General features: G+C 44.0%; 12 protein-coding genes and 2 long non-coding RNA genes across 16 annotated transcripts; 6 read left to right on the top strand and 8 right to left on the bottom strand.

Moving 5' to 3' along the window:
- Positions 1-9,429: 9,429 nt before the first annotated feature.
- On the bottom strand, positions 9,430-13,904 carry LOC133915000 (uncharacterized). The gene is made up of 2 exons (XM_062357988.1): positions 13,511-13,904; positions 9,430-13,408 (listed from the first exon to the last, which is right to left on the bottom strand). Exon 2 carries the CDS (start codon positions 13,373-13,375, stop codon positions 9,668-9,670), a length of 3,708 nt encoding a protein of 1,235 aa, XP_062213972.1. The 5' UTR covers positions 13,376-13,408; positions 13,511-13,904; the 3' UTR covers positions 9,430-9,667.
- Positions 13,905-23,545: 9,641 nt separating this feature from the next.
- LOC133914998 (uncharacterized) lies at positions 23,546-37,814 on the bottom strand. The gene is made up of 3 exons (XM_062357987.1): positions 36,708-37,814; positions 34,593-34,678; positions 23,546-27,710 (listed from the first exon to the last, which is right to left on the bottom strand). Exons 1-3 carry the CDS (start codon positions 37,576-37,578, stop codon positions 23,865-23,867), a joined length of 4,803 nt encoding a protein of 1,600 aa, XP_062213971.1. The 5' UTR covers positions 37,579-37,814; the 3' UTR covers positions 23,546-23,864.
- LOC133914999 (uncharacterized) lies at positions 31,244-31,727 on the bottom strand. Its single transcript, XR_009909274.1, has 2 exons — positions 31,597-31,727; positions 31,244-31,489 (listed from the first exon to the last, which is right to left on the bottom strand). It is a non-coding gene; the product is annotated as an uncharacterized LOC133914999 (long non-coding RNA).
- A 4,878-nt stretch (positions 37,815-42,692) lies between the features above and the next one.
- LOC133913976 (uncharacterized) lies at positions 42,693-43,514 on the bottom strand. The gene has a single exon (XM_062357157.1). It carries the CDS (start codon positions 43,512-43,514, stop codon positions 42,693-42,695), a length of 822 nt encoding a protein of 273 aa, XP_062213141.1.
- A 6,738-nt stretch (positions 43,515-50,252) lies between these two features.
- LOC133914995 (elongation factor Tu, mitochondrial-like) lies at positions 50,253-54,981 on the bottom strand. Its single transcript, XM_062357984.1, has 12 exons — positions 54,740-54,981; positions 54,518-54,593; positions 54,329-54,421; positions 54,155-54,229; positions 53,863-53,967; positions 53,679-53,769; positions 53,384-53,589; positions 52,074-52,157; positions 51,433-51,498; positions 51,298-51,360; positions 50,824-51,064; positions 50,253-50,614 (listed from the first exon to the last, which is right to left on the bottom strand). The coding sequence occupies exons 1-12, from the start codon at positions 54,910-54,912 to the stop codon at positions 50,544-50,546; spliced, it is 1,344 nt and encodes a 447-aa protein (XP_062213968.1). The 5' UTR covers positions 54,913-54,981; the 3' UTR covers positions 50,253-50,543.
- Positions 54,982-56,303: 1,322 nt separating this feature from the next.
- On the top strand, positions 56,304-58,621 carry LOC133914997 (monothiol glutaredoxin-S7, chloroplastic-like). Its single transcript, XM_062357986.1, has 2 exons — positions 56,304-56,827; positions 58,247-58,621. Exons 1-2 carry the CDS (start codon positions 56,386-56,388, stop codon positions 58,300-58,302), a joined length of 498 nt encoding a protein of 165 aa, XP_062213970.1. The 5' UTR covers positions 56,304-56,385; the 3' UTR covers positions 58,303-58,621.
- Positions 58,622-59,266: 645 nt separating this feature from the next.
- On the bottom strand, positions 59,267-63,471 carry LOC133914996 (26S proteasome non-ATPase regulatory subunit 12 homolog A-like). The gene is made up of 11 exons (XM_062357985.1): positions 63,306-63,471; positions 62,922-63,119; positions 61,593-61,700; positions 61,402-61,506; positions 61,224-61,280; positions 60,943-61,139; positions 60,493-60,592; positions 60,266-60,378; positions 60,022-60,175; positions 59,857-59,934; positions 59,267-59,766 (listed from the first exon to the last, which is right to left on the bottom strand). The coding sequence occupies exons 1-11, from the start codon at positions 63,306-63,308 to the stop codon at positions 59,548-59,550; spliced, it is 1,332 nt and encodes a 443-aa protein (XP_062213969.1). The 5' UTR covers positions 63,309-63,471; the 3' UTR covers positions 59,267-59,547.
- A 510-nt stretch (positions 63,472-63,981) lies between these two features.
- On the bottom strand, positions 63,982-65,247 carry LOC133914994 (uncharacterized). 2 transcript variants are annotated; one of them, XR_009909272.1, is made up of 3 exons: positions 64,585-65,247; positions 64,395-64,448; positions 63,982-64,062 (listed from the first exon to the last, which is right to left on the bottom strand). It is a non-coding gene; the product is annotated as an uncharacterized LOC133914994 (long non-coding RNA). The 2 variants fall into 2 exon arrangements; XR_009909273.1 differs by lacking the exon at positions 64,395-64,448.
- An 11,432-nt stretch (positions 65,248-76,679) lies between these two features.
- On the top strand, positions 76,680-81,875 carry LOC133914993 (U2 small nuclear ribonucleoprotein A'-like). The gene is made up of 7 exons (XM_062357982.1): positions 76,680-76,894; positions 76,984-77,024; positions 78,268-78,397; positions 78,504-78,709; positions 80,818-80,991; positions 81,231-81,281; positions 81,372-81,875. The coding sequence occupies exons 1-7, from the start codon at positions 76,813-76,815 to the stop codon at positions 81,501-81,503; spliced, it is 816 nt and encodes a 271-aa protein (XP_062213966.1). The 5' UTR covers positions 76,680-76,812; the 3' UTR covers positions 81,504-81,875.
- A 1,040-nt stretch (positions 81,876-82,915) lies between these two features.
- LOC133914992 (protein FRIGIDA) lies at positions 82,916-84,930 on the top strand. The gene is made up of 3 exons (XM_062357981.1): positions 82,916-83,805; positions 83,903-84,063; positions 84,274-84,930. The coding sequence occupies exons 1-3, from the start codon at positions 82,992-82,994 to the stop codon at positions 84,475-84,477; spliced, it is 1,179 nt and encodes a 392-aa protein (XP_062213965.1). The 5' UTR covers positions 82,916-82,991; the 3' UTR covers positions 84,478-84,930.
- Positions 84,931-92,509: 7,579 nt separating this feature from the next.
- On the top strand, positions 92,510-94,943 carry LOC133915002 (DNA repair RAD52-like protein 2, chloroplastic). The gene is made up of 4 exons (XM_062357989.1): positions 92,510-92,885; positions 93,188-93,225; positions 93,621-93,712; positions 94,550-94,943. The coding sequence occupies exons 1-4, from the start codon at positions 92,590-92,592 to the stop codon at positions 94,694-94,696; spliced, it is 573 nt and encodes a 190-aa protein (XP_062213973.1). The 5' UTR covers positions 92,510-92,589; the 3' UTR covers positions 94,697-94,943.
- Positions 94,944-95,915: 972 nt separating this feature from the next.
- LOC133914991 (uncharacterized) lies at positions 95,916-101,341 on the top strand. The gene is made up of 7 exons (XM_062357980.1): positions 95,916-96,351; positions 96,447-96,801; positions 96,916-97,066; positions 97,679-97,723; positions 99,235-99,394; positions 99,791-100,152; positions 100,361-101,341. The coding sequence occupies exons 1-7, from the start codon at positions 96,109-96,111 to the stop codon at positions 100,677-100,679; spliced, it is 1,635 nt and encodes a 544-aa protein (XP_062213964.1). The 5' UTR covers positions 95,916-96,108; the 3' UTR covers positions 100,680-101,341.
- A 1,343-nt stretch (positions 101,342-102,684) lies between these two features.
- Positions 102,685-104,916, top strand: LOC133914989 (ankyrin repeat domain-containing protein 2A-like). Of its 2 annotated transcripts, none has more exons than XM_062357979.1 (6): positions 102,685-102,844; positions 102,970-103,118; positions 103,537-103,916; positions 104,040-104,211; positions 104,301-104,533; positions 104,626-104,916. In XM_062357979.1, the coding sequence occupies exons 1-6, from the start codon at positions 102,832-102,834 to the stop codon at positions 104,723-104,725; spliced, it is 1,047 nt and encodes a 348-aa protein (XP_062213963.1). In that variant the 5' UTR covers positions 102,685-102,831; the 3' UTR covers positions 104,726-104,916. The 2 variants fall into 2 exon arrangements, with proteins under 2 accessions (XP_062213963.1, XP_062213962.1); XM_062357978.1 differs by having other exon boundaries at positions 103,534-103,916.
- Positions 104,917-106,302: 1,386 nt separating this feature from the next.
- Positions 106,303-110,034, bottom strand: LOC133914988 (B2 protein-like). The gene is made up of 6 exons (XM_062357977.1): positions 109,844-110,034; positions 108,588-109,219; positions 108,374-108,474; positions 107,517-107,600; positions 107,331-107,441; positions 106,303-106,742 (listed from the first exon to the last, which is right to left on the bottom strand). The coding sequence occupies exons 2-6, from the start codon at positions 109,192-109,194 to the stop codon at positions 106,701-106,703; spliced, it is 945 nt and encodes a 314-aa protein (XP_062213961.1). The 5' UTR covers positions 109,195-109,219; positions 109,844-110,034; the 3' UTR covers positions 106,303-106,700.
- Between the last annotated feature and the right edge of the window lie 14,237 nt (positions 110,035-124,271).

The following is a 124,271-nucleotide window of genomic DNA, read 5'->3' as shown; positions in this document are numbered from 1 at the left end:
TAAACTTCTATTTCCTTCAAAATATTAGTCTCACAAATACTAGTGGAAATAGATTCATTACAAGGAGGATAATTAATCATATCATCCTGATAAATAGGAAAATTTGCACCAGATGATATGTAAGGGTTAACAACACTAGTTGGTATAGAAATTTCATCACTAGTGTTGTAGTTAGAGTCCAAAGAGATGATTGGACACTCACTTATAACACTCGCCATTTCATTATCTTGCTCGTTGTTATATGTTGGTGAATTGTATGATGGAGTGGCATCCTCTTGGACAAAGGAGAAAATCTTTGGTGTTCTTCATGATGTGATAATAGAGTAGAGCACTCTCCAAATGACGTCTTCGGAAGAAATTCTTCTTCATTACATTTAGATTTATTATATCTTTCTTTAAGAGTAGTCCAAATAAGATGAGCATCTTCAAGCGGAATGATGGATTCAACCACATCTATACTCAAAGCATTAAATAAAGTATTAGTATCTTGAGCATTGAGATGTAGGCATTTATCTTTCTCTTCGGGTGTTAGCAAGATGCCACTAGGAGGAGAAATGCTTACATCTACAACCTGCTCTATTTGAGGACCCATGATTCTAAAAATTAAAAGCATGCAAGTACTCCACTCAAAATAATTAGAGCCATCTAATATGAGTGATTTTATATGCACTAATCCACTAGTCGACATCTTTACTCTCTAGGCGGTAAAGCCTTAAAAGAGAGACAACAAGGTGGCACCCTCTGGGCAGATCGTTTGATGCCATACGTCTCGGTGTGGGACCATGCCCTTGAGGATGTCGTCGAGGAGCCTTGTCCTTTCTCTGACCTAGGCTACGAGAAGTACTTGTGGTGGTACGTCCCGGGAACATGTACACGTGTCACCTACACCCCAGATACTGTCCGGTTGTACGTCGCTTCGACTACGGAGCCCTACCCAGGCCAATGGGATGAGGACATTGTATTAGCGGTATGTTTAAGTAACTTATCATTTTTGTTAACATATAATCCCATATGAACCGCTATAAACTGAAAATCCCGTTTCATGTTTGTTTCAATAGTCTGATATTATATACGATATTCGTATGGACGCACCTAGAGCCAAGAGACGCCTCAGGCAAGGGATGCAGCTTAGTGCGGTGGATGTAGCGGGATTTGTGAAGCGGGTTTTCGACAAGACCGCCTGAGCCCTAAAGCTTACCTCATGTCATTCCATTGCAGATGTCGTCGGTGCCCCTTCCAGGTCTAGTGGGGTCAACACAGAGTCATCCAAGAGGTCTGATGTGCAACAACCTCCACAGGGGCTGGCATCAACACCACCACCTCGACCACGCACTTCAGGGCCGGTAATAATAGGTACGCCTTTTTCATACGTATGTCAGTTAGAAATATTCTTTTCTTACTGATGCATTTATTTTAAAAGATATGTTAGGTGCACCTACACACTTAACGGTGCAGACACCTAGACCATGACCAATGCCGACACCTTCACCGTTCGCAGGCCTCTCAGGTAATCGGCGCCAATATACTACCTCATTCAATATATTCAATAGTATATCAAATATAATCATCCGTCCGCAGGTTACTACGGTTATGAAGTCAGGACGTCTGCATCTGCACCTCCACCGTTTGCACCCTACTTCGGCAATCAGGTCGGGCCATCTATAGCTTCCCTTGCATACCATATAGGTACAGCATTGCATTTTTACTTATACATTCATTTTCACATTTACCGTATGTAATAAATTCATCCGTTCGTAGGCCCCTCGAGTGATTATGCATGGATGACGGTGGTAACATCGCAGCCATCATACCCGAGTCAGGAGGATGAGCCTGGGTTAGACCCCTCATTTAACATCGTGAGGGATTTCTTTGGGGGCATACCGGAATACGACATCGTCACGGGGTCCCAGTTGCCCGGTGCTCCACTACCAACGCAACAGACCCAGGAGGAGACCTTGACACTCGCGATAGCTACAAGACCTACCAGACAAGTTGTTCTATTGGACAACCTGACCTACTCTAGGGGCCACGTGAGGGCGAACCAGCGGCAGCGACGACGTGACCATGATGATGGGAACAGCCGAGGACAGCGGGGGAGACAATAATAGGATTTTACCTTTGCTTTTGTAACTTAGATGTTTGTTTCATGATGCATCTTCGATTCGCAAACTAGATATCTGCTATTCGATTCGTACATGTCTACTTTCTATGTATTACATATTCAGATGTTATTACTTACCATGGCATTAATGCATTTCTTAATCCCATGTGACCGCGCACTGCCATCTTCTCAGGGAGATGTGACCCCTTGCTGTCAGCTTTTCAGACTGACGAAACCGCTCACTGCCACTTTTTAGAGCGATGTGACCGCACGTTGTCAACTACTCAGAGTCCAGTGACCTGTCGCTGCAGGAAGGCATCTAATGCATGCACCGTCTCAAAATTACATAACTACACTTGGTTCATACACCATCGATCCCTACTTATAAAATGGGAGGCCGAGGCAACAAGAAGGTCATGACATCGTAGTTTTCCGAAACACCACTACCATCTGATAGCCTATACCACACCATGGCTGGCTCCTTAAGTAGACATTTCTCATGGACATCAAAATCCTCAATGATAGCCTTACAGACTATGAAGGAGACCCATGAAAAAGGTGACGATGTGTTCAAGGAGGAAAACCTGAACAAAGTGATGTCGAAATGGCAGACCATGACCCACTGTCCTTGTTTCACCACGGAGGAATGGCGGCGAACGGTAAGCTCTGTGACCTCCATGGACCTAAAGACACACTTATTAGAGTGTCGTCAGAGATATATCAGGGTGTGCGAACTAGCCGACATAGCAAAGTATTTTAGCAAGCGAGCGTACACCATATTCATGCACTCTCAGCAGCACGAGGAGCAGGGAGAACCCACCATGATGCAAGGGTATTCAGCTGAATACCCAACTTTTTGCCAAAAAATAAGTATATAGTAGCTATACTACGTATATATATCTCTAGTTAGGCCAACTTGCTTGCTTGCTGCTTCAACCCATCAGACCACCTAGCAAAACGTCTTCCCAATCTACCATCTATCCTTCACTCGGCCCATTAACTGGAAAGAGCCTACCTTCTCGCATTTTGGATTGAATATTTTTTTTTGGTTTGTGAATACTGAATACCCAATCACCAAATCCTGGGTCTGCCACTGACGGAGAGCACATTAAGGTATATTCATCATTATTACATGTCCCCGTTATTTGTTAGGTTGCACTTCTAAGACACGTTTATATTTTCGTATGCTCTTTTTCTATACTAGGTGTTCCCTCATGATGAAGATTTGCTGAACAAACCCATCAAGAACTTTATTCTTTTTTATCTACTCTTCGGCGATAGCTGCCTACCCAGACATAACTAGAGACACAGATGTGGTCGTTCAAGATCTCCACACTTTTGCAAAAGAGACGGTGGTTCGAGTCGTCGTGAAAGAGGTTGTCATTCGACAACCACCACAAGAGGACGTGCTTCTACCACTTCCGTCACAACCAAATGGGTTGTTTCGACGATGATGACTTCATGTCAATTCCTCAGTGAACTCCACATCGTTGTGAATTCTCTGACAATGGGGCAGATGACTGGGATTCTAACTTTGATTATTTTCCGTATGCACCGGCACCACGTAGACCAAAATCTCCAGAATACAATTACCAATGAATGGACCGCGAGATAAGGCACAAACAACCTTAAGGGCTATTTCATCCATAATGTTTATGCTACTAATTATTGAACTTGTTGAATTTAAGGTGGTTTTATCATTTTTAATCTATTACATAAGGCGTGTATGTACCTTAGATGTAGCTTACATGCCATTAGTAATGTTTAAATTCCATGTACCCATCTCATATACACATTCTATCTTACACTCAATGTGGTTTATCATTTCACTTACATGTATTTATTCTATCTTCACTTAAATATTTTCTGGGATTTTGTTATTTTTATCTTAAATAATTTATGAGATTTTTGTTATTTTTATATAAAAAAATAAACCCTGAGACTTGTCGCCCCCTGAGAGGGCGGCAAGTCTACCCGCCCCCTTAGAGGGCGGTAAGATCTATGGGCCTGCCACGGTGGCACCCCGAGTGGCTTACCGCCTAGTCCCGTAATTCTTTTCGTTTAGGATATATTTTTGTAATTATTTTTTTAGAAAATATATATAGAAAAAACTCCATATCCCTACCCCTTACCAGAAACCCCTCACCAGAAATGGAAATCATTAACCAGATTTAGTTTTGGTTAATGTTAAACGGATGTCAAACTCCTATATTTATAATCTAGATGTGCCTTGGGCGGGCTTTACCATCCTATACACGAAATCTATTGGTGGAAGTAAAGTACAACTTGTTTTCCCTGTTTAAAAGCGGTTCCAGACTTTTCTTTTCACAACTCTCCCTTCAGATGACGATATCTCCAATTTTTGGACTCTAAATTGGGCAAATTTAGAATTAAAAAATTGTAGCTCTCAAAAAGATCTATGGCTTTTTACATTATGATGTTCCCTAAAAAGGTCGTCTTGACTCCAAAATATGTTATAAGATGAACTGTCCTGATTCGGACTCCTCTGTGCAACACTTATTGTGGGACCCATATCTACTAGCTCTGGAATCCAAATAAGATCTTCCATAGGTGCAAATCAAATCTGTCAGCGATATCTACAACTTTGGTATTCATTGGATTTACAGAAAATGTCGTATTGGACTCCGAATCTACTTTAGAAGATGATGTTGTCCTCGATTGCGCGAATAATTCTAGATTTCAGGAATCTTTTGCGATTTGAGTGCCAAGCAATGAGCTTGGGCCTTGCGTGTTGAGCCTTATGGGCTGAATTTTTGGTCCGTCATGGATGGAGAGCTAGGCCTTGTGTCAGCACTTGTCGTATTTCACTATTTTGAGCCTTATTTCCTACAAAACTAATTCACATGCACTATATCGCAAAATCATGAATATTAGTGATAATAATCTATAATCATGGTGATAATTCCGTTATATATTGAAAAAAGTTGACGCTAAAAGTGTACAATAACTACCGTGAACACCCAGAACACCCACGCAACCATATGCTATCACTGGACATGCCATCATTGGACCGCCGTGGCTGATCCAGAGGTGAAATAAGGGGGGTGGGCGAATGGGGCAGCCTGACAAAATTTCGCCAACCGCTCATCTCCTTTTCCTTTTGGAAAACGAAAATTTAAGTTTTCTCATGAACAATTTGTTTTGGCTGAATTTACACACAAGTACAAATCAATTGACCGGACAATTTGCAAAGCATCCAATTGAGAACAGATGGCTGCAAAGACAATTCACATATTCTCACCGGTGATAATTTTTCAAAAGAAGCTCGTTACTTTTCATTCCTAGAGGCGTCGACGGCAATGAAGTACCCTCAGACCTTGATCTGTGTCGGTGGCTTGCTCTGTCAGCAAGGGAGGTGCGGTCGCAAAGCAGCCCGTGAGCCGAGCAACTGAGCACTGAAGGACCGAAGATGACGAGGATGAGGAGACCTATATTAGCTGCGCCCGAGCCTCCGCTTATGTGCGGAGGTTGGTTCATTGTGACTTGAGAGATCGGAGATGGGGATGGGAATAGGGACATTGAAGGGTCATCCTGTCGACTGACCAATTCTGGTTCTTAGATCAGTCAGCCCACCAACCCACGAACGTGGTGAGCAATCAGCCTAGGCCCAGTTTCATCGCGCCATCGTCTTCTTCCTCACGTCCAATCCAACCTCCAATGACCTTCGCTGCGTCCTTGCCCTCGCCCCGCCCTTCTCCATCGTCTCTGGTGGTTCCCGCCACCGGATCCGCAACCGCTGCTTCCGCCATGCTAACCCATATCCGACGAGTGGTTATCATGACTCCCTCACCACCGGCCTGTCCACTGCCCTCCTGCCTCCCGCGGCTACGATTGTGCCATGGCCTCCTCACCGCTCCGTCAGACCGCCGCCCACTGAAGGTTATGCCGCGGCCTCGAGCATCCCTCTAAACCCCCCCTCCCAAACCCAGAACCCTAACCTACCCCAACCCTAAACCCTAACTTGTTGGGTGGACGCGGCACGATTGCGTGCTACGTTCATGATTGGGAGGACGGCGGTGCTCTAGGGTTAAAACAACGTGAGGCGGAGGAGGAAGAAATAGTCTCAACCGTCCAATCCTTTCCATGCACGAATCTCAAAGGTGACCGATCTGTGAACCAAAATCGGTCGACCAATGGATAGGAATCACCACGTTGAAGCATTGAGTAAAGCTGTACTTGTTTTGCATGGGCTTCGGCAGTGCACGGGAATTGAATGAGCCGAAGCCCAGGTTGGTCGACCCTTAGCTCCGCCAGTGTTGGGCCGTGCTGCCAACATATCCGTGGAGAAGACAAATCCGCGGAGAAACAGGTGGTAAACCAGGTCAGGATCAAACCCGGATGCTATCGTTGAAGAAACCATGGAGAAGATCGAAAAAAAATCCAGTGGAAGATGAAAGAGCAGCTGCAGATCAAAGGGATCGTGGACAAGATTATTGATCGTTTGAAACGTCGTGATGGGATCCTGGTTATCCTCGAACTTGATTATGAGACCATCTCCAACAGCTACCTCAAATTTTCATCCTCAAAATACTATTACAGCATCCCCTATCCCTAACACTGTAGCAGTACTGTATCACTGGATACAGACTCTGTTGGAGACGAATTTCTAGTGCTACAGTACCCCCCAAAGTACTGTAGCATTAGAATCCTCAAATTTACAGATCCTGTTGGAGAGGACACCAAAGGCCTGACTATGTATCCGGATAGGAGGACACCAAAAATGCTTTGAGCCTGTTGGGTTGCGTCGCCCGTACACTGGTGTTGAACGCCACATTCAACACTCAACGGGCCAAAGAATACTGCTATCCACCACGGGAGCCTATAGACTATTCTCTTGTGCGTCTATACCATGATATCGTCCTTGAGCTTACAAGGCAGCAGATGAATGAAGACAACAACTACAACCCCCAGATTTCTCGCGACATCTTGGCCAAGTTTGAGTCTGAACGATGACCTTCGCTCATGCTTTGTACGGTAACCCCAAGAGGAGCAATGAAGAATTGAGCAACTTGCACAGCACCCTGCAGGTCTCGCCAAAATCATTGGATAGCATTGCTAAGAATATGTTCCAAGTTCTCCTATGGTAATCTGCCTGAAGAATACAAGTCCTGGTTGCTGTACCTAGCCATCTTCCCTCGAGGACACAACACCACGCGCTCAACATTGATAGGACGGTGGGTTGCAGAAGGGCTCATATCTAGGTCAGTCCGTCAGGCCGAGCGATGTTTTGACGCGCTCATCGACCGGTGGCTTCTTTCTCCTGGTTATATTGGCTCAACAGGAAGGGTCAAGAGCTGCCTGGTAGGTGATACAGTTCATGAACTCATTCACCAAGACCGCCAGGAAAACACATCGTGGAGACACCGATGCCAGGTTGGAAGAGTCCAAATAGACTTTATTGGAGTGCGTGCGTGTGTTTCCGGATTTCCTATGCATCAGTCGCCCGACCCATAGCTACCGGGTCACGCGGTATTGGAGATTCGTGCTGGAGATATGGACGGTTGTGATTGCATACAGCTGAGGGTGTGGAGCAAGCACGCTGGCGTGGTTTGGGTGTGAAGGACAAGTGCGAGCATACGATTCGCAGAGGTCATCATGTTCATGAGCTCCGCAAGAGAACCTCACGAGGTAGTAATTGTTTTGCCTTCTCCTATTTTCTGCTTGAAACAAGGACTGTTCATAAGAGTATGCTTTAATAAGTAACACAATAGTTTGTGTTGGAACTTGATATAAATCAAGAATATAAGTGAATTGTGCAACATATAGCTCGATAGAAGGTGACAACCTCATCCTAAGAGTGCTTTGAAATTGTGATCTAAGGTATTCTAAATTATCAGCATGATTCTCAGTTATAGACCTTGATTTTGTGGCACTATCACTTCATTCTGGTACTTTGCAGTACTCGAGTACATTCAAAGAAAAAGGGAAGGGAACTTTCTCCTCATTGTTTGTTGATTATTTGTGTCTGGAAATTGAATAGACCAACTCTTCCAACTTGCGCCGACTAATATAGTTTTCACTATGTTCAGCTTCAGCAAGGAGGGCACGATATATATCCCTTGAATACACTTTTCCTTTGCAGAGCAGCCACATGAAAGTTTATCAGTGCAACAGTTAGCAGTAATTATTCCTTTAGTTTTATGCCTAGAGCAGATTAATGCTTACCATCAGATAGGCATATCCAGCGCTATACTCAAATAATATTTTGCCGAGTACATCCAAATATATAGCATATTTAAGTACCACCTTGCATCAAATGAAATTATCACGCATACCTGGCTACACTTTTTAATGATTCAGAAAATTATAACCAATGTTATAATCAATAACAGGTTTTCAAGCATGGTCCTTCCTTTGTCTATCTTTTTTTGCACGCCACATGTTTGATATGATGGGTTAATGAAACTGTTATCTAGAATAGCTTTTATCTGAAACAAATAATGCATAATATCATAACCGCCTTAGTGTGTGAAATGATTAACGTAATTGGCAATGCAATAGAAAGGATGCACCCCCCCCCCCCGCCCTTTTAACAGATACATGCCTACATGGACAGGCCACGGTCTTACCTTGGTTCCAGAGCATCGCCTGTTGAAATTTCTTAAAGGAGTGCCGTGGTGGTTTCAAAAAAAAAAAAACTGTCTTTTGCTTTCCTTGCTATGACTACAACAGATTCCAAAAGGTTATGGTCCTTTCTACTGTCTTTGGACGTTCATTGTGGCATGTATGCACTTGCACTTTCTTGGAGAGCATGAAATATTTACCTTAAGCAGGGTTCCCTGTTTTGTTTATGTCATGTCCTATGTAGGAGCAGTCATGCAAAATAGTCTCTCTTGAGATAGTGGCATGTACTATCTGGGAGGATTAAATTTAGGGCAAGCCTCATGTAAAAAGGGATAAATGACATCTTATGTATCCTGTAAGTTTCATAAGAAAACAACCTATGTATCCTGTCGTATGCTGAATGGGTCAGATTGGGTCGCCAGCCCATGAATATTACATCAATTCCTTATCGTACTGCTTGATGTCTTCCGATATCGGATTGATTTCACCCTTGTAAGATATTTCAAGTTTCCTATGATCTGCTATAGATACATAAATCTGTTTGGGGCATAGCCAATTAATGATGCAACTAAAACGGCTCTTGCTTTCGACTGTACTTATACCTTGACTGTCAGAAATGTTGAACAGCTGTCAACGATATGTTTGCTGTTGGAATATCTCAACCATGTTGCCGCGGGATACTAACTAGTTACAGGTAGTACTACTATATATTGTGAAACACACCGCTGCCCAGTCCAAGCATATAATATAGCACACGTTACATTAATAAGAAGTCAAATGTGCGCAAAAATGTCGCACTTATTACATGAAACCATGCATGATGTTCGATACAGAGGAAAGCCACACAAATTCAAATCCGTGAGCATAGACACAGCCATTATGCTCAACCACAATCACAAAGCACTCATGTAGAGCAAGTAACCGGACACAGTCAAAACACATGCAAAACATAAGCACACGCGCATGCGCAACAGATAGAAATTAATAGGCAGCTTGCAGAACAGATGGCAATCCACACGAGCACACAGCCACACACAAACTACACCATGGGATCAAAGGAGACGCTCCTCCAGCGTCACTACGGACGGTGTCAGAATTACTTGGACTCGTATCAATGTGACCGGCAAGCAGACGCTTCAGCTTCAAAAGCAGGACATTTACTGTTGCATATGCAGGCACCTTGGTTTGTCGGATATCCAATACCTCTAGCTCACGGAGGTAGTTGATTTCATTGGGCAGTTGGGTCATATTTGTTCCTCTTAGGCTCAGATACTTGAGCAGTAACATCTTGCTGCAGATGTCCTTGAGGTAGCGCTGGTTCTTCCTACCAAAGCACTGACAACCTTCTAGATCTAGCACCTTGAGCAGGGATACCCGGGGTGATTCAGAGAGCCTTTGGAAGAATTTGTCGATTTTATCAGAGCTGCGGAGTTGGAGATCATTGAAAATGGAGAAGTGGCGAGCCAAGTGACGTGACAGGCGTGTCTCCACGATGTGTTGTTTTCTGGCGATCGTAGTAATGAATCCATGAACTAGATCACCTACCACACAGCTCTTGACCTCTCCTGTGGCACCAATATCAGCAGGATAAACAAGCCACCGGTGGATAAGGGCGTCAAAACATCGGTTGGCCTGACGCACAGAACTGGGCCAATCTTCCTTGAATGTCAGCCCTTCTGTAACCCACCGTCCAATCAAGGTTGACCGCCTAATCTTGTGGCCCGGAGGGAAGATAGCTAGGTACAGCAAGCAGGACTTGTATTCTTTAGGCAGATCATTGTAAGAGAACTTGAACATCTTATTCGCAATGATGTTGAATGATTTTGGCAAAGCCTGCAGGGTGCTGTGCAGCTTGAGTAACTCTTCATTGCTCCTCTTGGGGTTAGCATGCAAAGCATGAGTGAAGATCTTCATGCAGAATTCATGTGGCTCACACTCCTCCAAGATGTCGCGAAAAATCTGGGGGTTGTAGTTGTCTTCATTCTTCTGCTGGCTAGTAAGCTCGAGCACGGTATCATGGTAGAGGCCAGCAAGAGAATAGTCTATAGGTTCCCGCCGTGGATAGCAATATTCTTTAGCCTGCTGGGTGCCCTTTGTGGTGGTGACGATCAGTAAATCGGCGCTGCATTTTAACAGGCTCAAAGCATTTCTGATATCCTCCCATCTGGATACATCCATCATCTCATCAACTTTGAGGATAATCAGGGGACAGTCATCCTTCAAGTGATGTTTAATCTCATCCACGAGCCCTTTGATTTTCAGCTGCTCTTTAAACTCCTGCTTGAGTTTGTCCATCTTCTGCTCGATTTCTTCAAAAACAGCTTCTGGGTTTTGACCCGGTACACCAGGTTGACCTGTCGCTTGATTATTCTCATATTTGCCTTCCTGCAGCTCACGTAAGATCTCTTGCTTTGCGTCGTGGATCATTTGTTTGATTTGATCTTCACCCAATGTAGTCGTTGTGGCCATTGTAGCTTGCTTGGCCAACGATCTGTCTTGTTGCTGGACCCGTAGGGGCTCGCTGCTGCTGGTCTTCGGGAACACTTCCCGCAGAATGTGTACATATTGGGTTTCATGGAGACGAATCGGGGTTTTCTGCTTCTTTGCGACTTCCTCCTCCTCCGCTTTTTCTCCTTCTCCTTCTTTCTCCTCCATATGCTTAGCTATTTCTTCTTCTTTTTCTTCTTCTTCTCCTTCTTCTCTTGCTCCTTCTCCTTCTTCCTCCTCCATATACTTAGATGTTTCTTTTTTTTCTTCTCCTTCTCCTTCTTCCTCCTCCATATGCTTAGCTTTTTCTTTTCCTCCTCCTCCTCCTTCTCCTTTCTCCTCCTCCATATGCTTAGCTGTTTTTTCTTTTTCTCCTCTTCCTCCTCCTTCTTCCTTCTTCATATGCTCAGCTGTTTCTTCCTTTTCTTCTCCTTCTCCTCTTCCTCCTTCTTCCTCCTCCATATGCTTAGCTGTTTCTTCTTTTTCTTCTCCTCCTCCTCCTCCTCCTCCTTCTCTTGCTCCTTCTTCCTTCTCCATATGCTTAGTTGTTTCTTCTTTTTCTTCTTCTTCTCCTTCTCCTGCTCCTTCCTCCTCCTCCTCCTCCATATGCTTAGCTGTTTCTTCTTCTTTTACTTCTCCTGCGCCTTCCCCTTTCTTCTCCATATGCTTAACTGTTTCTTCTCCTCCTCCTCCTCCTTCCTCGTCCATATGCTTAGCTGTTTCTTCTTCTTCTTCCATATGCTTAGCTGTTTTTTCTTCTCCTTCTTCCTCCTCCATATGCTTAGCTATTTCTTCTTCTCCTCCTGCCCCTTCTCCTTCGGCCCTTTCTCCTCCTTCTCCTTCTTCCTCCTTCATATGCTTAGCTGTTTCTTCTTTTTCTTCTACTCCCATTTGCTCTTTAAGCTTTTTGGCCTTTTCGTCTGCTTCCATATGCTCCTCAAGCTTCTTGGCAATTTTTGCGATGATGTTATCGTCCCACGCTGGCAATTTATGCATGTCTTTGTTCTTCACTTGGTCCTGCTGAGACGCAGCAGCAGCTGATTGGAGCAGCAGCTGAAGGAGTACGTCTAGGTCCAGCTGATCCAAGCCCTTCTTTTGTTCAAGGTACAGCTGAAGCAGCTGGTCGAGTGTCTGTGGTCGAACTCGAATATCACTCTTGATCTTGTCAAGCTTTTCGTAAATCTTCATCTCTTCAATATTCACCTTGATTTTATGAATAGCCCTATTTTTTTCCTCGTAAATAACACATTTTCTGCGGTAAACTTGCCAAGAATCAAGATCCTCCTCCTCCCCTTCGCCTTGATCTGTGCCTTGCTCCTGGGTTTGGGATTTGGAATGCTCGAGCTCAAGCTCGCGCAGGATGTAGTAGAGAACTTCCTCGGCTCTTAGCGGTAAAAAATAGTGGTGCACTGCCGGGACGTCGACCATGACAACGCGATCGTAGCCGTCGCGTTCGTCATCGAAGCCCCCGGGTGGGAAAACCAAAGTTTCATGTGCAAGAGCGAGGACGCCGTCGCAGTAAGTATCCGGTGCCATAATGACGATGGACATAGACTCCTCGGCGTTAGCAGGAAATACTTCGTACCACTCCAATAGCTTTGCCTCGACGTAGTCATCCAGAGTGCGAGGCCGAATGAAGGCTCTTGGACCAGAATGATCGGTCGCCGTCGCCACCACGAGTTGATCGTCACCGTCTTCTTCGTCGTCTCCAGCGGCATAGCCACCTGGTGCAGCAGCCCGCGCCGACGACGATTGCCCCGCCACCGACTTGGCCGGTACCTCCACGCCGTACCTCAACCGCCGCTCGCCGACGTCGCGCGCCCGGTCCTTGAGCTGGCGCAGATGGACGGCCGCGCGGTGCTGCGCGACCAACTTGTGCAGGAACCAGGAAACCCACCAGAGGTAGCGTCGGAGTCCGCCCCTGGTGCGGTGGATATCCGGGTTCCTACGGTACAGGTAGAGGTCGATGCAGTTGTTGCAGTCCTGGGCGAGCAGCCGCACCTGGTTCATCCACGTGCGCACCTGCTCATCATGGTCGCCGCCGGGGGGCGCCCACCTCGCCAAGTGCGCCAAGAAGCTCTTCATGCTCTCCATCTCCTCCTTGATGAACTGGACGTCGTCCCGGACGCCGCGCAGCAGCAGCGCCTCGTTGCGGATGACGCCCAGCAGTGAGCTCACGGCGCCCGCCGCGAGCTCAGCCATCGCTCTCTCCGCCGGCCGGCCGGCCGGTGGTTTCTAGCAGTGGCGGACCCAGGATTGAATCGGGGGGGGGGGGGCTAATTTCTATGGACTAAAATTGAATCAAAGGGAGGGAAACGAGGGCTGCTCAGTGCTCACCAATCTGGTCCTCGGTGGCTCGGTCCTTTTCTTCAGTCTTCAGCGGCTCAGCTCAGCGCCAGCCGCCCGGGGAGGAGGGGAGCCGCCGAGCCGGGACCGGGCGCCGACAGCCGCAGCCTCAGTGCCAGCCTGCGCGGCTGTGCCCTGCAGGAGCGAGGCCGAGCGCCCGACGGCCCGAGCAGAGCAGGATCTGAAGCGGAGGGCGGAGGCCAAGCAGGATCTAGAGGCCGAGCAGCAGCCGATCTAGAGCCTGGACGTCCATAGCTTTGGATTCAGAAGCCGTCGAGAGCAGCCGATCTAGAGCCTGTGGTTTCTACTTTCTAGTTCAATTATTGGTCTCGCGGGGGCAGGCTAGCTATGGTGGCGACTGGCGATGCATTCTTCTCCGAATGGGATAGATGATGTATTGTTGCATACACTCCTCCTTCCATCATGTGATGTGACCAGCTGACAGCAAATTTCGATAAGCGCTCCCATATTCCATGATCCCACATGTTATTCGTATGTTATTTGTGGGGGGGAAAAATGCACAAACCCTCCATAAGTCACTCCATTTTTTAGATTCCCTCCATAAATTTTTTTGTTGCAAAAACCCCCAACAGTAATTTAGATTTGCAAAACCCCCCCTAGCAATTGTTTAATCCAGAAAATAGGTTTTCTTTAATATAAAAAATATGTAAATTCTTTAATAATTTAGATAAAGGTTTTAAAAATGATTCCTTTGGTGAAATAAATAAAATGAAATATTTTTAATTCTATTAATCTTATATATATTTTTCAATGATAAAATAAATATTTTAATTATGTCCCTTAGAGGAATAAGGATATAATTTTATTTATTATTTGTGTTCACAAATAACGACAAATCAATGGAGACTGATGCTAAATCTTGCCGAACTCTCTGCATCTACGGAAGAGAGGCCGGGCGCTGGAATGCGGCCAAGTGCCATGCCAATGGGTAGGCCGGCCGGACAAATTAGAGAAGATTCCCTTTATACCATTGCAACTTATACGTTTGCCTTATGTGTTATCTAAAATTAAAAACATAGAAAACCTAGAAAAATTAAAAATTCCCTTTATTTTCTAATTATTTACCATTTTTCCATAATTAAAAATATAGAAAACCTATTAAAATATTATTCTAGATTTTCTAAATTTTTCTCATAATTAAAACATTTATTTTATCATTGAAAAACATATATATATATATAAGATTAATAGAATTAAAAACATTTCATTTTATTTAGTTCACCAAAGGAATCATTTTTAAAACCTTTATCTAAATTATTAAAGAATTTACATATTTTTTATATTAAAGAAAACCTATTTTCTGGATTAAACAATTGCTGAGGGGTTTTTGCAAATCTAAATTACTGTTGGGGGGTTTTTGCAACAAAATGGCTTATGGGGGGAATCTAAAAAATGGAGTGACTTATGGGGGGTTTGTGCATTTTTCCCTATTTGTGGGGACCAATATTCAATGATCCCACATGGGACCAATATTCAATGAGCTCGTCGCAGCGCCAACATTTTCCTGTTCTTTGTGGGTAAAAATTCAAAAATAGAGAAAAAATGTTACCGTATTTATTATAATAGATAATATATCAATGTATTTGTAAATCTAGTATCTGTATCCGGTATCTGAAACACCGAAAATTCGATTTCGGTACCTCAGGTGTCGAATACGGTACTGTTCACCGTATTAAGAACCTGAGGTACCAAAAACTCCTTGTCAGATGCTGAATACGGTGAACAGTGCCATATTCTGCACCTCAGATGCCGAATACGGGCCGGCGTGGTGCTGCGCCCCTTCACATCTCGTCGCATCGTGTCGCCGCTTTCGGTGCGCCGACCGGTTTCGCTTTTGTCAGTTTTGATAGCACCCCACTGTAACACCAAGTTTTAAAGGATTAAAACCGGGCACAACACATATATACCAGGATCAAGTTTTCATATATATGCTACATCATCATTGTATCATCACAGTGCTATTATTACAAATAGTAGCTTGTAGCCTCGTTACAAAGGTCATGATATACAAAGACCGATTTCATCCTTGCAGGTCCTGACAACATGGAGCACCTGAAGAGGATTGCTGAAGAGATGCAGAAGCAGGTAGCTGCTGCTCAGGCAAAGGAAGAGAATGACGATGACGTTCCAGAGCTTGTTCCTGGGGAGACTTTTGAGGAGGTAGCTCAAGAGGCAAAAGCCTGATCATAGACTCCAATAGCATAATGTTACTTGACCACAGTGATGAGGTCATGGTTTTCAGTGATGGCACTCTTTTGCACCCTCGTTGGCCAACCGATCTTTGTATTTGCGGTTGGAAACTTTTAGTTTCTCCAAGTTTTTACCTAAGGTTATGCATGTTGAAATGCCATGGAATCCAGTATGCTGCTTTTTGGTCACGATTTTGGTTGGTTTGATACATACCTGAGCACCAGGTTTTACTGAGTTTCTCCATTTCCATTCCCTTGGTGTGTAGACGTGGGGTATATCTGGCTGTTTGAAACGATACTGCAATTGTGCTTCGCTTTTTTCGCTTTTCATCTGACCTACAGAGATTACGAGGTTGTCTAAAAACTAGCAAAATAGTACTGAATTACGTTCCTTGCGAAGAATTTGAATGGTTGCAAAGCTTTGAAGAGTAGGATCAACAGGCTTGATCAGTTGCTTGTTCAGAAAAGTTGAAAGTGAATATCTGCCACTACAGTCGACAAATCGGGCATTTTCGTTCTGAAAATTTCCTTGAGACAATTATTGTTTCATGTTCCAAACATTAAAATAAATTAAGTATTTTAATCTCTATTTATTTATCGTCGCAGCTGCCTCTCCCACCTAATTTCCAAAGCTTCATCGCTGACCCCTCGCTGTCAGCTTTTTAGACTGACAAAACCGCTCACTGCCACTTTTTAGAGCGATGTGACCGCACGTTGTCAACTACTCAGAGTCCAGTGTCTTGTCGCTGCAGAAAGACATCCAATGCATGCATCGTCTCAAAATTACATAACTACACTTGGTTCATACACCATCGATCTCTACTTACAAAATGGGAGGCCGAGGCAACAAGAAGTTCATGACATCGTAGTTTTCCGAAACACCACTACCATCTGATACCCTATACCACACCATGGCTGGCTCCTAAGTAGATATTTCTCATGGACATCAAAATCCTCAATGATAGCCTTACAGGCTATGAAGGAGACCCATGAAAAAGATGACGATGTGTTTGAGGAGGAGAACCTGAACAAAGTGCTGTCGAAATGGCAGACCATGACCCGCTGTCCTTGTTTCACCACGGAGGAATGGCGGCGAACGGTAAGCTCTGTGACCTCTATGGACCTAAAGACACACTTATTAGAGTGTCGTCAGAGATATATCAGGGTATGCCAACTAGCCGACATAGCAAAGTATTTTAGCAAGCGAGCGTACACCATATTTATGCACTCTCAGCAACACGAGGAGCAGGGCGAACCCACCATGATGCAAGGGTATTCAGCTGTATACCCAACTTTTTTACCAAAAAAATGAGTATATAGTAACTACACTACGTATATATATCTCTAGTTAGGCCAACTTACTTGCTTGCTGCTTTAACCTATCAGACCACCCAGCAAAACGTCTGCCCAATCTACCATCTATCCTTCACTCGGCCCATTAACCGGAAAGAGCCTACCTTCTCGCATTTTGGATTGAATAGTTTTTTTTGGTTTGTGAATACTGAATACCCAATCACCAAATCCTGGATCCGCCACTGACGGAGAGCACATTAAGGTATGTTCATCATTATAATATGTCCCCGTTATTTGTTAGGTTGCACTTCTAAGACACGTTTATATTTTTGTATGCTCTTTTTCTATACTAGGTGTTCCCTCATGATGAAGATTTGCTGAACAAACTCATCAAGAACTTTATTCTTTTTAATCTGCTCTTCGGCGACAGCTGCCTACCCAGACATAACTAGAGACACAGATGTGGTCGTTCAAGATCTCCACACTTTTGCAAAAGAGGCGGTGGTTCGAGCCGCCGTGAAAGAGGTTGTCGTTCGACTACCACCACAAGAGGACGTGCTTCTACCACTTCCGTCACAACCGAATGGGTTGGTTCCGACGATCATGACTTCATACCAACTCCTCAGAGAACTCCACATCGTTGTGAATTCTCTGACAATGGAGCAGATGACTGGGATTCTAACTTTGATTATTTTCCGTATGCACCGGCACCACGTAGACCAAAATCTCCATAATACAATTACCAATGTATGGACCGCGAGATAAGGCACAAACAACCTCAAGGGTTATTTCATCCATAATGTTTATGCTACTAATTATTGAACTTGTTGAATTTAAGGTGGTTTTATCATTTTTAATCTATTACCTAAGGCATGTATGTACCTTAGATGTAGCTTACATGCCATTAGTAATATTTAAATTCTATGTACTCATCTCATATACACATTCTATCTTACATTCAATGTGGTTTTATCATTTCACTTACATGTATTTATTCTATCTTCACTTAAATATTTTCTGGGATTTTTGTTATTTTTATCTTAAATAATTTCTGAGATTTTTGTTATTTTTATATAAAAAATAAACCCTGAGCCTTGTCGCCCCTTGAGAGGGCGGCAAGTCTACCCACCCCCTTAGAGGGCGGTAAGACCTATGGACCTGCCACGGTGGCACCCCGGGTGGCTTACCGCCTAGTCCCGTAATTCTTTTTGTCCGGGATATATTTTTGTAATTATTTTTTTAGAAAATATATATAGAAAAAACTCCATGTCCCTACCCCCTTACCAGAAACCCCTCACCAGAAATGAAAATCATTAACCAGATTTAGTTCTGGTTAATATTAAACGGATGTCAAACTCCTATATTTATAATCTAGATATGCCTTGGGTGGGCTTTACCATCCTATGCACGAAATCTATTGGTGGAAGTAAAGTACAACTTGTTTTCCACGTTTAAAAGCGGTTCCAGACTTTTCTTTTCACAACTCTCCCTTCAGACGAAGGTATCTCCAATTTTTGGACTCTAAATTGGGTAAATTTAGAATTAAAAAAATTGTAGCTCTAAAAAAGATCTATGGCTTTTTACATTATGATGTTCCCTAAAAAGGTCGTCTTGACTCCAAAATATGTTATAAGATGAACTGTCCTGATTCGGACTCCTTTATGCAACACTTACTGTGGGACCCATATCTACTAGCTCTGGAATCCAAATAAGATCTTCCATAGGTGCAAATCAAATCTCTCAGCGATATCTACAACTTTGGTATTCATTGGATTTACAGAAAATGTCGTATTGGACTCCGAATCTACGTTAGAAGATGATGTTGTCCTGGATTGCGCGAATAATTCTAGATTTCAAGAATCTTTTGTGATTTGAGTGCCAAGCAATGAGCTTGGGCCTTGCGTGTTGGGCCTTATGGGCTGGATTTTTGGTCCATCGTGGATGGAGAGCTAGGCCTTGTGTCAGCACTTGTCGTATTTCACTATTTTGAGCCTTATTTCCTACAAAACTAATTCACATGCACTATATCGCAAAATCATGAATATTAATGATAATAATCTATAATCATGGTGATAATTCCGTTATATATTGAAAAAAGTTGACACTAAAAGTGTACAATAACTACCGTGAACACCCACGCAACCATGTGCTGTCACTGGACATGCCATCATTGGACCGCCGTGGCTGATCCAGAGGTGAAATAAGGGGGTGGGCGAATGGGGCAGCCTGACAAAATTTCGCCAACTGCTCATCTCCTTTTCCTTTTGGAAAACGAAAATTTAAGTTTTCTCATGAACAATTTGTTTTGGCTGAATTTACACACAAGTACAAATCAATTGACCGGACAATTTGCAAAGCATCCAATTGAGAACAGATGGCTGCAAAGACAATTCACATATTCTCACCGGTGATAATTTTTTAGAAGAAGCTCTTTAATTTTCATTCCTAGAGGCGTCGACGGCAATGAAGTACCCTCAGACCTTGATCTGTGTCGGTGGCTTGCCCCGTCAACAAGGGAGGTGCGGTTGCAAAGCAGCCGGTGAGCCGAGCAACTGAGCACTGAAGGACCGAAGATGACGAGGATGAGGAGACCCATAGTAGCCGTGCCCGAGCCTCCGCTTATGTGCGGAGGTTGGTTCATTGTGACTTGAGAGATCGGAGATGGGGATGGGAATAGGGACATTGAAGGGGCATCCTGTCGGCTGACCAGTTCTGGTTCTTAGATCGGTCAGCCCACCAACCCACGAACGTGGTGAGCAATCAGCCTAGGCCCAGTTTCATCGCGCCATCGTCTTCTTCCTCACGTCCAATCCAACCTCCAGCGACCTTCGCTGCGTCCTTGCCCCCGCCCCGCCCTTCTCCACCGTCTCTGGTGGTTCCCACCGTCGAATCCGCAACCACCACTTCCGCCATGCTAACCCATATTCGATGAGCGGTTATCATGACTCCCTCACCACCGGCCTGCCCACTGCCCTCTTGTCTCCCGTGGCTACGATTGCGCCATGGCCTCCTCACCGCTCCGTCGGACCGCCGCCCACCGAAGGTTATGCTGCGGCCTCGAGAATCCCTCTACCCCCCCCCCCCCCCAAAAAAAACCCAGAACCCTAACCTACCCCAACCCTAAACCCTAACTTGCCGGGTGGACACGACATGGTGGCGTGCTGCGTTCGTGATTGGGAGGACAGCGGCGCTCTAGGGTTAAAACAACGTGAGGCGAAGGAGGAAGAAATAGTCTCAACGGTCCAATCCTTCCCACGCACGAATCTCAAAGGTGACCGATCTGTGAACCAAAATCGGTCGACCAATGGATAGGAATCGCCAGGTTGAAGCATTGAGTAAAGCTGTATTTGTATTGCATGGGCTTCGGCAGTGCACGGGAATTGAATGAGCCGAAGCCCAGGTTGGTCGACCCTTAGCTCCGCCAGTGTTGGGCCGTGCTGCCAACAATGGGGTCCGAGGGGCTCCTCGGAGGCTTGCTACATATCTGTGGAGAAGACAAATCCACGGAGAAACAGGTGGTAAACCAGGTCAGGATCAAACCCGGATGCTATCATTGAAGAAACCATGGAGAAGATCGAAAAAAATCCAGTGGAAGATGAAAGAGCAGCTGCAGATCAAAGGGATCGTGGACAAGATTATTGATCGTTTGAAACGTCGTGATGGGATCCTGGTTATCCTCGAACTTGATTATGAGACCATCTCCAACAGCTACCTCAAATTTTCATCCTCAAAATACTATTACAGCATCCCCTATCCCTAACACTGTAGCAGTACTGTATCACTGGATACAGACTCTGTTGGAGACGAATTTCTAGTGCTACAGTACCCCCCAAAGTACTGTAGCATTAGAATCCTCAAATTTACAGATCCTGTTGGAGAGGACACCAAAGGCCTGACTATGTATCCGGATAGGAGGACACCAAAAATGCTTTGAGCCTGTTGGGTTGCGTCGCCCGTACACTGGTGTTGAACGCCACATTCAACACTCAACGGGCCAAAGAATACTGCTATCCACCACGGGAGCCTATAGACTATTCTCTTGTGCGTCTATACCATGATATCGTCCTTGAGCTTACAAGGCAGCAGATGAATGAAGACAACAACTACAACCCCCAGATTTCTCGCGACATCTTGGCCAAGTTTGAGTCTGAACGATGACCTTCGCTCATGCTTTGTACGGTAACCCCAAGAGGAGCAATGAAGAATTGAGCAACTTGCACAGCACCCTGCAGGTCTCGCCAAAATCATTGGATAGCATTGCTAAGAATATGTTCCAAGTTCTCCTATGGTAATCTGCCTGAAGAATACAAGTCCTGGTTGCTGTACCTAGCCATCTTCCCTCGAGGACACAACACCACGCGCTCAACATTGATAGGACGGTGGGTTGCAGAAGGGCTCATATCTAGGTCAGTCCGTCAGGCCGAGCGATGTTTTGACGCGCTCATCGACCGGTGGCTTCTTTCTCCTGGTTATATTGGCTCAACAGGAAGGGTCAAGAGCTGCCTGGTAGGTGATACAGTTCATGAACTCATTCACCAAGACCGCCAGGAAAACACATCGTGGAGACACCGATGCCAGGTTGGAAGAGTCCAAATAGACTTTATTGGAGTGCGTGCGTGTGTTTCCGGATTTCCTATGCATCAGTCGCCCGACCCATAGCTACCGGGTCACGCGGTATTGGAGATTCGTGCTGGAGATATGGACGGTTGTGATTGCATACAGCTGAGGGTGTGGAGCAAGCACGCTGGCGTGGTTTGGGTGTGAAGGACAAGTGCGAGCATACGATTCGCAGAGGTCATCATGTTCATGAGCTCCGCAAGAGAACCTCACGAGGTAGTAATTGTTTTGCCTTCTCCTATTTTCTGCTTGAAACAAGGACTGTTCATAAGAGTATGCTTTAATAAGTAACACAATAGTTTGTGTTGGAACTTGATATAAATCAAGAATATAAGTGAATTGTGCAACATATAGCTCGATAGAAGGTGACAACCTCATCCTAAGAGTGCTTTGAAATTGTGATCTAAGGTATTCTAAATTATCAGCATGATTCTCAGTTATAGACCTTGATTTTGTGGCACTATCACTTCATTCTGGTACTTTGCAGTACTCGAGTACATTCAAAGAAAAAGGGAAGGGAACTTTCTCCTCATTGTTTGTTGATTATTTGTGTCTGGAAATTGAATAGACCAACTCTTCCAACTTGCGCCGACTAATATAGTTTTCACTATGTTCAGCTTCAGCAAGGAGGGCACGATATATATCCCTTGAATACACTTTTCCTTTGCAGAGCAGCCACATGAAAGTTTATCAGTGCAACAGTTAGCAGTAATTATTCCTTTAGTTTTATGCCTAGAGCAGATTAATGCTTACCATCAGATAGGCATATCCAGCGCTATACTCAAATAATATTTTGCCGAGTACATCCAAATATATAGCATATTTAAGTACCACCTTGCATCAAATGAAATTATCACGCATACCTGGCTACACTTTTTAATGATTCAGAAAATTATAACCAATGTTATAATCAATAACAGGTTTTCAAGCATGGTCCTTCCTTTGTCTATCTTTTTTTGCACGCCACATGTTTGATATGATGGGTTAATGAAACTGTTATCTAGAATAGCTTTTATCTGAAACAAATAATGCATAATATCATAACCGCCTTAGTGTGTGAAATGATTAACGTAATTGGCAATGCAATAGAAAGGATGCACCCCCCCCCCCGCCCTTTTAACAGATACATGCCTACATGGACAGGCCACGGTCTTACCTTGGTTCCAGAGCATCGCCTGTTGAAATTTCTTAAAGGAGTGCCGTGGTGGTTTCAAAAAAAAAAAACTGTCTTTTGCTTTCCTTGCTATGACTACAACAGATTCCAAAAGGTTATGGTCCTTTCTACTGTCTTTGGACGTTCATTGTGGCATGTATGCACTTGCACTTTCTTGGAGAGCATGAAATATTTACCTTAAGCAGGGTTCCCTGTTTTGTTTATGTCATGTCCTATGTAGGAGCAGTCATGCAAAATAGTCTCTCTTGAGATAGTGGCATGTACTATCTGGGAGGATTAAATTTAGGGCAGGCCTCATGTAAAAAGGGATAAATGACATCTTATGTATCCTGTAAGTTTCATAAGAAAACAACCTATGTATCCTGTCGTATGCTGAATGGGTCAGATTGGGTCGCCAGCCCATGAATATTACATCAATTCCTTATCGTACTGCTTGATGTCTTCCGATATCGGATTGATTTCACTCTTGTAAGATATTTCAAGTTTCCTATGATCTGCTATAGATACATAAATCTGTTTGGGGCATAGCCAATTAATGATGCAACTAAAACGGCTCTTGCTTTCGACTGTACTTATACCTTGACTGTCAGAAATGTTGAACAGCTGTCAACGATATGTTTGCTGTTGGAATATCTCAACCATGTTGCCGCGGGATACTAACTAGTTACAGGTAGTACTACTATATATTGTGAAACACACCACTACCCAGTTCAAGCATATAATATAGCACACGTTACATTAATAAGAAGTCAAATGTGCGCAAAAATGTCGCACTTATTACATAAAACCATGCATGATGTTCGATACAGAGGAAAACCACACAAATCCAAATCCGTGAGCATAGACACAGCCATTATGCTCAACCACAATCACAAAGCACTCATGTAGAGCAAGTAACCGGACACAGTCAAAACACATGCAAAACATAAGCACACGCGCATGCGCAACAGATAGAAATTAATAGGCAGCTTGCAGAACAGATGGCAATCCACACGAGCACACAGCCACACACAAACTACACCATGGGATCAAAGGAGACGCTCCTCCAGCGTCAAACCTGTTTCTTCCTGAGGAACGGGAATCTTGCAGATTCATCTCCTTTTGCTTGGTCTTGAGTATCTGGTGCATTATGTTTAAGATTAGGTTTGTTTTTATGTTTTTTAATGGCTTCTTTCACTTCATTAGGGACATGGTCACCGTTGAACTCGAGCTCCTTTAATCTGGGAAGGTTGTCGATGCCACAGAGAGACGTGAATGATGACCAGACGATCTTCTCGAGCTTAGGAGCAGATCCGCTGGTGAAGACGATCTCGGTGATGGCAGAGCAGTCAACAATAAGAAGGTTGAGCTTTGGGAACTCATTTTTCTTTAAGGTAATCTGGTTCTGGCTTACGTCACAAGACTTGAGCACTAGGCAGCGCATATTTGGTTTCTTGGCGAGGATTTGTAGATGATCTTGCTCCAGCGATGTACCATGAAGAGTTAGCTTGGCTATTTGTTTGGCACTGTCAAATGATGATAGCAACCTGCCGCCGCTGTTGTTCAACTCGACCTCTTCCAATATTGGAAGCTTGTCAACTCCAGAAATAGACCCTACGCTGGTGGAAGACAAAATCATCTTCTCGAGCTCACGGGCTGCTCTATGCTCAAAGGTGATATTAGTCAAGTTCGAGTCCTCAACAAGAAGGTACTTGAGATATTTGAATTCATCCTCCTTGAAGGTGAGCATGCTCTCGGTGCATGTAATGTGTCGGAGCCTGACACTCCGTAACTTGGGCAGCTTGGCGAGGACATTCAGATCATCTTGGTTCAGCGGGGTGCTACTTAGAGTTACCTTGACAAGTTTGTTATTACCATAGTTGGTGAACAAGGGAAGAAGATGCACCTTCAGTGTGGTTCCACTGATGCTTAGACTCTCAAGAAGCTTGGGATGGTGTGGTAGGTGAGAGCCAATATCAGCTGGTAGCTCTTCGCTGGAAGGAGTACCCTCGCGTCTGGCTGTGGAAAGAGTAATTGACAGAGAACGGAGGCACTCATGTAGATCACCGATCGTTTGAAGCAAATCCCTGAGGTGACTATTCTTGTCGTCGATAACCACACCTAGCTTCCTCAGCTGCCATAGCTTTCCAATATCTTTCAAATCTTCTCTATTCCGGGCCTTGACATTAGATAGTACCTCTATGTTTACCATTTTGCCGATTCTGTGAGGAATCTGGACACTACGGACGGTGTCAGAATTACTTGGACTCGTATCAATGTGACCGGCAAGCAGACGCTTCAGCTTCAAAAGCAGGACATTTACTGTTGCATATGCAGGCACCTTGGTTTGTCGGATATCCAATACCTCTAGCTCACGGAGGTAGTTGATTTCATTGGGCAGTTGGGTCATATTTGTTCCTCTTAGGCTCAGATACTTGAGCAGTAACATCTTGCTGCAGATGTCCTTGAGGTAGCGCTGGTTCTTCCTACCAAAGCACTGACAACCTTCTAGATCTAGCACCTTGAGCAGGGATACCCGGGGTGATTCAGAGAGCCTTTGGAAGAATTTGTCGATTTTATCAGAGCTGCGGAGTTGGAGATCATTGAAAATGGAGAAGTGGCGAGCCAAGTGACGTGACAGGCGTGTCTCCACGATGTGTTGTTTTCTGGCGATCGTAGAAATGAATCCATGAACTGGATCATCTACCACGCAGCTCTTGACCTTTCCTGTGGCACCAACATCAGCAGGATAAACAAGCCGCCGGTGGATAAGGGCGTCAAAACATCGGTTGGCCTGACGCACAGAACTGGGCCAATCTTCCTTGAATGTCAGCCCTTCTGTAACCCACCGTCCAATCAAGGTTGACCGCCTAATCTTGTGGCCCGGAGGGAAGATAGCTAGGTACAGCAAGCAGGACTTGTATTCTTTAGGCAGATCATTGTAAGAGAACTTGAACATCTTATTCGCAATGATGTTGAATGATTTTGGCAAAGCCTGCAGGGTGCTGTGCAGCTTGAGTAACTCTTCATTGCTCCTCTTGGGGTTAGCATGCAAAGCATGAGTGAAGATCTTCATGCAGAATTCATGTGGCTCACACTCCTCCAAGATGTCGCGAAAAATCTGGGGGTTGTAGTTGTCTTCATTCTTCTGCTGGCTAGTAAGCTCGAGCACGGTATCATGGTAGAGGCCAGCAAGAGAATAGTCTATAGGTTCCCGCCGTGGATAGCAATATTCTTTAGCCTGCTGGGTGCCCTTTGTGGTGGTGACGATCAGTAAATCGGCGCTGCATTTTAACAGGCTCAAAGCATTTCTGATATCCTCCCATCTGGATACATCCATCATCTCATCAACTTTGAGGATAATCAGGGGACAGTCATCCTTCAAGTGATGTTTAATCTCATCCACGAGCCCTTTGATTTTCAGCTGCTCTTTAAACTCCTGCTTGAGTTTTTCCATCTTCTGCTCGATTTCTTCAAAAACAGCTTCTGGGTTTTGACCCGGTACACCAGGTTCACCTGTCGCTTGATTATTCTCATATTTGCCTTCCTGCAGCTCACGTAAGATCTCTTGCTTTGCGTCGTGGATCATTTGTTTGATTTGATCTTCACCCAATGTAGTCGTTGTGGCCATTGTAGCTTGCTTGGTCAACGATCTGTCTTGTTGCTGGACCCGTAGGGGCTTGCTGCTGCTGGTCTTCGGGAACACTTCCCGTAGAATGTGTACATATTGGGTTTCATGGAGACGAATCGGGGTTTTCTGCTTCTTTGCGACTTCCTCCTCCTCCGCTTTTTCTCCTTCTCCTTCTTTCTCCTCCATATGCTTAGCTATTTCTTCTTCTTTTTCTTCTTCTTCTCCTTCTTCTCTTGCTCCTTCTCCTTCTTCCTCCTCCATATACTTAGATGTTTCTTTTTTTTCTTCTCCTTCTTCTTCTTCCTCCTCCATATGCTTAGCTTTTTCTTCTTCTCCTCCTCCTCCTTCTCCTTTCTCCTCCTCCATATGCTTAGCTGTTTTTTCTTTTTCTCCTCCTCCTCCTCCTTCTTCCTTCTTCATATGCTCAGCTGTTTCTTCTTTTTCTTCTCCTTCTCCTCTTCCTCCTTCTTCCTCCTCCATATGCTTAGCTATTTCTTCTTTTTCTTCTTCTCCTCCTCCTCCTTCTCTTGCTCCTTCTTCCTTCTCCATATGCTTAGTTGTTTCTTCTTTTTCTTCTTCTTCTCCTTCTCCTGCTCCTTCTCCCTCCTCCTCCTCCATATGCTTAACTGTTTCTTCTTCTTTTACTTCTCCTGCGCCTTCCCCTTCCTTCTCCATATGCTTAACTGTTTCTTCTCCTCCTCCTCCTCCTTCCTCGTCCATATGCTTAGCTGTTTCTTCTTCTTCTTCCATATGCTTAGCTGTTTTTTCTTCTCCTTCTTCCTCCTCCATATGCTTAGCTATTTCTTCTTCTCCTCCTGCCCCTTCTCCTTCGGCCCTTTCTCCTCCTTCTCCTTCTTCCTCCTTCATATGCTTAGCTGTTTCTTCTTTTTCTTCTACTCCTATTTGCTCTTTAAGCTTTTTGGCCTTTTCGTCTGCTTCCATATGCTCCTCAAGCTTCTTGGCAATTTTTGCGATGATGTTGTCGTCCCACGCTGGCAATTTATGCATGTCTTTGTTCTTCACTTGGTCATGCTGAGACGCAGCTGATTGGAGCAGCAGCTGAAGGAGTACGTCTAGGTCCAGCTGATCCAAGCCCTTCTTTTGTTCAAGGTACAGCTGAAGCAGCTGGTCGAGTTTCTGTGGTCGAACTCGAATATCACTCCTGATCTTGTCAAGCTTTTCGTAAATCTTCATCTCTTCAATATTCACCTTGATTTTATGAATAGCCCTCTTTTTTTCCTTGTAAATAACACATTTTCTGCGGTAAACTTGCCAAGAATCAAGATCCTCCTGTTAGATCTTAAAACTTCACCTAATCAACATAATAGCTAGTCCTAGGATCAAACACCCTAAGTGCGGAAGCGTGATGTGTTTACCTGAGTTCGGTGACGCCATCTGATGATGGTGAAGTGGTTGCCGGCGTGATGAAGAGGCTCTGCCGATGTAGTCGATCACCAGCACGTATTAGATGAAGAGGCGGCAGTAGCCTTCACCTTGTTTACTGCGTTCTCTTAGGATCGGATTAGAGTTGTGGGGGGGAGATCAGCCTAACATGCGAAAAACTAGTCACATGCCCTACGGGACTCCCCCCTGGTTTTTATCAAGCGCAGCACAAGGTGGGACCACCACCATTTGTTGGTTGGGGCTCCCGATCAGAGCGCATGGAGGGCAACGGTCCTCCTTTTATCTCGGTCACGTCAGGGATAAGGCCGAGATCAATTCCAACATTCTCCCCCTTGATCGAAAGGCTAACATTATAAGCCCATTCTTAATGAAATAGCACACCAAGGCAAAAGATTACAGCGGCTAATAAAATGCCACTGAAACCCAGAACCCATAGTACACTATTTCATCTTGAAATGGAAATTCATTATTCCTAATGGGAGTGGTTGGCATAATGGTCCTCTTATCCAGAATCATAGGCTTTCCAATAACCCCATGCCGGCAACATGATCACGAAAAATATGGGGTGGTAAGCCTTTAGTGAGCGGATCCGCAAGCATTGACTTAGTGCTTATATGCTTGACACTTATAGTTTGATCCTGGATTCTATCTTTCACAACGTGATACTTAATGTCGATGTGTTTGGCAGCACCACTCGACTTGTTGTTACTCGTATAGAAAACTGCGGGTTGATTATCGCAGTATAATGTGAGTGGTTTTACAATACTGTCGACCACTCTTAGTCCCGGGATAAAGTTCTTTAGCCATACAGCCTGCCCGGTAGCCTCATAACATGCCACAAACTCAGCTTGCATCGTTGAAGATGCTGTAAGTGTCTGCTTGGAGCTTTTCCACGAGATAGCTCCTCCAGCAAGGGTGAAGATATAACCTGATGTGGATTTCTTAGTGTCTACACACCCCGCAAAGTCTGCATCCGAATAACCAATGACTTCAAGGTTATCGGATTTTCTAAATATAAGCATGTAGTTCTTAGTGCCTTGCAAATAACGAAGGACTTTCTTAACGGCTTTCCAGTGGTCCGGTCCTGGATTTGATTGATATCTGCCAAGCATCCCGGTCACGAAAGCTAAGTCAGGGCGTGTACAAACTTGAGCATACATAATGCTTCCGACAGCTGAAGCATAAGGAACCGTCTTCATTTGATCAATTTCATATTGGTTCCTTGGACATTGATATGTCCCAAACTTATCGCCCTTAACAATAGGAGCAGGCGTGGCAGAGCACTTATGCATATTGTATTTCTTTAGTACTCTGTCAATGTATGCCTTTTGAGATAAACCTAATGTTCCTTTGGACCGATCTCGATGAATTTCAATGCCAAGAACATAAGAGGCCTCACCGAGATCCTTCATATCAAAATTAGAGGAAAGAAATCTCTTGGTCTCAAACAGCATATTCTTATCACTGCTGGCCAATAAGATATCATCCACATAAAGAACTAAGATGGTGAATTTCCCCCTTTTAAACTTTATATAAATGCAGTTATCAACTTCATTTTCTTTAAAGCCAAAATTTCTGATGACTTTGTCAAACTTGAGATACCACTGTCTAGACGCTTGTTTTAGACCATAAATTGATTTCTTAAGGCGACATCCCAAATGTTCGTTGTCTTTCATGACAAAACCTTCTGGCTGAGCCATGTAAACATTTTCTTCCAAGTCACCATTAAGGAATGCCGTTTTTACATCCATTTGATGCAGCTCTAAATCATAATGTGCTGTGAGCGCCATAATTATTCTGAAAGAATCTTTACTTGATACAGGAGAGAAAGTTTCATTATAATCGATTCCTTCTCTTTGCGAGAAGCCTTTAGCTACGAGCCTTGCTTTGAACCTTTCGATGTTCCCATTAGAGTCATGTTTTGTTTTGTAGACCCATTTACAGCCTACTGTTTTGGCTCCGTCAGGAATTTCTACTAGGTCCCATACATCATTATTGCTCATAGATTTTAATTCGTCATTCATGGCATTAAGCCACTCAGACGAGTGCTTACTCATCATGGCTTCTTTATATGAGTTGGGATCTTCTGTCTTCCCTATGTCATTAACATCCTCATTCATATAAACGACATAATCGTTCGAGATGGCAGGTCTCCTGTCACGCTGTGATCTCCTGATCGGTTCATTATGCACTGCAGGACAAGGACTGGGTACTGCAGGGGACTGCTGAGGCTCATCGTTAGGTATATCATTAGGAATTTCAGAGACCTCAACAGGGGGTGTGCTGACGTTAGTTTCTACTGAAGGTGCAACCACCTGAGGCACAGGGATGTGTGACTCTTGTATCAGTGGAGTAGGAACATAAACCCGTTTTTCTTCAAGATCAACTTCCCTTGGCTCCATATCCCCATTTTCAAGAAACACAGCGTGTCTTGTTTCTACGAACTTAGTGATCCTATCTGGACAGTAAAAACGATATCCCTTTGATCTTTCTGGATACCCGATAAAGTGACAACTAACTGTCTTAGGATCTAGTTTCCCAATGTGTGGATTAAAGACTTTAGCTTCAGCTGCACAGCCCCACACACGTAAATACTTTAAAGAGGGTTTTCTTCTAGTCCATAATTCATATGGTGTTTTTGGAACTGATTTACTGGGAACCCGATTAAGAATGTGTGTGGCTGTCTTAAGTGCCTCCATCCACAGTCCAACTGGTAAACTAGAATAGTTGAGCATACTTCGCACCATGTCCATAAGCGTGCGGTTGCGTCGCTCAGCTACCCCGTTTTGCTGAGGTTCACCAGGTGTAGAATATTGGGCTACTATACCATTTTCCTGAAGGAATCTGGCAAAAGGACCAGGGATTTGCCCATATGTGGTATGCCTCCCATAATATTCTCCCCCGCGATCCGATCTCACTACTTTAATCTTCAGGTTGTGCTGATTTTCTACTTCAGCCTTAAATATCTTAAATTTATCGAGAGATTCAGATCGATCTTTAATGGGGTAGATATAGCCGTAACGGGAGAAATCATCAGTGAAGGTAATGAAAGAATCAAAACCGTCAACTGATATCACAGGAAAAGGACCACATATGTCCGTGTGAATTAATTCTAATAATCCTGTGCTTCGAGTGGCCCCTTTCTTTATTTGCTTAACGTATTTTCCTTTAATGCAATCTATGCAGTGGTCAGAGTCGGAGAAGTCTAAGGGTTGGAGAATCTCTTCCCTAATGAGACGCTCCATTCTCCCCCTCGAAATGTGGCCTAAACGACAATGCCACAGTTTCGAAGAAGTCTCATTAATTGTACTTCTCTTTCTCTTATGGCTTACATCATAGATATTCATCGTCACAGGGGATTCATTAAGAGGAAGCATATAAAGTTTGTCTTGTCGGATGGCAAGACCAATAACATCTGAATTAAATTTAAGAATGCATTTATTGTCTCCGAAATTACAATGAAAACCATCATCATCTAACATCGAAACTGAAATGAGATTCCTCCTCATAGAAGGAACATAAACTACATTATTTAATCTAAGAGTGAAGCCATTATTAAGAACTAATGGAAGGGATCCGATAGCTTCAACTTGAGCTTCCTTCCCATTGGCCACTCTAAGACTTCGCTCCCCCTTTCTTAATGTTCTCGCGGTAAGGAATCCCTGTAAGGAGTTGGTAACGTGCACAGTGGCACCTGAGTCAATCCACCATGAATTAAGGGAAAAATCAGCATAAAGTGATTCATCAATGAATGTTATGAAATCATTACCCTTCTTTGCAAGCCACTTCAGGAAACCAACACAATCCTTTTGGTAGTGGTCCTTCTTGTGGCAGAAGTGGCATCCGTCATCTTTAGATTCTTGAGAGGCAGGAGCAGAAGGAGCAAATGCCTTGGGCGCCCTCTGTTCTGCCTTGTCGTGTTTAGCGACGAAATGCAACTTCTTTTTAGACTTGAAATCCCCTTGGAATTTTCTCTTATTCTTAGGGCTGCTTACTTGATTCACAAAATCTTTATTTTCAGCCCTCACCCTCTCTTCCTCTTGGACGCACATTGCAATCAAGTCGCTCATGCTCCACTTCTCTTTCTGAGTGTTGTAATTTATCTTAAAAGGAGTAAACTCAGGAGGGAGAGAGGTCATAATGAAGTGGACAAGGAAACCCTCAGAGATTTCCATATCCATGCCCTTGAGTTTGGCAGCCATATCTGTCATCATCATGATGTGTTCTCTTATGCCACCGGACCCATAATTATACTTAGTGTTGAGGAGCTTCTGAATCAGTGTGCTGGCATAAACCTTGGAGGTGCCTTTAAATTGCTCCTCCACAGATGCCAAGTACGTTTTAGCTTTTTCTGAGTTTGGGATTGCTCCCCTTATAGCATCTGATATTGAGTTCCTCATTATCATAAGAGACATGCGGTTGGACCGCTCCCACTTCTCAGAAAGTGCATCATAAGTTTTCTTTAATTCATCATAATTTTCCACGCCAATGGCAGGAGCTGTGGGAGCGTCAACCCTGAGTGCATAGTCCAGGTCTAAAACACCAAGGACAACAGTCACCTTAGCTTTCCAAGCAGGAAAATTATTGCTCGTGAGTTGCTCTATGCCGTCAATAGTGGCGGCAATAGAGGAAGCGTTAAGAGCTGAAGAGAAGAATTGTGCCTGATTAGTGAATTTATCATAAAAAAAAATAAAATAATAATTTGCACGAAAATAACCCTACGTTGGTCTGATTAAAATCATGCAAAAATAAAACTCCAATCCGGATCACCGTTGGGCAGAAAACGGAAAAGAATTTAAATAAACACATAAAGATGGCACATAATTACAGTCAACTTTGGTCAGAAAGTAATTATGAACCTATATAAAATGATCGTAAAATTCTCCGGAAAAATTTTCCCGTTGGATCCAATTGAACCAGAGAATTAACAACAATATTTTATGCATTAATCATCATTAATTTTGGGCTAATTTCATTAGATATTCCAGTGCATAAATGAAAAAACGTTAGAAATCACTGGAAAATCCAAATAAATGGAAAAAGCCCAAAACATTAAAGAAAACGACCCAAGAAGGCTTTTCGGCCCAGCTTGGCCCATCAGCACGGCCTGGCCCAGAGGTTTTCGCGTGCACGCGCCGGCCCGGCCGAGGGCACGGCCCAGCTTTCGCGCGTGCGCTGGCCCGAGCGAGGGCGCAGCCCAGCCACCGCGAACGGCCCAATCTGCCTTCGCGCGCGCGCCGGCCCGGAGCTTTTCAGCCGTTCATCGCGATCGACGGCAGGCCGACAAAATCGCCCGGTATAAAAACCCCGTCGGCCGAAACCCTAACCCTAATTCATTTTCCTCTCTCTCTCCCCGAAAAAATCCGCCCGACCCGGAGCTCGTCGGCGACGAAAAACTTGGCCCGGCCGAGAGAGAGAGAGAGAGACGGCGCCGAGCGCGGCCGCCGGTCGCCCGAGAGAGAAGAGGGCAAAGGGCACCTCTGTTAGCCAAACCGCCGGAGCGCGCGTGCGACGGAGATCGCGCGCGCCTCCGTCGGTTGGTTTGCGGTGGAGCCCGGGAGGAGAGGGAGATGAGCGCGCGGCGAGAGGAGATCTCGTCCCACGGAGGAGGCGAGAACGGCCGGATGAACCGCGCGCGCACGAGGAAGATCCCGCCGGAGGAGAACTCCGACGGGCATGAACAGCCGGAGCCGTAAGTCCTCCCCCCCCCTTCTATTGCTTTGAGTTCTGAGTTAATTGGGCTTAGGGTTCGGGATTGTGGGGAAAAATTGGGGTTTAGGGTTCGGATTTGGGGGGGGAATTGGGGATTTCTTAGGGTTTTCTTAATCTCCCCAATTCCCCTCCTTCTAATTGCTTAATCCCACTTAATCCGAGCCTAAATGACCGAAACCCGACCCCCATGAACACATGAACACAATATAGAAGCTTAGTACATGAATAGATAAGCATAAGAGTCGCCTGATTGAGTTGACCCGAGGTCGATTAGAGCTAAAACACGTTAAACATAAACTAATTGACCTTAATCTCATACCAACAGCGCTAACTAATGTCCAATTAAGGCTCAAAACATCATAACCGAGCCGAATTGATTAATTTATGAAAGTGTATACAAGAATTCATCCTAATTTCATTAATCCGAGACATAAACATGAACTTGTGCATTGATCCGAGCCTAAAATTGAACTTAAATCGCATAATTTATCATCAATGTACTTAAACCGATCAAAATTGGAAACAATTGACCGCTAATTGGCGTCAACCGATCGTAATTCAACATGATTAAGACTAATTGGGTTTGATTAGGAACTAGGATGGCTCTGATGCCAAATGTTAGATCTTAAAACTTCACCTAATCAACATAATAGCTAGTCCTAGGATCAAACACCCTAAGTGCGGAAGCGTGATGTGTTTACCTGAGTTCGGTGACGCCATCTGATGATGGTGAAGTGGTTGCCGGCGTGATGAAGAGGCTCTGCCGATGTAGTCGATCACCAGCACGTATTAGATGAAGAGGCGGCAGTAGCCTTCACCTTGTTTACTGCGTTCTCTTAGGATCGGATTAGAGTTGTGGGGGGGAGATCAGCCTAACATGCGAAAAACTAGTCACATGCCCTACGGGACTCCCCCCTGGTTTTTATCAAGCGCAGCACAAGGTGGGACCACCACCATTTGTTGGTTGGGGCTCCCGATCAGAGCGCATGGAGGGCAACGGTCCTCCTTTTATCTCGGTCACGTCAGGGATAAGGCCGAGATCAATTCCAACACCTCCTCCTCCCCTTCGCCTTGATCTGTGCCTTGCTCCTGGGTTTGGGATTTGGAATGCTCGAGCTCAAGCTCGCGCATGATGGAACCTAGCCCGAGGATCACTCTCTCTCTCTCGCCGGACGGAGGTTGAAGACGATGAACAGTAGACGCGATTTTGGCGACGAACGCCGCGGCGACGAACTCGCCTGTATTCACTGGACTTCACTCAAAAAACAAACGACACTTACAGGGCGTTATATAGCCAACGCACTCGAGCAACTACTCCTGCGGCCCTCGCACGCACGAACGCACGAGCTCCTCCTTGCGACCCAGCATGCCTTGAACGTGAGCCTCTCGCTCGTCCGCACGGACCGGTCCTCGCCGAGCCTTCCGCAAGCCATGCCCACGCATTCCGCATCCTCCGCCCTTCCCTTGACTGCTTGCACACGTCCCGTCGTGACTCACACGATGCCAACACCGGACGTTGCCATACCTAGCGCGAACACACGCGCACAGACACAGCGCGACCATACGCGCACTAACCTGGATCTAACTCCATTCAACACAACGCACACCATGGCGTGGTTTATTCCAACAATCTCCCCCTAAACCACGACTCCCCCGTATGTCCCGACCTACAGGAGGCACGGCTCGTCATCGGCATTGGCGAGGAGCACCTTCTCCTTCCTCGGCTGGCGACAGTCACGGGAGAAGTGGCCACGAATGCCACAATTGAAGCACCTCCCGCGCCGCTTGCTTGCGTCCGAGCTCACGCTGCTTCCGCCGTCATCGTCGTCGTTGTGGTCATGGCCGCCGCCACGGCCGCCTTCCTTTGCGCCGCCGCCGCCACGGCGCGCACGCTCCTTGCCGCGTTGACGTCGCCGCGCCTCCCACTGCTCCTCCGTGAGCAGCAGGCGCTCGCCGCCACTGGCGGCAGCAGCTTCCTCGACGGCGCGGTCCTCCGCCACACGGAGACGCCCGACAAGCTCTTCAAGCGTCATGGTTGACAGGTCCATGAGCATCTCGATGGACACGGCGACTTGGCTATACTTCGCTGGCACGACGCGCAGCATCTTCTTCACGACGCGCACCTCCTCCACGGTCTCACCCAGCTCGCCCAGCTCGGTGACCAGAGATCGCAGGCGCATGGCGAACTCGTCGATGGACTCGCCATCCTTGAACGCCACGTTCTCGAACGCCTTGAGAAGCCTCTGCGCATTCGCCTCCCGGACACGTGCATCGCCCATGCGCATGGTCTTCACCGCTGCCCATGCCTCCTTGGTGCTCTTCTTCTTCGCCAGGCCCGCCTTCATCTCCGCCGGCACCGCGCGCAAGATGGAGGCCATCGCCAGCCGATCCTCGCGGCGCTCGACGTTGGCGGACTCCACCGCACCCCAGAGGCCGAGCGCCTCCAGGTTGACTTGCATCACGAGCGCCCACTCGTGGTAGTTCGCCCTGGTGAGTGCCGGGAACTCCATCACGGCGCCGGCGTTGGAGACGACGCGCTCCACCGCGACCGGACGCGATGTGCCGCCGCCGCTGGACTTGGGGTCGCCGATGCGAGCCTTCGGAGGGGACGGAGTACGACTGTCGCCGGCCATCAGCTAGCAATAGATCTTCACCGGCTCTGATGCCAATTGATGGAACCTAGCCCGAGGATCACTCTCTCTCTCTCGCCGGACGGAGGTTGAAGACGATGAACAGTAGACACGATTTTGGCGACGAACGCCGCGGCGACGAACTCGCCTGTATTCACTGGACTTCACTCAAAAAACAAACGACACTTACAGGGCGTTATATAGCCAACGCACTCGAGCAACTACTCCTGCGGCCCTCGCACGCACGAACGCACGAGCTCCTCCTTGCGACCCAGCATGCCTTGAACGTGAGCCTCTCGCTCGTCCGCACGGACCGGTCCTCGCCGAGCCTTCCGCAAGCCATGCCCACGCATTCCGCATCCTCCGCCCTTCCCTTGACTGCTTGCACACGTCCCGTCGTGACTCACACGATGCCAACACCGGACGTTGCCATACCTAGCGCGAACACACGCGCACAGACACAGCGCGACCATACGCGCACTAACCTGGATCTAACTCCATTCAACACAACGCACACCATGGCGTGGTTTATTCCAACAGCGCAGGATGTAGTAGAGAACTTCCTCGGCTCTTAGCGGTAAAAAATAGTGGTGCACTGCCGGGATGTCGACCATGACAACGCGATGGTAGCCGCCGCGATTGTCGAAGAACCCGCCGGGTGGGAAAACCAAAGTTTCATGTGCAAGAGCGAGGACGCCGTCGCAGTAAGTATCCGGTGCCATAATGACGATGGACATAGACTCCTCGGCGTTAGCAGGAAATACTTCGTACCACTCCAATAGCTTTGCCTCGACGTAGTCATCCAGAGTGCGAGGCCGAATGAAGGCTCTTGGACCAGAATGATCGGTCGCCGTCGCCACCACGAGTTGATCGTCACCGTCTTCTTCGTCGTCTCCAGCGGCATAGCCACCTGGTGCAGCAGCCCGCGCCGACGACGATTGCCACGCCACCGACGACGATTGCCCCGCCACCGACTTCGCCGGTACCTCCACGCCGTACCTCAACCGCCGCTCGCCGACGTCGCGCGCCCGGTCCTTGAGCTGGCGAAGATGGACGGCCGCGCGGTGCTGCGCGACCAACTTGTGCAGGAACCAGGAAACCCACCAGAGGTAGCGTCGGAGTCCGCCCCTGGTGCGGTGGATATCCGGGTTCCTACGGTACAGGTAGAGGTCGATGCAGTTGTTGCAGTCCTGGGCGAGCAGCCGCACCTGGTTCATCCACGTGCGCACCTGCTCATCATGGTCGCCGCCGGGGGGCGCCCACCTCGCCAAGTGCGCCAGGAAGCTCTTCATGCTCTCCATCTCCTCCTTGATGAACTGGACGTCGTCCCGGACGCCGCGCAGCAGCAGCGCCTCGTTGCGGATGACGCCCAGCAGTGAGCTCACGGCGCCCGCCGCGAGCTCAGCCATCGCTCTCTCCGCCGGCCGGCCGGCTGGTGGTTTCTAGTTCAATTATTGGTCTCGCGGGGGCAGGCTAGCTAGGGTGGCGACTGGCGATGCATTCTTCTCCGAATGGGATAGATGATGTAGTATTGCATACACTCCTCCTTCCATCATGTGATGTTATTTGTGGGGACCAATATTCACTGATCCCACGTGGGCAGCGAGATCGTCGCAGCGCCAACATTTTCCCGTTCTTTGCGTGCAGGGTTTAAGAGTGTGATTCGGCTAACAAAGAGGCCAAGGCTTTCTTTCTTTCAAGATAGCGCAATTCTATAATTGAAGCCAGCCAGCCAAGGGTGTCTTTGAGGCCTGCTCATCTCGGATAATCCTTCTATCCTTTATTATTATCGACTACAAACGGAGATTCCTGGTTTAAGCCACACACAATTTAGGCAAAGGAGAAGGGGGGATGACGCCTCAGTGCTGGCCATGGCGCAGCGGCTACGCTTCCAAGAATGACGAAAATTCTCCCTCATGGGCCCGCGTCCGGAAGCACCAGCAATTAACCAAGTTCCCACGAAGCTGGGCTGTCTGCAAACCGAGTGACCAACCAGACACAGACAGCTCGCGACGACTTGCTGTGCGGGTCGTGCGCGATGGGCTTAATATATATACTCTATTTGGTGGGACTACTCGACCTGATTGATTAAATAGCTAAGTAGGTAGGTTACGCAGCACGCCGCGCGCGCTCCAGTATTTCGCGGGGGGTTTTTTAAATATTTTTTGGAATAAAATTTAAATAAATTAATTCTTCGTAGAAAAAATTGCAAAACTAGACGCCTACAGCTCTCTGAGAGGGCGGTTAGGCCAGCTAACCGTCTCCGGAGGACGGGCCCCTGAGAGGGCGGTTAGCCCCCTTGCCGCCCTTTGAGAGGGCGGTAAGAGTCTTTTTTTCCCGAAAAATACCAATTTTTGTGTAATTCATAAAATAAAAAAATGACTTTAAGAAAATTTGAAATTAAAATTTGGAGTAGGTTATGTAATAGTCGGAGAATAAAAAATCAGTAATTAGCACTCGCAGCATATTACGTGGGTATGGGATACAAACGACGACAAACATAATATTAAACATAGGGTGAAAATATTACATAAGACTGTAACCACGACGACACAACGAGAAAACGAATGTGGCATGTACGGTTTGCACTAAGACCTACTTATTAGTGCGCCGATCCTAATCATAACATGCCTTAGGGAGTGAAAGTATGTCGGGTTACATTAGATACTCTCTACTGAGTGCATTTATGATATTTTCCTTTTTGGAGGGTATCGGGACCTACCGTCTTAGCACGACGGGCTCTCTCCCGCTTCTTTGCCCTCTCAGTCTCCCGAGCCTGAGCCACGGTATGGTCGTGCGCCGCCTTCCTCATGCGCTCTTCTTCCTCCCGTTTGAGGCGAAGTTCCTCTTACTGTTGCTCGTACTCCCGATATGCGTACGCTTCCCTTTTTCACCTCATGTTCATGTTGACCCACTGCTTCTATTCCTCATTTTGCTCATTGTCGAGCCATTGAATAAAATCACAGAGCGGTGGAGGGGACTGAATAAATAGAACAAGATGAGCGGTTAGTAAAACATGGTGCGAAATCGGCAGAGATGAGGCTGATATCTGTTGTTATAGCGGTCGATACTCATATGTTGCATGTTGAAGCTTGTCATACTCGTAGTTGGCACACATGAAGAAACGCAGCCCATAGGTGTATGAGATGTCCTGCGACTCGCGGAGCTTGCAAAGGTCACCACAGAAGCACATTGGTGGTTCAATACCTTGAGGTACGGTAGTCCTCAATGTTTCTTTGGTGGGCTTGGTGGATCTGATGAAGATATTGCACTTGAGAGATCTGAGAAATGAGTGGTGTATCAACGTAAGGAGGTTCGGCTATTTATGGTTGGGGGAGGTAGGAGTATTGGATTCGCTCTTGAAGAAAGGAGTGAGTGCAGTGGCTCAGATGGTGGCAGGAGCATCGGATTCCATCTTGAAGAATGGAAAAATTGTGTCACTGATGATGGTCAGAGATTTCACATTTATTGGTACTTGTGTTGTCATTTATTGTTTGAAAAAAGTTGTCTAGTGTTGTCACTTCTTGTCTAAAGCCTGCGCAAGGAGGCATGTGTTGTCATGTCATGGTTAAAGTTCACTAGTGTGGTCACTTCGTGATTAAAGTTACACTCCCAACAGAGTAAGCGAGGTATCACTCGTTGCATAAGTTGCTTTGTAAGATATAATGACGATGATAAAATGTAGCGTGTGGTCGTGTCAGATTAAGAAATGCAACTAGGATGCCATCGTTTTGGAATACGAAATGCAGTTACGACATGCTAAGTGGATGTCACACCCGGTTTTAAAGGAAACAAACCAGATGTATTCCACATGTATACAGAATCAAGTTTTTCATATATGTAGCGACATCACTAGTGATAACATAAATTGTGTCTTAAATAACGAAAACATTCCTTACAAAAGAACCCGAAGGTCTGAAAGAAAATACTAAGAAATCTTCAAACGGCAGCGGAACTCCCATCCATCCACAGGCGTTGTCCGGGGGAAACACCTGCTTAGGATATGGCCTTCAAACGACGCCTTCTTCCTTCTAGAATTCAGCATCATCGTTCGAAAAATCCTCAAAATCTTCACCTTCTGAGCAGCATCCGGAAGTTTGGGAGAATGCAAGTGTGAGTACACAGGGTACTCAGCAAGTGGAGAAAAAGTATGACATGTAAGCTATTGACAAGAAAAAGTTTGACTTGAGGATTATTGCGACTATGCTCAACTAAACAAAACTCAAATAACCTAGCAATCTATTTACTAGATTAAATTCCAATAAATGAAGGACATGGCTTATCGGATTCCATCCGACTACCAAACTCACCAGATATCTCATATCCGACTACCGACTCATTAGAGTACCATCACCCGACTACCATAATCTTTAAGTTGGCATAGGACACTCTATTTCGTCAGACGATACTTCACTCTTCGCGGGATCAAGAAAAAAAAGACATAAGCATGGAAAATACAAGTTGTTTTTATTTTGGCCCCACTGACGTGGTATTCTTGTTTAGCTTCACATACTTTTTTTCCATAGTTGTCAAATGCAAAGAATAAATCGATTGACTGCACTCACAAGAATCAGTCCGTATGTAGGTCCAATATAGCTAGTCTGTTTCATGCCTGGTTCGAATACCTGGTCTGAACGGAAGGATGGCTCAATTTTTCAAATCAATCTGCATGTTTGCTTTCTTAGAATTTTAATTTGCACCTTGGGATCTGCTGACTACTCGTAGATGACACACAATTACACTACGATGTTCTGCTAAATTTTTTTGTTGGTTTCTCTACAGTATGTACTGCTGGGAATCGACCCAGTTTTGGTGAAAGATTTGTTTGGAGTAAATTCTATTTCAGAAGTTGGCAGCTGCTGTGAGATCGTAAGCGGGGTCCGATCGTTACGTTAACGGGGCTAGGAACAGTTCCTCTGTAATCTGTAGTTTTGCGATAAAATTATCATTAAATTTATAGTTTTGTGAAATTGTTATTTAAATCTGTAGTTCTGTGATAAAATTATCATTAAATTTATAGTTTTATAAAACTATTACTTAAATCTGTAATTTTACAATAATTTTATTAAAATATCTGTAATTTTACGAAATTTACTCATTTGTTTGCCAGTGGCCCAGAAATTGTTGCTTCCGGCGGACACATATGATGACGCTTTGGATGTTTGTAGTCTAATCTTTCGTTTAGTGTTGATCTAATTTCAGGCTGGTCAGTGGAGAGAATGTGGCTTAAGTTTCGTTTATTTCTCTCTGTTGAACTTGTTGTATTATATTTTGTGTTCTGAACCTAATACTGACGGTACTAGTAATTCCGTGGTCTGTGGCAATGAAATCCGGAGATGCCCGTCATAGGGAAAAATTCATTGTTTTTAAAGAAAAAAAGGGTGAAAAAACAGTGTCATGGTCACTTGTGGCGCCAAGTTTCCATCACGCAAGCTACCTGGTTGGACCAGGCCACCACTTGAGCGTTTCTTAGGCTGGGTGCAGCTACAACAACACTACAGAGGAAGCGAGTAGCTGGCTCAAATGAGGCAGGTGGGACGGGGGAGCGAGTGGCGCTGTACTGTACACATGCGAGAGGAAGAACAGTGCGCAGACGAGAGGAGGAAGAAAAAGAAAGAACCACGTCTGTTGGATAAACGATCTCCGATTTCAGGCTTATGAAGTTTAGCATCGCCCTAATTTGAAAGCTATATTTCGATTGGGATGTTTTTTGGATACTTCTAATTTTTATTATGTCTTATTTTTACTCTTATACTAGGAGCTACTCTACGTATTTCTTGATGTGAAACCAACCAATAGTGCATTTGTTTGTCTTTTGTTGATTCTTTTTCAAACTCAGAGAATTTGTTAAGCCAATGATTTTTTCCATCTTTCATAATACGGTTAATCACCATGTTAACTAATCGATTATAAAAAATTTGGTTGGATTAATGTCCTGCATTTTCTTGAGGGGTTGCGTCTTCACATGTCGATGTGTTTGCGAATTGCGATTTTCCTCAACAGGGTTGCACTGAAAAATCTTCAGTAACTTTATGTAACAATCTATTAATACTATTCACAAAAGAAGCAATCTACAACTGAAGTTCTGAACAATTATTCACAAAATTGCAACAAGCAATCAAATTTGTTACTTTCTAGTTACTGTTTGAGCAAAATGAAAAGCAAACAGCCTGATCACAAAGCAGAGTAACAAATTAACCATAAATCCGGAATTCTAAACTGAAACTGCTGCACCGATAACCAACAACGTAACAGTAAAGTGAATGAAGAGCCAGAATAGTTTAGCAAGATCATGGAAATCAAAACCGAAACCATCCGTATCTTGTGCAGATCAACAAAATCACTATGATAAACAATTTGAGATGAGACTCAAATCTGTACTAAGAGCCTACATTAGTTGGTGCTAGTTTGGGCACGGCAAACAATCATCGCAAGATCAAACAAACATCTATAGTTTGAATCAGGTCTTGTAGCTCTGCACCCATGGATGAACAGCATGTTGGAGTGTTCGTCCTCGATCTCGTCACAATGAGGTGTCTTTTGCCTCCGGCGCTGTTGCCATCTTTCTTGGCTCGGTCTTGGCGGCGGCGGCGGCGCGCTCACGAATGTTGTGGGTGGGCATGCGTACCATCTTGCCGGCGAACATGGGGTTGAGGTCGGCGGCATACTTGACGGTGCACTGGTAGGCGTCGGGGGAGGAGACGACCCTCGCCGGCAGCCAGATCATGAGGCAGCACTTCTCGGTGAGCTGCAAGAACCTCGTGCGCACATAGACGGCGGTCCCGGGCGCAAGACGCCTCGCCGGGTGCACGCTCTCGGCGCCGCGCGGAGCCATGAACTCGTACGCCGGACGCGCCGCCGGCCTCCTCGCTCCATGCGTCGTCGATGCTGTCGTCTTGGATGACGGTCGCGGCGCGCTGGCCGCAAAGGGCGCCGTCGGGCGAGAGGCCTTCTCGGCCGGGGTCGCGACGTCGGGCGTAGTAGGTGCCGTGGCCTTGGAGGTGCACGGCGGGCGGGGCCTGGCGGCGGAGTGCGCCACGAGGTTGGGCGTCGAATGCTGGTGCGTCCCGGCGGCGGACGGGGCCGTCAGGATGTGCGAGTGCGGCGCCGGACGAGCCATCTTCTCGGCTAGTGACGCGACGGCGGGCGTCGAGGGCACCGTAACGACCTTGGCGGGCGGGCGCGGCCTGGCGGTGGAGAGGTCGGGCGTGGACGTCGGGCGAGCGAACTTCTTGGTCGGCGTCGCGACGGGCGAAAGAAAAGACGGCTTCTTGCCGGCCGTGACGGGGCGGTCGCCGCCGGGCCTGAGCTTGACTCGCGTGGAGGGAAACTGCGGCGGCGACATCGCTCTCGATCTTCTCTGCAGCTCCCTCTCCTCCTCCTCCTCCTTCTCCTGCTAGGGTTTTGGGTGGATGGATTGATGCGATCGTCGTACAGAAAGAAAGAAAGAAAGAGACGGGAGGGCTGCTGCCTCCGGCGGCGGCGCTGGCTATATACGCTGATGGATCAATTCAATTGTCGCGCTCCCATGCAGTAGGAGTCGGTTGGACTTGCGCGTGGGAATCGGATTGATTAACCGACAGCGCTTCCGCGACCGCGAGCCCCAAGCGCGCTTGCTTAATTACGGCGCAATGCCATCTGAGCCATGCCACTGCTTTGCTTCCTTCTAAGCTTGCAGAGGCCGACCACCACCACCCCAAATCCGGCCCATGCATAGCTACAATAAACCTGTCAGAGCAGCCATGATCTCGGTTTTTTAGAGAGAAGCCATGATCTCGATTAGGCCATGGCATCGCATCTGCATCTGCATCTGCATCGATTGCAGAGAACGATCGAGTGCTCTGATCTGACGCTAGCTATTCGTAGAGAATTGAGGGAATGCCTGCGTGTCTGGTGGTCAATTATCATAAGCATAATCGATCGACTGCCGAATCCTATATATCACCGTGATGGCGAGCTCTCTCTCTCTCAAAATACATTACATTGCATAGAAGGATCATGCACGCTTCAGGATGCAAAGGGATCGGATTTACTGTTTCTGCTTCTTCTTGCAATGAATCGGTGACTCCATCGCGATTACTTACAACAATTGCATTCAATGCCGCCGAGCAAGAGCTAGCGATGATGCCATCGTAGACTTGAAAGGTCGCAGAATAGCAGTACCAGCAGCGTCAGGCATCAGTCATTCTTCCTACTACTAATACACAGAATTATTCCATCCTCAACATTCGACGAAACATATACCTTCATGAAAATTTTCACATGGGCATGCTCACACACGGCTTATCAGGAACATTCATTTGCATTAAGATTTATATTAAAGAGGTAAATGAAAAAATCGTAAGTAGGTGAGAGAATCAAGATATGGATAAGTATCCGGTGGAAAGAATAGACGGCTAAGATAAATCATATATGCACAAGTTTTTATATTTCTCAACATATACCTCACTGAACAAGCCTCTACCTTCTCCAGAAACAAATTCACTGGGCAATTGGAACAGGACTTAGCACATGACTGGTTCCGCCCTTAAATCCTGTATTATATGGCTATAATCTGTTCTCTAGCTCACCTGTTCATCACAGTAACCCAACCAAACATTGATACATTCAAGCAGCAAACATCATGAAATGACTTACGGTCACGCGTTGCATCAACTGAAGCGCTTACTCTCAGTATCATACGGTGAAAGTGATACATTTATACGCACAGCAACAAAGTACAGTGGACAAAAATGCCTCCAAGACCATGCCGACAAACAAAAACCAATCATAAATATGCTTATGATGATATTGTCTTATATCAACTCGAAAACTGCTGTTACACTGTCACCGGGAAAAGCCATCTTCACGTCTTCAGGCAACTCAATTTTTCCGTTAATATCAGCAGTCCTGAAGTAGAACTGTGACCTATAATTTGAGACGATGGCAGTGTGCCGACCACCTTCATCCTTTGTCAGGACGTATATCTCTGCCTCAAACCTTTTGCACACCACCTGAGAGAGTAGAAAATGACAGGAGAACGTCAACAAAAGAGGTGGCAAGAATTTTACTATGGGAGAACCAGCCGTTCTGGAACTAACACCAAAGATCTCCAAAAAAACACTGCAAATATTATTTGGTGATCACGGAACCATGCATCATTGATGCACGGCAATTTCCTGGTTCATCAGTTCAGTAGATTTTGCTAGAACTTCTCTAGGTTCCACTTAAAGTCCTTATGCTTGATAGATTTTTATCGGGTGACTTTTGTGAACCATCCTTTTCACAGGAAGGATAGATGACGTCCAAATGGAAATGTAGGTCTATATATCAATGTGTTTTCCCTGCATTGTGCTCATTTTACTCTCTGTTTATATATATCCTGGCTCATTACGCACTACAATTGTCGAGTTTTTTAGCAATTGCTAGAGTGCATCAAGGATACTAGTGTTTTATTCTACACAGGCGAGTCACGTAGTTATTTACCACCAGGACCAGATGCTTTGATCATTAAGGCCAAGCTCCCCAATTCTCTGAAGATGGGCAAGGACCTTTGACATTATGCCATGATCAAGCACTCCGTCCTGAGGACACAGAGATGACCTCTACCTTCTTCAGCAACCCGTCCACAGCAGCACTTAGAACAGAGTAGGACTAACAGCTACATTGGAAGCTGGCTGAACCTCCAGCCTAGTTCTTTCAACTTTTGACTATTTGTTGTACCACATTGGCCAAGTAAAAAGAAACCAGATTTTTCACACAAGCACTTCAATACTACTATGTCAGAGCTACAATGCATGCGTCAACACTATTCTCTTGCTCACTTGTTCATCAATGATGCTTACTTAACCAATCATCCACCCATACAAGCAGCAAAGATCGTGCGTGACTGATAATCGTCATCCGTCAACAACCTACACATAGTAGTCACATCTGTAACAAATGTGCATCGAGCAATACTAATTGCACTAATGCTCTTAGATAAAAGAGGAGTGGGTGCTGTATTCGACACACCAAAATCCATAAGGAACCACCGAAGCCAGGTGACCTCAGATGTCAAAGTACCATGGTCCGCAACTCAGCCTCTGCACTCGAATGGGAAATTGTTGTCTGCTTCTTGGTCTTTCAGGCAATTAGGGAGGACCCAAGGAAAACACAATAGGCAGAGAGAGAGAGAGAGCGATGACCAGAGTGATCACTAGCACAGGTCGTATCAAAATACGCCTGGAGCTAGAGGAAACTGGAGCGAGGGAAGAAAAGATGACGGGAAATGGTGCCACAAAGATATCACACAACACAGAGGAGGTGTGTGTTGTGGAGCTGAGAGGGAGTAGACACAAAGTGGTTGAGGATGTGAACAGTGAGAAATGTCCGGATGAGTGATCCTAAGGTAGACAAGACTCCCAACAGGATGACGATAACGAGTGGGCTCAACGAGAGGCTCACCATCAGTGGAGCGGAGATGAACACCAAGCTCCATGAGTGTATCAACTGTGCGATGATCGGTGAGAGCAGCTCGAGCAATAAGATCCTAAATATACTTCTCTTGGGAGAGGTAGATGTCATCAGGTGTGGCAGGAAACTCAATCCCAAGGAAGTACCAAAGAGGGCCCAAGTTAGACATCAAGAACATACCACTGAGGCGCTTCTTCACAAAATCAATGAATTGAGAATCATCACCAGTGATAATCATGTCATCAACATAGAGAAGAAGAAGCGTGCGACCATGAGAGAAAGTGTGAACAAAGAGAGTAAGGTCATGGTCACTGGGCTGAAAGCCATCGTCAGTGACAATCCAAGAAAAACGCTCAAACCAGGTCCTAGGAGCCTGCTTGAGGCCGTAAAGAGAGCGACGCAGACGAAACAACATGCCATCAGGGATAGAGTACCCTGGAGGTGGCTGCATGTAGACCTCCTCACGCAGCTCGCCATTAAGGAAGGCATTCTTGACGTCTAGCTAAGACATGGATCACTGGCGAACAGAGGCAACAGCCAGAAGAGTTCGAATAGTGGTCATGTGAGCAATTGAAGCAAAAATCTCATCATAGTCACAAACGTGCTCCTGCTGAAAATTACGGGGCATAAGACGAACCTTGTAGCGCTCAAGAGAGCCATCAGAGCGAGTCTTGATCTTGTAGACCCACTTGCAAGTGATAGGAGTGGCATGGGTTGGTAGAGGAACAATATCCCAAGTGCTAGTATGCTCTAAAGCAGTAATCTCCTTAGACGTAGCATGCTGCCACTCCTGGTGGACAACAACCTCTCGGTAGGTTGTGGGATCGATAAGAGCAGCAGTTGTGAAGCCAAAGCACTCAGGTGGTCGAATAGTACAATGATCACAAAGATCATACCAAGGTGGAGACTTCGGAGTAGGTCCGAGAAGAGATGGCGAGGAGTCAGGTAAAGGAATATGGCGCGATCGATGAGTTTAATAGTGAGTGATCGTACGAGGAGGAAGCTCCAGAGGAGGTGAGGAAGCAACCGGAGGTGGAGCGGAAGGCGGCTGTGAGCATGTAGTTGGTGATGGTGGTTATGGAAGAGGAGAGGATGGCAACGAAAAATATAGATCAGGAAGAATAAGGAGAGAGAGAGAGAGAGAGAGAGAGAGAGAGAGAGAGACTCAGCTGTGGTGGAAGGAGTACTGGTGGAAGAACGAGTATAGTAGGAACAGGATTCATCAAAGATGACATCCCGAGAAATCCTCATCTGACGAGCAATAGGGTCATAACAGCAATAACCCTTGTGCTCCAAACTATATATAAAAAATACTCAACAGACTGAGCAGTCACCTTGGTGCGCTCACGAGGAGGAAGAAGAACATAGCATACACACCCAAAACACCAAAGGTGTCTGTATCCAGGAGACTTGCTAAAGAGGCGCTCATAGGGAGTACAACCATGAAGAATAGAGGATGGTTGCCTGTTAATGAGTAAGACAGTCGTAGAGACAGCCTCAGCCCAAAAGTAAGGTGAAAGATTAGAGGAGATTAGAAGAGCACGAGCAGTCTCAAGAATGTGATGATGCTTGCGCTCAGCAATACCATTATGAGTATGGGCACCATGGCAGAAAAACTGAGCAAGAGTTTCCTGGTCAGCTATATAGCGATGATGCGCATCTGAAATGTACTCACCAGCAAAGTCGGCACAAAAAACTTGTATGGGAGAGTCAAACTGAGTGTGAATCATAATGGCAAACGACTAGTAAATGGAAAGGAACTGACCACGAGAAAAAATAAGGTAGATTCAAGTAAACCTCGAATAATCATTGATAAAGATTACATAATAGGAGTGACCCCCTTTTGAAGAGAAGGGAGCACACCCCCATACATTAGAGTGGACAATATCAACAAGACACTAAGACACATAATCACTAAAAGGATAAGGGAATTGTAGTTGTTTACCAAGCTTGCATCCTGTACAATGAAGGGCAGCGTCACCAGAGACAGGACCTAAGACACCACTACCCACCAAAGTGGAAAGCCTAAAACCAAAGAGATGGCCTAGACAACGATGTCACTATGCAAAAGTGGTGGTAGAGGAAGCAGCTGACATGGAGACAGGAGAACTGGATGATTGATTGTGCGAAGTGGCTGAAGGAAGGCATAGCCAATCAAGCTCCCAGAGACGTTTAGAGTCATGACACCTAGGACCAGTCCCCACTAGAAGCCCAATATAAAGATCCTGAACACAACAAGAGTCAGCCTAAAAAATGATACAACATCCGTGATCAGTTATCTGACTGGTGAACAAAAGGTGCATTGTGAGTTTAGGAACATAAGAGATACTAGGGATAGAAAAGGAGGAAGTAGAACGATTGACCCGTCTTGCAACCGGAAGGGAGGTGTCATGTGTTGTCTGAACTATAAGTAGTGAACTAGGAGACGACATATATTATAGATGAGACGAATCCTGAGTCATATGGAAGGAGGCACCGGAATCAAGAAACCATGAGGATGATATACCTAGGTGAGAAGGAGGAGTGGAACCATAAGGCTGAACAGTAGTCCCGAGTGCTAAGGTAGAAGCTGCAGTGGTGAGACAATGGAACAACACAAGGAGCTCCTGCTCTGCGGCAGACATAGAACGAGAGCTCGACTAACTAGAGCCACCTCCTGGGTTCTAAGGGAATCGTCCGTTGCGTCGTGTCTTCTTCTTCTATGCTTTTTCACGCTGCTTCGTAAAACACACTTGGAGTAGTGTTATGTCCTGGTTGCACGAGTCCCTTCTTCGACTCTTACACCTCCCTAGGTGCCTCAGCCTCCTTCGACGCCACAACCTGCCCCGATGGTAACAAGGGGGGCCTCTTCTGGTGTCGTCTGCGACTACTATGACAAGAGGTGAACTGCTGAGCCATGCTCACCCCCCCCCCCCTCCCCGCTCAAAGATGCGTCTCTTCAGCACACACCTCAGACATCGCCTCATCAAGCGATGGGTGCAGACGGCGCGTCAGTAGTTGTGATCTGATAGTCTCAAACTCATGGTGAAACCGGGAGAGGAACTCGTGAACATGAAGAGTCGACCTCTGACTTCGGTGGCAATCACAACACCTGCAGGTGACAGCAGTACAGAACTCTGCACCCAAGTTGTCCAGACGCTACCAAAGGAAGAGTGAAGGCAACCCAGGGCGCTCCAGCAAGGGAGGCGGTAGTAGCGAGCTGAAGCTCGAAGGGGAGGGGGGCTGTAGTGATGGGAGCCGAAGCTCAAGGTGACAACAGGAGCAGAAGCAGGGGAGGAAGGGAAAGGGAGATAGAGCTACGTAGCTATCGAACGATGAAGACTCACCAGTGTCTAGCCAACGGCACGACGACAACAACCGTGAAAGGGACTGGATCGAGAGGGCAACGGCGGCTATAATATTATGTAACAAATGTGGAACTCACCGTATTCTATAGCCCTAAAATGATAGATATACAAGCATAGTGAGATGCAAATAAATCCCTGTACAAAGGGGTAAATGCAAGAGGAACATGTACAACTACCAACGTCGAGTACTTACTCTCAGGGTCACATGGTACGAGTGACATACACATAGGCACGTATCCACACAGCAATATTCTAAGGACACTCGATAAAATACCTTTTAAGACCAACTTGACAAAAAAGAATGAGCAATAAATATGCTTATGGTAACACTTGTCTTATTCAATCACAGAGCTATGCCCAAGAAGCGCGTTAACGCAGTAACTAACTACTGCGGTGTTATACAGCACCAACTCAACAAGGAAAAAATGGCATTGTTCAGAATGGTGGCCAGCCCAGCCAGCACTTGCTTTGCTCATGCATTAGAAGAAAAATGCACACGGGTTCCTTCTTCACTCTTCGCTCTCGTTTGTAGCCCGGTCGAACATATCAACATTCATCTGTTTACTAAATTGCTAAGGGAAAGGAGAAACAGATTAGCTAATAAGTTTGGAGACGACACCGGCACCAACAGTTCTCCCTCCTTCCCTCAGCGCAAATCTTTGCCCTGCGTTACATGAAAAGAGTGATGATGTTCGCTATTTTCATTTTGATACAAAATCTTCACTATAACAAATTCCCTAGTGTGAATTTCCTTCGCAGAAAAATCAAAACTTGATTGCGTAATGGCATCACACGACAAAAAAAGATGCATAATGTGCTAACAAAAGAAACGATTTATATCAAGAAAGCTGACTTTAAGAACAAAGTAGCTACCTGGTTCAAGAGGAACAGGTGATATCAACTCGAAAACTGCAGTTACATTGTCACCGGGCAAAACCATCTTCACGTCTTCAGGCAACTCAATTTTTCCAGTGATATCGGCAGTCCTGAAGTAGAACTGTGGCCTGTAATTTGAGACGAAGGCAGTGTGCCGACCACCTTCATCCTTTGTCAGGACGTATATTTCTGCCTCAAACCTTGTGTATGTCTTCAGACTACCAGGTTTGCACACCACCTGAAATAGTAGAAAATGACAGGACAATGTCAACAAAAGATGTCGCAATAATTTTACTACGGGAGAACCACAAATTGTGGAACTAACACAAAAGATAACCAAAAAAAGCACTGCAAACATTATTTGGTGATGACGGCACCATGCATCATTGATGTATGGCAATTTCCTGATTCATCAGTTCAGTAGATTTTGTAAAACTCCACTAGGTTCAACTTAAAGTCGGGAATGCTAACCTGGCCACGCTCTACATCACCACGCTTAAGACCACGAAGAAGAAGACCAACATTGTCACCAGCCTGTACAAAGATGCAAGTATGAGACTCTGCATCAATCAAAAACTTGGCACATTCTGCTTTCAGCATCATTACCTCTCCATGATCCAGTATCTTTTTGAACATCTCAACACCAGTAACCGTAGTCTTCAAGGGACCGCTCTGTGATCAAGAATATATTTCATCACAACACATCAAAGTATCAGTGCAGTGGGTACTAAATTTGAGAAAGGAAAACAAAGGAATTAGTTCTACCAGTTTCTGCAAAGTGTTGCATCTAGAGGCTACAGCAACTAATGTGTGTGTGTATTTGAAACAACTTGAAACCATCACTGTAAAGCTCAGTAGAAAATCATATTGTTGTGATTATTTATTGACTTCCATGTACAGTTCACCCGAAAACATAGATGCCAAGTAAAAAGTGGGCGGTATAGTCATATACTGGCACTCCCTCCACGTCCACCATCAGGCCTATGAGTCTATGACATGACCCAAAATAGAAGACATGGACCTGGTCAGTCTAGAACTCAGGAACCCTTAGGTCCTACTAACTGCTAACATACGGAGTTTCACTAACCAACAATTCACCCAATTATCCCCGTCCAAAAAAAATCACCCAATTCATACAATAACAATTATATAAAACAAATATTTGAAGTTTCATGTGATGTCACAGAATATATTCGACATGAATGGATTTCAGGGAATAAGAAAAGGCAAGTCAGATTCTAACTCACTTGCGTCAACCCTAATATCTCAACATCTTCACCAGTTTTAATTGTTCCCTGTTCAACACGACCAGTCACAACAGTGCCACGACCCTGCAGACAAAAACACAATTAATTGATATCATCATTAAATGGTACATGGCAATGATGAAATTTTCGCAAGAATTTGTCATTGGTGATTCATGGAGCAATTGAACCTAAAAGTACAAAATAACCCCCATTGCTCCATCGATGCTTATGGAGCAATAGACTGTCTAATAACTTTACCAACCCATAATTACATTGAAAACATGGCAGCACGAGAAAGGAAATTGTATAGTGTAAAAGCCACTTAAAGATGCCACAACGTTGTAAGCAAATTAGCCTAACATAGTTTGGTTGAAGGCTGCCCACTGAAAATCCCATCTTTGTCTCTACACCATAAGAGATGTAGGAATATAACATCATACAGACCACAGGTATCAATTGTACATGATTATAACTGGGAAATAACTCCAGGACAAGTAGAGTATGGATTGCAAGGGTAATTTATCCACAGCATACCCATCAAGTGCACACAATATGGAGAACACCAAAGATTAAACATGAAAAAAATCATTATACAATATAATTGCAAGGGTAATTTATCCACAGCATACCCATCAAGTGCACACAATATGGAGAACACCAAAGATTAAACATGAAAAAAATCATTATACAATATAATTGACACAAGGTACGTCTCAGCCTGAAATAATTTACAAATATCACCTAACACCAGATTGTACTGTAGACACCTATCACTGAACAGTTGAAGCATTGTTTTAATGCTCAGTCTATCCGATCAAAAATACAAATCAGTTAGGACATTGACATGGTCTCTAAGATGACACTTTGACTAGCAATTTCTATGACAATATGTCATTTCAAACAAAAAGAACTGTATATTCTTCAAGTATTCTTTTCATGATGGACCTAATAACGTCAATTTTATGTTGCCAATCTACATAATTATTTATATATTGATGGTAAAAAAACTGACCAACAAGGATCCTTGAATCAAAGGGAGTAGAATATTGCTGTTTTGTTTTTTAGTCTCCACAGTACTCAATTGTTCACACATCCATATATCTGAATATATAGTGTTTATACATGGATGCCGAAAAGCTCAGCATTCACTGAATCAGTGGCTTCCATCCTAAATAATACACTACAACTCATTTCCGTGGTTTAAAGACCATTCGAGATTAAATGCGACCAAGGAAACATCCCAGTGAAGAAGAAACATCATAATTGTATATCTAGTTCATTCTGTAGTACTCATCATTAAATCTAATCACCTGGATAGAGAAAACATCTTCTATTGGCATCAAGAAAGGCTTATCAAGCTGTCTCACAGGATCAGGGATGTACTCATCAACTGCATCCATTAGTTTCAAAATGGCATTCTTTCCAGTCTCATCGTTGGTACCCTGCAAGGCCGACAAAGCCGATCCACGGATGATCGGAATCTCATCACCTGGAAACTTGTAGAAACTGAGGAGCTCTGCAGAAAATGAGAGGGAACAAAATGACCTTAGAACAGAAATACAAAAATCATATAGAAGTAATGCAGAGACATGAATGCTAGCATACCTCGAAGCTCCATCTCTACAAGTTCTAATAACTCAGGATCATCAACAGCATCAACTTTGTTTAAGAAACATACAAGTGAAGGTACACCAACCTAAAAACCAAGCACATGTTAATCTGATCAGAACAGCAAAGACAGCAGGTGAAAGAAGCATTTCAAATTAGAAAATAAGTAAGAATTTGAAACCTGTCGGGCAAGAAGAATATGCTCCTTTGTTTGTGGCATCGGACCATCAGGAGCTGACACGACAAGAATACCACCATCCATTTGAGCAGCTCCAGTGATCATGTTCTAGAATTTTCACAGCAAAATAGATTTGGATCATAAACAACAGAGAATGCATGCTGGACAAGTGTATAATCTAATAGCTCTGGATGGCTGACTTTCGCTCAGATATTCTCAATTTAACATGCAAACAACTTTCACTCATAAAACCTCAAATTTTCCACTCGAGAGAGAAAACATAGCTAGTATTTACCTTGACATAATCAGCATGTCCTGGGCAATCCACATGAGCGTAATGCCTTTTAGCAGTCTCGTACTCCACATGAGCCTACACAAACAATCCACAAGGATCACTGCTTGAGCTCCAAATGAAGATAGACAAAAAGACCATCTGGCCCAAAAGATAAAACATGCTCTAAGACCCAACTGTTGCAATGGTGATTCCTCTAGCTTTCTCCTCAGGAGCCTTGTCGATCTCGTCAAAAGCAACCGCTTTGGCCTTCCCGGCCTCGGCTAGCACCTGCAGGGGGGGGGGGGGGGGGGAACGCAGTCGAATCATCCTAATAGTTTGGAAATCTAGCGAGCAATGAACCATCACTATATAAACGCACCCAACCTTCGTAATCGCAGCAGTGAGAGTGGTTTTGCCGTGATCTACGTGCCCAATGGTGCCGACGTTTACATGAGGCTTCCTGCCACAGATTCACCCGGATTCAAACCACGGATCAATCACACGAACCTATGGAGGAAACACGAATGATACGAAGCCATGGAGGAAACACGAATCGGAACCGAGAAGCAAGTGGGCACGGGCGGATCTGGGCAAAGAAGTACTGACGTGCGGGTGAATGTGGCCATGGACCTCGCCCAGAGGCTCGCAGCCATCAGCGGCGGCTGGGCCGGCGCATCAGGGAGCGTCGCGGGGGCCGAGATCGCGGCGGCGCGGAAGATGGGGTAGGAGAAGAGGCGGCGCGAGCCGGGGTTACGGAACACTGCGGCGGCGGCGGCCATTGCGTCGCGGCGGCGCGCGAGCAGAGGACGGGAGATGGGTTTAGGGCTTTAGAAGGGAAAAAGGGAGCGGGACGCCACGCTGCTCTTCATCTAACCAACCAACCGTGAGGGGACGGCGCGTTGGGCCGTTGGATCTTCAGGCCCATTCAACTGCATCTCATGGGCCACACGATATCTCGCTTCGGATTTTTTTTTTTAATTTTTCAAATTTAATAATTTTAGACGGCCATGCGAAAAACCGTTTGCGAAAGCTAAACGATAGCATTTTCTACATTATTATTTTTTAAAAATTTTATGACCATTTCCGCAGTTTTTAATTTTAAGAACAATAAAATGCTATATTTTTAGGATGGTAGCATCTCGCCGCCATTGAAATTCCGACGGGCTACTATTCATGCTATTTTTTAAATATGTGTCTAAAAATTTTAATAGTAAATTTCATAAACTTACATTGTGAGTATCAAAACTATCATAAAATTATAATTTCTCTCTCTTATTTCATAAAACCACACTTATATTATATTATTTTATTACAAAACTACACTTCTTTTAGCTTAACTATCAAAAAATTATATTTTTCACCTCTTATTTCACAAAATCACACATACTTTACCTTATCTTACCATAAAACTATATTTCTATTATTGTAAACTGATCTGATAAGACAGATCCACACATCATACTTATAAGCTTTTCCCCTCATCATTTGATACCGTAACCGACTACATCATATCACAATTACTTGCCAGATTAGTAGATCCTACCTGATCTTTGTGCTCCTTCTCTTATAACCAACTTATTTGACGTGAGTTGAATTTCTAAACGTGAAAAATCAGCGTTGATAGGGGTTGCCATGTCACCATTTAGCAGCACAAATTGTACCATGTCAACTCCCATCAACACCATTTAGGCGGCTAAATAGTATCATACCAATTCTCATGACACCAATTTTTTACGTCTAGGAATTTAACTCATGTCAAATTGGTTTCTTCTAAGAGAATGAGCATAAAGATCAATTAGGATCTACCAACTTGGTAAGCAATTGTGATATGATGTAATTGTCAACGTCAGCAAACGGTGAGGTTTGAATCCTATAAGTATGACGCGTTGGCTTATCTTATCAGATTTTATCATAATAATAGAAACATAGTTTTGTGATAAAGTGATGCAAAATAAGTACGGTTTTGTAAAATAGTAGAGGGAAATGTAGTTTTGTGATAGTTAAAAAAAATAGAATTTTAAAATAAATTGATGCAAAAAAGGTGTGATTTTATGGGATATGAGAAAGAAAATGTGGTTTTATGATAGTTTTGATTATTTTAATTAGTTATGCGAAATTTACTTAATCGTTGAATTTAAAAAATAAAAATATCTCTTTCGCCACGGCCACAAAAAAGGAAAAAAAATATTTCCACCACACCCACGAGGCCACGACTCCGTACCATCCGTCGCCGCTCTCGAGACGCCACCGCCATGGCCGCCTCCGCCCCGGCCGCCAGGGCTCTCGCCGGCGCCTCCCTCCCGCTCCCCCTCTCCGCGAGGCCGCGGGTTGCCTTGCTCCCCCGTGCTCCTCTTCCAACTTGTCGCCTCAGCCTCAGCCGGCCCGCTCAGCTGTCGGCGCGCGGTCGATCGGTGCGGTGCCTGGCGCTGGGCCCGGAGATGCGGGCGACGCTGGACAAGGTGGTGGAGTCGCACAAGGTGGTTCTGTTCATGAAGGGGACCAAGGACTTTCCGCAGTGCGGATTCTCCCACACCGTGGTGCAGATCCTCCGTTCGCTGGATGCCCCCTTTGAGACGCTCGACGTGCTCGCCAACGAGGCGCTCCGGCAGGGGCTCAAGGAGTACTCCAGCTGGCCCACCTTCCCGCAGCTTTACATCGATGGCGAGTTCTTCGGCGGATGCGACATCACCGTTGGTATAGATGCTTTCTCACTCGCCCACCATCCCGCAGCTACCAACGCGCCTCAAAAGTCGAGTCTTTTGTTAAACTCGTCCTGTCATGATACGGGGGATCTGAGCGGTTTTATGGAGAATTTGCATTCGTCTGGCATCAGGATTCAGGACGTGCTAATCCTAATCAGACATTTTGGGAGTTTATCACTAAGATGGTAGATTTCTCAGTTGATGAGTGGAAGCTCCATACCTGTGTTGCTATTTACGAGCATATCATAGTTTGCACATGCTGAAGGCATACTAGGGAGTAGTGTCTGGTTGGTTCACACGCACGCATCCTATCCCGATCTCAATTCAGTTGAAAACTCTTTGCTGGTCTAGAGAAACTCGTTGGCATAAATCATTCCTTCTCTTTCTTAATTGCAGTATTTGTGCACAGTAAAGGCATCCTCTAAATAATAAAGAAATAACTATGTTTGCTATTTGCATAAACGTCATATGAACTAAATCTTTATGCAATTTATATCCATATTTACTGCATCCTTGTGTGTGTATTCCAATTTGTTTTGTCTATAGGAGGCCAGCTATCACTGTTGTTTATTGTAGTTGAAAGAGGTTGGGGTAGTGGCATAGACATGAACCAGCTGGGTTCATCACATTGAAGAAAATATTTTATGGCTCAGTGCCAAATACAAGAAATAAGACCACCCTCTGCAGACCAAGAAATGTTAGAATGGTCTGAGCTTTTGTGATAATCAGGGACTGTTCTTGTCCTCAAGTTTTTCCACAAGGGAGAACATTTCCCATCCCATAACTCGATTTGATTGATGACAAGCCATCTGTAATTCCTTCCTAGCTATATGAGTCAAATAAGAGCAGCTGAACTATTACTGATCGATGAGCACAAATCCCATTCCCGCACCATCGGTCATTAACTCATTATTTGTTACCATCTCCAATCCAAAAATATTGTATCGTTAGTATTTGCACGACCTCCGAATACTACCTGCTTTACTGTTTTAGACTGTAGAGCTGATATTATAGGTTTATTCCATCCCAGGATGTGATGGTGTTGGAAAGAAAACATGCAAAGTTAGTGTTAAAAAGGATGAATGATGTTTATGTACTGAAATTAAGGTGAGTGGTGTAAAATGTGAACTGCTGAGCTTGACTAGGAGAAAATGTGCAAACGCACACAAATCTACCATGCAAAGGCAATCATCGCATATAAGTAGAAAACACTGCACACGCACCCTGCAGTTGCCTGTACACATTCATGTACCTTAAATTTTTGTCACAATAGTCATTTTTCAGATACTTGAGTAACCGAATCCATACATGAGATATGTTATTTAATTTTGTTTTCTACAACAACTCACGTACGGATTTTATCGCAGTGTTTCAGCTGGGCTTAATGCTTACATTGCTGTGTATTTTGCAGAAGCATACAAGAGTGGAGAACTGCAGGAAACACTAGAGAAAGCGATGTGTTCTTAGAGACCATTGAACCACGAGTCCACGACATATAGTTAATCAAAATGTTGTAACTATACAATTCAGTCATGTTGAAGAACTAGAGATGCTAAGCTGTAGACAATTCATGTCCAAATGTTCGCCTGCACCTTGACTGTGATAAATTTTCTGCAATCTGTGGTCAATCATAATTATTTTGCAGTTTGTGGTCCAAATGTTCCCATGTAGTATGTAGTAGTACTACCAGATTATTTCCTCCATTTTATTTTGAACTCCCACCAGTATGTGTAATCAATTGGCTTCATGAAGAATTGCATCTGTATAGTTTGTTGTTCACTGTTTACCCTCCCTATAAATCAGCTGGAGAAAGCCGAAACAGCACGTTGTAGCTGGAGCAGACGATCTAATCACACGCACTTTGATTGATCGATTATATGTATATGTATGTATATGTGCACATGTGTGTGTGTGCGCTTGTGCATGTAGAGAGAGAGAGAGAGAGAGCATGCTGATGCTAATGTGAACACAAGGCTAATGTGAATGTGTGAGATAAACCAAAGGGGCAGCCTGACAGACCTCACCCGTTTTGGATTGACGAGTTTGAACATGTGAATTTGCAGCATCCAAAAAAGTTCTTTTGTAATTTTGCAGATATGTTGGGCTCTAGCCTATACGACAATGCTTTTTTTTTTTTTTTCCTGAAAGTGGTGTAAAACCGAATGAGAATGATTGGAGTCGCATATGAGAACACCGATTCAGTTCACGTGATCTCAGTTAAGCGTCTGTTGACAGTTTCAACGTTACAACTCGTACGGTTCAGTTTCTAATGTACAGATCGATGTGTGCACCAAGCAAAGCAAAATGCTTTGCCAAATGGCACTGATTTTGAAAGACGGTTTGTTAAATCGTGCATGCTTAAGAGTATGAAATACGCTTTACTAACAAAGGCACCTGATCATCTGCCAACGATTCAGTGGGAAGCTGGATCTAGTTTTCAAGAGCAGGTATCTGATTGCAGATCTAAGAATTCAAAAAATGTTCAGGGAGATACACGAGTAAAGCAAACTGGAGGACAGTATGCCCCAACAATAAATAGTATTCATCGTTCTGTTGCTGTAGTATCTTCTTAAGATCGATGACGCCTGCACGAATTTCCAAAGCAAACAGGTGACGCTTGGGCAGTGTATTGCTAGGTGTCCTGTAGTTTGTGAAATTTGACCACAGCAGGGAACCTAAAGCAAACCAGCCAACGCCAAAATGGTTTACACATTAAGCTTTCAACACAGCTTTGTGGATCATGGTCTCCTTGTGTATTTGGTGGCAGCTCTTCTCAACAAGGTCAAGAAGCTTCTCAAGATTCGTGGCCCATGAGTTGAGTATACCGTTGCTGTCTTGAGCTGTCCGGAAGCTTACAACTCCCATCGACCTGTCAATCTTCGCAATCAAAGATTTTGAGTTCACCATGTCTGAAAGATGCTTCTCTGCCTCCTGAGAGATATTAGTGTAGGGCCAGTCGGATATCTCATGAATTACATCAAGAAAAGGTACAATGTCACGCCAATGTGGGAAAATACAAACCTGCAAACTCAGGCAAAGAAGATCCGCAAGCCTCTTGAGTGTAATCCTTGAATAGTACTTGGAGACAACCAAGATATTCTGAACACAGCAAGAATTGAGATTCAATGGACCAGCACAAGGCAAAATAACAAAATAAATATAGACCAAGCAGAAAGTAAGCCATACATGTTCAATGATCCGCAGCTTCAAATCTTCTGCAGCTTTGGCACCCAAAGCTCCTCCAAGATAATTCTTCTCATTTTCGTATTCATCCTTGAAGAATTCCCACAAACTTGTCCACTGAATCACCTCCATGGTAACCAGCTGCTTCAGCAGTAATCTATTTTTTCCATCCCAACAGGAAAAGTTAAGTGATTAGATAAGCCCACCCAGGGTTATGAGATTGCAATTCTGAAAGACACAACTGCACCTGAAATTTGGGATCTCGGAAAGGTTTTTATCCTCTAGAGTAGCGTTGAGAAGGCTCGATTGCATTGGATCATGAGGTGATAACACCAAGTACCAACATATCTTCCTAAGAACCTGCAATTGAATTCAGGCAGTCAGATAATTATTAAGGGTGTTGGGGGGGGGGGGGGGCATGTGTGTGTGTGTGTGTGTGTGTGTGTGTGTGAGAGAGAGAGAGAGAGAGATCACCGGTGTCCACTTTGCTGGATCCTCTTTTATTGATGGAATATCATAAATTGCCTTGTAACAACGGCAGATTTCCAGGTAATCATTGTTATGCGAGTAATACCTGCGAATAGACAATGAAGAATTATGATTGCCTCCAATATGAAACGTAATTGTGAACCATAATGTTAGTAATTAAGAGCTTGAGAGATGCAGCTATTCAAACAGGGACACTAAAGCCTTCAGGATCTAAATCATACAAATGATGCACTCCACAAAAAAGGCATTCAGGAGCTACTGGACTAACCATACTCTGACATTAAAAAAATTGGAAAGTTAATGGGGGAGAAAGAGGAAATGAACGAGAATTTCCATAGGTAATACAGCTTGCAGCAATGGTAATCAAATAGCAGTCCAATTGTGCAATTATGGATTGCCTCTATATTAATCTAACTGAGCAGAAGCATCACATACCGAATCATCAGTTCATAGTAGATGCGCTTCAATTCTAGGAGGGAAGGTATCTCAGCAGGAGCATCCTGAACAATATTGTCACCTTCTTTCGGTTTCTTTTTTTCCTTTGATGGATCTGCGTCAAATACTCTAGTGCTGATTTTCCTGGATAAAATTTGTGCTCGAACATAATCTTGACGATCCAGACATAGCCGGACCTATGATAATGATAACAGTAAGTTTCCATGAATCGGCATTTCATAAAAAATAAAAGTTTTTATTGTTGTCAATTGGCAGCATACCTGCTCGAGAATGAAAGCGATTTTCTCTGTCTTCGCCATGGAGCCAAATGTTTCAACCTGAGAAACAGCTTGTTAATCCATGAAGTCATATATGGTTCAAAACAGCACTAGAGAATGACAAAAACATTATTACAGATGTGAGTTATATGTCCTCAATTCTACTGCAGTGCAAACTTACAGCAACTTCTTGCGTCAAATCAGCAGCCTCATCAATCTGTCCCTGCTCCTCTTTGATTTTTGCAAGTCTTTTGATCAATCTTGCTCTCTCTATCTCAACATAAATCTACAGTAGCACAACTGTGAGATTACACACATGAAGTCGATGAATCTTAAAGCAGTAAAAAATTATCAAGCAGAAAAGATTCTCACTTTGCCAGCAGAGACGCTGCTCAATGTTTTAATTAGCTCAATGCGTGTGTCCATGTCTGGAGTCAAATCAATGTACTCCATTGCTTTCTGAACCATGGCAGTAATGGCCTGCAATAAAGAACAGTGACATTGGGATTAGTGCAAAGTAAGCGAAGATAAAATAATACCAATTGTATATAGTTTGGCCTGCTTAAGAGATATTCACCAATTCATAAACAAATAAAGATGGCAGATAGATCTGAAAGGAAAGATACTGGTTTGAGTGAAGCAAGATTGTGACTGTTTTGTTAGTGTGTGCCATAATGAGACTTTTTTTCCCCTTTTGAGTCAAAGGAACTATATAATGTTATGAGCTAAAGCATTCTGATAATGGGCGAAACATTTCCAGAGGTATGAATGCTAAGCCATTGTTACATGGTTGGAGCATGTGCAAGCAACTAACCCAGTGAATACATGGGCATAAAGACAGATAAACCAAAAAAATTTGCTGCAGATAAACAATAACATTGTGGTTGTTCAACAATGTATAGGATCAACGCACATACTGCTATAAGTGCAATTCTTCACTGATGCTACAGATGATACTTACCCTGAGAAACAACCAAATGAAAACCAGTTCGAGAGATTTGCATCAACATTACAGCTAAACATCGGTACAGATAACATGCAGAAGGGCATTCAGGCTACAAAGTGAAAGGATGGTATACACTAAGAAATATACAGCAAAACTAACACTAGGAAAAGAAAATTGTATGCATGCTTAATGTTTGATGTGGAAGAATGGTGGACCGTGTTGAGTGCAAAGAGAAATAGTCGGTATTGTTAACTTTAATCTCATCTAAAGAGAAAATGTAATAATAACAATGGTTGCTGCAAGGAGTAACAATGTTAAAAGGTAAGATTTGTCTTCCTATTATTCCAAATCCTTACAAATGCAGCAAACATTTTCTAGTTTCTAGAAGAGCAAACTGTATTTCACACCTACTTCCTTCAAGCATAAATAATTTGAAAGGTAACTTTGGTCGTTGAAACATATTCTGCTGCTATATCAGTTCCACCTTCTTTGAACATCCAAATCAATTGAAGTTCAGATCGATAGCTAAAACTTAGAACTATAGTTAACACCAAGAGCATGGCAACAAAATTTAAGAGTGTGCACATATTTGTTTAGTTACTTCAATCACGTATGTTTTGCAGAAATTTTGAAGTTTAAACACCACCCTAGTTTCGTACAAGTCAAATAAATTGCTAAACCGCAGCTGAAAGGTCAAATAGACATAAGCCAATACAACACATATGAGAAGGGTGGTGAATTCTCGCGAAATGAACCTGCTTAAGTTGGCCCCTCCTCTTGGAGAGGAGCACGATCTGGTCGTTAAGCGTCTTCCACGCGCCGGCCTTGTAGCAGAGCTCGACGATGTCGATGACGGCCTTCCGCGTGCCGGCGACATCGCCGCTCAGCCTCATCTGTTTCTCGACGTTCAGGAGCGACTCTATCGCCGCATCGAGGTTGGTACTATCGCCCTCCTGCACCCATACAGCAACAGCAAAGTCAGAATGCTAAGCCGCGAGTAAATCGGCGCGAGATCGAAACCCTATGCGGGGAACGCGGGCGGGCGGGGGCCCGGCCGAAACCCTAGGAAACGGGACGGCACGAGGAGAGACGAGGTAGGGATGTTGGGAGGGTGATGAGCAGGCGGACGGGGAGCTAACCATGGTCGGGATCGCGGGGAGGCGGCGGCGGCGGCGGAGGAGATCTGTTCGGAGGCGGCTTCGCTTACTTGCGAGCGGGGAAGTAGGGCTTTGTGGTGGCGTTTTGCGTGGACGCCCTCGCAAGCAGAGATGGCCAAATGTCTGTCGACCGGTCGGTACGGTTCGTCTAGGCACGGCTCCATAGATCATAAACCCAATAAAACTAGACGGGTTGGCGCGCTACGCTGCGCCAGTTTAATATCTATGTGAAGAAAGTAATATACCGAATGCACAATCTATAACTCATTCCATAAAAAGAAAAAGAAAAGGTACTGAATCCTATAACTCACCATTAAATCTCATAAGTTGTTGAAGTAAAAATGATCGAAACTGAAAAGACGGCAGGGATATTTTCCCATCATCACAACATAGGTTATAAACAATCCGTTTTTCTGTATATGAACTGAGATAGACAATACGTTCTTGATACCAGAAAATAGCTCCACATTTATTACATTTATAGTCAGGTGCACCATAATATGATTTATCTTTGTATGTTTCTATAAAAAAAATAGAAATATAATAGATAAAACAGAATATTGATTTACATAAGAAGGTAGCTAGCAACCTATACTTATAGTGTACAATAATAGAAATAAATAAGTGATCATAATGTAAAGGGGGGAAATTCGGTTACCTTTCAAGAAAGATATATATTCTTTGCGTGTCGCAAAGCTTGATTCTAATGATAACATTGATGAATCACCCATTCTTAAAGCTGTAAATCAGTATGAAAAAAAAAAAGAAACAATAGTCATATTGGGTAAAAAAAATAGACAAATTGGAAATATATTGAAGCTATAGATATAGTATTTTGATCTATAGAATATATGTACTCCAGGGTGGCATTTATATATAACATAAATAAAGATGATCTTGCTGCGCTACAGCTTTGTATTGATTAACACGTCTTCTTTTAGCACGATTTTCAGTAACAATGTATGGAGGCACTATAGGGCAGAAATAATCTCCTATACCAAAGAGAAAAAAAAAATTAATTATCTTTTTTATGTATATTTAAATAAGAATTTGATAAGATATAGATCTAACTTTCTGCATCTTGATGTCTCTTTTGATGTTGTATATACGTCCATGTTGTGTCTCCTAAAAAAGAACCATATGGTCAATCGTTTTTTTTTTTTTAAGTGAGAAACCTTTTTCTTTTTTTTTTTCCCAAACATATATCTATATTATGTTAATCATTATTAATGAGAGGAGGGGAGAGGGCAACATGATTTACCTTGTTTTGGTATACACGTCGCTGTATTTCTTGTAACAATATTAGTTTGGTTGTTGGTTGAACCTGTACACGTACGGTAGAAATAAATGGTAGCATATATCAATTATTATTAGTGAAGGTTGTGTGTAGGATGAAGGGGAGGGGAAAAAAGGAAGGGAAAAAGCTGTACCTTGTCCCGGAGTAGGTGGCTCTGTATCTGTCGTAGTAATGTTAATTTGGTTGTTAATTAATAGAATATGTGAACAATATTAAAAGAAGTTAAGATGGTTTCTACTTCGCCCTTCCCCCGGAATAGGAAATATGTGAGAGAAGATGAAGTGTTATTGGCATACCTAAAGAATAAATAAATGGTATGTCTGAATTTAATGATAAAGAACGTTTCTGTCGATTTCGTTGTCTTCGAGGTTCACCAACATATGACATTTTGCAACTAATACATGTGATAAACACAGCTTTCCATTTTATATAACAGCAAGGAAAACATATGAGAATAAGAGGAAAAATGTAATAATATATATACATTAGAAAAAATAATTATGTCCTCTTCATATGTTATGCTTAATATATATGTACATACATGTAGTATGTTTGTAACTAACTAATAGGTGCAAGAAATATAGATTCACATTTGATATAACAGTAAATAAGACATAGGAGAGGAGACAGATATGGTTTGCATTTTAACTAACTAACTAACTAACTAACTAACTAACTATATATATATATATATATATATATATATATATATATATATATATATATATATATATATATATATATATATATATATATATGAGCTCAAAATATATCCATACATTAAAAAATAATCATGTTCTCTTCGTATGTTATGTAACATGAGCTCAAAATATATCCATACACTACAAAAATAATCATGTTCTCTTCGTATGTTATGCTTAAATACACGTATTTACATATAGTACGTTGGCAGCTAACTAATAGATGCAAGAAATATAGATTTGCATTTCATATAGCAGCAAACAAAACATAGAACAGGATGGAGGGAAAAAAAAAGTAATTTGCAACTATCTAATAGATGCAACAAACGTAGATATAAATGGGATATATATTTATTTAGAAGAATGCTATGTATGTTATATAAGTTTTGAACAATATCATATAAATGTAATAAGAATCAGATATGTTCTATTCCAATGTCACATGTGACTCTACAATTAATACTTTCAAATGTCATCAAGTCAAACTATCGACTATTAAGGGCCCTTCTATGAATCCTCAGTGTTCTCTTTTACTAAAATAAAACTGATGGCACTTTTCACCAGAAAAATATGATTTCCACAACGATATTAATAATCAAGCAACTGTCATCTTGTATATGTGTATAAATAGTTCAATCCAACAATAAAAAAAGAAACCCAAATCTAACCATAGATCACATTATATGCAAGCAAATGTGTAAGCAGGGCTTCTAAAACTCAAAGCTAAAAACCATTATACGGGCTTAATTGCAGCATGGTTCAAATCTTGAATTCATGAGATATGCATCACAACACTGACGAATAACTTGCAACAAAAAATATGATCAACAGTCACCTGTAAGATGTCCAGCTCACGTTTTTGAGGGCGCTGGCAAGTTACTTTCAGTACAGCAGTAATCTGTTTCTCATTGAGTCGCTTTGAGTAACGCTATCCTTCAACTATCTTACAGACCTGATATTTCAAAGCCATAAGCAACTTCTGATTATATGCTGAAGCTAAAACTGATGGCACTTTTCACCAGAAAAATGTGATTTACACAACCATATTAATAATCAAGCAAGTGTCATCTTGTATATGTGTATAAATAGTTCGATCCAACAATAAAAAAAGAAACCCAAATCTAACCAGAGATCACATTATATGCAAGCAAATCTGTAAGCAGGGCTTCCAAGATGACACTAACCAATGGATGTACCATTCAGAAAATCATAGTATAATAAATCAAATTCAATATAGATGCTTGAAGACACTAACCTCCATAGGCAGATAGTATGGTTCCTTCTATATCAATCATAGCTTTCTTTTGGATTTTTTCCTATTTTGACTCAGAGAGGGAAATGTAAACTTATCTACTATATTATATTACCCGCTAATTAATATTTATCTTTAATTTATCATAGTGTCCTCTTTGTTTCAGATTAAAAAAAACTATAATCCATATAATAGATGACTTGATGTCATGAAAAATCTACTATATAACATGTGTTATATGGACAATATTATCTATTGAGATGCCCTAATATAATTAATTCTGAGAGGGAACTATCAAACTTGATGTTAATAATCAAAGAGTTCCACAAAATTGAGGCATTTCAAAGGTTTTGCCTTGCCAAATAACTGGCCATCAACTAATCAGGTCTTCAGATTTTAGCAGGATGGAATGATCAGTGCCTAGATCAATATTCCAAAACAAAAGGGATATAAAGTCTTTTATCACTCCATGGAAAGATCCATTTTTTCAGTTTGGCATCCATGTTAACTACTGCAGATATATTACCCACTAATTAATATTTATCTTTAATTTATCATAGTGTCCTCTTTGTTTCAGATTAAAAAAAAAACTACAATCCATATAATAGATGACCTGATGTCATGAAAAAATTACTATATAACATGTGTTATATGGACAATGTTATCTATTGAGATGCCCTAATGTAATTAATTCTGAGAGGGAACTCTCAAACTTGATGTTAATAATCAAAGAGTTCCACAAAATTGAGGCATTTCAAAGGTTATTTTAGCAGGATGAAATGATCAGTGTCTACATCAATATTCCAAAACAAAAGGGATATAAAGTCTTTTATCACTCCATGGAAAGATCCATTTTTTCAGTTTGGCATCCATGTTAGCTACTGCAGATATCTTTTCAGTGTTTTTTTTGGGCAGGTATATCTTTTCAGTGTAGGAAAGCAAGCAATGAGCAAGACATAGCCCCCCTTTCCCGAAAGACGATTGCCCAAGAAGCGGTTCAGATCCCCCAACCTTTTCTAAAAGAGCACAACAATATGAACCCCATTTTGATGGCAGATCGTGGCTGGCCATCCTCTAACTAAAGATATTCAGAGAGGGAAATGGAGGCTAACCTTTTATGCTTCGTCAGGCTCTTTTCTTCGAGCTAGCTACGGGCGTCCGAATTTCAAAGGTTTGCCTCCAAGATTTCAACGTCGGTGACTGCATCCACACGGGAAGAAGCCGCGGACCGGGGAGGGGTGTGGAGGCTGAGGCGGAGGTCGACGAAGGGCCTCGCCAGGCTAGTGACGGCGTCCGCGTGATGACCGCCTGCGGAGAAGGTTGCCGACTGTGCCGGCACTGGACAGGAGGGCGGGGTTGAGGAGAAGAGTGTGGAAGCCCCGGGGGGCGGTCTTTGGTTTTCCTGCCTTGGAATCGTCGATGGGAGCATTGGCCTGGAAGCGTCGATGGGAACACATGCAAGCAATCGGCGCTGGCATTTTCATCCGACGGCTCGGAGCGGCGCGTACAACAATGAACAGCTTGCTACAGTAGCTCAAGCGCTGAGGAGGCCAGGATTCTTGGCCGGTTAATATATGTTATAGATGGGTTGTGCCGTACTGGTTTACGGCATGTCCTGTCAGTCAGTCTGTCGAGTTACATTGGTTCGGATACTGTTGCAGCATAATCGACTCGATGGTCTGGCAAACACGGTGAGGCGGGGCAAGGCGTGGCGACCGAGCAGCGAGGAAGGGTGGCACAGCAGCACGGCGATGGGTGGCTAGGCGACGGGACGGGCGGCACAACAACGGGGTGGGCGACCAGACGACGAGGCGGGGAGGGGGGTAGGGTGGCAGGGTGAGGAGGCCAGGGGTGGGGTGGCCGAACAGTGAGGCAGGACGGTCAGGCGGTGGGGCAAGGAGGCTAGGGGTGGGGCATCACGGCGGCCGGATGGAGCAAGGCTAGGCAGGTCGTACTCATACCAACCTGTCTAAATCGGGTCGTGACGTGCCAGCCCACCGTACCGAGGCGTTGGCCTAGGCACAGCCTGGCTAGCCGTGCCGTGCTGGCCATCTTTACTCGTAAGTCATACAAATCATGTATTAGAGTAGTTGGATGAACACCTACGTGTGTGCGATCTGAAGGGCCCGTTTGGATCCCAAAACTGTTGGATTGAAGTGTAATAAGTGGAATTCCTATCCAACAGTGATTTTGTCAAGTGATTTGAATCTAAAATGGGAGAAATATTTCTCTTTTTTACACTGTGAAGAAGAAATAGTTTTCTTTTTTACTCTCGCAAGCAGAGATGGCCAAATGGGTCTGTCAGCCCGGTTCAGTACGGGCTTGTCTAGGTACAGCATGGCTACGACACGGTCTGACAAACCCAGTAAGGTTAATGGGTTGGGCCGTGCTGGCCCACGACATGGCCTGTCAGCCACATGCTGGGCCAGGTCGACCTGTACACTATTGCAGCACGGTCAACCCGGCGGTCCGGTAAGCACGACGAGGCAGCACAGGGGCAGAGCAGGGTGGGTGTGGCGGTCGAGCGGCGAGGCAGAGTGGCACGACGGCACGACGGTGGGGCGGGCGACTGGGCGACGAGGCAGGGAGGCTGAGGGCAGGGCGACACAGCGGCGGGCGACAGGGCAAGAAGGTCGAGGGCGGGGTGGCCGAGCGGCAGGGTGGCACGGGAGCAAAGCGGGGTGGAACGTTGTGGCTGGGCGGCGAGGCAGGGTGGCACGACGTTGGAGCAACGAGGCCAAGGCGAGGCAGCATGGCGGCAACGCAGGCGGGCGGGCGAGGAGGCGAGGAGGCTGAGGGCGAGACGACACAACGACGGGGCGGGGCGATCGGGCGAGAAGGCTGGGGCAGGGTGGCCTAGCGGCGGGGCTAAGAGGCTGGGGCGGGGCATCACAACGGCCAAGCAAAGCAGGGCTGGGCAGGTTGCGCCTGTGCCGACCCACCATGTCGAGGCGTCGTCCTAGGCATGGTCCCTCTACCCTCGTGCCTAGACCGTGCCTCGGGTCAGTCAAGTAGACACGGTCTAGTTGGCCATCTTTACTCATAAGTCATACGAATCATGTATTAGAGTAGTTGGATGAACACCTGTGTGTGTGCGATCTAAAGGGCCCATTTGGATACCTCGCCAAACCTGAACTAGAGCCAAGCGGGTCGACTTTGGGGTATGGTTAGCTGAGCTCCAATCAAGAATCCCCAGGGAACCCTAAGAATTCTTGGTATACTCTCATTCTAGTTGTTCCTAAAAGCAAGGCATCTGCTCTCGAACTTTTGGATTCAAGTGTAATAAGTGGAACTCCTATCAAACAATGATTTTGTCAAGTGATTCGAATCTGAAACGGGAGAATATTTCTCTTTTTTACACTGTGAGGAAGAAATAGGCAAAATGTGGTTTCTCCTGTTTCTGAATCACTTCCTTCTCATTTACAACCGACATACTCTCTCGAGAATCAGAATATATCCAACTAGCATAACGATTGTACAAAGTGATTTTGATTCACAAATAAATGTTTCTAGGGATAAACTAGAACCGAAATGTTTTTGAAAGAATTCGAAACCCTACCAAATGAACTGGAAGTCTTGAACGACATCGAGGATGTTTTTTTGAGCGCCTTGCTAGTTGTTAGTATCTTGTCCACTTCATCTCCCGCGATCAACACCACAAATAGTAGATACAAACATAAGTATACTTAGATATATGTGAAGCATCTAGGGCCCTAATTCGTGTTTGGTAATTAATGACAATAAGAAATTTATGGAATAACATGGTTATTTGAGTTATAAAAAGGTTAGTCACAAAGGTATTGCGAAGCTAGAAGAAACATATGTGAAAAATATGAAAATTGCTAGCTCAAGAAAAAGGTATAATTGTACGATATTTTTTTTGCTGGTCAAAGGAGATTAGAGAATAAAATTGACCGGATTGATATGAAAAGTGTCGTACTATTAAGAGGGGTTGATGTGCGTTTACTTGAGATATCTATAGTGACACAATTGCTCAAACTTGTATTTCATCTGTAATGGGAAATTTAGTTTGAGAGAAATCAAAGAAAGACGACTTTTGGAGTGTTTCTGAGTTGTGACGATCTGACCACCGGAACGGTCGGTATGACCGCTATATAGCAAAGTCTGTTCTGTTCAAGTTTCAAGTGTCGTGGTCTGACCAAAGGGCTTTGCCGATCTGGTCGTTGTATAACTATGTTTGAGATGTGTTTGGACCTCAATACAAGTCTGGCCATGGTGCGGCCCGGTTTGACCACCAAGGAACATAGGGGTTCAGACCCTCTACTCTAGCTGATGGTCTAACCGTCGGGCATGGCTGATCTGACCGTTCGGTAACAGAGAGTTTTGTACTATGTTCACTGCTCGTGGTCTGACTAAGAGGGTTGACGGTCTGACTGCTAGGCTATGTTAGAAGTCATCATCACGGCTTTATAGCCGTTGAACGGCCGATGGTCTTACCATCAGTTGACCTACAATTTGACCACTAGTGCCGCAGAGGTGTCAAATCAATAGAAATAATCACATTTTAGAGTGTGACCTATATATAGTCGCTTGGCTGGTTCAAGAGAGGTCTCTAGCACTTCAACACAATACATTTGAGTTATTTCTCTCATTCTCTCCCTCTCTTGGCTTAGTGCATAACTTTGAAGAGTTTGAGCATTGAGGCACTAGTGATCCTTAAATCACACGTCATCGACTTGTAACTCTTGTAGGTTGCTACCTCCCATATGGCTTGATGTTATTGCGCTGTTGAGCTCTTCAAAGAAGATTGTGAAGGAGTCACATCGGTGATTGTGAGAGGTTTTGAGCACGTCTTACCAGAGTGACAAAGTGCTACTCTAGTGAATCAAGGTAGTGAGTAATTCATCGCTCTATTTCGGTTTAAGATCAAGTTGCTCGGTGTGAGCCCTTTCTCTGCGTGAGAATTAGATGCTTGATAGAGAAACGGTTAGAAGCTTGAACTCAACTCAATGTGGATTAGGGCTAATCGACAAATCACCGAAACCACGGGATAAACTTCGAGTGTCATCTCTTCAGCTATTTACTTTATTGATGAGCTATTTACTTTCATGCAATTTACCTTATACAATTTGTCTTCCTAAATATAAATTGAGCTATTTTTTTTTTATCGTTGTTAACATATGTCATGAAAACATTTTGTTCATAATAAGTTATCAAATCGTATTGTTTTAATTATGAAAGGTTGTCTACTTCTAAATAAGAAATGGCTCGAATTTTTTTTAATGTATTGATGCAATATATGTTGCTACATCATCACCTAAAGTTGAATTTGTTTTGTACAAAAATAACTATTTGCCATGCTCTAAAAGAAAAAAGAAAAGAAAAAGAAATAAATAAATGGCAAATTCTTAACATATTTGCTAAATTTAGATATATCATTCCAGGTCCTAGAAAATATATCGTAGGAGTTGCTCTCACCTATCAGGAAAGCCAAAACAAGAATAGAAGGATTACTCTCGAGTAAAAAGCTATGTCCATACAACCTAACCAAGGTTGGGGCGTGAGGGAAGGAGTGCGGCGGGGGTGTTTGCCATGAGTAAAGCCATTGCCCTAATCGCCTTTGCAACCTTTCTAGCTTCTCCTCCAATTATTTTCTTAGCGAACACAAATGCTCCAATTAGCAATTTTAGATCGAATGACGAATTTAAATCTGGTCACATAGCAGTTTCCTCGGTCGCACATTCTTGGAGCTTTCAATTTTGTCAAAGCTATTCTAGTTTGTATAGCATTTTGTCGGAGGATGAACTCCTGTCGCAGGGATCCCGAGAGACCCCTTTTTAAAGATTCGACCGGGGGGATGATCCTGAACGAGCTTGTCTGGGAAATAGATGGGAGCGGAAATAAATGCAGCGGCCGGTGGTGGGAGAGGATCGTCCTAGTGCAAGAAAGATGGGTGCACCGGGTTTTAGACAGGTTCAGGCCGCACCAAGGCGTAACACCCTACTCCTGTGTGAGTGCTATATCTCTTCTTGAAGGGAATTCTTCAAGGATGTATCTGGTTACAGGGGTAAGCTGTTTACAGAGAGCTTGAGGCTCTCGTGTTCTAGCTTGGCTTGAGCTGGTTCGAGCGTGTGCGTTGTCGGGCTTTTTTCTGTGAGCGTCTGCGTCCTCTTCCTTTTTTTCACCCTCTTTTACGTGTTCTCCATCCTTTCCTTTTATAGGCGCGCCGACCTCGACATATCCTGAATGGGAAAGAGGGGGTGCGAGTGCCAAGGCGCCACGGAGAAATGCGTCATCATTCCGTCTTGGCGAAGTGACAGGGGCGGTGGAAAAATGCGGCGCGCATCCGACCACCCGCCACTGTGGATGCCCTCTGGCGCCATTAAGGGGGCCCACCGGGCAGCCTCAGAGGTGCCTGGTGCGCCCACCCTATCTTGTTCTTCTGCCAGGGCAGGGTGGCTGGCGGAGCGCTTCAATTCTGGCAACGTTATCCCGAGGCACCCGGATGAAACGGGACGGGACCCGTGCATCTAATGGACCCACGCGCCCCTGCCAGTGCATGGCAGGGTCTGACACTGGGGCGTGGGCAGCTGAGAATGTCAGGATGTCAGGATGTCAGGCCGCGCGTGCCTATTAAATGCGGCATTGGGCCTTTGACTGGCTGACACCCCGACGATGGGACCCTTCGGGTCGTCGAACGATCTTGTGCGAACCTTCGGGGAACCGAGTCCTCTGGGGCTGCCACGTGCAGCCCCGAGCACTCTCTCCCGAGCACTCTGGTGTGACCTTCGGGGAACCGAGTCCTCGGGGGCCGCCACGTGCAGCCCCGAGCACTCTCTCCCGAGCACTCTGGTGTGACCTTCGGGGAACCGAGTCCTCGGGGGCCGCCACGCGCAGCCCCGAGCACTCTCTCCCGAGCACTCTGGTGTGACCTTCGGGGAATCGAGTCCTCGGGGGCCGCCACGCGCAGCCCCGAGCACTCTCTCCCGAGCACTCTGGTGAGACCTTCGGGGAACCGAGTCCTCGGGGGCTGCCAGGTGCAGCCCCGAGCACTCTCTCCCGAGCACTCTGGTGAGACCTTCGGGGAACCGAGTCCTCGGGGGCTGCCACGTGCAGCCCCGAGCACTCTCTCCCGAGCACTTCGGTGGGACCTTCGGAGAACCGAGTCCTCGGGGGCCGCCACGCGCAGCCCCGAGCACTCTCTCCCGAACACTTGGCTGTTTGGATCATCGGGGGACTGCAGTACTCGGGGGTAAGTGAGAACCCTTCCGAGCACTTCCTTCCCGGTACTTGGACTCTGCAGATCATCGGGGAACTGGGGTGCTCGGGAACCTAGAGGCTGCGGCCCCGAGCACCTTCTCCCGAGACTTAATTTCTTCTTATCCTGCAGGGTGGACCTCGCGGGATGGTGACATGTGGCGGATGGCCGGCCCGGTCTCGGGACTCAGGGACCCCTGGTTCCTAATACACCGACACATTTGGTTCTCTAACCAAAACATTTTAAGGGCAATTCCTTATATGTCACCGCTAAAACTCACAAATCCTGATATGCCATCGTATGTCTATGACGCGTAGGTCTATTTCAGTCACTGACATGTGGGGTCTAATGGCACATCAAGAATTTAGGTTTTAGCCAGTAGCATGAGAGGAATTAAATAATATTATATTTTAGGTAATTTCTAAGATAGATCTATGTTTTTATGTTGAACTAGAATTGGAAAAAGGAATCTATTGATGCTTTTGAGATAGTAACAATGAAGAGAACATGAATTTGAGACTATTTTGGCAAGTATAATACAAGAGCTCCTAACCAACTTGTGAATGGAATCCTCTGCAGGGATAATATATTAAGTTTAATTTAGATGGTGCTTTTGTTAGCACTTGGAACCATGGTTGATGGGGCTTCATCGCACAGGACAATTCTGGTGACATTCTAGTAGCGGTTGCAGGCCATATCCGATATATTGCGAACGCTTCACATGTAGAAGCAGAAGCTCTCCTTTGTGCAGTGCGAGAATCTATATCTATGGGAATGGCAAGAGTTGTCTTTGAGACTGCGTGCCAAGTTTTACAGTGTGCAGTTAGAAGCAATGAGTATGATTCGGCTCTAGATGATACAATGTTTAGGGAAATTAAGAGCTTACTCCACATGTCGTTTGTCTCTTGTCGAGTATGTTTTTGCCCTAGATTATGTAACAATGCATCGCATGTGTTAGCTGCTGGTGGTATGCATGGTGAGCGAGATGACGACGTGTGGCATGATCGTTTTCCTAAATTTTGTAACTGATGCGGTTGTTGGTGATCTTAACATGTACCATGGTTAATGGAATCCATAAATTCCAATTAAAAAAATTATTGGAAAAATGAATACAAAGATTTTTCTTTGGTAGAGAGACAAAGATAATAATTAACGGAAAAGAAAGGAGTCGCGAGCTAGGAAAAAATGGAGGGAAATGTCCATATTGTCTCGCTCATCTATTGCTCGAGTCTATTTGCCCTCCCCCAAACCACAAAATCAGATATCTCACCTCCTTCAACTATTCAAACCAGTGTAATTTACCTCTTTAACTGCTTTTGATGATGGTTTCGTCCTACTTGGCAATAAATCAGCCTGTTGACTCAGCCAAAGAGTTAAGTGGTTTTAATGACATCGAAGGCCATCGCAACATCAAGAACATAAACATGAAGTCACCGAATCCAAGTTAATCTCATCGGTCACGTCGCCGTTCCTGCCGAACTCGTTGCTGATATGCATGCCATCGTTAACCTCCTCGGTGTGTCGTTGCATCAGCCATCCACTCCCTCCATGCGAGGCACGAGCATGAAGCTCGTCGCAATAGTTGAGAGAGGCAATCCGAGAGCTCGTCGGAGATAGGAGGTGCCTTGATCGAGTAACAGCAAGGGGCTCATGGTTGCATCTTGCTCGGGACTAGCGCAACGAAGGGGCCGATGGCTACGACATCAGTGGATGACAGCGAAGCTCATGGAGCCGGTGAATCGGATGGAGCGGCGTCGAGACGGCGGGGCGACATTGGCCCGAATGACCGAAGCATAGGAGGCCGCCGTGGGTAGGCTTTCACGACGCTTCGCGGTGGCAGCGAGCTGCATGGCCGGCTTCGTGGCCTCACGAGGACAGTGTCAAAGCGAGGAATCAGACGATTGTGGCTCCTATCGATGACACGACGCAGAGCAACGACAGTTGGAGCAGGCCCATGGTGATAGCTTCGCACAACGGTTCGCCTCCATATAAGGGACATCGGGGAGATTCGTGGCATCCTGGAGATCGTGCATGCATGGTGAATCAACTGGAGATGCACCCTAATCGGTGAGGCATCATAGAGGGGCGGCGGCCGAAGTAGGGTGTTGACGCTGGAGAAGATGGGCCTAGTTTAGTTGAAATTGAGCACGGCAGCGGGCACATGAGCATTTTGACATGAGGAGTCGATTTCTAAAGCTATTCAGCAGCGGAGTGGCTCAAGTGGAGCTGCCCAATGCGACCGGAGGGAAGAGAGAAGGTGCTACACGACGGCGACACTACGATGCATTCCCGGCCAAACCGAAGGGTGCTCGAGCATCGCCTCGATATGGGGAATGAATCCCCTCATTGAGATGAGCTGGAGCTTGCCCTAGTTAGGCTGTCCATGGACACCTCGAACTTGAGCGTGAGCAGCACTAGACCATCCGTGTAAATGCCGCTGCCGCGTGAGCTCAATAGCAACGACGTGGCCCCTGTTGGCAGCGACGTTAGAGGAGCTGCTTCGTGTGTCCACCTACACCATTGGCCGCACGCGCCTCCCCTGCACGCCGAAACACATTGACTGCAGCCGCTGCATAGCCCCACGACTCCTCCCCTGCATGTTGAAACGAGGGAAGAAGAAGATGACGAGATGTTATATGACATGTAGGGCTCATTGCCAAGTGTGATCCATATCGGATATAACTAATATTCAAACCTACTTAGGATGAAAAATAAAAGGTTTTAAATGTAAGGGAGTCTATATAACTGATTTTCTGGTTGAGGTAGCAAAATCGGATTGAGGCAAGGGTTGATGGAGCTAAAATGATTTTTTTTTTAAAAAACTTTTTTAAAAAAAAATCCTATCGTGGAGTTTCGGTCCGACCCAAATCCAGCCCAATGACACTTTTCAGGATTGGCTGGCCACCGCTTGCATCTCGCGCTGCTCGACTAGGTCGCCAAACTCGCCAGCTCCGTCCCGGCCTCGCCTCCTCTCCCCGTTTCAAACCCCAGCCCGGGCCGCCGCCGCCTCCCTCCCCGTCATGGTGAGGCTCACCGCCGACCTGATATGGAAGAGCCCGCACTTCTTCAACGCCATCAAGGAGCGCGAGCTCGATCTCCGAGGTTGCTCACTCGCCCCCGCCTGTTAGATCTAGGGTTCTGGGTTTTGCTACTCGAAATCTAACACCTTCGCTCCCCCTTCTCCGTGGCAGGCAACAAGATCGCCGTCATTGAGAACCTCGGCGCCACAGAGGTGAGCTCTACAGGCTGATAACTTACCTCTGATAACAAGATCGGGAGCAAGTTAGGCATACTTGCATCGGCATACGGCGTGTGAGATTACTGGATATCGGTCTGCGTTAGGTAGCAACATAGAAAAATGCAATTCGTTCTACCTTCTTATCTATGGCATTAGTGTTTATTGGTGGCAATAGCACAGTAATTTATGTACTTAAATAGCTTGGAAGGGGTGTGCTTCGATATTTTTTTGAAGTAACAAGTCACATATGGGGATTCTCTCACTTTCCTGATGCTAGTCAAGTAATGCCCTGTGGACTTCCAAATTTTGGCCATGTACTAGCAATCGCTGGAAATATTACCTTCACCGTTGAATGTTAATATTGCAGGAGGCTATACATTTTAGGGAAACACATTTTGCATATTTAAGTCGCCAATCAGATAGGTCCTCTTGGCATATTGAGTGATAAAATGTTTTGTTGGAATGGAGGCATTGTTCCGAACACTTCTTGAGCATTTAAGTAGTGGGTAAACCAAAAAGAGTTGTTTTTTCAGTCACTGTTCAGAAAAAGTGGATCCTTATGAGGGGGTTGAAGTACTGAGGGGCCTTGTATGTTTTTACAAGAGGTCCATAGTTTAGTGGTGAATGTGGATGCCTATTATACATGTACCGTATTTTTTGCTACTTGGAAGTCTAATTTTTCTTTACTCGTCCTGCACATCTTTAATGTTCTGGCTATATGCTTTCTTCCTTGGAATTATTGTTGAAACAACAGATCTAGTTTAATAGTCTACCTGACTGTTTATCCCCTGTTGTTTTTGGGCCTATTTGGCAGAGCTCTAGCTCCAGGAATCCGTGGAGCTGGAATTGGGGTTAGATTGGGAGTATTTGAGTGAGCCATTATGTTCATAATATTTTGGACTAATAACAAATATTTAAATCATCTTAATCTAGCATTCAAACTCCATTTTATGCAAGAATCCTGGAGATGCAGCTCTCCTAAACAGGCCCTTCGTTTGAGGGGTCTAAAGAACACATGTATTTCTAAGTTTTTATATGTTGCCCGCCTAATATCTGTTGCTTTGGGTGATTCACTTCTTGGTGGTTTCATTTATTGGTGTAGCAATGACTTGATTTTGGTTATTTGAATTAATTGAAATCGGAAATAATAGTCTTTAAAACTCATTTGAAATAGTTCTCAGTTTGGGTTTCTTCTCTAGCTTGTATTAACAGCATCTTTTCATTTGCTTTCTGACAGGACCAATTTGATACGATTGATTTGTCAGACAATGAGATTGTCAAGCTTGAAAACTTCCCTTACTTGAATCGTCTTGGCACTCTATTAGTTAACAATAACAGAATCACACGTATCAATCCCAATCTCGGCGGTAAGAGAACCAATATCCTGGTCTTGTCAGCATGTATTTTTTCATTTACATAATTTGGTCCACAGCTCACTGTTCTTTCAATTTATCTTGGGTTCCTCTCATGCAGAGTTTTTGCCAAAGCTGCATACTATGGTGCTTACGAACAATCGTTTGACAAATCTCACGGAGATTGATCCCCTGGCATCTCTCCCAAAGCTACAATATCTCAGCTTACTGGATAATACTGTAACTAAGCAGCCAGACTATAGGCTTTATGTGATCCATAAATTGAAGCATTTGCGGTTGTTGGATTTCAAGAAAGTGAAACAACAGGTTAGCAAGTTCATTTAGCATATGAATATGTTCCACTTGTTGAAATATGATAATCATTTGCACTCATGTTTGTTTTGTTGAAAATCTGTCATACAAATATTTGTATGCATAGGTGTCAATACTTCTGTTCTGAATGGCTTGTTTGTAGTTACTTTCTTACTGATGATAGTTTTTAATATTAAAAAAAACCCAGTTGCTCTATTGTTTGTTTTTGTCTTTCTACTGGTAATACCAACAATTATATGTTTCTCATTTACATTTTTGATGAACAGTTAGTCTTAATTGTCTGATGATATATTTTGCATGCACACGCATGCACCCATTAAGAAGGCATATTTTGCTTTTCTAATTGTGGTATATAGAGGAATTCAAAACTGATTAGGTTGCAAGCATGAAGCTTATGTGGTTTAAGTTAATAAAGGGGCTATAACTGAGTAGGTCATTTTTTAATCATATATATCACTAGGCGAATTCCTCGCGTGTTGCTGCGAGGATTTGGGGAGTAATTTGAAGAGAATGCCGGATGAATTGGATGGTGTCACTGTAGAAATTTGATGGGTGCATTTTCTACATGTGGGAGAGAAAAAGCAAGAAATAGGGCATATAGTAAACTGAAGCCAAGAGTGAATTTAAAAGGTAAATATCACCGAACTAATTAAAGCCAAGAGCAACTTAAGCAGGTACGCTATTTAGTTTAAAATGTTAGTATGGATGTAAAACATGAATTCATCTAAAATTTTAAAGTGAAGGCAAAAGGCTTACCTGGGCGATTGCTTCAGGTTACAAAGGGGAAGAGAACGTCGATGGGGTGCATCGTGTGTTTGTGCAGTTCTAAGTACTACTAACATATTTGAGCAATCATAAAATTGGTAGGAATTTCACAATGATAGGAAAACTTAAATTAGACTTGATAAAATAATATGGCAAGTAGAATATTCACCTCAATATGGTCATACTGTTAGTCATTTGAAACGATGAACCTATAAACAGCCCACACAAGTACGGAGTTAGTAATCATAAGAGCGCGTGGTGCTGAAATACCTAATAAATTAACAAAGGTTCTGTTTGTGGCCACGGGCTTTTCCCACTTACATGTAATCTTATGATCTATCTCGTTCTCGTAATCATAGCGTGAATCATATCCACGATGTAGATGAGTGCAGGCGGATAAAAAAGAGGATTGATGATGGAGGCACGGAGCTTGGTAAAAACAAAAGGAGATCTCATCTTCATCCTTTAAAAAAAAGGACACACCAGATAATCTAAAAAAAGGAAGAAGAGAAAGTCTTGCCACATCTAATTGAAAAGAGTCAGCGACTACATCAAATCAAGAAAGAAACACGCAAATCACTCAGGTGCCAATAGAAACCGCTTCTGAGTGGAGAGAGAGCCGGCGTCTCTAGCAGGTGATGGATAGCGGTTGCAGAAGGGAAGCAAATGGACAGGATGAGCCAGATGATGTGATTGGACGCTTTAGATTTGTAGGTGACGTGGTTGCATCAGAGAAGAGAAAAATAACAATTAATGACTCTTAGTGGGTTCCGTCTATATAAGATATATAGATTAGTCCATTAAAGAAAGGGGCTAATCTAGTCCAAACCACCAACTTCCTGCTATCGTGTTAATTCCTTCATATCGTCGTGTCCAGAAAAACTGAAAAGCTTAAAGTTACTATACAATGATAGTTCCATGAGATATGTTTTTGTTGAATCACTCATCCTCTTGGTTTTCTCTACATGTTTGCATTTATGCGGACAAACTAGGAGTTTAGTTGATTTACATTACGCTATACTTATTTTGTCATAGTGTCTTTTTGAAACATGTGGATCTAGACAAAAACTGCATTGCTGCTTGATTAGTTGACTTATCCCCCCACAGGTTGTTTATTCATTCCTTTGGAATGGCTTCCAAAATGTCTTTTGGAATGGACTGCGGAAGTGCTGGCAGCAAAAGGGGAAAAACAAATCTTTTGACTTTGGTTTCTCATGAATTATAGCTGCATGAACACCATGGAATGCTTTGATTCTTTTTTCCATTATCGAGTGTTCATGGACGTCTTTTCTGTTTCTGAAATTCCCTGGGAGATGTTTTTTTTTCTGTTTTTGTAGGAGAGAGTTGCAGCAGCACAAAAGTTTCACTCAAAGGAAGCAGAAGAAGAGGCAAAGAAGGTACCTGCCAAAACTTTTACTCCAGGTCAACTGACAGATACGCAAGACACCACAAAGGAGGTGCAAGCTCCTAAAGTCATTGGTCCAACACCTGAACAAATCACAGCTATCAAGGTACATGCATTTTCACAATTTCACCTATAATACTTTGAATGCAGCTTGCTTACAAGTTAACCAGAATTTATGTTACTTGCGCCTTTGCGTTCGTTAGAAATCTTTCCAAATCTTTATCTAGCATGTAAAGTATGCTCTTGGTGCTCCCTTTATGCTTGTGATGAATGATAATTCCCCTTGTATGTTTTACTCAATAGTTCTGGCTGTAAAATTAGGTGACAAATGTTCTACATTTGTAGGCTGCTATTGTGAATTCTCAGACACTTGAGGAAGTTGCAAGGCTCGAGAAGGTAATATTTCCTGTGACTTTGTTCTGATGCTTTTTGCAATTTGGATCAGCTAACCATGTACTGACTATTTTTTCTTGTCATTGTGATTAGGCATTGAGCACTGGTCAAATTCCTGCAGAATTTGCAATGCCCAAGCCTGATACAAATATGGCTGATGCTTCAGAGGAAGCTGACAAGATGGACACAGATGGTCAGAACCAAGAGAGTGAGGCTGATGGGTAGAAACAAGATGAAGATTGCGTATTTGGTTCATCTGTATCTTGGCAGGATTGAAGGCAGGCAGATAGTCTGTATCGCCTGGGACCATCGTTTGAGTTGGGTCTGCCAGTTTTCGTGGGGGTAAACATCGACCGTTGTCGTAGAATGCCCTCTCTGGATTGCATCATGCTTGATATCGGTATTTATGTATGTTGCGGATGCTAACAACAATTTTCGGTAGATGGTACTGCTCACTGCTTTGAGGAGAGAATCAGTGGGTGTTGAATACCCACCCTTCCAGCACTGCTAGAATCATTGATGTTGTAAACTATACAGTCGTGAATGTTGGTGAACCTTTCTTTTGAATGTAATGATGCTTCCGTGACTGATCACAGAGATATTCTGTTGCCAAATTCTTTTCCATGTAAGATGCCTATCGTGTGCAATCTCATTGCCACCATGCTAAGCTAGAAACACCTAAAGGCATTCGCGCCGAATTCTTTTCCATGTAAATATTGTTATTTGTTCTATTCGAAATGAAAAGAAAGAAAATGCCACAATCACCTCCTGCGGCCCTTTTCTAACGCGACGAGAGAGAGAGATAGAGAGAGAGAGAGAGAGAGAGAGCCACCAGCCAGCCATGAGCTCAATGGGGCAATGGCGGGCAGCGGCGGACGGCATCGTAACAGTTGAAGGGTAACCATGGAATGGAACCGATGACAACCCCGACGGCCACAGCAGGCGGGCATGCTAGTACGCCGGCGGTGGGGAAGAAAGAGGTGAACGGAGTGGTTCCATACCCACCGCGGCCCGAGTGATTTGACTGGGTTGCGATTAGAGACGTTTGGTTTAAACACAAATTTGCCCTCAGAGACTAAGCTAAACTTTGACATGCAAAAATTCAGAATTGTAGTGACCAATTTTTTGTTCAATATTGGCCTCTAAAATGAACTAGTTGGCTAAATGAGAGGGGTGTCAAATTAAATTTTTAAACGAAACAAACAGTGGCAAATTTGATCAAAACTACAAAAATCGATTTGAACATATTAGCCACACTAGATAACAAATCAAATATGGACATCTTCAACTGAGGTAGCATCCACCACTTGCATCACTACAGCATACACTTATGCCTACAATGTCGTGAGTGGAGGTGAGATATCTTTTACTCATTTACACTGTTTACAGAGTATGACTTTGATTTGAATAGAGGAAAGAGTAATAAAAGTTAGAAAATATAGTATTATAATAGAAGATAGAAAAAAATAGAAAATATTATAGAAATAAATCTTTAGGCATCTTCAGCAAAGGAAGCAAATTTGCAGATTCAGATGCTACAGTATTTTGCGGGTTACTGTTAGTATTTTTGAGAATGAAAATTTAAAATAGCTGCTGAAGTTGGTTTTAGAGTACGTGACGAATATACTTAAAAACCCCGGGACCTGACTGATCCAAATCCCTCCAACCTTCTTTCGTGTCGCCACGCGTCGCGACTCCCGAGCCTTCTTCCTCATGTCGCCGCCGCCGCCACCTCCTCCTCCCGGCGCCACCGCCGCGTCTCACGCGGCCATACTGCGCTCCGTCCACAGCCTCACTTCCTACAGCGATACCCTCGCCGACTTCCTCGACCAGTGGAACTCCGTCCTCCTCGACGCCGCCTCCATCGCCGCAACCTTCGCCGCCCTCTTCCCTGGCCCCGAATCCAACCCTAAACCCGCGACCGAGCCCGAGCCCGAGCCAATTCTCGCGCCGGAGCCCGAGCCCGAGCCCAAGCCCGCACCCAATCCCGATCGCGAGCGCAAAGACGGCGACCCATCGGCGGCGGAGCTGGGGCTCTTGTGCGAGCGGATGTCCGCGCGGGGTCTCCGCCGTTTCATCACCATCCGCCTGCGGGATCGCGAGTGGCTGCGCCTCGTGGGCCCGGAAGCGCTGCGGCGGGCCCCGGACCCCGCCTTGCTCGTGCTCCGCGCCGTCGGCCGCTACTACATCTGCGCCGAGAGCCAGGACGCCGCGGCCGCGTGCGTGCTTCTCCTGGAGCTGTACGTGCGCGCGGGGTGTCCCCGCCGGCCGGGGCATGGGGAGGCGAAGCTGCGGGAGGAGGCGCGCGAGGCGGCCTTGACGTGGCGCAGCCGGCTTGTGCACGTCAAGGGCCGGTTAGGCGCCGCTGATGTTAGGGAAGCCCGCGGCCTCGCCCTCTTCATGGCCGCCTTTGGCGTGCCCGTCGAGTTCCCGGTGCAGGAGCTCTACGAACTGCTGGATGCTGCCGACGGCTTGGCCTGCACCAAGGTGCTCAGGTGCTCCAAGCTCTTTGTGAAGAAGATGAGGGGTGAGGGAATCTATCTCCGCTAAACCCCTGTCACATTGGCACGATCAAATTATCCCTGCTTTGTTCGTTCCTAATTGCAACTCCTTTTCTCTTGCAGATGTCGTTGTCGAAATGATAAATAAGGATATGTATCTGCAGGCAATACGCATTATCCTTGCATTTGAGTTCCAGAATGCTTTCCCTCTTGCGCCAACTCTCACTCACATCATGGAGAAAGTTGAGCACGGTAGGAAAGAAGAGAGTGAGGGGCAGGCATTGGTACGTTTCTCGTCTTCTCACATATTATCAGTGCTGTAAGGAGACTTACTTGTGCAAGGTTTGCAGGATTTAATGTTTGGCTTGATGAATTATTTCCATTATTGTGTATATTTGATAACCAATATGTGACATGTTCTATCTAATCTTCAACACCTTCTATATGTTGCAAAACTTGATCTCTAATGAGTACTTGTAATTGTTTGTACACAGAAAGAGCGTGATGAGGAGGAGTTGACTCTTTTGAGAGCAATATCCAAATGCGTGGAGGATCACAAACTATGCCCCTCAGGATTTTCTTCTTTCAGTATAGCCGAGAGGATTGCGTTGCTAGAAGAACGTGTTGGAAAGCCAAAACAAGACTTCACGGGAATAAAGCGGAAGAGAACAGCGAAGGAGGACTGTACAGCACTGTAGAACCTAAACCGACACATGCTTGAGCTGCTTCTAATGCGCTTCACCTAATTCTCTTTGTGTAGGGTAGAACCAGCATCAGGAGCACATAGTAGATCCTGATATTACCAGTTCATATAGTTCTAGCTCTCCAAATTTGATGCAGACTCACCAGCACCGTATAGACTTGTAGAAAGTCTTCCTGGTGTCCCAAAGTCCACAAGGATACATCATATGTGCTGTGAGAGGCCACCTCATACATTTAGAATCACAGAACCTAGTAAGGAACATACAATGTTATAATGTTTAGCTTAAATATGCTCATGACAATCTTGACCTATTTGGCTATTTCCCTAGCCAAGTAAACTCACCTGTTTTTCGTTGTTTGTAATAGAAGGATTTAATTTGGATTGGATCTAAATTGGACGTCATCCTTCCTTGGTTTTCCTTCTGAAACATCGGTTTGAGCAGTGGCTTCATCAAGAAAGATCACTTTGACTTGGCCTGATATAAATACATCATAAGTTGTTTATTTGTAATCATTTATTCATTATAAATGTCATAGTAGTTATAGGTTCTAAAAAACATATTTATTAGATTCTACATGGGTTAGGCCAGACATTTCAAGTCTTACTAGTTACTAGTTAAGTTGCGTTTTGAATCTTACGATGCACCTTTTCCATGGGGACAAGCTACGCATAAGTTGTCCAAACTGTAAACCAAACACAAAACATCCTTGGCTTGTGTGTTCTATTTAACATGAAATGCAGTAGGACAATGTGATACGACACAAGAAATGATATGATACTATCAAAGCCTTGTAAAAATGACAGATTTGCTCCACTAGAGATGGACACCCGCACGGCCGCACTAGACATGATATTTCAGTTTGCTGCATTCCTAAGGCATATTTCATGATACGTTTTTTGGATGTTATAGCGGTTTGCGTATCTTTTTCCCTATTCATTGTGCGTAATATTTGTAAAGTTTTGATGACTAGGGTGTTGGGCAGAGGCTCGAAAAAGAAATGTAGTTTGTTTAACTATACTGCTTTTAAGCGCCTCTCTTTTTATAGTCTTTCTGTAACCCTCATCAGGGCGTGTAGCAGTGTAGGTCCCTTTTGAGGGTTATGACTTACCTTAGATGCCAATTGAATATCAGTTGGTTTTTATTTTGCTCCAATGGGTGTTTTCCTTGATGCATTATGACTCATGGGTGTTAAACGCTCATTGAACATTGTTCATCTGTTTACTTCCCTGGATGCATTTATCCAACCACTATGAGGTGACAAGGCTACTGATTTTGTGATTTCGCATATCAAATTAAGCCTATGACTCACTGTCTTTAAACTTTAAAGTGATTGCTTTATTTGCTTTGAGAGGGTAGAGATGGACAACATTCTGTTTGGATGCTCTGGTTTTGTTCTAATATGATCTGAGCAACCATTTGACAGCAAGCTTGTTGGCTTTGTCCATTCTTTGTCTGAGAAGTTTGGAAGCTAGGTTCATTAGTATGCATGCATTTATATCATTGTTAATTTTAGTCAAGGGTACCTTCAAATTTCAATGGTGAGGACGTGGAACATATGCTGCTAACAACTCAAACAAATCTGGTGGCCTTGTTTGGCTGAAATCTCAAATCACAAGTCCAACAGATATTTGAGTTTGGTTAAATTTTGAGAAACTTCGTAAAAAATGACATTGGGGTTGTCTGAAGTTCTCAGCTAGATACTTAGTCATTATGTCTGAAGTACCATTTGCTGCTACTGGTTGATTTTTGTAGTTTGAATTTGTTTCTTTCTTTTGAAAATTGTACTTTTCTACCAGCAATATCGCTTTACTACAGTCTTCTTGTTTCTATTGTTTCAAGTACAACTTTCCTTTGTTTTTTTTTTGCAAACCTTTTATTTGATCTTGCTAAACTGTGAAGTCCTAATATTACCTTTATTAGGACAGTGCCATATAGTTTGAGAGAACATTTTCGATAACCAGGTACATGTATTGTTGGTGCTTCTATTAAAGTTTTGGTGAAAGAGTGTTATATTTTCACCCCAGACATTTTATTTTTGTCGCCACTGATATCCGTGTTTATAGAATGATTTTTTACCCCAATGTTAGATCTTTGGGAACTAAACAAATTTCATCTCCCTTGAGCCCGACCGAGAAACAGCAACATCATTTATCACTGTCATTCTGGGCTTTTGCAATTTGCTCAATCGGTGTTGAACTCATTGTGTTACTTCAATTAGCCTGTTGACCACACCAATTACTTGTTGCAAAGGCTCTTTTCCCTCATGGATTGCTTTTCTCCTTGCATACCAAATAGCCCAGCACGTAATCATCAGTATCCTTGTACCATCAGCTTCAGACATACTGTCACATAAAGAACACCCATTCCTTGGGCGGTTCTGAAAATTTTCAGAGATGCCGTCACCGTATTTCTGTGATATCTTCATCAAGCAAAGGCAAAGCCCATACACATCTCGACATCGTTCAGTTCGTGCTCCCATACAAGTATCTCCATCAGCACTGGCTATGGGAGTACAATTTTGTGCGAATCTCCAACAAAATACCATCATCTTTGATGGCATGTAGAAAATGAATACGGTATAAGAGACTAGAAAATGAATAGCTCAACTACCAAGCACTCCATTTAGTTATACATATTTCATCTCCTTCAATGAAGTGTTTGTATGGAATTATCCACAATCGGCATGTATGATGCCTAACTGTGCTATTGTGAAAATATTAGATGTTGGTCTACAATGACTCCTTCAAGGGTCATCTATCTGACAAAGGGAAAGGGCTATCTGAGCGTTTTGTAACATCACTATATTAAGATTGAGCAGCAAGCAACAATGAAATATAATATTAGCCCATTTGTATAAGATTCTTATGAACAATCTTTATGGTAGGTCTGGTATCAACCCAAGGAACACTATAACTACATCCTGTAACTGATGTCGTAATGAGCGCTACTAGCATGTGTTCACGAAAAGAAAAAGGAGATTTCTGTATGGTTATAGCTACCTTTCTTATACTCCGAAACACCAAGTCCCTCACATGTCCCTTCTCAATTTAAACAAAGAGAGCTAAAAACTGTTGTATCTATGTCTCTAATTTGAATTTTGGTGACAAATGAATAGCTTGGTCATCGTGACTAACTTATTTTATTCAAAATAATTGAAAGCTAGGCCACGGTGAACTTTGGGTGTTCTTGACCCCTTATGTTGGTTTTCATGTGATGGCAAAGGATATATGCGAAGATGAAGAACTACTTAGTTCGAAGTGCCACGTGGAGTTGAGGATGACACTTAGGAGTAGATAAGTTTTTTCTTCTTTTTTTAGTGGGTTAAGAGTAGTAGATTGACCTAGTCAATACTAGCGAGATGTTTGTGATGCACACTAATTTTTTAAAAAAGGAGTGTCCAGCTGACATAAGCATGATGTCTAAGCATGGAATCATCAATAGGTTGAGCCCCCTTACCCGTTCGTTAGCCGTACCCACCCACCAAGCCATTGAGGAAACACTCATTCCACAAGTTGAAGGCAAAATTGAGGAACTCGATGAAGGTTGAAATGGATGGAAAAATTCGCTGAGGCACAGATGCCCGATAAGACTGAACTCATGCAAGGTATGGTTCCCGGCAACCAGGAACTGATTATTCATATCATGAGCAGATGTTGAGTTCCATTCTTCTTATACCTCTTTATGACTGTCCTCGTTTCATGATTTCCTGTTAAGTGTTATTCTTTACTTCTTGCATGAAGTTTACCCTGATGATCCCGAGGAAGATGAAGAAACCTGGATGAAGACAATTACCCGGTTTGTTGGTGTATGCATTATTTGAACTTTTCTCTATTAGCTAATTGATGAGCTGTGATGTTATGAAACATGATTTCTACACTGCATCTGCACGAAGCCTACTACCAAAACAAAATTGGAAGAAAAGGGGAAGTTTATACTAAAGGTAAAGGTTAATTTAACTATCCTTCTCAACCCATAATTTTAGTAGAAATTTCTATACAAGATTGCACAGAGTTTTGCTTTGAGGTTTATGGCTAGGTCAAAATGTCGATGGGGGTGTTTAGACTTCAGAATTCAGAATATGTTCAATGGTTTGATGTGATAAGTTTAGGAGTATGATGTATGTTGTCGCGAAGTTGAATTTGTGTGGTTTGTGTCATTTGACCTAGTGTTATATCTATATAAATGAAATAACTTTTGTGGTATGACTTTGGAAAGCAAGTTTGAACTCGTATTCTTATGAACCAGTTAAGTTAAACTCTCATTATTGTGTTAATTCCAAGGCAGTTGCTATTTGGCAGGTGATTGAAAATCGAGCGTTCCTCAGGTGACCATTGATTTGCAATCGGACGACGTTCGTCTATCTTGTTCCTCCAGCTCGCACAACTGCCCCCGCAGTGCTCCCCCGCCCCGTCCACCTCCGGCCATCTCCACCGGCTCTCCCACCACCGGATCCGCGCCCACCACCAGCCGCCGCACTAACCCAGCTCTGTCCGGCCGCATCCTTGCCTCCCCTGTCACCTGCACTGGCCATCCTTTGCTATTCACGGGCAGCGATGCCCCCTCCTGTCACGTCTCAAAACCCGTAAGCATGTCATTAAGCATGATCATGCATCATGTTAATCACGAGCTTTGTTTAGTGCTTATTATTTTTCTATGGTGGTTTTAACTTTTGCTAGTGTTTTGAAATAACCGACGTCAGAATTTTTGTTAGTTTAAGTCTCACTTAGAAGTGAATCGCTGCACAAGTTCTTATAAAAGTCCAGTAACAGTTTTTAGCTCATCTCTCTTAAAAGTGGACCCCATCTTGGGCTGGCCCACCCTCTCCTTTTCCCCCACCACCAGCCCCACCTCCCTCTATCTCCCTCCCTCACTCTCCTCTCCCTCCCACACGCCCAAGACAGCAGCAGGAGTTGCTGCTCTCTTCTCTCCTCTCAAGCACTCTCTCCATTCCTTCCCTAAGATCAAGGATTCAAGGTATGCATGCTATGTAACGCATTCCACACGTCCTTGGCTTCCAGTCCATCCAAGTTTTGGCTACATGCATGGAGATTTGAAGGATTGGCAACCATTTTTGTCACACCTTTCTTTTCTGAATTTTTGCAACAACTCGTTCATTTCTTTTCTAAGCTTTTCCTTTGAATCTTCCCCAACCGAAGGCCACCATCTGGGCAGAGGATCTTGGTAAGTCCTTAAGGTTTTGAGCTTTTGAAATTGGATTGAGGTAGAGTTAGTGAATCATGTTGCTAGAGTGAGTGTAGTAGGTCTAGTACTAAGTTCTTAGTGCTAGTGCATGCTTAGGCGTGTTAGTTTTTAACATGCGAATCAAATCAATGCAAAATGCGCTTTGCCAAGTGCTCTTTAGAGGAACCCAGAGTATCCGGGTTAAACCTGGAGGTTCCATGTGAGCTCAGTTGAGTTTACCCAAAAATCATGTTGTTTAGAGAGCAATTTGACTTTAGAGAGAAACTTGAGTTTCAAGTCTGCTAGAATCTGGAGTATCCGGGTCCACTCAGACACTCTGGGTAATTCGTTTTAATTTTAACCGAACACCCTTGCTCAGAGTAAAACCCGGACAATCCGGCCAAACCCAAAGTATCCGGCCTAGCTTGGATAATCCAGATTGTTTTGAGTTAGGAGTTAACCGAGAACCCAAATCGGAGATCGACCCAGAGGGTCTAGCCCAACCTGAAGGGTTCGAGCCGGAGACTCTAGCTTGACCTGGACTATCCGGATGTCTGTCAACTTCCAACGTAGTTTAGTTCGCAAACATTCTTTGTTCCTTTGTATGTCTTGTACTCTTAGCTTGATGTTATGATGCATCCACTACTGTTATGCATTATGTATCACATCTCATTGCATCTCTTTATACTCATCATTGCATGTGTTATTCTTTAGTGAACGAAGGACCGGAGGGTGACGCGAGCGCGATCGTGGGCGATCCAAATTTCATTGCTGTGAATTGTGATCAAGCTGAACCACGAGGCAAGTATCTAAGAATTTTCATCCCATTACTTTGGATCATATATTGTGCCAATTGATAAGTTATGCTTTATGTATGTTTGCATATCAATGGGTCTTATGTCAGGGTTTAGGTTAGATCTTGTTTGTTGTATTACCCTCCCTTGATATTGTTTATCGCTTGATCCTTTGTAACATGAGTTGTTCATGTCACATAATGGTCTAACTTAAAAAGAATGTATTATGCCTAGCATGACATAGGTCCTCAGTAGAAGTTGAGCGGTGGTTCGGCCATCGTTCACAAGCTTAGAGCTTACTTTATATCTCAAAGATAATGATGATGGATGATGGTGTAAGTTAGTGAGGATGAGTCGAGATTCAGACGGGCAATAAGGATGGCTCGAGAAGGGAGTCTCGGATACTATACGGCCGCTTGAATCAACTAAGCACAGTCCGTTGTTGCAGTTGGTTTTAGCATTTGTCTGTACTTACCACGTATCCGTATATGGGACAGACGAGCCGAATACCTTATGTAGCTGTGATCTTTGGGTGTGCTAGTCTCGGGTGTTGTCGGCATAATAGGCTTGGAAGGGGTATCTAATTTGCTCTGAGAGTAGTTCTAGATGACCCCTTGCATGCCGAGGCGTATGTTCAACGGTTGGGGCTTTTTGGGGAAGGTTGACATGAGTACCTTTTGTGTAGACCTATATGGTCACGCAAGCCGTATGTGCCTCATGTCATGTGGGTAATTGAGTACCCCTGCAGGGTGTAAAGTAATTTGAATTGCCGCACTCTCGGTTATGAGCACGCTTCTGTCCATTTGCATCAATCGTAGAGTTATATTTGTGGTTGTGATGGTATGTTGGGAAATATATGGTTATGTTGTTGAAGTTTTGATACAGTTCAAGTTATAACTATGGTATGGTAATGATCTTAGGATAGAAGGTTATTTATGGTTAGATATAGATGCTTACACTTGAGTTAAAATTACTCTTGCATATGAAATTCACTTAACATTGTGGTTGAGTTCTTACTAATTATCCAAATTGCATTTTCCTTAGAGTCAGGCTATTTATTGGTGCCTATTATGAATTAAGTTCTGCGAGTAACTTCGTACTCACGTTCTTTATTTGCTTTTCAGGTAAGGAAGATTTAGTTTTTGGCTACTTTACGCCCGCCGATGTTGGTGACGGGCAGGAGTAATACTATTATACTCGGTGTTGTTATTTTGAGATGCCCTCTTAGGGTAAATGGTGCTACCAATCTTTTATCATCATGTAACTTATTCCACTGCGTAGCTACTCTAGCAAACACTCGAATTATGTATTTTGTTATAAAGTTTAATCTACTTAAAGATTTGTAACTTAATTTAATTACTCACCCTTTATTATGTCTTGTAATGATGTGTTTGTTGTAAAGTCGTGCGTTCAGATCCTAGAAGTAAACACATGTCGGGACTACCGGAATGATATTCGGATTAATCATTGTGTACGTAATTATGAAAAATGATCGTTCTAATAATTAGCTTGAATATTATTTGAACGGTTCTTCACACCACTGCCCTGCGTCCATTTCTTCCGTTGGAGCGACTTGCTTCCCTGAACATTCCTCTAAGCCAAAGAAACATACCAGCGACTCCAAAAACCTCCTCCCTGAACTCTAAACCTCACTAGCCATGGCATACGTGGTGGCCGTCGTCGTCTGATTGCTACTCCTAAATTTCAGGCACGTGTAATTACAATTACATTATTTTTACAATTACATTATTTATCCTTGTATACTATAGTACTCCATCCGTTCAAAAATAGTATACGTATTTTTTTTCTCGATCTTTTAAGTTGAATTTTATTTAAGATTTTTTCATAAAACACATCATTTATAGCTACAAAACCTATATAATATAAAATTATTTTAAATTATAAACCTAGTTTTATAATTTTTCTATACTAGATATTCTTATAATTTGATTAAATATTAATTAAAATATGTAAAGTTTGATTTTTTTTAAAAAATAAATATATTACTTCTAAACAGAGAGAGCACTTTTGAGTGATAGCTTAGACATGGTTTTCTCCGTTCCCCTTCCAGATATCCCAGTAAGTCCCATTTCTTCTTCTTGCCAGTAACGCCGCCCGCCGCCGCACCCCCATGGAGTGTGCCTCTGCCTTCCTCGCGCGCCCCCTCGCCTCGTCGCTCGCTGCCTCCGCCCTCCCCCGCGCCTCCCACCGCCCCAGCCGCGTGGCCGTCGCCGCGTCCGCGTCGGAGCGGAAGCCGCCGGGCGCGGTGGCGTCGATCACCAACTACGTCGTGCCGCTCGACGCCGCGCCGTCGGGGATCACGCGCCCGCTCGTAGAGATCCTCCGCGACCTCAACAAGCGCGTCCCGGACACCATCGTGCGATCCCCCTCCCGACGCGCCTCCGCCTCCGATCCCGTCATTCCATGGTACTCCAGTCACCTCTCTCTCTCTCTCTCTCTCTCTCTCTCTCTCTCTCTCTCTCTCTCTCTCTCCAGTGGGATCAATCCGTTTGGACTTGGCTCCTCCTGCTGCTATGTGTTGGATTTGCTCGAGATCCGCTTCAAAGCTAATTTTTTTGCAGAGCTAAACTGTTAAAAGCCACCAACAAATTTCAGGCGGATCTAACAACAAACCCGGATTATCTCATTTCCATACTAGTCTGACACATTCTTGAGACGAAGCTTGTCCCTGCCGCGATAGTTCATCGATTGTTCTTGTTTTCTAACAGGTACCATGCCAACAGGATGCTCAGCTTTTATGCTCCAGGTGAGGCCACAATGCTATATTTGAAACCGATGCTACTTATTTTCAGCGACTCTGTTATTGTAATTTGAAAACCGATGCTAATTTCTACATGAATCCTTTTCTGTTCATTGTTCTGAATTGTGCATCTCCAGTCAATTTGCCACATACACACGAATCGTTGACATTGTATAGTTATATTGAAGAGTGAAGGGTGCATAAGTAGTAGTATGCCTGCATATCTGAGCTCCAGATGTAGCATTTTGGGTATCAACAACCATCAAGCTTTCATTTTCAACCGATTCCACTATACAATTGCCTGAGCTCCTTGCTCTGCCAATCGTGCCTCTACTTGAAATTTGCTGGATGTGCCATCTGTTTGCTCTTTTACATTATGCTTGATTGCACTCTGTATTCAGGTTGGTGTGGAGAGGTCCGTGATGTTATTTACACTGACAATGGAAAGGTGACGGTGGTATATCGAGTGACAGTACGTGGAACAGATGGAGAGGTGCCTCGCTATTATCTCTTTTTGTGATAACTTTATGACATTAAGTTAATTTTCCAATTATCATTGCCACTCTCACGTCACTCATAAACTCCATGCATTGTGCGAGAGTGTTTGTCTTTTTTCCCTTTCTTTTGGGATAGCTGGCGTTGATGCCAAAATCTCAGGCTGGAGCGGTATTTTGATTTATACAATAAGTGTTAGGTTGCCCTGAAACTTAATTTAAGTAGTCAGCAGAATCCATTCATGGTGCTGGTTTGCTGGGAACCCTTTCCTGTTTAATCGTAGCTTGTGCAGGCTTTGCCAGTTTGCCCAGCCAAGGGGTAACGCATGGCTCCCTGTTTTTTCTGCGCATTAGTAAAAACCGACTATGTCTGAGGATTCCTATCCTGAATACATAATTCTGCAGTTACCCAAACAGATTATGATATAGTGTATAAATCCAGTTTGTTGAGTCGTATTAAACAGAGAGGAGGTAAATGGCGTATTCAACTTTCAGTTTGTTCATAACATCCAATGCACTGTATATGATATATCAGTAAAGGGCTTAAGTTTCTGTGTTTGAGTTCTGAAGTCCCTGCATCATAACCTTTCAACCCTTCTGCAGTGTACCGTGCTGTTAGTATTTTTTACTTTCTGAAACCGTGCTGTTAACATTGTGTCATGCATGAGGGTGCTTACCTTCCAATTGCTAAGGCCAGTTATAACCACATCTCCCTTATTTTTTTCCTGAAATTGATAGGGGTTCAGTTACTTAAGTGGCTTGTATTTTGAAGGAGATCTTGAAATCACTCTGCTGTTGTTTGATAGTCGTCTCAGAAATTGTTTCCATTGATGTAGGTTCATAGGGAGGCCGCTGGAACAGCATCGCTGAATGATGCACGGTTTGATGATCCTGTGGCCGCAGCAGAAGAAGCCGCATTCTGCAAAGCCTGCGCAAGGTTTGGTTTTGGCCTGTATCTGTACCATGAAGACGAGACACCATAAAGGACCAACATTTCTCCCATCTTCTGCTTGGTCTCTCGCCAGATTTGCGTTCTAGAGGCTGTGGTTGATCAGTGTATCAGATACCGTCCAAGCTGGCCAAACCTGTATCCACTCTGTAGAGAGATGGCGCATGTATCATCTCCATGCTGCACTGTAAATATGAGGCACATCAAGTTACCCTTGTTATTTGGCACTTGAGCTGTTGTATAACGTTGGCGCGATAAGAGTTGCATTTGATTGGGGATCATGTCTTGCAGTTTCTTAAGCTGGTCGCATTATTATTTATGGTGGTGGAAGCATGTTCTGAACTACTTTCTCTGTTTCGTAATATTTGTTCATAACTTCGGGAGTTTCTGTCTCAAATTGTTTGTCTATTGCGGTACCTAAGGATGTTTTATGATCTATTTTTCTGTTATTCCTTTGAGTATATGCATGCATGCATGTATTTACTTTAACATTGGTGAGTTACTTGCTCTCATTCTTGTATTGATTAGGAGTAGTATGGTCATCTTATTGTATTTTTTTATTTGATTTTAGTATTTCTTGATTTATACACAATGGTAGGCGTGAACAAATATTGCGAAACAGAGTTAGTACCATACTTACAAACATTCAGATCGTAACAAAGTTCAGTGTGCAAGTCGAATCGACCAAGACCAAGGCCAAGCAAGGTAGGAAATTTTGCAAAGGACACGGTGCAAAATGCGCACCGCCAAAGGTCAATTTTTTCGGTGGCAAAATTATCAATTTATTCATTTTACACTGTGAAACCGGCTTAAGGGTATCTCCAACAGAGCTGGCATCTCCAATTGGCATCACTGTTTTGGTCGTTTTGCCGCTCGCCCGTGGTAGTATCGCACTCCAACAGATACCGTATCCAGCTGCACAGTATTGCGGGAGAAAAGCAGATGGAGGTCGGCAGCGGCAAATTTACGGGAGAAAAAGAGAGACTACCGAGTGGATGAATGTGGATCTGGAGGAACGAGGAGAGCGGTGGAATATAGGAAATAAAGTAGCTATTGAAGGTAGAAAAAATAAATAATATTATAATAATATTAAAGGATATATAATAATATTACTGAGGATAAATTTTTAAAATATTTATTAGAGATGGCTTATCCCTAGCAAGTTTTCGGCTGCGCCACGGACCAGCAAGGGTGCGCCGTACGCGACCGGCCAGATGCCATCGCGCACTGGGCAGCGCAGCTCGTGGCCTCGTGCGTGCGGTCGCATTGCAGCCAGCAGCAACAGCACCTGGTGCGACGCGACACGGCCGAGGGGGGAGGGTACTCCACTGGGCAGCGCGGGCTCGGGGCGCGGTCGCGGCCCAGACACACCCAGAAGACGCAGGCGACGCGCGGTCGTTCCGCTTTGCTGCCCACCCCCTCGTGCCGTCCGCCGCCGCGCGCGCCATGGGCGACCCGCCGGCGTTCAAGAGGTCCAAGCTCGAGAAGGACGACTACGACTCCGCCTACTGGCCCCGCCCCTCCTCCAATGCCGCCGCGACCGTTCCCCCCGCCTTCGCCGCCAGTGGGGCGCCGCCGCCGGAGGAGGAGGACGAGGACATTACGGAGGAGGCGGTGGTCGCCCTCATCGCCCACCGCGAGCGCGACGTCGAGCGGTGCAAGCTCAAGCTCCTCCACTACCAGTCTCTGGTACCCGCTCCCTCCCTTCCCGTCTCGTTGTCTCCCCCTTTCTGCGATGATGATAAAGTTGCGATCTTGGTGGGTTGTTCCGATGGTCGCTGCAGTTGGACACCGCGGAGATGAAGCTGTCGGAGGCGCAGGCGCGGCTCGCCCGGTGCCGGGATCGCGCGCCCGATCGCAAGCCGCCGCCGCCGCTGCCGGGCAAGAGGGCACCGACGCCGCCAAACCCGAGGAACCCCAAGCCGTTGCCGCCGCCACCGCCAGAGAAGAAGGCTTCCGCACCCGCGCCGCAGCCAGCGGCAAGGCCGCAGCTCGTCATCCCGGGAGCCAACACCCGCCCGGTGCCACGCCCAGAGCCCATGCCTGGGTTGAAGAAGGCGGCCGCTTCGTCATCTTCTTCATCGCTGGCGCCGCCAGAGCGGACAAGGACAGAGGACAAGAAGACCAGGAGAAAGATTGGTACCTTCTACAGATTTGCCCTGTTTAGGAGAATTAGTTGAGCCCAAGATTTTATCAGTATTGATATTTGATGTGCTATACATGCCTGAGCGGTGTTTTTCTGGCATGCAAAAGAGAAGGAGCATCAGAACTTGATTCCGAGTGTGAAGAAGTCATCTGCAACGGTGCTTAAATTCCATGGTGGCTCTGTGGTCTCAAGCCAACACAAGAGGAAGCTTAGGTGTCTTGAGCTATGCCCTGTTAATGATCAGCTTGTTGTTACCAGGTACGGTTAACTGGCTCTGATGAATACTAAGTATGCACAATAAATACTGTAACTGTAGAAAAGAATATAGCTATTTTTTCTTCAAAATTATGGTTCATTTCATTGAAAATTCATAGAGAATTTTGTCGATGCTATCGTTAATTTAAGGGAAAAAATGATGAATGACAGATACACATTAGAAGCACAAAAAAGTATCTTTTTATGTTCACGTTTGGCATTATTCAAATCAATTCTCCACCTCCAGAATTTATGGTTGCCTTGGACCTGGTTACCTGCAATAACTGAAAAGTTGTGTTATGCAATTCAAGCCTACAAGCACTGGCTCACAAAGCAAGCTTCTTGCAAGTTGGACTATCTGCTTGTACTTCTCAGTGAAACTAAATATTGTGACAAGTTTAGAATTGTAAACTGGGGGAATATACAAGTGCTCAACTACTGTTCCAACAGATATGCTGAGTGAAAAGGATGATCTTTTTGGTCGCTTGTTTATCTCCACTTACATGCGACAGGATAAACTATACAATTTGTTTTTTTTCAATATCCAATTAGCCGTGATTTGTCAAGTTTGCTTAACTTACCAGAACTTCAATATGATACTTTCTTGCGATGCAGTGCGTTGGATGGATCGCTTACTCTGTGGCAAGTGCAGCCAAGAGGGTAGGCATAATTTTACTCTGTATTCTCATCATGCTATTTTTCCTTTTGTTTCTGCGATTTTTTTTTATTTACCTTTCAAACACATTTAGGAGATAGGTTACTAGCTTCTGTAAACTTGTGGAAGATAAACTTGCACCATGGTACTTGCAATGAACTCAACATAAGCTGTTATGGTTGCTTGGTGATGAAAGAAAATTATGGTTTTGTTAAAACTGAATTTTGTAATTTATATATGCTTCAATGATGGACTCGGCAGTACTTAATGAGGGGTTTGCCGGATTGCAGATGTTGTATTAGTCTTTAGATTTGTGCCAACAGGAGCCTTAGGCAATGCTTTATTTTTTTAACTCCCATAGTGGTCATATTGACACTAAGGAGAGAATAAATGCATGAGCGAGATTGATATTGATTGTGTGGATTTAGTATTTCGTTTATGAAAGTGAAGTGTGGATTATTGTGGAAGAAGTTAAAGACTTAAGCGCTCACCTTAGCTTGTCTTCCTTGGCACATTTATTAGTACATAAGGCAAGTTAATTTGCTCTCTTCTATTTTTTGTCCGTAGTCTCACTTCATGCACTTAAACAACACCGAGATATTAAATTCAGTACCCCTGGTTCAGGTAATTAAGATTTTGTAATGCTATGGGATAAAACTGAAAGTTCAACACAGTTAGTGGACATAAAGGATGTGCCAACACTTTACCTTGTGTCATGGGGAACACAAATATGGTCAAACACCCACCAACTCTCCTTCAACATGTGTGAGCAAAATTTAGCCTATTGATTTAAATAAAGTAAACTTTATGGACGTGCATGTGACATCTGATATACTGTTTTAGCATGAAATAACCTTAACCTTCTGAGTCTCATACAGTATTTAACCTTGCTTATAGTTTATGTGGAAACATGATTTCAGAAATGGATAAATTTTAAATATTGCTACAACCTGCAGGAAGTGTATGCTTTGTATTTTATTTATTTTGTATTTATGAATATCCATGTGGATGTCAGTACTTTTTGAAGGAAAATGCCACACTGTCATCACGTGTGATCTTGCATACAACAACAACAAAGCCTTTGTCCCAAGCAAGTTAGGGTAAGCTAGAGTTGAAACCTACAAGATCCAACTAAAAAGATGATGAGAAAATAATAATGATAGTAAATGTACTAGTAATAGGAAAAAATAAAAGTAATAAGTACAAGGAGATTGATGCATAAGTTATGGTTCTGGCATGTGAATGTCTAACTTCCACGCGTTTCTATCCATGGTATATTCTTTGCATGTCAATGTTAAATTTTTTATGCAAGTAGTGCAGGTCACTAAGGAGAATATAGCTCTCCACGATAGATCCACTTGTTGTTTGAGTGGATTGTAGAACACTTTAACTTATATGGTTGTGTAACCACTCTTTAGGAAAGACTATTTGCCTTATTAGAAAGGTAAGTTTCATTACGTGTGTTTCTTTTTTATTTTTAGCATCATTTGACAAATCACATGTATTGTACTCGCAGACCGTCTATCTCTTTCCTTAGCAGAACAGATTGCTTTTCTCCAAAGCACAGATGGCCTGAAGATATAGCTTGGCATCCAGATGGTGACACAATTTTTGCTGCATACAGTGCTGATGGTGGTGATTCTCAGGTTTCAATGATTAACATTATATCAGGACAAGTAAGAACTCTGTTAAAAGTAGTGCACCCTTTTACATCTTGTTACATGGCTGAATTTGTTCTTTTTTTTATTCTGTCATGCATGATGGCAATATTGGTCAGCTGCTGAGGCGGTGTACCTTGCATTAACAATTGCAACTCAGTTAGGTGTTCTTAAGTGACTACCCAAAAATGTTTCATCAGTGATTATCTCTATGCTGTTCTGCCGTTTCACTGTGGAGGCATCATTTACTTGTGATATGTAGTTATGTGATGTAAAATCTTGAAAGAATCTATGTGGTCGTTCTTACTGCATGGTTACGCTTTTCTATGCCTTATTTTTTTAAGTAACGGATGATCTACTTACTTGAAACATTACTAAAGGGTGCTCCACATTTTTTCCCCTAAACTGAAACAGAGGAAAGTTACTTTCCTACCGGAGAAGCCTCACACAAAGGGAATTATAAACAACGTAAGTTTCATGCCCTGGTCTGATGCATGCTTTGTGACTGGTGGAAGTGACCATGCGGTTATACTTTGGGAAGACAAAGACGATTCATGGAAACACAAGAGAGTGCACAAGGATTTTCATTCTTCTGCTGTCATGGGTATTGCTGGATTGCAACAGAGAAAAACAATATTATCAGTTGGCTGTGACAAGAGGATAATAGGATTTGATCTATCTGCTGGAAGGACAGAGTTCAAGAACCTAATTGATAGCAAATGCATGAGCATATCAACAAATCCATGCGATTTCAACTTATACATGGTGCAGACAGGGTAAGTAAAATCTGAAATGTTGTTTCTGGATTAATGGGTCCATTTCACAGTTTTTTCTTAACCCTTGAGGTCATCTCAACCTATTCATTCATCAATGGAGATCATAAAGTTATCACGTGGAGTTCTAAGTGCAATGGTTGTCAGTAGTGCTTTTGTAATGCTTGGGGGTGCATGCTAAAACTTTATGTATGTCTTCTCTTCCTGACAGGGTGCCAGGCAGGCAGCTCCGCTTGTTTGACATCAGGCTTCGGCAGACTGAGGTTCATGCATTTGGTTGGAAGCAAGAGAGCAGTGAGTCTCAGTCAGCTCTAATTAACCAGTCATGGTCTCCCGATGGCTGGTACTTATCATCTGGCTCAGCAGACCCCGTGATCCACATCTTCGACATCAGGCATCATGGCCAGAACCCCTGCCAGTCCGTGCAAGCACACCAGAAGCGAGTGTTCAAGGCTGTATGGCACCAAACATTCCCAGTTCTAACCTCTATATCATCAGACCTTAACGTCGGAATCCACAAATATTCGTGAAAGAGCCATCACGTTTTGGGCTGATTTTTTGTGCAGTGGATCAGCACTGCTTTTTGTTTGTAGTGAAGTAGCGACGCTCGGTGAAGACCCAGGAATTTTGTTTGCCCAAAGGAGGAGTTGTATGGATCATGTTAAATAAAAGTAACACATCAGTTGAAGAAGCAGCAAAATCAGCACGTTTTAAGCTATTTCGCTGGCCCTGCTAGGCCATTGGCTTTCAAAGCGGCAGAGCGATGCATCTGAAGAGCCCCACAGTTGGAAGTTTGCTCCTGTTGATTGAAACATTTCCACCTTTTGAGCTGCTGCGACTGAGACTGCTAGGCTGTTGGCTCTCCAATCTGCCAACCGCCAGAGTGGTATGCATATGAAGAGGCTTCAGTTGAATGTTTTGCCCTTTTTACTTGGGAAGAAAAAAGAACTGTAGTGGGGAAAACCATATATATGTCCAATCTATTCAACAATGTATTTCCTCATCTGCTACTTCCTTTTTGCATTGTTTTTGCTCTTGTTGAGTGGTTTACAGGCTGTTTAAGGTCAAAAATATAATGTCAAGTGGAAGGAGCTACCGAATTGTCCAAAAATGCTGATGCATATGAAGGTGCCTATGCTGGATTTTGTATTGGGTAATATTGGAGTATTTTGGCAGTTGGCCTCCTGCTCCATTCTGTTGTTCAGTGTAGTTCTTTCAAGATTCAATCATGCCATGTGGTGTTTTCATTTTCTTTAGGTCTATTTTTAGGAACTCAATAATAATATTTGTATACTTTCTCAGAAAAAAAAAAGCAGAATTCAGTGGGAAAGACAACATTTTGATTGACAAAATCTGTAACTGTGAGCAAAATTAGAATGACTACAATAATGCTGTCAAAGGCCAAGTATTAGGGCATGTTTATTAGAGTTCTAGATCTAAGAATTTTTAGAGCTGAATATTATTAGTTTTAGAAATTCATGAAGCTAGAGCTTTGGTGCATTGAGGATGTTTGGACGAGCCAATAATCTTAGTTGTACATGCACAGCATTATGGATCTTGTCGCAGTACCAGCGGGTTCCAGGAGAAGCTATTGCATCCGCACATTTGCTATCCCAATCCTTGCCCGGCCCGCCCTATCGCCCTGGATTCCCAATCCCATGCTGTCGACCTTACATGGCATGCAAGCATGGCACCTCATGCTCTTCTTGGCCCCGCCAGTGTAAAGTAGCTGAAGCTACCATGCACCCAGCTCACAGGAAGGGAAAATTCTTAGGCAATGCCCAAGGAATTTTCGTCGAGGATGAAAATCTTGTTAGGAAGGGATTTTCATTCCCTTCAGCGCTCCAATGGTTTCCCTTCAGGGTTTCTGTTACGAAGAGATTTTTAGGTCATTCACTTCAGGACGGGATTTTTTTTTTCCCTTCGCGATTTCCCTCGAAGGGAAACTGTTGTATATGAGAGAGAATAAAGGGAATGAGAACGGAGAAGAGAATTGAGAAGAGAACGAAATAAAGAGAATATGGTTGAAGATGATCTTAAAAGCTCCTTAATCTATGGATTAACTTTGCTTTGATATAGTAATTACTATAGCTGATAGGTCGATAAAATACTCATGTAGAACAGTAGAAGATAACTATTCCATTGATGTCATACAGTGATATTTTTTCCTTCAATTTTAGATTGAAACTTGCTCTAACTAATTATTCCTCAGTTTTTTAACTTACTAAATTTCAGTTATTAAGTTCCAAAGTATTTTCCAAATTGAAGGAGATGCTCTTTGCTCCAACCATGTATACAAACTTCAGTTACTCTAGCCCTTGATGTGGGACGGAGATCCTCTAACGTTGGATCACAAATGGATGCACCAGATGTAGCGATACAGTTCTGCTATAGTAAAACATCCATGATACCTTTGAACGTTACCTTTGCTACAGTACCAATCTTAGGTCGTTGTAGCTCTCCTCGTAAACTACTGTTTACCTCTGACTTTAATCTTCTGAAGTTAGAGAAATTGAATTATGTGCCCTCCCTATATAAACCAGACCAGAGACCAAGACACTAGGCGAAAAATACACCGTGGAAACCTCTGGTTGGTCGCACTCTCCTCTCCACAGCAACGCCTTATCGTCATCCTCAGTTCATCACCAAGAACAATACCAACGCCTCCCCACCGCCGTCGACATGGCTTCTCAAGGTCAAGAATTCATTCACAGACACGCGCCAATTTTTCTCTCATGGCTTCTTTGGGTTTTTTCTTTCTTGGCATGTGATTTGTGACAAGAGATTGAGCAGTTGAAAAGTAAGCGGTTGTTTGTGCAGAGGAGAAGACAAGTGTTAAGTCCGAGGAGCCATCTCCGGCGGAGGAGCAGCAGCAGCCTCAATCCGGGACACGCAGGGCCGGGCCGTCGGCGCCGGCGCCGGCTCCGGCCAACCCGTTCGACTTCTCAACCATGATGAACCTGCTCAATGTACGCTCTTGAGGCGTCTCTCCCTTCATCTTCCTTTTCTTCTCTGCAGCAGCCCACAGAGTTGGTAGTGGATATCTATCTGTTCAAGGTTCAGCAATTAGGGACCCTGGTAATTGATCGAAATATAAGGTTGCATACGAGCTCAGTACCAAAGATGGAAGATTTAATCAATGTTAATCTCCTCCGATGCATTCATATACTCGATTTGACTTGAAATTGATTCTTGCGAATTTTGATAACAAAAAGAGCTTCTCACAAGCTTGTCCGTCGACATTACATGTGAAGACCATGCAGTTTTTCCTTTTCCAAGAACACTAAAAGACGATGCATGTTCGGTTTCGATTTTGACAAGAAAATTGGCACCATCTCACTTTGGATATCAAAAACTCGTGTTGATTTAGCTTGACAAATCAAGCAGGACCCTAGTATCAAGGAGATGGCGGAGCAGATCGCCAAGGACCCGGCGTTCACGGAGATGGCGGAGCAGCTGCAGAAGACGGTGGCGTCCCCGCGGCAGGCGCAGGCGCAGGCACCAGCGCCGGAGGCGGTGGCGCTGGACCCGCAGAAGTACGTTGCCACGATGCAGCAGCTGATGCAGAACCCGCAGTTCGTGGCAATGGCGGAGCGCCTGGGTAGCGCGCTCATGCAGGATCCCGCCATGTCCACCATGCTCGGTGGCCTCACCAACCCGGCGCACAAGGAGCAGCTCGAGGCCCGCGTCGCGCGCATGAAGGAGGACCCCACTCTCAAGCCCATCCTCGACGAGATCGAGACCGGAGGCCCCGCCGCCATGATGAAGTGAGCGAGCAGAGGCAGAGCACTCGCTGGTCGCTGCAATGCAATCTCCAAGTTGTAGCGAGCTAGCACATCTATCTTGTGCTGTGCCATGAATGATCTGAGCTTGCTGCTGTCTGGTTTCAGGTACTGGAACGACCCTGAGGCTCTGCAGAAGTTCGGGCGGGCAATGGGCGTCGGCCCGTCGAGCGAGGCCACCGGCGCGGAGCACGCCGTGGCGGAGGAAGAAGCCGGGGAGGAAAGCGAGTACGAGGACGAGTCCATGATCCATCACACCGCCAGCGTCGGCGATGTTGAGGTCTGCCACCGACAGGCTGCAACTCTTGTCATCTGTAGTTGCCTGCTGAACATGTGCACGCATGCTTTGCTTTGTCGGATCACGATCAGGGCCTCAAGAAAGGCTTGGAGGAGGGAGTGGACAAGGACGAGGAGGATTCGGAAGGCAGGAGAGGCCTGCACTTCGCATGCGGATACGGCGAGCTGAAATGCGCGCAGGTTCTCCTGGACGCGGGGGCCGCGGTGGACGCGGTGGACAAGAACAAGAACACCGCGCTGCACTACGCCGCCGGCTACGGCCGCAAGGACTGCGTCGCGCTCCTGCTCGAGCACGGCGCCGCCGTGTAAGTGATCGAGTGGACTCAACTTGAGATGCAGCCGGAGCCGGCCATGGAAGCCCTTGAAAGTCTGAAACTTGATTGTCCATGATGTACAGGACGTTGCAGAACCTGGACGGGAAGACGCCCATCGACGTGGCCAAGCTCAACAACCAGGAGGACGTCCTCAAGCTTCTCGAGAAGCACGCCTTCGTATAGACGCCGCTGCTCATCAGCTTGCTTCCAGCTTCCCTTCTCCGCTCCGCTTTGCTTTCTCGAAACAAGTTACACGTCTGTTCAATTCGGTGTCAGATTTTGCTTGCGTAATTATGGTGGGATTGGGTTTGTTGGATTGCGATTCTATTGATCCTCCATGGGTCTTGGTTAATCAATAAGGAATAAATTCTCAACTCGTGGTCTCTGCATTCCGCATTTCAAGTTCTACTACGCCCCGTCCCTGTAAGGCAGGGTGCAAGACGTGGCCAAGCTCTTCCTCTTCGGCACGGGCACCGCACCGGCAAGCTGTAGCCCACGTGGCCTCGTCACTATGGCTCTCCTCAGCTAGGGATGACAGTCAGATCCGTAGGTTCGGATCCCCGTAGATTCTGCACCTCGCAGGTACGGGTTTGGATGCTAAATCCTGCCCAAAGGTCTTGCGGGCCGAGTATACGAACTGCGGCGGATCGGGTGCGGGTTTCTACCTACACCCGCAGGTGCCCACGGGTCACCCGAACAGATCGCATGTCAGCCCAGCACCTCGGCCTCGCGTAACCTAGTCAGTCAGCCCATGACCTAGCCTAAACTTCACTACTCCCTTGCCCCGTCGCCACCACTCTAGCACAGGGCACTCGCACCCTGTCACCGCCCTGCCGCACCTCTGGCTGGCCTCTGCGTTTCGCATTTCAAGTTCTGCCATGCCCCTGTCCCTGTGCGGTAGGGTGCAAGACGCGGCCAAGCTCTTCCTGAACGGCGTGGCACCGCACCGGCAAGCTGTAGCCCACGCGGCCTCGCCACTATGGCCTTTCTCAACTAGAGATGACAGCCAGACCCATGGATTCGGATCCTCACTGGTTCTGCACCCGACGGATGCAGGTTCGGGTGCTAAATCCTATCCACAGGTTTTACAGTTCAGATACTTGAACTGTGGCGGATCAGGTACGGGTTTCTACCTACGACCATGGGTGCCCACGGGTCACCCGAACAGGCCGCATGTCAGCCTAGCGCCTCGGCCTCACACAGCCCAAGCCTACACTCCACAACTCCCTTGCCCCGCCGCCGTTGCCCCCTTCGCGCCCCCACTCCGCCTCCCGGTGTGAGGAACCGTTCAGATAATATTTTAATTAATCATTAAATCGATCATTTATGTAATCACGAATACGATGATTAACCAAAATATCACATCGGTAGTCCTGACATATGTTTTGTGTCCACAATCAAAACACACAATTTTACAACAAACACATCATCACATGACATAATAAAAATAATTAATTAAATTAAGTTACAAATCTTTAAGTAGATTAACTTTATAAAAAAACATAAATCGAATCTTGTTAGAGTAACTACACACCGAAAAGAGTTACTTAAAGACAAAAGATGGGCAATGTTATTACCTAAAGCGTACTCTAAAATAACATCACACAAGTAGAATAGCATACTCTTACCTGTCGCCAATATCAACTGGCGTAAAGTATGCTTCTTCCTCTTCCGATTTGCAACATATCAATTCCAACAGCGAGAGAATGCAAAGGTACAAACACCATAAACCGAACATAAAGGCCAAGGAAAACACTCGCTGACAGTACAAAAGGCAGCATTAAGGCAAATGCAAGGAGGTTCAAGGTACAACACAAATACACTCGGAACAACGACATCATCGGTCCTTACTTTGGGGCCATCTTAACACAGTATGAAGACCCCATCTTTCGGGGTCCCCTTCTGGCTGGGTATACTCTACTACGACACGGAATTAAGTAGCAAAACATACACATCTCCGAGATTGATTTTGGACGACGACACAACGTACACAGACAGGGTCGCAGCTTTAGAGGCGCCTTCCAAGTACCAGGGTCCGTCATTCGGGAAAATCAAACCAACAACAGCTTGCGCTTAAACAACATTGCCAACCACCATCCACAAAACATACAAGGATGATTGATATTTACTAAAAGCTCAAGGCAACCACCAAAACAGCTCAGATGCCTTCCTTCTCGCACAGGTCTAGCAGCGACAAGGTCTGCAAATTTAATTTAATGAGAAGGTTGACATGGCCACACTTAACAAAGGAAACAGACTATCATAACACACAACATCATTATGCAATGATGTGCTGTGAAAATAAGAGAGATGGACCTAAATCTAAGACAAATTTAAATGCCTACAAATTCGTCTATAATGCCTTGGGGGGAACAGAGGATTAACATGCTTATCCAAAGAAGGATTAGCAGAAAATGTGCACTATTTTATGTGCAACCTCCAGCAAGCAGTGTATATGAGATAGCATGGAACTGCAGATCAAAATGTACCCAAGTACATAACAGTATAACACAGTTATGAGACTTTTCAGATTGTGATTTAAGAAGCAATTATCCTTTGTTGCATACTTTTACACACAAAAAAGAATAAATTTATCGGTTTCATTTCTGTCAAAATGAACCACATAACTACTAAAACTTAATCGAGCATGTAGAAGGGAGCTGAACAGCAACAAATTCGATCATCATGACAACACATTATCCTTTGTTGCATGTAGAAGGGAGCATGTAGAGTTAATCAAGTTTCTTTGTATAATTCATGCGCACAGCAGCTGGGATAAGATATATACCTCTGCAATGGAGAGCTCAAGGCGAAACTTTGGGCCATCATAATGGTGCAAAACTGGCCTAAAGGAATCCTCTTCCAATGGCTTGCAAAGCTTTCTAATGCGGATCCTCACCTAATATAATGAAGATATCAGAGCATGAAATCAAAAAGAAATAAGAAATAAACATATGTCAAATGTTGTCAGTACCTGCGCTGGGAATCTGGATTCACCTTTACACTTTTTATCCTCCCATGCAGTGGGATCGATATTAGACCCACCGAAGCTGGCAGCCTAAGCAAATTCATTTCGAAAACCAAAAGACAATAAGCTGCTAGATTTATACTGAAGCGTAATGTGGACTTAAAAACTTCAATATAGAAATACAATTCTGCGGAATCAATCTAAGACATTTATTTGTTGTATCAAACTTCAAACTAAAATGTAGATTCGATGAGCTAACGGAAATGGGCCAACAAGAAAGTCTATTGAGCTAGATGTATACAGAAGCGCACCTATATCCAATATAAAACAATGCAAAACAATGGTGCATGAATACATCAACATTGCGCAAAAGCATACAAGACTAGGAGCATGGTAAAATTAACTCTAAACTGGAGAAGGTAGAATAATACATACAGATACTAGCTAAAGCAGCGCATTTAAAAGAGTGCAATGCATGGATGTGGAGTCGCCCACCTAAAACACTGAGATGCATGTATGCTATATTCAAGCTTCTTGGTTGCATATGCTGGAGCGTATCTGGGAAACCAGGATTATACTTTCTTGTTTAATGTTTCTCAAATAACAATAAATTATTGGTTCAAAGAAGGTACATATAAAGGCACAGAAAAAAATAAGGTCAAGGCAAGCAAAAAAAAAAAAAAAAAGTCCATCTAGAAAGGTAACAATGAATGAAAGCTCTATCATTTCTTATGTTGCTGCATATTGCTCACCCAGATGTAAAGTTTTATGTCAAGTAATATCTTATGTATGACAAGCAAACAACTGTTTAATAAATTCAAAGAGAGGCTTTGCGGACATCAGCAAATCAGATAATCACGCACCTCAAATACCCCATGAAGCTGATGAGTCGTATAGTTATAGAGGAAAAGAGGTAGGCCAGGAGTTATTGCTCGGACTGAATCACGATATCTTGCAGGCAACCCTGCAGAACAGCAATAAATCTTGAGATGCTATTATCAAAAAGCAAGTTTAAAAATTGAGATCAAAATTCCTTTTTAAGAATAATGTGTCACGTGGAGATATGGTAACACATACCAAAAAGCTGCCTCTTGAGATCCTCTTGCATGGTATCGTTGTTGCAGACAAAGATGTATCCACCAAGAACTTCATTCCTTGGTAGCATCTCACTTGTTGGCAATGTCTTGAAGCGCTTGTCAACAGCAGAATTGCTGTTGATGTTTCCATTGCTGTTGCTTCCATTGTTGTTACCACCATTGTTTTTTCCATTTGCCTCTTTCCCATTTGAACTATTTGAATATTTGTTGACCCCAACATTCATCTTGAATGCATTAGCATTGCCATTGCTTCCCTTGGAGTACATCTGATTCATGTTATAGGCCATGTTGCGGAAAGGGTTCTTCATGGCAGCCTCATTCATCTTCAGATCATTCATTTTAAAATTCAAGTTCATGAGGCCAAGATTGAGGTGATCCATCCTGCTCTCATCGTGGTGATAGGACATCTTATCCCATTGTTTCACATCAGGAACTGTGTTCATCCGCGCATAGTCGAGGTCATTCATCCTCTCGCCCTTGGACTTGGTGATCTCAGCCAGCTTCGACGTCATGAGAGACCACTGGCGATCCTCCACTACCTTTGGTTGCCCACGGAGTTCATCTCCGAGATGCCACAGGTTGTCCATAGCTCGTTCAGTTTAATCTCTCCACCTTTTACAAGAAAGGATCAACAAACATCAAGTCACCAATATATACCACTATAAGATCCTGATTTCCAAACAAAATGAATCATAAAACATAATGCTAATGTGGCATCTAAAAAAACAGATCTCCATTCCAAAGCGGCACTCCGTATGATTTCGTTGAACAGTTACTACCTATCTCGCATGGCAATTGAAAAAAAAAACTCTAGATGCTGCCATCTAGCTTTGGCGCCTACGTGTACTCAGATAGTACAAAAGAATTCTACTCGTGAGCAAAAAAAAAAAAAAAAGAGGCGTTTTTAGCCAATAATAACTGCCCAGTCATCTAGCCCCCTCGTCGCCAGTGGCTGACTTGGCGCAGGGCATGGGGGTTCAGTTCAACGAACCACAATTTTTTCGGAAAGTAAGCTGCGCCCGCAGCTACGCATTGGGAACCAATCGAGTCCTGTGGCGCCAACTAGTGTCGACCTTTTAAGCGCGCTGGAGAGGAGGAATCTAATCACAAATCCACAACAAATTGAACGGAGAGCGAGGGAGAGAGATTTGGATCTGGCTGAGAACAAGACCAATTCCTAGAACAAAAAAAGGCAATCCATCCGAAAAGGCAAGCTTGGATCGGCGGATTACTTACCAACCCACGCGCGGACCCGATGACGGATCTCCACTCCCACTCCACTCCACTAGACGAAGGAGGAGCGTCGCTCTGCGGCGGAGGATCCAGCAGAGAGCTCGGCTGCGCCGCTGCCTTGTAGGTTTTGGAAAGGGAGGAGACCTGGCTCCCTAGTCCCACCTCGCTCTCAGACACTCCACCAATCAGGGGAGAGAGGAGGAGCTGCCTGAGCTGTCCTCCTCTATTTATAGACAGAGGCGAGGAGATGAGGCTCCCAAGTACGCATAATTTACACGCTCTGCCACTGGTATGTTTTTTAAGTTAAAAAATCCACTTGTAGGTTAGAAATCATTTGTCTGCTGTAATCGGTTCGGGTTTACAGCATCACTAATTTGCCCCCAAAATGAATCGAGATAGGAGACAGAGAGCGGAGTTTGTTTCAATTTCAACGTTGGTGCAATCGAATTATTAAAAAAGAAAATATTCTTCAAGTCGAACCGAAGCTATTGAAAAATATGCTAAGCTTACATTTAAGAATTCTTCCTCACTGATCGATGGTCATCGTCGAGGTTGCTACATCGAGAAGGAGGCTACCACCACACCGAGGGGAAGGGACACTTGTCGCCGCTCTAAGCTAGATCTGCGGTGACCTAGGACATATAGCGGTACTTGAAAGCACGAATGGTGGTGGATCAAGGCTCCGATGAGCGCTAGCATGTAGTTTGAGCGATTGATTTGGGCAGTAGGAGCTTTGGGAGGAGACCGGGATTGATGTGTGAATGTGAGATTTCAGTGATACCAACGAGATTTGGGAGGAGACCGGGATGAAGAAGGGCATGAAGGGATATGCAATTTGGGAGAAGTCAGAGAGAGCAAGGGAGTTTTTAATTGACGTGGTGGGAACACACTAAGGTTGCTCTTAGTCTTATCTTGGGTGGTTGTTACTTATTGAGTTAATTAAATCGATACCATTTTATTCTAGCTCTACCAGTAGAATAGAATTTGATTTATTATAAAAACATAATTGAAAATCATATGTCTCGACATGTTGGGTTTGTTTAACGAAATGTTACACAGCTGATCATGTTCTATTAGTTCCTAGGGAATTCCTGTAGTGCAGTTGGCAGGGCACAAATTAAGTGTGGGAGCTAGCCGGCCAAGGTTCAAGCCGTGGCACTTATATGCCTTCGCTAAAGGTCGAGGCAGTTGTTTAAAGGCTCTATTTTTTTAAAAAAAAATTTGTATTAGTTCTTTGATTTTGGTTGCAACTCTTGCACTATATACAAATGCATGATTAGTCTTTCTAATAGCTATGTATAGAAAGTTATAGACATCTGATAATTTGGAATATATATTAGTACTTATTTAGGATGATGACTTGATTGCTTCACATTATATTTCTGGTACAAATGGAAAAAAAAAATCTGTTGATATTATGTGATGCGAAGCCATCAAACCAATTTGGGAGATTACCGATGGCACAGCACGAAACTCTTTCTCTTTCTTTTCGGCAGGGCAGGAGGAACTCAACCAATTTGGCGAGGCATGCAGGCTTAGAGATCACAGGTTGGAACTAGTAGAGGATTAGGAATGAATGGAGAACATAAAGCTAGGCATGCAACTGCAGGTTCTTTCATGTATATCCATGCAGCAACCTTGTCCATAGCTTTTGATAACGCACATTGCTTCTGTTTTGCATAACTTTTGTTGCATGTAAATGAAGTGGCGGACGTCAGAGAAGCCGGGTAGGACTCTTCTTCCTCTTCCTCTTCTCCCTCTCCTTCAACCTTGAGCCATGGCCCAAAGAGAGGGAGGGGGCTATCAATTCCACCATCAACATTCAAGTTCTAGCTTCGCCCCTGGTTGATGCCCTGGAAAATAAAAGGAAAAGAGCCTGCCAAACGGGGCCGGATAGAAGAAGAAGTCGGTTAATTTGTGGATCTCACCGTTGTTTATGCGCGGCATGTGGCTGTTCTCGCGTCGCATGCGTCGTGTTTGGGAGGCAGGGATCGACCGGCCGGCCAAGTTGCAGATAAATCATGCATGGAGGGGACCGGGGCGGCAAACGGCCGCGCACATACATAAATATATATTCGATTTGTCAGGAGACGCAGACAAATAATTAAGCACATGAAACTGTTCTCTAGCTCCGGTCTGCTTGCTCGTATTTGTAATTTGAATTCTGAATCGCGTATAGTACGCCGTCGTCTTCTTGCTAATTATTAGAAGCTACATACCATTGGGAGATTCGTGACTAGATGATCAATTTCGATGAAATACCTGCAGCAGAGTGCAAAGATCGATTCGCGGAACCTATTCATCCGTGCATGCATGATGATGATGAGCACAAGCAAGCTTCGCTACTGGTACTTCATCAGCTGCAAGTTGCGGTGCATCTGATCACCAGCACTACTGAAACCTTCAATTCTCCTCCTCTTCTTCCCCGATCTCCTAACCTTTTTCTTAAATTAATCCCTTTACTGCAGATTAGATTTGAGTAGGTGGGTATATATAGTACTACAAGTAGCATGAGCCGAAAGCGATAATCAAATACAGTTCACATGGAGTGACCATGTGCCCAGCTTCGATCGTATGCCTTTATTCAAAAAAAGAAAAGGAAAGAAGAAAAAAAGCTTCAATGGAGATGCTCTCATCTCAACACATGAGGGAATTAACCTGGCCTAATCAAGTACCCATTGACCATCACTGGTTTCGATTCAAACGATTTATGGACGGTGGTGGCATCAACATGTGAAGAGTATATCTAAATAACTTTGGGTTTCAAATTGCTTGCTATTCAATTAATGGGCACTGCAAGGACACGAGGAAACAAGGAGAATCCGATGCAGTCTCAGTCTCTCGAAATTATTATTATTATTGTTGTTGTTGTTGTTGTTGTTGTACTATTGTCTGGTGCAGTAGTAGTAGCAACATCGTCTACAAATTACTAGTAGCACATAATGATTTCCTCGCCAGATCTTGTCATTTGAATCTGTACTGAAAAGTGACACTGAAGATGGTCGAATCATTGTACGCAAAAACTGAAAATCTTGAGCGACCTCAACCACGCACGCAGCTCGACTTGATTGATCGAGCTCTGTTTTGTGCAGCAGCGAGTAGAAATGAAAAGCAAACCTGAAATCGAACTGGCACAATTCAGTTTGCCAATTGTCATGCCACCTCTATTTTGTACAGCCAAAGCAGGTATGGTGAGATGCCGTTGCTTGTACAGCTGACCCATAGCTTTCCATCGTTGCTAGCTAGCAAGCAAGCTTCAGGACGGTGACATGCAAGCATTGGACAGAAAGCTGTGCCTCAGATCTAAGCAACGGCATATATAGCTACATGGGCACATGACTTGATCATTTACAAATATAATGTTCGATGATATAAACACTGGTCACATTTACTACCAGTTCAGATTGAGACCTTATTTCCTTGTCACATGAACAAAGCCCGCAACGCAAAATGAAAAGAATGATACGCTTTGCCTGTCAAACGGACGGAGCAGAACTGTGGCTCACAGGAGCAGGAGCCTGCTGCAGTCGGAAGGAGGGATGGACATCACATCCTGGACACGATCCACATACAGTGGGGTCTGCATTTCGATTAGCCGAGATATCTGCAAAACAAGACGCCATCGTATCACAACTGCCGCAAAACCAATGAAACGAAGGGAACGGCTATTGCATCTTGCTTCCAGTGACAAAGGCTCAAGGAAGTAACCACACCGTATGTTATAGCATTGAGTAAGACTATCGGGAGTTATAAACATATGTCCCTGGATGAGTAAGAACTCGAGCAGTTGAGCTTTCTCAACAAGATAATAGCTCTATATTCTTAACAGAATTTCATCAATACTTACAAATTCGTACATAAAACGGTAAAAAATGTTCGTTAATTACCACCCTGCGGAATGCAAACATCTCTTCTTGACCAGACAGCACTGACACTAGGCCGGTAGTAGAAGGCCCCGAGCCAACATTGCCTTCTGCTAAAACATCCCTCGTTAGCTTTGTGCCTTCGGCCTCAGTTTCAAACTGAAAACTGCATAACATGACCTCCCATGTCAAACTTCGCGACCAATTGCAGTGCAATTCAAATGCAGTGTTTTTTTATTCCAAATATTACATACGAACAGAAACATCATGTAACAAACAGATTGGTCACCACCCACGGCTCATTTAAACATTTCCATGTAACAAAGCTCATCGAGCCGTATTTGAAGTCCTTGATTTTTGCAAAGATGAAGAAATAAGAAAACCTACATGGTTACAACTGTTGAATGTTAGAAAAAAGGCTTTGACAGGTTAGTCATTTTAGTTGTTTACTCTGGTGAGAGAGGAATTCCAGGGGTTTTCGACAATGTGAGACGTGGCTGGCATCGCCTTCTTAACCAAAGACGAGGAGAAAACAATGGGCTCTGGATGGGGCTAAATGCCTTGGTCGGTTGTGGTCTGTAGATTAGATAGCTTAATGTCCTTAGTTTGGCTGTGGTTCTCTGCCATTTTTCTGGAATAGCCTCTTAAGCTTATTGGTTGTGGTTCTAAAAAAATGCTATCCTCTTCTTCTAATATACCGACACAGAGCTCCCACATATCCTCCAAAAGAAAAATAATTACTGTTGAATGTAGAAAACACACATATTGAATGGACATTTGCATAACATGACTTTACATGATCGGGAATGGATTACCAAATGTTACCTCTCTAAATAAAAAAGAGGTCCTTCATCAGTTCCTTGGAAAAGATCATCAATGGATGAGGCAGCTAGACATATAAGACGGCAGTGATGATTGTACAGCTCATCAATAAGAGTGAGAAACCTTCTTGCCTAAATGAGCCATGATGATAAACCTTCTTGCCTAAATGAGCCATGATATTAGCAAAGATGGGGAAAAGAAAACAACGGTATACTGTTTCAGGAAGATAGAGAGTACTAACTAATGCTGACTGCATCAATTCAAATAGCTACGGGGAACTGAACAAATGAAACTTTTCTGTTTTCCATGTAATATCCTTTCAAAGCTCTCCAACTCAAATCAAACATGTCCTCTTTATAATTCCACCCTATTGTATTTATATCTTGCTTTTCCAATTTGCCACATACTTCTAGAGAGCCCTTCCTTGCTCCTCGGCACTAGAGTCACACTTTTCACTTTTTTTTGGAACACATTTCACTCTATATTATCTGAATTCTCATGCCTCCTACCAAACAAGGGACTTTAAAGTTTATAAAGCCCTGACCACTAAAATCCTGTTCCCTTCCACCTATTGCCTCCGACCAAACAGACTAAAAGAAGCAGAAAAAAGCAGCAGGTGAAGGAATACCTTGTCACGGATATTCATACTCATAGCTGGAATTTCTGATATGAAAATTGTATGGTAGTTCCTAGCTATTGCGATATAATCTGCAGCTCCTACCTGAGTATTAAGCATAGGAATGAACTACTAGAAAAGGAACTACTGTGCTCTCAGAGATAATGAAGGGTTACTACTATATTCACATGATCTGAGCGCATCCATTGGGTCTTATAAATTTATTCTCTGAGATCAGCTCTCGTTCCATAATCAAATATGCATGTAATAACATCAGAATTCAGTTCAGAGTTCAGGAGTAAATGAGGTTTCAAAAAAACAAAGATACTAAAGGAGGTTTAAAAAACAAAGATACTATCCCATTTTGTCAAGCTAAAAGTGCCATGATAGCTTTGTTTTTTCCATCCAACTTGAATTCTAGACAGATATAAACAAGAGAGTGAGATATTACTGGGCGACCACATAGATACTCGAAGTTATACCTCGCCACACCATTACAGCTTTGAGGAATCTCAATAGACCTGTCCACATGATATTGAAGTTAATCTAGCTTATTTTCACTGGTACAGATGCTTTATCCAATGGACATTCCTCCCAAACATTACAGGAATGGTGACAGAAATAATGTTTCCTCCTGTTTGGTTAGTTATGCCATGCCATGTAGCCTCACATACTGTGAGTATCAGAAGTGAGAGGCCAAAAATAGCAAACCTGTCGACAATTTAGCAAATGTTTAACTGTTAGATTAAGATAAACCTAATATTGTAGATGGTACCGAGAATAATGCATAAAGCGGATGGTGAATAAAACCGCAGGGTCTCAGAAGAGGATATATCTAACTAGTTTATGTTGAAATTTTGACATGGGAAATAAATCAATTAATATAAGGTTCCTAACATCTAGTTTAATAACTGTATACCAGGATTTGACACGCACGAAAAAGATGCTTGAATTTAAGCCCTTAAACATACTTGAGAGCTCAAAACTTATGTGACTATCACTAAGGCCTGATAACAATGAGATGATTATGTTATTACAGGCCAGGATCTGTGAATTAATTAAACTAAGGTAGCAAAAGAATTGTTCATCTCTTAATAAGACACTGCCCTGTATTTCTGGATGTCTAGAGAGAGAAAATTCTATGACACCTCAATGATATCAAGGCAAGAGCCCACCATGGTACCAACTAAAAGTTCAAGTGGAGGATTTGTGAAAACTTAAAACGAGGCAATTGAAATCATGAGATCTTATCACTTTATCAATGCAGTTATTGATTTCTAAACAATTAACGGTATGCATAAAAAATCTCAATACTGTAGAAACAACTTATTTTAAACCTGCTATCATGTATTAAGCAGCAAGGTTATCTCCAGAACAAGAAAATCAGGAGATCTATGCAGGTCAAGTGTCATAGATCTCCTACATTGCTATACAACTTGTAAGGAGGCTGCGTTGTCCCCTCACCTATCCTAGGATCACCAAGGTGCCTACCTCCTCAACTGAATGCTAGCACTCCTAGCCAAAATTAAAAAATAATAATAATAAAGAAACAATTGGAAGTCAACCTGAGTTGAGCCTTCTGTTGGAATTAGGCGGCGATAATCCTTTTCAGTTCCAACAAGAATCTTATTGCAGTTTTCATCGAATTTTGATAATAACTCAAGGAAGATGTCCCTCTGCATTCCATCCTACAAAACAAACAGAAAAAGACTGAAAAGATCAAAATGCAGTACTAAAGTATTTTAACTTCAAAAGGTTGAGAAAAAAATTGATAATACAGGTAATCCATAGATTACAGAAGGAAAACGAAGAATAATCACTTAAAGAAGGAGCTGCCTGATTTAGATCTTTAGGTGCTTTATTACTGGTTGCTACAAGTACAGTCCCTGTGCTTAACAGTCTGCTTAGAATGCCAGATAGGGCCACAACAGCAAATACATCGATAGTCTGCACAAATGTGCTTGCTCAGTGTATATAAAAAAGTATTAAGTTGCAGAGCATGTTGAACTAACAATGGCAACTAAGTACTTCCTACTGTTGCAGGAGCTTAAATTATCATGATAAACGTAGTAAGTAGAAAGAGGTACATGTAAAAGTCCAAAGAAAAAGGAGAGAATAGCTAAAAATATGACTATCAATTCTCCTCATATTGCTGCATGAGATCAAGTTTGAGTGTAGAATTCTACAGTAAGACATTGGCTTCATCAAAGATTATTGACATGTTGAAGTTAGAATTATGCTAGGTGATGTTGGCATAAGTAGCCAATCTTCGTTACCAACACCAATATGAATTTATACTTCCCCAATTTTGTAATTAATCCAATAAGCAAGCAGCTAAATGCTATGAAAGAAGTGCCACTTCTCTTTGTTAGGAAGAAAAGAAGGAAAAGACTTCAAACCTCAACATTTCACAGTTCAGGTACCTGTATCTCATCAAAGCATAGAATGCTTGCTCCAGTCTTATTTGCCTGTCTATCAACCAGAAACTTGTCAACAACAGCTAAAAGGATATGTTTTTGCTGTGTCTCTTGTTTGTACTTCTCTTCCCTGATCAGCCACTCCTTAATTTTTGCATCAAAAGGGAGGATTGATATCCAACTGAAAGTACTTGAGTGAATAGATTTGTCATTATCACGCCCCTTCCATACATCATGCATATAATCATGTATTTCAAGCATCTGCATCAAAGAATTATCCTAATTATATGCAAATCCTAGGCAACAAGATCACAACTGAATATGATAGCAATCAAGTTAGTTTATAGAACTATGTTATCGCTGTCTTGCCAAGCCACGCCTGTACAAATGAGTTCAGATAGACATGAATGTGGGCGAGCATGCTGCCCAACTGATAACAGATACAGTTCAGATAGTGTCAACCCAATATTGTTAGCCATAAAAAAATGTCTTCAATCAAATAAATTGTTCTCCAGATACAACAGATATCTCAGGTTAAGACCGAATGAATGAACATTGAACAGTCATTAATAATTCTAAATAGTAGAGAATTTACCTCATGAAAGTGAAACCTCCTCCTGTGTTTGATAACACCTTCAGTGGCCCCATAGAACATGTCCATCAACATTGTCTTCCCTATGTACAGGTTGTTCCTTGATATCAGTATCAGTGATAGAATAATCATTCAGAAAACGTACAATATAAGCATGGTAAATAGCTCACAGTTATTTTCACAAGAACGTAGGAGAATGGCCCATGTCCATCAACATTGTCTTCCCTATGTACAGGTTGTTCCTTGATATCAGTATCAGTGATAGAATAATCATTCAGAAAACGTACAATATTAGCATGGTAAATAGCTCACAGTTATTTTCACAAGAATGTAGGAGAATGGCCCTATATAAGCATTTTTTTCTCGTTTCTAGGCCATGCTGGAAACTAAAAGAGAGAAGAGATCCAATGTAACACCCTACTTTACAACTAAGCATATTTATCTGAAAATGGGAAATTTTGGCAGCATTTCCTCTATAGGGGCGGTATAACTGACCACAAAAAAGATCACAGGCAGACAATATATGATATAACCAACATATATAGCAATTTTCACGACGCTACCAGCGTCTTACCACAACATATACAAAACAAACGACAGGCCACCAAAAACACAACTTATAAACACCGGTTGAGTTATCGACATTGTGATGAGGTAGTGCGTGCAACTACCAAGATCCATCCCCAAAATGCATGTCAACATTCTAAACATACCTATAAAAGATTTAACAGGGGGTGAGACGAGCTCAGCAAGTAACAGCTATGAATATAAACACATCTCACTCAGTTCAAAAGTATTTGGGAATAAAACATTCTTCTCACAACGTAAAAAAAAACCACATGGTTTTAAAGAAAATATCTTTTCAGAGTATTTGTCGAGAAAGTAACGACAGACTCCAACCCGGTCTCCCACAAAAAATATGGCATTTAACTCCCAGAATTCTGTATTCTTCAGATATCATAAAAATGTATGAATGCCATGATGCAACTCCATTTGAGAGCTGGACGATGCCAACTTCTCATGCAACTCCATGTACCGGTACGAATCACGCACGATGGCAGTGATCGGCCTTTATCACCATATGAAGTGCATAAATGCATATATATGCATGTGAATTGACGTCAATTCTTAATTTCCTTTCGAAGACTCGTGATAAAAAAAAACACCACAACTGATTCATGATGACAAAGGTACAATCCAAATCAATAAGAAAAGCATGGATTTAAATAATCAAATGCAACATCATCCATGATTTGAATGAATTAGAAAAATGCCACATACTTCAATTTTATTTGCAAAAGAAGTAAGACATGAATATAAATATAGCACTGAATCACACCCCCACGTTACTTGCCTTTTACCAAAAGCGACGAAGAAATTTTGATCAAGAACGTCCGAAAGTAGTACCACCTGTACAGGTATATTATTAGCACTAAAACACATAAAATATGAAGCGTCAACCCTACGTCTAAAAACGTCGCATATACGCCTATATTTCGGAAAACCGAACAGAAAACTGTATCACATGAAATGATACACTATCTCCAATTCAGAGTCGAATCAAAGTTCTCACTAATTAGACTTTGCTCCGTGACAAGAAATGAATGTTTCGACTCGGATGTCGTATCTTCGAATCAATAACGATTATCGAAACGAATCAGACTATTGATCACATGAAATGATACGACAGGAATTGATTGATTTGATCTAACCATAAACGTCTAAGAATTACTGAAGAATCACTTTCGAATGATTGACGACGAATCCGACAAAATTACGAAATTTCCAACTTTTCCCTTTTTCTTCCTTTTTCTTCCTTTTCTCTTTCTTCCCGCTTTTTTTCTTCTCTTTTCTTTTCTTTTCTCCTTTTCCTTTCTCTTTCCTGGCTTTCTTCCTCCTGGCTTCTTCTTCGGCCGGCCTTTCTCTTTCTCGGTCAGGACACAGAGGGAGAGGGAGACCACGGCGGCCGGCGTGCACGGCGGCGGCACGCAGCACGCGGCGCGGCAGTGCAGGCAGGACGGCCGGCGAGCACGCGGCAGCGGCGACGGCGGCACACGGCAACGGCGACGGCGCACGGCAGCGGCGCAGGCGCGCGACGCTCGTCAGCAGCACGATGCTCACGTGGACAGCGGCAGCGACGGCGAGCCGGCAGCGGAGGCGCGGCGCAGAGGCGGCGGGGATGGCGTAGTGTGCAGGAGAGAGAGAGACGCGAGAGGGAGCGAGAAGGCTCTGGATGGATGGGTCGGGTTGACGACCGACCCATCCGTCTTTTATAAATTTTTTTTTTATAAAAATCAACGATTTAGATTTATTGGGCTTGTAACGGGTCACAAAGTGCTCGGAACGGACATATGAATAGCAAAATGGGTTCGTCTCGACGAGATGAATGCAACCACAGTCTCCGATCGTCCATACGAGCAACAGATCAAAAAGTAAAATTTTGGTCAAAATCTTCTCTTTTTTTTTTCTCAAAAATTCGGTATTACATCCAACCATACTACAAATCGCTTATTTTGATTCAGGTAGCTCACCACTTCCAACATTTCCATACAAATACAATCCTTTCAGAGCAATAGGTGCGACTGGTCTCTGGCCTACGAATGTATCTAGTTTCTTCTCTCGGTTCAGGTATGAGACCCACTTTCCAACTCCAGGTTCTATGCTTCCCTTTCTTCTCTTGAGTTTAATCACCAAAAGACAGGTTAAAAAATTACATTCAGCATAGTTCCATTAAACCTGACATCCTTAGTTATATTGTTATGCAGTTCACTGTTAATGTTCTTGCAGTAGTTGATAAGCATTAAACAATAACAGAACTCCGTCAATAAATAATAACAAAATAAGAGAACTGCATCACGCCTTACTAAAATTATGATTATATAAAGTCGATATGAACAGATGCACTGTGATGTCAAAATATGTCACATGCAAACATACTCAAAATTTAAATGGTTCTACAACGAATCAATTTCAGGAACGAGACTAACTATTACCGAATAACCAAATTGTCAAGAAATCCCCTTTTCTCATCTATCCATACACCATCACGCTGTTTATCTTCAGCTTCTTCAACAAGAAGCCTTCGCCTCTCTTTTTCCCTGCTATTCTCCCAAAGTGACAGCCTTGTCTGCATTTTATGTAAGGTAACAAGTGAAACAGTCATCTAACTGAACACAGGCAAAAGGTACAGAGTACTGAGAGAAACACGAAGTAATGTGCAACTTACATGGTAATCATCCATTTCCATCTCATACTGTTCAAGTCTTGTAAGTAAGTTCTGTAATTCAGAGGCAACATTTTCCTGGTAAATGTCATGGGTGAGTTTCCCTTGGCTTACTAGATTCCTGTAGAGAGTAAGAGGACCTTCAGATAGAATAGAACACAAGAGTATGAGAAAACAAAAATAAGAAGACAAAACGTTGTCATGAAATTTGATAGATGCAGGTATCGGCATCTCAAAGAGGACACGATAGAATCGATGCAATTTTATCAGAGAGGAAGTATAAAAGAGTAACTAATTTGACTATGCTGAGGCTTGTGGCTGTGGAAAATTCGCAATGCTGGTAACAATGATGATGAGCTCTAGTGCTGTACCAACACATATTAGAAACATGTAACTGCGGCAGCATATAAAATGCACCAATTCACTTGGGATAATTTATTCCCGGCCACAGATGAAATTCTGAACCACTGATCGCGAATGACGGTGCGTTGTATTATTAGAACCGCCAAACGATCGATCGCAGCGAGCACTCTGCGGCGCACCACTTGTGCTGAACCAAGCACGAGAGGGGTCAGATCGCGTGGCTACCTACCTGGCTTCCGCCCGTGGTCATCGGAGGAAGGGCCGTCTCCTGCCGCGTCGTGGAGGAGGCAACGTGGGTGGTGGCCGGCGCAGGCCAGCGTGCGTGGCGCCGCGGCGAGGAGAGCGGCAGCCGAGGCGAGCGACCGGGGGGATACGCCGCCATGTAGATGTAGTCTACTCTGTACCTTCTGTCACACCCGATTTTAAAGTAAACAACCAGATGTATTCCACATGTATACCAGGATCAAGTTTTACATACATACAGCGACATCATTAGTGATAACATAAAATGTGTCTCAAATAACGTAAACAATCCTTACAAAAGGACCCGAAGGTCTGAAAGAAAATACTAATAAATCTTCAATTGGCAGCGGAACACCCATCCATCCACAGGCGTTGTTCGGGGGAAACACCAGCCTAGGACATGGTCTTCAATCGACGCCATCTTCCTTCTAGAAATCAGCGTCCTCGCCCGGGACTTCCTCGAAGACTTCACCTTCTGAGCAGCATCCGAGGGTAGGGAAAAGGTAAGCGTGAGTACATAAAGTACTCAGCAAGTGGAGGAAAAATATGACATGCAGGCTATTGACAAGGAAAAGTCAACTCGGGGATTACTGCGACTATGCTCAGCTAAACTAGACTCAAACAACCTAGCAATCCTATTTACTAGATTTTTATTCCAACAATTTAAGAACATAACTCATCGGATTCCATCCGACTACCAGACTCACCAGATATCCCATATCCGGCTACCGACTCATCGGGGAGTACCACCACCCGACTACCCAAAACCAACCCTTAAAGTTCCCATCTAATCCTGAAGAAGTCCAAGCCGCTCTTGACCGTGAGCACGGCTGATCGATCAGTTATTTACTCTGCAGAGTTTGCACACTTTACCCACGAGTCATGATTCCCTTTTTGCCTTACACTTCCGGGGTGTATGGCCGGGGTCTCACTACAAGGCTGTTACAAAGTATCTCCACATCTATAAGCACCCACTGAGGTTTCACCGCTAACAGGGATCCCATCCACTGCAGAGGCCCCCTCTTGTGCCACCGAACCAACCATTGGTGCGTACAGAATGCGAAGAACACTAATTACTTAGCCAGGCCGTACCCATATAGGCCTCATGGTTGTGCTGTTTTGCCAGGTTACAGGCTCCAAGAACCGGTCCTTAGGGTCCCACACAGGAACATACACAAACCCTGCTGTGTAGCTCCACCACAAACCAGCCATTCCGTTGGGATCCCTAAATTCAAGTTACTACAAGATTATCAATTTTCCCAATACTTGTTCCATAGTTATTAATCAAAGTTCAAAATGATTCTAATCCATGACTGCACTAGCATGACTACCCTTTTACAGGACCCAACAACCCCAAAAAGGCTACAAGGAATGGCCATACAAATTCTAGTAAACCCTATTCATGGGATTCAAAATTAGACAAGCATGCAACTAAGGAAAAGTAAACTATAATGATCTATGGTTAAATCAAGGTGATCAAGGACACTTGCCTTCGTAAGTTGGCTGCTCAGAATCTTCGAAAACTTGGTCTTGAATGCTGGCACTCTGCTCTCCTCGTAAGCCGAAGCACACACCGGAAAGAAATAACAAAACAGCTAAGTACAACACACTAAACAGGAGAAACTAATTCTAAAAAGGCTAAGAACGGAAAGTACACGCTGCTACGATCTCGGGAGCGCGAAAATCACCTAAATCGGAGGTCGTATGGAAAAGTTACACTAATTCTACTCTACAGGGGCTTTTCTGAAAGTTTGCAGGGACTAAATTGTAAAATAGATAGTTCTAGGGGCTTAAGTGCAAAGTTCAGGGACCTAAACCTAATTACCCTAAAATTCAGGGGCCTTATTGCAATTATCCAGAACTATCTAAGGGCCTATATGCAAAAACAGTGAAGCCTAGGGGTTTCCTTGCAAATCTCCCTATTTTTCGAGAATAGGAGTAATTCTTTTCATACTGAAAATCCTGATTAATGCGCAATGCTGACGTCACAGGCTGACTGGGCTGCTGACTGGGCATCCAATGCTGACTAGGCTCTGCCACGTAGGACAGGGACATCCACGTGGCGCACTGACGTGTCTTGACTGCTGACTGGATTTAAGAGGGACACGTGGCGGCTTTCTACTGGTTTGCGAAAGGGTATTTGCGATCTAATCAGGAGCGTTCAAAGTAGATCCGACGGCTGAGGTTGATTGGGGGGGGGGGGGGAAACAGGCCGGCGGCGATCGGAACACGGCGGCGCCGCCTCGGACTTCACCGGAAGATCGCCGGAGACAAGCGATCTTGCGCTACCGA

The sequence above is a fragment of the Phragmites australis genome, chromosome 4, assembly GCF_958298935.1.
Source record: "Phragmites australis chromosome 4, lpPhrAust1.1, whole genome shotgun sequence".
NCBI classification, from domain to species: domain Eukaryota; kingdom Viridiplantae; phylum Streptophyta; class Magnoliopsida; order Poales; family Poaceae; genus Phragmites; species Phragmites australis.
This window is presented reverse-complemented; position numbering and strand designations above follow the sequence as displayed.

Excerpts from the sequence above, each read along its gene's own strand:
- LOC133915000 (XM_062357988.1), bottom strand. The coding sequence starts at position 13,375 with ATGGCTGAGCTCGCGGCGGGCGCCGTGAGCTCACTGCTGGGCGTCATC.
- LOC133914998 (XM_062357987.1), bottom strand. The coding sequence starts at position 37,578 with ATGGCTGAGCTCGCGGCGGGCGCCGTGAGCTCACTGCTGGGCGTCATC. Across the intron at positions 34,679-36,707 it reads TCTCTACTACATCCTGCGCT|GTTCCATCATGCGCGAGCTT; the intron begins GTTGGAATAAAC and ends TCCTCGGGCTAG. Across the intron at positions 27,711-34,592 it reads AAGGCGAAGGGGAGGAGGAG|GATCTTGATTCTTGGCAAGT; the intron begins GTGTTGGAATTG and ends ATCTAACAGGAG.
- LOC133913976 (XM_062357157.1), bottom strand. The coding sequence starts at position 43,514 with ATGTCGCCGCCGCAGTTTCCCTCCACGCGAGTCAAGCTCAGGCCCGGC.
- LOC133914995 (XM_062357984.1), bottom strand. The coding sequence starts at position 54,912 with ATGGCCGCCGCCGCCGCAGTGTTCCGTAACCCCGGCTCGCGCCGCCTC. Across the intron at positions 54,594-54,739 it reads ATGGCCACATTCACCCGCAC|GAAGCCTCATGTAAACGTCG; the intron begins GTCAGTACTTCT and ends AATCTGTGGCAG. Across the intron at positions 52,158-53,383 it reads AAGATGTTTTCTCTATCCAG|GGTCGTGGCACTGTTGTGAC; the intron begins GTGATTAGATTT and ends TTTTGTCTGCAG.
- LOC133914997 (XM_062357986.1), top strand. The coding sequence starts at position 56,386 with ATGGCCGCCTCCGCCCCGGCCGCCAGGGCTCTCGCCGGCGCCTCCCTC. Across the intron at positions 56,828-58,246 it reads CGGATGCGACATCACCGTTG|AAGCATACAAGAGTGGAGAA; the intron begins GTATAGATGCTT and ends TGTATTTTGCAG.
- LOC133914996 (XM_062357985.1), bottom strand. Across the intron at positions 61,281-61,401 it reads ATTTGACGCAAGAAGTTGCT|GTTGAAACATTTGGCTCCAT; the intron begins GTAAGTTTGCAC and ends GCTGTTTCTCAG. Across the intron at positions 60,176-60,265 it reads TCCGAGATCCCAAATTTCAG|ATTACTGCTGAAGCAGCTGG; the intron begins GTGCAGTTGTGT and ends TGGAAAAAATAG.
- LOC133914993 (XM_062357982.1), top strand. The coding sequence starts at position 76,813 with ATGGTGAGGCTCACCGCCGACCTGATATGGAAGAGCCCGCACTTCTTC. Across the intron at positions 78,398-78,503 it reads TATCAATCCCAATCTCGGCG|AGTTTTTGCCAAAGCTGCAT; the intron begins GTAAGAGAACCA and ends CCTCTCATGCAG. Across the intron at positions 78,710-80,817 it reads TCAAGAAAGTGAAACAACAG|GAGAGAGTTGCAGCAGCACA; the intron begins GTTAGCAAGTTC and ends CTGTTTTTGTAG.
- LOC133914992 (XM_062357981.1), top strand. The coding sequence starts at position 82,992 with ATGTCGCCGCCGCCGCCACCTCCTCCTCCCGGCGCCACCGCCGCGTCT. Across the intron at positions 83,806-83,902 it reads CTTTGTGAAGAAGATGAGGG|ATGTCGTTGTCGAAATGATA; the intron begins GTGAGGGAATCT and ends TTTCTCTTGCAG. Across the intron at positions 84,064-84,273 it reads AGAGTGAGGGGCAGGCATTG|AAAGAGCGTGATGAGGAGGA; the intron begins GTACGTTTCTCG and ends GTTTGTACACAG.
- LOC133915002 (XM_062357989.1), top strand. The coding sequence starts at position 92,590 with ATGGAGTGTGCCTCTGCCTTCCTCGCGCGCCCCCTCGCCTCGTCGCTC. Across the intron at positions 92,886-93,187 it reads TCCGATCCCGTCATTCCATG|GTACCATGCCAACAGGATGC; the intron begins GTACTCCAGTCA and ends GTTTTCTAACAG. Across the intron at positions 93,713-94,549 it reads TACGTGGAACAGATGGAGAG|GTTCATAGGGAGGCCGCTGG; the intron begins GTGCCTCGCTAT and ends CCATTGATGTAG.
- LOC133914991 (XM_062357980.1), top strand. The coding sequence starts at position 96,109 with ATGGGCGACCCGCCGGCGTTCAAGAGGTCCAAGCTCGAGAAGGACGAC. Across the intron at positions 96,352-96,446 it reads TCCTCCACTACCAGTCTCTG|TTGGACACCGCGGAGATGAA; the intron begins GTACCCGCTCCC and ends TGGTCGCTGCAG. Across the intron at positions 100,153-100,360 it reads TTATACATGGTGCAGACAGG|GGTGCCAGGCAGGCAGCTCC; the intron begins GTAAGTAAAATC and ends TCTTCCTGACAG.
- LOC133914989 (XM_062357978.1), top strand. Across the intron at positions 103,119-103,533 it reads CCATGATGAACCTGCTCAAT|CAGGACCCTAGTATCAAGGA; the intron begins GTACGCTCTTGA and ends TGACAAATCAAG. Across the intron at positions 104,534-104,625 it reads CTCGAGCACGGCGCCGCCGT|GACGTTGCAGAACCTGGACG; the intron begins GTAAGTGATCGA and ends CATGATGTACAG.
- LOC133914988 (XM_062357977.1), bottom strand. The coding sequence starts at position 109,194 with ATGGACAACCTGTGGCATCTCGGAGATGAACTCCGTGGGCAACCAAAG. Across the intron at positions 108,475-108,587 it reads TCTCAAGAGGCAGCTTTTTG|GGTTGCCTGCAAGATATCGT; the intron begins GTATGTGTTACC and ends GCTGTTCTGCAG. Across the intron at positions 107,601-108,373 it reads AGCTTCATGGGGTATTTGAG|GCTGCCAGCTTCGGTGGGTC; the intron begins GTGCGTGATTAT and ends GAATTTGCTTAG.